The sequence below is a fragment of the Lemur catta genome, chromosome 4 (assembly GCF_020740605.2).
Source record: "Lemur catta isolate mLemCat1 chromosome 4, mLemCat1.pri, whole genome shotgun sequence".
Classification (NCBI taxonomy): domain Eukaryota; kingdom Metazoa; phylum Chordata; class Mammalia; order Primates; family Lemuridae; genus Lemur; species Lemur catta.
The window spans coordinates 106,260,728-106,400,823 of record NC_059131.1 but is presented as its reverse complement, the minus strand read 5'-3'; the positions used below and the strand labels follow the sequence as shown (position 1 = coordinate 106,400,823).

At 41.9% G+C, this 140,096-nt stretch overlaps 3 protein-coding genes across 5 annotated transcripts; 2 read left to right on the top strand and 1 right to left on the bottom strand.

Annotated features, from left to right (window-relative positions):
• Nucleotides 1-25,918: 25,918 nt before the first annotated feature.
• Nucleotides 25,919-96,210, bottom strand: FAM114A1 (family with sequence similarity 114 member A1). 3 transcript variants are annotated; one of them, XM_045550526.1, is made up of 14 exons: nt 96,118-96,210; nt 89,283-89,638; nt 69,638-69,725; nt 57,047-57,160; nt 56,819-56,925; nt 54,354-54,488; nt 49,750-49,902; nt 44,335-44,455; nt 39,103-39,194; nt 37,162-37,323; nt 36,182-36,321; nt 33,326-33,398; nt 29,506-29,559; nt 25,919-27,784 (listed from the first exon to the last, which is right to left on the bottom strand). In XM_045550526.1, the coding sequence occupies exons 2-14, from the start codon at nt 89,628-89,630 to the stop codon at nt 27,683-27,685; spliced, it is 1,689 nt and encodes a 562-aa protein (XP_045406482.1). In that variant the 5' UTR covers nt 89,631-89,638; nt 96,118-96,210; the 3' UTR covers nt 25,919-27,682. The 3 variants fall into 3 exon arrangements, with proteins under 3 accessions (XP_045406482.1, XP_045406483.1, XP_045406484.1); XM_045550527.1 differs by having other exon boundaries at nt 56,819-56,919; XM_045550528.1 differs by lacking the exon at nt 57,047-57,160.
• An 8,484-nt stretch (nt 96,211-104,694) lies between these two features.
• Nucleotides 104,695-121,774, top strand: LOC123637365 (toll-like receptor 6). The gene is made up of 2 exons (XM_045550525.1): nt 104,695-104,747; nt 118,837-121,774. The coding sequence occupies exon 2, from the start codon at nt 118,901-118,903 to the stop codon at nt 121,289-121,291; it is 2,391 nt and encodes a 796-aa protein (XP_045406481.1). The 5' UTR covers nt 104,695-104,747; nt 118,837-118,900; the 3' UTR covers nt 121,292-121,774.
• A 6,555-nt stretch (nt 121,775-128,329) lies between these two features.
• Nucleotides 128,330-135,091, top strand: LOC123637364 (toll-like receptor 6). Its single transcript, XM_045550524.1, has 3 exons — nt 128,330-128,412; nt 130,185-130,277; nt 133,531-135,091. The coding sequence occupies exons 1-3, from the start codon at nt 128,348-128,350 to the stop codon at nt 134,585-134,587; spliced, it is 1,215 nt and encodes a 404-aa protein (XP_045406480.1). The 5' UTR covers nt 128,330-128,347; the 3' UTR covers nt 134,588-135,091.
• The last annotated feature ends 5,005 nt before the right edge of the window (nt 135,092-140,096 follow it).

Sequence of the window (140,096 nt, the reverse complement as noted above, 5' to 3'; positions counted from 1 at the left end):
TAGAGTCTGATGGAGAACACTGGAATTCGGCAAGAAAATGATAAAGACCCTCCCAGGCATAGAGGGGGAAGTAAAGCAGCTGGCTAGGATTGGCTTGGAGCCAAAAGGAACTCCCCATTGTGGGGAAAAGCAGGTGGGAGATCTCCAGCCGTCCACATTCCCGCCACAGACACCTGCAATCCTAGCTGCAGGACAGCCCTTCAGCACTCACAGGTCCTGAGCCTAGTACAGGAAGCTGCCTGGAGTCCACGAAGCTGCACCATTCCAGAGAGAGAATTCATGCTGGATTCCCCCAAGCCCTGGAGCCCAAGCTGCTGCAGCACAGTGCCACAGTGCCATTTTGGGAGTAGAGCCACTGCCAAAGTACCTCCGGCCCTGGGGACCAAGGAACAGGTACCTGCCTGTGAGCACCACCCAGGGACCTGAGGAACAATCTTCCTGGGGACTGCTGCTGCCACTGCCAGCAAACACACCCCCTCTAGTGGTGAGGCAATGGCATGCCTGTGCCAGCCTCCCAGGGAGCCAAGATTGGCCTGCTTAGCCTCCTGTTCCCAGCAAAGCTATGCCACAGCCTCCACAAACAACCACAGCCTGGGCCACTGAGGAACCTGCAAGCACTGCTGACATTGATTACAGCCAAAGAAATGATACAGAGACCACATTACTGTGCCCATCCAGAACCAAAGCCAAAGCACTACTCAGCTGATGCTGTAGATAGATCTACAGGAAAAAGGCTTTCCCTATAAAAGCTGGTCCATAAAATTGGATGAAGTGACTATTACACCAGTTGCACAGATATCAACACAAGGACACAAGAAACATGAAAAAGCAAGAAAACATGACACCCCCAAAGGAACACAATAATTTTCCAGTAATATGTCCCAACAAAAAGGAAATCTGGCTGGGTGTGGTGGCTCATGCCTATAATTCTAGCACTTTGAGAGGCCAAGGCAGGAGGATTGCTTGAGGCCAGGAGTTCAAGACCAGCCTGGGCAACATAGCAAGACTTTGCAAAAAATAGAAAAATTAGCCAGGTGAGGTGGTGTGTGCCGGTAGTCTCAGCTGTTCAAGAGGCTGAGACAGGAGGATTGCTTGAACCCAGGAATTTGAGGTTGCAGTGAGGTATGATGATGCCACTGCACTCTAGCCTGGGCAACAGGGCAAGACTCTGTCTCAAAAACAAACAAATAAAAACAACAAAAAAAGAGGCTGGGCATGGTGGCTCATGCCTGTAATCCTAGCACTCTGGGAGGCCGAGGTGGGCAGATCTTTTGAGCTCAGGAGTTCGAGACCAGCCTGAGCAAGAGCGAGACCCCGTCTCTACTAAAAAATAGAAAGAAATTAGCTGGACAACTAAAAATATATAGAAAAAATTAGCCAGGCATGGTGGCACATGCCTGTAGTCCCAGCTACTTGGGAGGCTGAGGCAGAAGGATTGCTTGAGCCCAGGAGTTTGGGGTTGCTGTGAGCTAGGCTGATGCCATGGCACTCTAGCCAGGGTGACAGAGCGGGACTCTGCCTCAAAAAAAAAAAAAAAAAAACCACAAGAAAACCACCACCACCACCACCACCAACTACAACAAAAGGAAATCTATCAATTGTCTAGAAAGCAATTCAAAATATGATCTTAAGGAAATTCAGTGAGATACAAGACAGCAAGGTAGACAATTCAAAGAAATCAGGAAAACAATTCATGATCTGAATGAGAAATTCAACAAAGAAATAGATATCATAAAAAAGCTAAACAGAAATCTTGGAACTGAAGAATTCAATGAATGAAATAAAAAATATAATCAAGAGCTTCAACAATAGACTAGATCAAGTGGATGCAATTATTTTAAACTTGAAGGCAGATCTTCTGAAATAACCCTGTCAGACAAGAAACAAAATAAAATAAAAATGAATGAAGAAAGCCTATATGATGTATGGGACACCATTAAACAAACAAAAATTTGCATTTTGGGACTTCCAGGAGGAAAAATGAGAAAAAGTATAGAAAACTTATTTAATGAAATAATAGCTGAAAATTTCTCATGCCTTGGGAGAGACATATACATCAAGATACAGAAAGCTCAAAATCCCTGAATAGGTTTAACCCAAAATTGTCCACCTTGAGGCAAATTATAGTCAAATTGCCAAAAGTCAAAGACAGAGAGAATCCTAAAAGCAGCAAGAGAAAAGCATGAAGTCACATATAAGGTAATTCCCATCAGACCAACAGATTTATCATCGGAAACCTTACAGGCAAGGAGAGAATGGGATGATATAGTCAAAGTGCTAAAAGAAAAAAATGTGAGACAAGAATACTATATCCAGCAAAGCTATCCTTCAAAGACGAAGGAGAAATAAAGTCTTTCCCAGACTCACAAAAACTAAGGAAATCCATCACCACTAGACCAATCCTACAAGAAATGCTTAAGGGAATTCTATATGGAAGCAAAAGGACAGTATCTGCTATGATGAAAACACATGAAAGTATAAAACTCACTGGTGGAGCAGCTACCTAAATGAGAAAGAGAAAGGAATCAATGGTTGTCACACAGAAAACCACCAAATTGCAAGATAAATAATAAGAGAGAAAGAAAAGAATGATGGAAATACAAATCAATGAGAAAACAATTAACAAAATGACAGGAATAAGTCCTCACCCATCAATAACAAAGTTGAATATAAATAGTTTAAATTTCCCAACTAAAAAATATAGACTGGCTGAATGGTTAAAAAAACAAGACCCAAATATATGATGCCTCTAATAAACTCACTTCACTATATAAAAACACACATAGACTGAAAGTGAAAGGCTGGAGAAGATATTCCACACAAACAGAAACCAAAAGCATGTAGGAGTAAATAACTACACTTATATCAGACAAAGTAGACTTTGAGACAAAAAACATAAAGAGAAAAACTAGGTCACTATATAATCATAATGGGATCAATTCAGCAAAAGTATATAACAATTATAAATATATATACATACAACGCTGGGGCACCCAGACATATAAAACAAATATTATTAGAACTAAAGAGAGAGATAGACCCCAATACAATAACTGGGGACTTCAACTCCACACTTTCAGCATTGGACAGATCATCTAGACAGAAAATCAACAAAGAAACATCAGACTTAAACTGCAAGATAGACCAAATGGAACATTTCATCCAACAGCTACAGAATGCATATTCTTCTCATCAGTACATGGACTATTATTCATGATAGACCATATGTTAGGCTACAAAACAAATGTCAACAAATTTTAAAAACTTGAAGTCATATCAAGTATCCTTTCATACCACAATAGAATAAAAATCCACAATGGAGTAGAGGTTAATAACTTTGGAAACTGTATAATACATAGAAATAAGACAATATGCTCTCAAATGATCATGACGTCTATGAAGAAATTAAGAAGGACATAAATTCTTGAAACAAATGAAAATGGAAACAAAACATGCCAAAACCTATGGAATACAGCAAAAGCAGGGCTAAGAGGGAATTTTACAGCAATAAAGGCCTACATCAAAAAAGTAAAAAGATTTCAAATAAACAACCTAATGATGTACCCTTAAGGAACTAGCATAACAAGAACAAACAAAACCCAAAATTAGTAGAAGGAAAGAAATAATAAAGATCAGAGTAGAACTAAATGAAACAGAGACTGCAAAAATAAAAAAGATCAACACCAGCCTGAGCAAGAGCAAGACACCATCTCTACTAAAAATAGAAAGAAATTATATGGACAACTAAAAATATATATAGAAAAAATTAGCCAGGCATGGTGGTGCATGCCTGTAGTCCCAGCTACTCAGGAGGCTGAGGAAGGAGGATTGCTTGAGCCCAGGAGTTTGAGGTTGCTGTGAGCTAGGCTGATGCCACAGCACTCTAGCCTGGGCAACAGACTGAGACTCTGTTTCAAAAAAAAAAAAAAAAGATCAACAAAGGAAAAGTTGGTTTTGTGCAAAGATAAAATCAACAAACCATTAGTTAGATTAACTAAGAAGAAAAGAGAAAAGATACAAATAAGTAAAATTAGAAACAAAGAAGGAAATATTACATTTGAAATACACAGAAATACAAAGGTTCATTAGAGATGCTTACAGACAACAATAGGCCAACAAATTGGAAAAACTAGAGAAAATGGATAAATTTTTGGACACATACAACCTACCAAGATTGAACCAGGTAGAAATAGCCTGAACAGACCAATAATGAATAAGATTGGATCAGTAATAAAACTTCTCCCAAGAAAAGAAATGCCCAGGACCAACTTTTACTAAACTTTTTTTTTTTTTTTTTTTGAGACAGAGTCTCAGTCTGTTGCCTGGGCTAGAGTGAGTGCTGTGGCGTCAGCCTAGCTCACAGCAACCTCAAACTCCTGGACTCAAGCAATCCTCCTGCCTCAGCCTCCCAAGTAGCTGGGACTACAGGCATGCACCACCACGCCTGGCTAATTTTTTCTATATATATATTTTAGCTGTCCATATAAATTCTTTCTATTTTTAGTAGAGACAGGGTCTCGCTCTTGTTCAGGCTGGTCTCAAACTCCTGAGCTCAAACAATCCGCCCGCCTCGGCCTCCCAGAGTGCTAGGATTACAGGCGTGAGCCACCGCGCCCGGCCAACTTTTACTAAACTTTTAAAGAAGAACTGGACCAAACTTTTAAAGAGGAAATAACACCAATTCTTCTCAAACTATTCCAAAAAATTGAAGAGAAAGGAATTCATCCTAACTCATTCTATGAGGCCAGCATTACTCTGATACTAAAACCAGGTAAGGACACAACAAGAGAAGAAAACTACAGGCCAAAATACCTGATGAACATAGATGCAAAAATCTTCAACAAAATACTTGCAAACCCACTCCAACAGCACATCAAAAAGATAATACACCATGATCAAGTGGGAATTATTCCAGGGATGGAAGGATGGTTCGACATACACAAATCAACACATTTGATATGTCACCTCAACAGAATGAAGGATAAAAACCATATCATCATCTCAATACATGCAGAAAAAGCATTTGATAACATTCAACATCCCTTCATGATAAAAATTTTCAATGAATTAGGTATAGAAAAAAACATACCTTAACACAATAAAAATCATATATGACAAACCCACAGCCAACATTGTATAGAATCGGGAAAAGCTAAAAGTTTTCTTCTAAGAACTGGAACAAGACAAGGATGCCCACTTTCACTACTCTTACTCAACACAGTACTGGAAGTCCTAGCCAGAGCTATTAGGCAAGAGAAAGAAATAAAGTGTATCCACATTGGAAATGACAAAGTCAAATTGTCTCTGTTTGCAGACAACATGATCTTATATGTAGAAAAACCTAAAGACTCCACCAAAAAACCTGTTAGAACTGGTAAAAAAATTCAGTAAAGTTGCAGGGCACAAAACCAATGTAGAAAAATCAACAACATTTTTATGCACTAATAATAAACTAGCTAAAAAAGAAATTAAAAAAGTAATCCCATTTACAATAGCTACAAAAAAAAAATACCTAGGAATAAATTTAACCAAGGAGGTGAACAAAAACTACAAAACACTGATGAAAGAAATTGAAGAGGATACAAACAAATGGCAAGACACTTCATGCTTATGGATTGGGAGAATTAATATTGTTCAAAGGACTATACTACACAAAGCAATATACAGATTCAATACCATCCCTATCAAAATACCAATGATGTTCTTCACAGAAATAGAAAAAAATCCTAAAATTCATGTGGAACAGGAAAAGAGCCCAAATAGCAAAAGCAAGCCTAAGAAAACAAAACAAAACAAAGCTAGAGGCATCACACTACCTGATTTAATAGTAAGCAAATCAGCATGGTATTGGTATAAAACCAGACACATAGACCAATGGAACAGAATAGAGAACTCAGAAATAAATGCATATATTTACCACTATTGATTTTTGATAAAGGTGCCAAGAACATACATTGGAGAAAAGACACACTCCTCAATAAATGGTGCTCCTGGCACCATATGCATATTCATGTGCAGAAGAATGAAACTAGATCCCTATCTTTCATTATTTACAAAAATCAACTCAAAATGGATTACAGACTTAAATGTAAAACCCCAAACTATAAAACTACTAGAAGAAAACAGGGAAATGCTTTAGGACACTGGTCTAGGCAAAGATTTTATTGGTAAGACCTCAAAAGCACAGGCAACAGAAACAAAAATAGACAAATGGGACTATGTCAAAATAAAAAGCTTCTGTATAGCAAAAAAAAAAAAAAATCAACAACAAAAAAATCAACACAGTGAAAAGATAAACAAGGGACTAATATAATATCCAGAATATACAAGGAACTCAAGCAACTGAACAGCAAAAACCAAAACAAAACAAACCAACAACTCCCACAAACCAAACAATCCACTTAAAAAATGAGCAAAAAGTATCTGAATAGACATTATTCAAAAGAAGACATACTTATGGCCAACAAGTATATGAAAAAATCCTAAACATCACTAATTATCAGGGAAATATAAATCAAAACCACAGTGAGATATCATCTCATCTCAGAATGGCTACTATCAAAAAGACAAAAAATAAAAAATGCTGGCAAGGATGCTGAGAAAAGGGAACTCTTATATACTGTTGGTGAGAATGTAAGCTGGTACAGCAATGAAGGAAAATAGTATGGAGATTTCTTAAAAAACTAAAAATAGAATAACCATATTATCCAGTAATGCTACTACTGGGCATTCATCCAAAGGAAAGGAAGTCAGAATATTGAAGAAATATCTGTGCCCTCACGTTAATTGCAGCACTATTCACAGTAGTCAAGATCAACCTAAATGTCCATCAACACAGGATGGATAAAGAAAATGAGGTAGGTATACACAACGGAATATTACTCAGCCATAAAAAGAATGAAATCCTGTCATTCACAGCAACACTAATGAGCCTGGAGGACATCATGTTAAGTGGAATGTCAGGCACAGAAAGATAAATTCTGCATGTTCTCACTTATATGTGGGAGCTAAAAAAGTTGAGCTCAAAGAAGTAGAGAGTAGAATTGTGATTACTAGTGGCTGAGAGGGGTGGTGGGGGAAAGGATAGGGAGAGGTTGTTTCATGGATACAAAATTACAGCTAGATAGGAGGAATAAGTTCTAGTGCTCTATAGCACCACTGGGTGAATATAGTTCACAATAATTTATTATATAGTTTCAATGGGCTAAAAGAGAAGATTTTGAATGTTTCACAACACAAAGAAATGATAAACGTTTGAGGTGATGGATATGCTAATTACCCTGATTTGCTCATTACACATTGTATACATGTATTACAATATCACTATATAGCCCATAAATATGAACATTTGTTACATGTCAACGACAGATATTAGATAACAGGAAAAAAAGACTTTCATCTGCAAATAATAGAAGGCGTAAGTCAAAATGACTTAAATGATGAGATGATTTTTTTATTTAGCTAAGAGGACATTCTGAATTGGGTGCTTCCCAGATGGTTAATTCAAGACTCACATCACCAAGCACTCAAGTTCTTTCCTCGCTTCCCTCTCTGCTGTCTTCGGCCGGTTGGCTTTCGTCTTCAGGCTCTGCTTTCATGCCTTCCAGGAGATTGTGTTCAAGGTGGTGCCACAGCACTAAACAGCATCACATCTTATACACGATGTCCTTTTTAAGAGTAAAGAAACCTTTACACGAAGCCTCCTCTACCCCCAGAGATGTCGTCTCATGTCAGAGCCCCTAGAACTGGGTCCCAAGGCCACCCAGTGGCAGAGGCATGGGATCATCATGACCAGTTCAGACCAATCAGGATTGACCTAACTCTCAACTGGGGGAGGGGAATGGATCGTCAGAATAAAAACAGGGCTCTGTAAAGAAGGAAAAAGAAAAATGACTATTGGGCACCCCTGTAAATGTTACTGCTTGATGCGCAAAGAGAGAAACATTTAAAACAAAAAGCAGGTTTGTTTTTTTCCCCTACCACACTCTCTTGAGGCAAAATAGGCTGTTCTGCAACAGCCTCTATCTGAAGTTAGTTCTATTTTCAGATGGGCTGTGAAAATAGTCCATCTATTTTCGCTTAGGAAAGTTCTGTCCGTGTGTCACACAGACAGACTTGGCAATTCGTAGTGAGGAGCTGCACAGGTGGTCGTTAGCCTTCTCACAACCCTACCCCAGTGTCCTCTTAGAGAACTGAGTGATGTCGTGGTGGGATTGTAAATTGAGGTTTCTTGTGCACCAGCTGAAGGGTGGCATGTGACCTGAGCTAGACCAGTTTGACCCTCCATCCCAGGACTTGGAATTTTGGGTGCAGTGAGATGAGGGTGGAAAAAATGATTGGAATTTATTCATTCCAGTAGCAGATGTCAGTTGTTCCTAATTCTAAACACCCAATGCCTCGCCTGCCCCACCAGATTGCCTTGATTCTGAGCCGCGTTTTCCAAGCCTTGCCTTCCACTCTGCGAGCTCCCCGCTATAGCCATGCAGAATCCTGCTTCAGTTTCCAGTTAGTTTCTGTTGCCCGCTGGATACAACTTCTGACAACTGTTTTGTTTTACAGAGTCATAGGATGTCTGAGCTGTAAGAAATCTTACAGAGCATCTAGTTTAACTCCCTCATCCTACAGCTGAGGACACTGATGCCCCTAGAAGTTGAGGGTTTCACCCAAGGTCACATAACAGAGCTCATCAGTGACAGAACTGGGAACAAAGACAAGGTCTCTCCGTCCCCCAGGGTAGTGCTCTCTCTCTCTCTCTCCCTCTCTAACTGCAATATATAATAGAAGATGGTGATTTAAAAATCTTCATTTTTCTCCCCAAACTGACAATTTGCTTTGTGTAGTTTAAAGACTTGTTTTAAGAGATAGTTGTTTCAGGGATTTAGCATCTGGTAAAGACAGGCATCAGTTTATATCCTCCTATGGATCCTTGCTTTTTTCCAGTTCTCTATACATGTTTATTCTCTTCCATGAAATGCATGTTTGGAAAGGAAGTGATTTTCCCTAGGGAAACATATGGGCTAGAGTTCTGCAAGTGATCGTTTACCATTTCTAAGTCTGTCCCTTCTAGCTGTGCGTATTTGGGGCGGACCTTCCTCCACTCACACCAGAAGATATATATCTGCTCCAGTTTTTCAGTTGCCTAAGGGCAGTCATAGCCCATGTAACCACTGCCAGAATAGCCCAAGGCTGAGGCAGGAGTTGGGAAGGGAAGCAGTAACAGTCCGGGTATATGCCAGGCACTGTTGGAAGCACTTAGATACGTACTCGTTCATTTTCTCCTCACAAGGCTGGGAGGGAAGTACTATTATCATTATTTCCTTTTATAGCTGAAGAAATGAAGGCAAAGAGAGGCTAAGTAACTTGCTCAAGGTTACACAGCATTTAAGCTGCACAGTGGGAATTTGAACCCGGGCAGTCTGGTTTCAAAGTCCATGATCTTGGTCCTCTGCTCTGTTGCATCTTAATCGTTGAATCTTACCCTATTGAGGTACAAGTGGATCCTTTTTCTTAGGAAAAAAAAAAGATTGTCTGAGATAGACAAATGCCTTTCCATAAACACTTCTAGTAGGGAGTTCTGTATTTCAAATCTTTTTTGTCCCAACAGTGCTTGGAAGTTCTGCTTACAAACAATCTTCTTCCACAAGTACCCTACACAACAAATACCTTTGTTGTCTTGACCCATATAACAAAGTACCTCAAAAAACTCAATTATTTGGTAGTTGTGAGAAGAATTGCACATTCTGAAGCTTTTTGCTCTGGATGCTCATAAAATAGGATCAATAAGGAATGTGTTAATTGATTTTTTAAAAAGAAATTCTTTTAAACCACCTCAAAGGCCCCTGTGGTAAAAAATCTTTTGTTTCTCTCTTTTTTTATTTCAATAGATTTAGGGGGTACAAGTGTTTTTTATTACATGGATGAATTGTGAATGCTGAAGTCAGAGCTTTTAGTGTACTTGTCACCAGAATAGTGCACATTGTACCTGATAGGTAGATTTTTATACCTCATTCCCTAACTCCCTCCTGACTTCTTAGTTTTCAGTGCCCAATACATGGCTTTATGACCATATATACCCTTTGTTTAGCTCCCACTAATAAGTGAGAACATGTGATATTTGGTTTTTCATTCCTGAGATCCTTCACTTAGGATAATGGTCTCCAGTTCCATACAAGTTGCTGTAAAAGACATTATTTCATTCCTTTTTATGGCTGAGTGGTAGTCCATGGTATATACATACTACGTTTTCTTTATCTACTCATCAGTTGATGGGCACTTAGGTTGATTCCATATCTTTGCAATTGTGAGTTGTGCTATGATAAACATTCAGGTGCAGGGTTTTTTTTTTGTTTTGTTTTTTTATGAAATGACTTCTTTTCCTTTGGGTAGACATCCAGTAGCGGGATTGCTGGATTGAATGGTAGGTCTACTTTTTGTTCTTTAAGGCATCTCCATACTGCTTTACCTAGAGGTTGTACTAGTTTATATTCCCACCAGCAGTGTATAAGTGTTCCCTTTTCACTGCATTTGCATCAATATCTATTGTTTCTTGACTTTTTAATAACGGTCATTCTGACAGGGGTAAGGTGGTATCGCATTATGATTTTGATTTGCATTCCCTTGATGATTAGTGATGTTGAGCATTTTTGGTGTTTGTTGGTCATTTGTCTATCCTTTGAAAAAAATCTGTTCATGTCTTTCACCCACTTTTTGGTAGGGCTATTTGTTTTTTTCTTGCTGATTTATTTGAGTTTTTTTTTGAGACAGAGTCTCACTCTTTTGCCTGGGCTAGAGTGTTGTGGCATCAGCCTGGCTCACAGCAACCTCAAACTCCTGGGCTCAAGCGATCCTCCTGCCTCAGCCTCCCGGGTAGCTGGGACTACAGGCACATGCCACTGTGCCTGGCTAATTTTTTCTATTTTTAGTTGTTTGGCTAATTTATTTCTATTTTTATAGTAGAGACAGGGTCTCGCTCTTGCTCAGGTTAGTCTCAAACTCCTGACCTCAAGTGATCCTCCCACCTCGGCCTCCCAGAGTGCTAGGATTACAAGCGTGAGCCACTGTGCCTGGCCCCCACTTGTTTATTTTTGTTATTGCTGTATTTGCTTTTGGGATCTTAGTCATAAATTCTTTACTGAGGCCAATATCCAGAAGAGTTTTTCCTACATTTTATTCTATAATTTTTATGTTTTCAGGTCTTACATTTAAGTGTTTTATCCATCTTGAGTTAATTTTTTATATGGTGAGAGATAGGGATCCAGTTTCATTCTTCTGCACGTGGCTATTCAATTTTCCCACCACTGTTTATTGAACCAGGTGTCTTTTCCCCAGCAGTTTGTCTGCTCTGTTGAAAATCAGTTGATTGTAACTATATAGCTTTATTTCTGGGTCCCCTATTCTGTTCCATTGGTCTATGTGTCCACCTTTGTACCAATACCATACTGTTTTGGTTACTATAGCCTTGTAGTATAATTTGAATTCAGGTAATGTGATGCCTCCAAATTTGTTCTTTTTGTATACAATCACTTTGGCTAATTGGGCTATTTTGGGTTCCATATGAAATTTAGGATTGTTTTTTTCTAGATCTGTGAAAAGTGATGTTGGTATTTTGATGGGAGTTGTGTTGAATCTGTAAATCACTTTGGGCAGTATGGACATTTTAACAATGTTGATTCTTCCAATCCATGAGCATGGGATGTTTTTCCATTTGTTTGTGTCATCTATGATTTCTTTCATCAGTGTTTTGTAGTTCTCTTTGTAGAGATCTTTCACATCCTTGGTTAAGTATATTCCCAGGTATTTTATTTATTTTCTTTGCAGCTATTGTAAATAGTATTGAGTTCTCATTTATTTATTTTTGAGACAGAGTCTCACTCTGTTGCCTGGGCTAGAGTGCCGTGGCGTCAGCCTGGCTCACAGCAACCTCAAACTCCTGGGCTCAAGTGATCCTCCTGCCTCAGCCTCCTGAGTAGCTGGGACTACAGGTATGCACCACCATGCCTGGCTAATTTTTTCAATTTTTAGTAGAGATGGAGTCTTGCTATTGCTCAGTCTGGTCTCAAACTATCCTCCCACCTCTGCCTCCCAGAATGCTAGGATTGCAGGTGTGAGCTACCATGTCCAACCTGAATTCTTGACTTGACTCTCAGCTTGACTGTTATTAGTGTATAGAAATGCTACTGATTTGTGTATATTAATTTTGTAACCCGAGACTTTACTGAATTTATCAGTTCTAGGGGTCTTTTGGTGGAGTTTTAGGATTTTCTAGATGTGAGATAATATCATTGGCAAACAGATGGTTTGACCTCCTCTTTCCTGATTTGGATGCCCTTTATTTCCCTCTCTTGCCTGATTGCTCTGGCTAGGACTTCCAGTACTATGTTGAATAGAAGTGGTGACAGTGGGCATCCTTGTCTTGTTCCAGTTCTTAGGGGGAATGCTTTCAACTTTTCCCCATTCTGTAGGATGTTGACTGTGAATTTGTCATATATGGCTCTTATTATTTTGAGGTATGTTCCTTCTATGCCTAGTTTGTTGAGGGCTTTTTTCGTGAAGGGTGCTGGATTTTATCGAATGCTTTTTCTGCATCTATTGAGATGATCATATGGTTTTTGCTTTTAATTCTGTTTATGTGATAAATCACATTTATTGATTTGTGATTGTTGAACCATCCTTGCATCCCTGGGATGAAACCCACTTGATTATGGTGAATTATCTTTTTGATGTGAGATTTGATTCAGTTTGCTAGTGTTTAGCTGAAGATATTTGCATCTACATTAATGAAGGATATTGGTCTGTAGTTTTCTTTTTTTTGTTTTGTACTTTCTTGGCTTTGGTTTCAGGGTGACATTGGCTTTGTCAAATGAATAAGGGAGGATTTCCTCCTTCTCAATGATATGGAACAGTTTCAGTAGGATAGGTACCAGTTTTTCTTTGTAGGTCTGGTAGAATTTGGCTGTAAATCTGTGTGGTCGTGGTTTTTTTTTTTTGTTGTTGAAAGAATTTTTATTACTGTTTTAACCTCGCTACTTGTTATTGGTCTGTTCAGGATTTCTAGTTCTTCCTGATTCAAGCTTAGGAGGCTGCATGTTTCCAAAAATGTATCCATTTCCTCTAAATTTTGTAGTTTGTGTGCACAGAGGTTTTCATGGTAGTCACAGATATTTTGTATTTCTGTGCTATCAGTTGTAACGTCTCCTTTTTCATTTCTGATTAAGCTTATTTGAATCCTTTCTCTTCTATTTCTGGTTAATCTACCTAGTGATCTATTGATTTTGCCTATCTTTTAAAACAATCAACTTTTTATTTTGTTGAGCCTTTGTAGTTTTTTGTTTATTTGTTTGTTTCCATTTCATTTAGTTCTGCTTTGATCTTTGTTATTCCTTTTCTTCTGCTAGCTTTGGGTTTGGTTTGTTCTTTTTTTTTTCCAGTGCCTTGAGATGTGACATTAGGTTGTTAATTTGTGATCTTTCTGGCTTTTTGATGTAGGCATTTAATGCTAGTATCTTCCCTCCTAGCACTGCTTTTGCTGTGTCCCAGAGATTTTTGGAAGCTTGTGTTGCCTTTGTTCTTCAATACATGGTTATGATTTTGACTTTTCTAAATTTTCTGAGACTTGTTTTATGGCCTAACTTATGACCTATCTTGGAAAATGTCCCATGTGTGATGAGAAGAATGTATATTCTGCAGTTTTGGGACAGAATGTTCTGTAAATGTCTACTGGGTCCATTTGTTCTAGAGTCCCATTGGACTTACAGTGCTTCTTTGTTGATTTTCTGCCTTGATGATCTGTCCAGTTCTCTCAGTGGAGTGTTAAAGTCCTCAGCTATTATGATGTTGCTGTGTATTTCTTTCCTTATATCTAGTAGAATTTGTTTTATGAAAAAACATTAATTACAATGCAAAAATGCCCAAGGAATGATAAGAAAAGGCTGTGTACTGAGTACCTGAAAAGTCTCCTTTCCTCTTAGTGAGTTAAGAACATATTTTTCTACTTGAAATTTGCTCAGAGAGACAGGAAATCATCTCTATTGCATTCTTATTTTGTCAAACAGATAATGTAGGTTTTCTTATTCAACAATCTATCAATACAGAGTCCTACCATGCCAAAACAAAACAACAGTGCTTAATGATTACATCATAGTAATAAGAAGTTTTTTTTTGTTGTAATACTCTTTATTCAGAGTGAAAAATTCAGTAGGAAAAAAAGCATATTCAAAAATTGTTGACTTTATTTCAGCTATCTAAATAACGATTAGATTACTACTAGAAGAAAAGTTCTTCAGGATTCAGTAATTGTTGCTTTTTATAGAAGAATTAGTTCAATATGAGCAAAAGAATCTCTTTCAATGCCATGTTTTAGAGTCAGCAATTTCATTGGAGACAGAGCACACAGGCTGTTTTCTGGAGACTCTCAGCTGGTTGGGATGGAATGGATGGGAGTTGAGGAGCAGCAGGGAGGTGAGGGAAGAAGAGAGGAGGCTATTGCCTGTCTTGGGAACCAGCTGCATGAGCCCTGTATATGTAGGCTTCCCCTCCCTGGGGACCCAGGTTAGCCTACCTGTGCCCGGAACGAGCCAATGCTGGCACTCCATCCTCCCTGCCTGTTTAACACCGCCACAACGGTGGAGCAGTGTGGAACCTCCCCCATCATCTCAGCACACAGACCTAGCTTATTAGAAGTTTTTTCAGTGAAATTTAGTTGAAGTTTGTTATATATTAAAGCCCTGGATGAGCCCCCTTTTGATTATTAAAATATTGCTGAAGTGGAGGTCTTTTATTTATCCATTTATCTGTTAATATAACACCTACCATATGCCAGGCACAGTCTGATACTAGAGACAGGTTAACCCAAACAATTAGCAGTCTGGAAAGGGGATAGGCTGGGTTTTAACTCCTTGAGGGACTAGTTTTGTCTGTCTCTGAATTCCCAGTATCAGGTCAGGTACCTGACATCGGAATTACCCAGTAAGTGCTGATTAAATGAATGGAGTGCTGTGGGAGCCCAGACAAGGGTATCTAAATCCAAGTAGAAGAAAGAAGTGAAGGAAGACTTCCTGGAGGAGGAGACAGGTCTGATAAGGATAAGGTAAAGTATCCTTAAAGGATAAGTTTGCCAGGGTAGAAAGAACACATAATAAAGGCACTTGGGTGGTGGTGTATAGAAAATGAAGCCCTAATTCAAGGTCTACATGTCCTCCAACACACATACACACACACACACACACACACACGTCGTGTACATATGCATGGGCTCTTGACATTCAGGAGACAGAAGTATGCTCTCTTTGCAAATAATAATAACTATGCTGTTCTCTATTCCAAGGACATTGCAGTAATTAATGTGAGAAGAGAGAGAGTGAGAAGTGGGCTTTGTTAAGCTTGAAAATGTCAAAGTTCTGCAGGGGAAAATTGACAGTACTGTGATCTATTGCAGTATTTTTTTCACTATATAATTTGAGCTTGTAGCTGCTTAACCAATTAAAGATTAAGCAGGCAGGTCTTAAATGCTACTGCACAGCTGAAAGAATGATTTATTACACCAAAGGTTGTTGGAATACAGAGAAGCCAGAGTGTGTTCAGAGAAATACCACTATAGGTAGCGGTTAATTGGTGCTCCGGAGCCAGTTTCCTTGTTTAACCTGGAGAAAAGCTGCTCCCTAAATCTTCCTCTTGAGTAGAGGTGACACGGAGCACAGTGCAAGGGATAACCCACAAGGGTTTCTGTGGGGTTTATACTTGAGTTTTGTGGGAGGAATTGATGAAGGTGCCTGAAAAAATAGGCAGAGACCAGACTGTAAAAGGCCTTGTTTGGGCATTTTCCTAACTGCTGGGGTGAGCCAGTGAAGGTTTCAGAGGCATGAGACAATGCCAACACTACTGTCAGAGATGAATCAGAAGGGGACTGAGACCTGTGCTGAGACCAGGCTGGTATTGATCACACTAGTTTGCAGGAAGAACAAGAAGAAAATGAAGAAAAACCAAGGCAAGGAGATAAAGGAAGATGTACAAAGAAGGAGTAATTGACAGCGATTGGAAACTGATTGGGTGTTGAAGGTGAGAAAGAGCAACAATCTAGAGTGATGGCTGGACTTCTGGCAGAGGTCACACTACAGAACAAATTAAGACAGAATTTAGGCAGAGGGGGATAGATGATGAATTCAATTTGGGCATGTTTAGATTAGGTTCAGTGAGGTATCCAAATACTGATGTGCAGAGGTCTGGCGGGAACTCCACGACAAGGCTGGAATTCAGGAGTGATGTCCAGGCTCCACAGAGAAACTTGGTTGCCATCAGCACACAGGTGGGGGGTTGAAGAACCCATGGATCCGTCCAGTGGATTTCTTTGCTCAAGCTGAGATACAATTTTGGATGAAAGAAGTGCAAAGTGAATTTCGAACTGAACCTTATTTTACTTAGGAGAGTGTAAAAGTTGCTGTAAATGCTGTGGACTGACTGGATGGACGTATAGATGGATAGTTGACTAAGTGAGTGGACAGTGGAGGTTTATGAAAATCAATAGATGTTCTCTTTTACTTTACCTCGGGATTCATTTCAGTTTTGGCTCTGGCATGAAAAAAACATGACTAAAAGAAGCAAAAAAGCAACATTTGGATGTAATACATGGAGAACTTTAAAAATCAATGAGCCTTTAATTTTTTAAGCCTATAATTTCAGACCATTTGATGTACATTATTCCCACTTGGTATTGATGCCCTGGCAGTGACTGACCAACTGCTGCCTCTGCAGCAAACCCAGACGGAGATGACCAGCGGGTGACAGACGGGGTATGGTTCAGCAAGCAAACACATCAGTTTGTGTATGACTTCCCCTGAGTAAATGTGGGTCTTCACTCTGCATTCCCTGCCAGAGACCAGGTGGTTTTAAAATAAAGAGATGTGTGATACCAGGCATTGGCTTGTAACACCCATATCTTATAAAAAATGGCCACATTGTGGTCCCAGGGGCTGCAGAATAGACCAAGACTGCTTATGGGGCACTCAATCACGCCCCATCAAGGCAGCAGACAGGGCAGGCTGGAAGCGAGTCTTCCACTGTCATTGATGAAAAATTTTACCTGAGGTAAAAGGTAGTTATGACCCTTCATGAGTCATTTGAGGAAATGTTTAAAATGCACAGTTGTGGCCCCAAAATGGCCCAAATGCTTTAATACCCCCAAACAGGCACCAAATGGCTTGGGCAAAGCCAAGTAAATTACAAACTCACTTTGCAGTTCAGGAAAGTCATTAGGACTCAGATTCATTATGTGCTGAGACTTTCGCTTCCCATTTATTACTCTCCTTTGAGTGCAATGAAGCAGCGAGAGCAAGCAGAGACCTCAGTTCGTTCGACCCTGACACGTTACTGGTGTCTACAATTTCACCATGAATTTGGAGAGGGAGAGATAGAAATTGCAAATGCAGGGATTTAAATCCCCATGTGCTATATTTGTGAAGATGAGCAGATTGTAAACTGCCTCTTGCAAATATGATATGCATCTGGGCATCGAGCTAATCACTCTGAACCACAGAACCATTCATTTGTGTGGTGTTGCTCTCCAGAAGTTTCTGAAATTGCTTCTGTAGTCATTACATATCCCAGAGCTGTTCAGGTTTGGTAGCAAGATTAGAGAGACTGTCTGGCTAAGGAAGTTGGAGGTATTTTTCAATGAGATGGAAATGACAAATTTTTCTGTTTACGTCATCACAATCTTTATAAATTATATATTTAGAATACTTGGTTTTGGCTTTTCTGAGGATAGCAAGGAGAGATTTGTGTAATCAACTTTGTCTTAGAAACTTATAGGAACATTGATGGCAAAGAAATTCAAATCATTTAGACACTCTCACTGATACTTCTGGCTCTTCTATTGAAGAATAATCTGTGTATTTTATACTTTCCATCTCTGGCAGGGCCCCAGCCTCTTATCTCCCTGATGAGAAGCAATTTGTTTTGCTTCTTGTTTTGGTTTTTTACATAAGTCATCCATTAATACATTTTCATTGTAAAAAATTTAAATATTACAAATAACACTGAAGTCCCCTTTGATCACTGTGTCGAACTCTTACATTTTGCCCCACATATAACACCCCTTCCACCTCTGGTTACAAGCACTGTTAATAGCTTTGTGTGTATCCTTCCAGATCTTCCAGGTGTGTGTGTGTGTGTTTGTAGTATTTTTGTGTGTTTGTACCTGTGTTATTTTAGATAAAAATCATACTACAGATTCTTTTTGCATTCAGCAATACTTCGTGGAGCTGTTAGTATGGGGATCTATTCCATTCTTTTTATTCCTTTTTACTGTTGCATAATATTCTAGACTATTGGTGCACCAGAGTTAACTTACTGAGTTAACTATAGTCTCACTATAGTCTACCCTACCTTGAAGAGTGTTGAGTGAATTCTTCAAAGTAAAAATGTAAATTTTATTCATTTTATTCAAAAAATTTATGCATTTCTAAGCCTCCAAGTCATACCCATTTCTGCTACAATACCAAATACCATTAAAATGGACATAATTACTTCATAACATTTTGTAATTTAACTCAAACAGACATTTTCCCATCAATTACCCTGTAATGATAATGGCTGCTTCCATGATGTCAGTCAACATTTACAGATTGTACACTGAAGACTTTGACCTATTTATTCATGTGACAAATAATTATTGAGCATTTACTTACTATGTGCCAAGCACTGCTTTGGGTGTTGGGAATATGGTAACAAACGAAATAGAGAAAAATCTCTGCTCTCAGGGAACCTATGTGCTCGTGCAAGGCAGGTAACAGACAAACAGGTAAGATACAAAGGATGTTACTGATACCTCCTAAAAATACAAACAAATGAAGCAGGGAAAGGTGCTTTATTCAAAACGTAGCTTTTGAATAAAGCCCTGAAAGAAGTGAGGGAGGCAAAAAGAAAAGCCCTGGTCCAGATGGGTTCACACCCGAATTTTACCACACATACAAAGATGAACTGGTGCCCATCCTACATAAACTATTCTTCAATATCGAGAAGGACGGAATTCTCCCCAACACATTTTACCAAGCCAATATAACATTGATACCAAAACCAGGAAAGGACACAACAAAAAAAGAAAAGTACAGACCAATTTCTCTCATGAACATAGATGCAAAAATTCTCAATGAAATCCTAGCAAATCGTATCCAAGTGCTTATTAAAAAAATAATTCATCACGACCAAGTAGGCTTCATCCCAGAGATGCAGGGGTGGTTCAACATACGAAAATCTATAAATGTAATTCACCACATAAATAGAAGCAAAAATAAAGACCATATGATACTCTCAATAGATGCAGAAAAAGCATTTGACAAAATTCAACACCCTTTTATGATAAGAACACTTGACAAAATAGGCATAAACAGGACCTACCTAAAAATGATACAAGCCATATATGACAAACCCACAGCCAACATCATACTGAACGGGGAAAAATTGAAAGCATTCCCACTCAGAACTGGAACCAGACAAGGCTGCCCACTGTCCCCATTACTTTTCAACATAGTATTGGAAGTCCTTGCAAGAGCTATCAAGCAAGAGAGCAGAATCAAGGGTGTCCAAATAGGGACAGAAGAGATCAAACTCTCACTCTTTGCTGATGATATGATGTTATATCTGGAAAACCCCAAGGACTGAACCAAGAGACTCCTGGAATTAATTAACGAATTCAGTAAAGTCTCAGGTTACAAAATCAATACACACAAATCAGAGGCATTCATATATGTCAATAACATTCAATCGGAGAACCAAATTAAGGACTCAATACCCTTCAAAATAGCAACAAAGAAAATAAAATATCTAGGAATATATTTAACTAGAGAGGTAAAGGACCTCTATAGAGAGAACTATGAAACACTAAGGAAGGAAATCGCAGAACACGTAAATAGGTGGAAAACCATACCATGCTCGTGGACTGGAAGAATCAACATTGTTAAAATGTCTATACTACCCAAAGTGATCTATAGATTCAATGCAATTCCTATTAAATTACCAACATCATTTTTCACAGATTTAGAAAAAATAATTATATACTTTGTATGGAATCAGAGAAGACCCCGTATAGCAAAAGCAATTTTAAGCAATAAAAACAAAATGGGAGGTATTAATTTGCCAGACTTCAAACTATACTACAAGGCTGTGGTTCTTAAAACTGCCTGGTATTGGCACAAGTGCAGGGACACAGGCCAGTGGAACAGAATAGAAAATCCAAATATAAAACCATCCTCATATAGCCATCTAATCTTTGACAAAACAGACAAAAATATACTCTGGGGACAAGAATCCCTATTCAATAAATGGTGCTGGGAAAACTGGATAGCCACATGTAGAAGACTGAAACAGGACCCACAGATTTCACCTCTCACAAAAATCAAATCACGGTGGATAACAGATTTAAACCTTAAATGGGAAACGATTAGAATTCTAGAAGAAAATGTAGGAAAGACTCTTACAGACATTGGCCTAGGCAAAGAATTTATGAAGAAAACCCCAAAGCCAATAACAGCAACAACAAAAATAAATGAATGGGACCTGATTAAATTAAAAAGCTTCTGCACAGCCAAAGAAACAGTCACGAAAATAAACAGACAGCCTATAGAATGGGAAAAAATTTTTGCATACTACACATCAGATAAAAGACTGATAACAAGAATTTATTTAGAACTCAGGAAAATCAGCAAGAAAAAATCAAACAACCCTATCAAAAGGTGGGCAAATGACATGAATAGAAAGTTTGCAAAAGAAGATATAAGAATGGCTAAAAGACATATGAAAAAATGCTCAACATCCCTAATCATCAGGGAAATGCAAATCAAAACCACAATGAGATACCACTTAACTCCGGTGAGAATGGCGTTTATCAAAAAATCCCAAAACAACACATGTTGGCGTGGATGCAGAGAGACAAGAACACTCATACACTGCTGGTGGGACTGCAAACTAGTGCAACCCCTGCAGAAAGCATTATAGAGATACCTTAAACAGATTCAAGTAGACCTGCCATTTGATCCTGCAATCCCATTATTGGGCATATACCCAGAAGAACAAAAGTCATTCTATAACAAAGACACCTGCACCCGAATGTTTATAGCAGCACAATTCACAATCGCAAAGATGTGGAAACAACCCAAGTGCCCATCAATCCACGAATGGATTAGTAAACTGTGGTATATGTATACCATGGAGTACTACTAAGCTATGAGAAATAACGGTGATACAACATCTCTTTGGTTCTCCTGGAGAGAGTTGGAACCCATTATATTAAGTGAAGTATCCAAAGAATGGAAAAACAAGCATCACATGTACTCACCAGAAAATTGGTTTCCCTGATCATCACCTAAATGCACATTGGGGAAGGATACCAATTGGATATCAGACTGAGACAGGGGGTGGGGGTAGGGGATGGGTGTATGCCTACATGATGAGTGCGTTGCGCACCGTCTGGGGAATGGTCATGCTTGAAGGTGCTGACTCGGGGAGGTGGGGGGGGAGGGGATGGAGGTATGACTACATGGTGAGTGCCAGGTGCACTGTCTGGGGAATGGACACGCTTGAGGCTCTGACTCAGGGGATGGGCAGGACATGGACAATGTATATAACCTGAGCTTTTGTACCCCCATGAAGAGCTGAAATAAAAAAAAAAAAAAAAAAGAAATGAGGGAGGGAGCCGCAAGGAGTCTGGGAGAAAAGGATCCACAAGATGCTCTCTGGGACCAAATGATATTTTCCCATGGAGAAATGGCTGGAGTTTTCTGTCCTGCAGTTCATCATTTGGTTCTTGTCCTTTATCACTTCCTAGCAGTGAGATTTTTTTTCCCCAAAGATAGTAGACTAGAACTTTCCTGCAGAAGTGTCAAAAGGCAATCCTAGTTTTCAGTAAGAAATGAATGATTCTACATACAAGGTTTATAATGTGAGAGAGAATGGGGCATATAGGCTACTCACTCTCTCCTGGGATCAGAGGAACTTGAAGGAAAATGTGCTTAGCCTTCTGACTGGGAGATTTGTGAAGAAATTTGTCTCTGCTTGAGGCCACAGGATAGAGAGAAGGGAGCCCAGGTATCAGCTGAAAGAGGGGAACTCAGCCTAAGGAAAAATGAGCAACTTTTCTTTTTTATGACCAAACATCTGCTCTTCTGTGGGCTCTGTCTAGCATTTTATGTACTGCCTAGATGTAAATCCCAGCTCTTCTAGTTATTAATATTAGTTGGATAATCATAGGCAGGTTACTTAATTTCTCTGAGCTTCAGTTTCATTCATCTGTAAAATGGGTATGACAGTAGCTATCTCATAAGGTTGATACGGAGGATTACATGAGATCGTAGATGTAAAATGTGTGTACTATGTGTCTGAAGCATACACAGTACATACTCAATCGGTAACTATGCCATCATCCTCATCATCACTATCTCAACCACTATGGGATCATCATTTCCTGGGCTTACCAGGGAACAGCACCAAGTTCAGGGGCAAGAAGGCATTATTCAGTACTTCTTTAAAACACTGATCAGTATCTCACAGGACTTGGAACTGATGATTTAGCTTAAAGGCTGTCTAGACAAGTCTAATCTTCAAGGGAAAGCATTAAAAAAAAAAAAAAAAAAAACCCATGCTCCAGGAAGCAAGTAGAGGGTTAAGGATTTCCAGGAACGGTGGTGATTTAAAACGGGCTTCCCTGGCACCAGAGAAGGGAAAGGGAGGAGGAAATGGAGACATCGTAGTGATATCAAAGGTACCTGTGAGACAGGATGCTGTGTAGACGATGACCAGGAGGCTGCTTGATGTAAGCGTCTGTGAAATGATGAAGAGGCGTGTGGTGAGAACCACCAGGGGCCAAATGACCTCACGTGGCTTCATTCTGTGTCTCTTTAGTCTCAGTTTGTTCTCAGTTGCATGGAAACAACCAAAGCTGACAACCACATCTTTCAGCTACAGATCTACCTCGCAGCTCAAGGAGAGCTAAACATATAAATCTGAGCGTTCAGATGGCTCTAAAAATAACATGTTACATTTCTGTTCTGTTGGGAAGCCTGTCTTTAAAAGTCTTAAAAGTGAAAAATGCTAGCTAGTCAGGTTAAACTGACCCAGGTTTGAATCCTGGCTCTGTTTTACTGGTTGTGCAAATCTGGATGAGTTATGTAACATCCCTGGGTCCCAATGTTCTCATCTGTACATGGAAATTGTAATAATATCTACACAATAGGGTGATTATGGAGATTAAATGGGATAATGGAAATGAAATACTCAACACGATGCCTAGCATATAGTAAATGCATATTAATGATTATGATTGAAATCTTTTGTACAGATTGTTTTCTGGCAAATGGGGAAAGGAGAGTAAAAATGTAGAGAAAGAGAAGGGATACGTAAAGATATGGAAATGAGTGGCAGGATTTTAAAAGCTGATCCTGGAGGTCAGGTACTTGGTGACTGTCAAAAAAAAAAAAATTCGTGAGAGAGCAAAAGGATAAAGATGGCAGAGACTCAAAGGCAGAAGCTCAGCTTTGTTTTTTGCCAAGGTTTCATCCATCTGGCCTTGGCTTCTACGCTGGCTTTTTCCTCCAAACGGCAGCTTGCAAGCCTAGCGCGAAACCCAGGGCAGGGAGATAGAACAGCTCTGAGTTGCCCTAATCTTCTGCACTCAGTGAAGGCGTTTAAGAAATGTACATATTATTCTTCTGCAATACAGAATTCCTTTGAGGCTAGTAGGAGAGACAGGCCTGTCAAGAGAGTCAGCAGTGACCACAGGCTGACATAACCCTATTGCTTTGTGGCTGGCAGCTCACACAGAAAAATCCTCTCTGATCTAGACAAAGGTAAATGGGGTTTAAATCTCAACACAAAATTCTGACCCTCCATAATCAGCATCTATTCCCAGTCTATGATGACCCTGGACACCAGAAACAGCACCCATGCATTTCTTCCTGTCTGGGTGTACTAATTCAATCATTACTAAAGGTAAAATGTTCAAAGGGTAGAATAACTCAGATTATTTTTAGTGTCTAAGAAAAAAATGAGTAGAATGGTGTCTTTCCTTAAATCTGTTTAATAGCAGATGTTCTAGGGGAGCATCTCATATGGACGAATACATAGAAAATGAACATAAACCTGCCTAAGTGATACCTAGAAAAATAAAACACACGCTTAACCACATAGCTTTATCTTTCATGTGAGGAATGGCTGGTCTGAATCCACTCCTATGGTATTATGAATCCTAATCATCTACAAAACCAGAGCAGAATTGCAGTTCTGGGACAGGTTTTCAGTATGATCTCTTTGATGTACCTTTATAAACATGGTAATTTAAGAAACCAAACAGCAGCTTGGATCCGAATATCAGAATGTAGGGCATGCTCAAGAGGAAGATCAAACGGTAGTTTTTACATTATACAAAAAACTACCTTGACCCTGAAGGATAACTGCTTTTATAAAATTAAATACCATTTGAAGTTATATGTTGTGATCAACCCCATCTGTTCTGTTCAGCACACACACACACACACAAACACACGCACACACAAAACCCCCCACACACAGTGTTTAGGAAGAAAGAGAAATAAAATGTTTATTTCAAATTTTTGCTAAATTGCTTCCCTGAGATGTTATGTCCTGGACTTCTGGATGGCTATGATTGAAATCTGTCTGTCTTTGTAGCTGACGTAAGCACAGCACGGCCTGCCTGTGCGGAAGGTGACCTTCCGGATCTTTGAGCACTTTGGGGCAGCTGATGGCTACAAAGTACAAGGAAACGCTCTCACTTCCGTGCTCAGGCCTCTCTCCTGAACTTCCTTCATCCCTTTGAGCTCTGCAGCTGAGGTCCACAGCCCCTTAGCTGCGCTGCTGAGGGAGCTGTCTGTCCTCACAGGCTCCTGCCACAACCGCAGTTTGCCATGACACCTCTCCTGTAACTCCGAGCTCCACTGCAGCCCCGCGTGGGAGCCAGAGGAAACGGTCTTCTCAGTGGGACAGCGCATGTGAGCTACGCCAGTGCTTTACGATTTGGGACTCAGTTTTGCCCTTTAGATCTGTATATGTCAATACTTGACAGCAATTTTTCTTGAACGCATTTTACTTTGAATGTGAAATCTGCTTTTGATGCTTTTTATTTAATAAGGCACAGGCACAGGACATTCATTATTTAGACTAGAACTTACTTTGCACTTCATGTAAGAAAAAGACTGGCACGCTTGTTCAGGGTAATTGCATAGAGTGAAATGAATCCAATTTATGTAAAGGATTATTGAAGGAATACAACACTTCCAAGGGAAGCCTGTTAAATCATTCATTCAGTAACTGATTGACATTTGCCCAGATCTGGATCCTGTGTTTGCCAGGTTTTAAAGCAAAGCAAAGAAGCAATTACATTATTTAAAAGTGATGGTGAAAAACAGTATTGAAAGAAATTCTGGAGGGTGGATATATTCTAAGTGATTATTCTCTCTTATAGAATGTCATTCACAGACCATGGAACGAGGCCCAGGAGTCACCTCTCAGCCTGTGTCTCCACCTGGCAACCTTCCACATCCTGCCACGAAGAGAGAAATGCAACATCAGTAATGCCAACCACTTCTTTCTGAATAATTATCTTTCTTATTCTTTTAAAGATTTCCATTTTATTTTATGATTAAAATTTTTGCTATGTACTAAATGGGTGGAGTTAGGCAAAAAGTCTTTTTGGAAATTTAGCTCCTTGGAGAAAATATTTGTTTCTCTTTTACATTTCCAGTTAATGTCTAAACTAATCTGATGCTAAAAAGAAAACCTGATGTGAAGAAATTGTAAATCTAAATCATTTCCTCTGCTCTCTATATTAAAAAGTCTAAAATTTATGAAGAGGTAAATACAACATTTTCATCAGTTAATCATTCTCTGGGATTAATAAGAGAAACGTTTCAGGCAATCAAAAGGGCGGAAAAAATCTTTAATTGATTCCTCAGAGAATTATTTGCTAGATTGTAAATAAATTGTTCTTATGTTTCTATGGCTGTTTCAGGAGATACACAAATAAAATACAGGACTCAGACAAAGCCAGTAAATGTAGGGTGACATGAAAATGCCCCACATTGCCTGTAGGGAACAAAGGCAGTTTCTTCCATCAGGGAATAAAAGCAAATACGAACAGGAGATTTTCACTCTTGCAGAGGTACAAGCTGCACTGCCCTGTTGAGGGCTCAGGGGCGAGGCCGTGGTGTCGCCGGCCGCGCAGGGGTGGCCTGTCCGCCGCGCCAGGGACCGCCCTCCCGCCGCCGGCCCGGCGGACCAGCAGGCCTGTCGGCCGGAGCACACGTCGTAGTTTCTGTCTTTACCAGCAGTAACGGTATTTGCCACCAGCAAGTGTAGTGTAGCAGATTTTCAAACGCAGTCCCGGGATTCTACTGTGTTAAAACCCCTTTAATTTTCTATCTGACTACTGTGCGGACAGACTGACTTTATTTTTTTAAATGCTAATCCGCCTGGCTAACCTCGAATCTGGGAATGCCTCCAAAACGTCTAGCTGATGTGCCACTCGTTATACAGGGACACCTGTTCACCGCGCGTCTGGCCTGTCCCCCGGCACCCGCGCAGCGTCCTCTCAGCCACCCAACGCCCGTCCGGAGCCTGGATGCTCCTTCCCGGACAGTAGGCCCCGGGACTGGGGGTGGCGGTGCGGAGCTCCACCTGCCTTGTGGCCACTGAGACCATGCTTCCGTATGTAAGTCCCCCTAACAAATCATCCTATGGCAACAAACTGGATCTGTCTGCCTTATTCTTTGGTCTCTCAGCTCCTCCAGCGTTTGGGGGGTCACTTTGCATATACGACTCTTTCGCGGGACAAACACTTCCAAGCTTTGTGACTTCGAGTATGATCAGAAGAGGTCAACTGTAAACCAAATACTCTTCAATACCCCTTTTCATACATATTTTCACCCCAAATATGAAGTCTGGGATAAAATAGTTCAGGGAGTATGGGAAAATATAATCAAATGAAAGGTAAACCACCAATTTTTTTAAACAACCAATTTAACCTGTTGTTAAAATTTTTTAAGTTTTCAAAAATTTGCTAGGATTTTTAAGCATTTTAAGAATCATTGTAAACCCTGATATCTGTCTCTACTGGAGTGAGATCATGCTCCTTTATTGCAGGCTCACAGTAGGTACTCAATAAATGCTTTTGTAAGAATGAATGACTATAAAGAGATACTTACGTTCCTCTTTTACCATAATTGGTAAAATCTATAAGTAGTGCTATTTTTCCCATGACACTTATGTAACAAAAGTTCAATATAAAAATTGATTTAAAGTAATACTATAAGAATGGGACATTTAAAGGGAGAAATTTAATGGGTTAAAAAAACCTAGGGTCTGCCCATGAATTTTTAAATATAGCATGCTTGACCAGCAAAGTGGACATGAATATTTGTGAATGAATTTCAGACTAAAGGAAATTTTCAATATAAGCCATGTAAGTTTAAATTAATATAAAGAAAACATAATTATTTGTCAAAACAACCATATACATTAAGAGAAAAGACAACTCTCTTTAAACTTGCATTCTCAGTACTGTCTGTGCAAAATTGCTTGTAGTGTCCTCAAATGGGTGTCTGTGGCCAGCTGTATAGAAAACATCTGCTTAGATACGGGAGCAAGGTGGCCTGCCGTTTCCTTTGGCTCCGTGGAGTCTGGCGGGTCAGGGCTGCGCTTTCAAACAGCCGGTCTGGATGTGCGAAGCCTGCAGAACGGGTAGCAGCAGCCCGAGGGCGTCCAGTACGTACGTGGTGCTATTGCAGCCCTGTGACAGGACGAATGAGGTTGGAGGGTTTTTTTCAAAGTTTAATCTTGACAATTCTCCCAATTTGATAATGTTCCCTCTCCTCAACCCCCCCCAATATTGGATTATATTTTTCTTTTGATATTGGTGCTTAAAGCCAGTGTGAACACATTCTCTTGGATGGAGCGTGCCCAGTTCCTAATCAGCTACACTAGCAGAGAGAAGAATTCACGCGAGGTGAGGGACGGACATCAGTGTGTGTCTGTTCATGGCCCAGTGTGTTCAGTCTCATCTATCCTTCCCCCAGATCAACTCTGCTGCCCTGAAATAACACAGAAGCACAGTAGGAAGGAGGTCAGTTTGTCCTGCCCTACAGATAAACAAACAAGGGTGGTTTACGTAAAGCTACTTGGAGGTATGGTTGGGTAACTGTTCATGGCAAATCCTCAAATACTGTCATCCTCCTATGCATGGTCCTTTCTGCTGCATCTGAGCATCTGCTAGCACTATGCGCTGGTTTGTCAGCGTGGTGCTAACAAGCAGTAGGAGAGGCCAGTAAAGGGTAGGGTAAAGAAAACACGTGAAAACTTCCACTGGGAAAATGAAAAAACACTTGGCCTAATGTTCTCATAACTGACATGGTAAGTTAATCTGCTGATGACTTCTGGGTGGCCAGGGCGGAGATTTCCTTACGCCATATTCTGCCTTTGCCTTTCAGGGAAAGCTGTGTCTGTCCTTCCAGGACCCGCCCTGTAGCTCCTGTCCTTTCTGATCAACTCCGTCCCACTGCAGGGCTGCGTCCTAAACAGGAGCACTTGTGCCACCACTTCGCTAGTTTTGTACCTTGGTAGTTTCCTTAACAGTAAGGTGCAATTCCCCAAAACATTTCTATAAATATATAGGTAGCCCTCCTGAAGTTATGTAATTTTCAAATTTTGCAATCTACTACATAAAGCAAAAAAATTGCATATGCATTGCCCATGTTCAAACGTAGCTTGTTAACACCTGTGGCTATGTGGGTGTCCTGTGGCTACAGGCGTGCCAGTTTCTTAGTTTGGCCCTTCCTGGAAGACCTTGTTCCACCCACCGTCCACCCTTTCCCCACAGGCAGAACACAGTGCCGTGCTGCAGCACGAGGGCCTCCCGGCCTCTCCTCCTACACCGCCGCCTCTGGAAAACCTACAGCAGCGTTGGGGCAGCTTCATTTCTGTGCAACTGATGCCACAAAGTCCTGGCGGGTGTGCAGGCCACAGAGTAGACGGTCACAGAGGATGGTGCCCCTTGTCACTGAATGGGCAAAGGCTAAACACTCTACTTGTCATTTTTGCCAGCCTGGAGCTTGGGCCCAGCTAAACCAAAGGTTATTGTGAATGGGTGGGGGGGTACTCATTTTGATGAAAATCACCACTGAGCAATAATCCCTCATTGCAGCCAATGATCCCAGTGTTACATCTAGCGTCAAACTTGGCAGCAGAAATCTGCTTCTGCTGGAGGGAACAGTGACAGAAATAACATGCAAGCTTAGCGTTTCTTTTTATAATCAGGAATTCTTGAAAATTAGGTATTGTTGCTTCACCAGAGGGTTTACAGCTGGTTGAGCTACATAAATGTACTAAAAAAAAAAAAAACTGTTGATGATTAAGATTGCAAGAACACTTGCTACCTGGGAGAAGGACAAAAATAAAAAGTAGCTCTAACGTTTGCTTTGATTCAGAAGTACTTTCTCTCTGGGGGCCACTTACCTCTAACAATACACTATTGATCATGGGGTTGAGGACCTCGGCCTTCTTGTCACTCTGTGGAATCAAGAATATGAAATGGACAGATTAGGTGCTCATACTGCAAGGCTGGCCACACAGAATGGAACACACTGGCTGTGCTGAGGGATCTCTCAGAGAGGAAGAGGAGAAGTGGAATGCTTACTGCAGACCAGGCTTTGTATTTGGTGTTTCACCTATATGGTCTCATTTAATTTCTACAGACACCTTAGGAGGTCGTTAGATACCATCATAACTCCAAATTAAAGAGAAGAAAATAGGGTTCAGGAAGGTCAGGTAACTTGTTTGAGTTCACACAGCTAGAAATTTCAGACCTTTTAAACTATTTAAAGTTTGCAGCAAGTCTAAGATTAGGGTGAGGGGAATGAGGGTGAGTTGTACAAGTGTGGGGTTGGATCCTGCCTTTACTTAAAATCTTGATATTTTGTTGATCCTTTTTTTGCATTTTAATTTTTTTTAAATGTTGCCTTAAAATATCTATCTAGATTACTATTTTTCTTTTTCTTTTTTGTGTACCCTTCAATTTTGCAGGCAAGTTAAATCTCTCACTCATCTAACCTGGTCCAAGCCCTGGTTTAGTCTTTTTTCTTTCTTCTTTTAAATGTAAACAAGGATACTTGGTTATAGGGAATCTTCTAGAAGAGCAGCAAATTTAAAACATTCTTAAATATAACTTGCAAACAGGTCTGCAGATCCAAATTTGAAAAACACAAATATATGTAAGGCATGGAGCACAGAACCTGGTATAAAGTCGGTGCTCAAAAAGCAAAAGCTGGTGTTAGTATCAGCCAAGAGTCTTCTCTATCTGAAAATGTTTAGTCTACTCTTAGGCCATAAATGATTAAAGGGAGAGGGCAATCTTTTTAGGTTGGTTTCTCTTACTTTACCAGGAAGAGTTCACTGCAAGCAAAAATATGTAAATTAAAAATATCTGCCAGAGCAGCCTACTTTCACTGGCATCACTCTACTGAGGGCAAAGGAACATCTTACTGGGAAACCATAACGGAATCTTGGGAAAAAACTCTTTAAAATCCCAGTCATTTTAGTTAAGTGACCACAAAACCCATTACAGTATTTGCTTTCTTTCCTGTTTATTTGATTATCAATAAACCTCTAAAATATAATCAAAATGAGGGCAATAAAATGACATTGGTTTCCAGAATCAATGAGATGTGTGAGCAACGTAAGGGGGTCTGGAGAGCAGTGGACACTCACTAACTGCACACATGAGTCCCGGCTGCTGCAGGGAACAGAGGTGCGGCGAGGGAAGTGAGCCGCACAGCGCCACGTCCGGCGTTGTGTGGTAAGCTGGCATTTCAGCAAACTCTATTTTAAATTCAGCTTTTTCTTCTCCAAAATGATAACCATGTGTTCTTGATTTTGTGCATGCAAACATCTGTACATGTGTGTGTACGTACATGTACACAGATAAGTTCAAGTACACATCGTCTGCAGGAGCCTGGCTCCGTGAGTTGTGGACGGTGGATCTGGAACATTGTCATCACCTGAGAACCTGCTAGAAATGTCAAGTCTCAGTCCTCATCTCAGACCTACTGAATCAGAGCCTGCGTTTTACCGAGATTTCTAGGTGACTTGCCAGCGCTTTAAGGTGTGAGAAGCACTGTGCTGGAACACAGTACGTTAAAAGGAAAGGAAAGCAATACCATGAATATTACGCACTAATGTAGATAAACGTTTAACACGAATCAAACATAACACACACAAATACACACGCACAGACACACATGCAGACGCACACACCCTCAACCCCAGACAGCCACAGACCCAGGCAGTTGGCCATCTGTCTGATGTATCTGACAGGCAGCCAACTACTAGCTGGGAAATCAACTGAGAGGCCGGGATGGATCAATTCACCCCTCTGGGCCTCAGTTTCTTCACCTTGTAAACCGTGGCGAGAGTGACAAGAAGGTACAATAGAGCCTTGGGAACCCGGGTTGCCACGGCTATCATGACAAAGACCTCACAGCTCTCTGCAAATCTAGCATTTGCACCAAAGTCTGTGGGCATCAGGTAGCTTAGACCACACGGAACAACAAGCGCGTGTCATCCAGACTGCCGTGCCGGCGAGCACGCACCTCCCCGGCGCTCTCCTCCTATGCGGTGAAGCTCTGCTGCTGAGGGCCCGAATCTAGGCAATCACAGAAGCTGCTGTTTTACAAAATAGGAGACGCAAAACAGATCGCATGACGGCAGAATAGGTGGTATGTACCTTACCCCTTACTCACTGAGTCACTTACAGAAGTGTGGGGGACAGACATCTTTGGGGTGACAGCCGGGCCCACCATCATTTCTCACTTCTTCTGAGAACAGCTTTTGGCCGAGGGAGTGGAAGGGGTGCACCCCAGCAGCCAGGTAGCTCTGCAAGGTCCGACCCTGCCCCTAGCTGCTGCCGAGTGATACCGAGGTGGACATCTGGCCCATGCTGATGAGCTTTTCCGACCTTCGGATCCCGGAGCCAGGACCGTGAATGGAGAGACACGCCGGGGCTGGCACTGCCCCCGCCGAGTCACGCCAACGGCAACACTTCAGACAGAGGGAGCATGAGCTGTGCTGCTGGGTCCCCACAGCTGCTCACGTTCTGCCTCTGCCTTTCATAAAGCTCCTTTTCTCTTTAAATCATTTGGAACTTGTTTCTGTTGCTTCCTGTTAGGGGCTGAATTAGATACACTAAGGTCCTGACCTCCAGCGCCGCGGCCTGCGGCCTGGCCTGGAGCTGGGGCTGCCGCGGGGGCAGCACGTCAGGACGAGGTCCCGGCGGTCACGCCCCAACCCAGCAGGGCTGGTGTCTTGTGAGAAGAGGGAAATCGGGACACAGACACGCGGGAAGGAAGGAAGACGATGAAAAGACACAGACAGATCGGAGTTTTGCAGCCACAGCCACGGAACGCCTGGGGCTGCCGGAAGCAGGAAGAAGCAAGGAAGGAGGATCCACTCCCAGAGGCTTCGGAGGGAGCCCTGCCAACTCCTCAATTTCAGACATCGAGTTTCCAGAATGGTGAGAGAATAAGCATCCGCTGTTCAAGCCACGCAGTTAGTGGTGCTTTGTTACGACAGCCCTAGGAAACCAATACACTGGCAACCACGAAACACTCGAACTGAAATAGGAAGGAAACCTGCTGTTTCTCATGGAAAGAATCATCAGAACTTGCATCGAGGGCTTTAAAAGAAAAAGTAGGAAGGTTAAAAGGGAATATTTTCCACTTGTCTTCTCTGGCACCACTAAGCTGATTTCAAAAGAAAACAGCCAGAAGCTGCACCTTCAAATGAATGCTGAGCCCTGCGAAGTTGTTACCCTGAGAATAGAAACACTTAAGCCCATTGGTAACATTTTTCTTTCAATTAAAGTTGGAGTGTGACAATAAAACCAAGAAACTTCTTGTATGGCTTATGAGATAGGCTCTGAGGGCAACAGTGAATGAAAATATTCAAAATTCATTATTTTAATAAAGATTCCTGGATTATATATATGACAGATATAGCTATCTATCTGTAGTGGAAGGAACCTTCATCTGACACTTAAAAAAACATAAAGGAAATGAGGCCCGTGGCGGTTTGGAAGCCCCCCCACAGCGTGTCGGGGACGGCAGCTGCAGGCTGGACCCCATCAGAGGCCCCGCGCCGCCCTGAGGCCCCGACTGGGTTTGGTCACAGCCTGTGTCACGCGCCGTGAGAGACGGTGCTGCGTCTCCCGCGTTGCCTCCAAGCCCCTTGCAGATCTGCGGCCCTTAAAAAAGGTGAAAAAAAGTCAATATTGTAATCTTACCCCAACAGTGGTTAAAGAAGTCGTAAACTTCTTTGATAAGGAGGCCACTTCACTGCACATTGCAGTAGTTAATCTGAAACAAGAAAGGAGAGGTTTGGGGGTTGTCAATAAGGTAAAACAATTTCGCTGTCTGACAACTGCTGATACTAACACAGCATTACGTTTAAAAGGACAGCAGGCGCACCTGGAAATGCCACTACACAGAAATGGGCAATCAGACAGTTTCCCCCACTAATCTTCCATGGTTCACAATCATGGTTTAAGCTAATCCTGGTTTTCTCTCATGCTTAATGAAAGAATATTCATCTAACTCACTTGACCTCTTTTTAGAATCAAAATCAAGTGCAGGAAGATGCCAGGCTGGAGCTCCACACGTACAGAGGTACAAACTCCTGCCAGGTGGCTTCTCTCCAGCTTCGTGGTCATTTTAAAATAATAATGAACATTTATTGAGGCACTATGTTCAGTACTTTTGTATGCCTAATCATTTTTAATACTCATAGTGACCTTACGAGTTATATTAATGTTCCTATTATTAATACATACAGATGAAAAAACTGACATTCTAGGTTAAGTAGCCCACTCAGGACACAGTGGTGCACAGGAGAGTGGGATTCAGACTCGGGTCTCTTGATACTTTGATTATGTCTTTATTAGATGACTCAAAACAGAGATCTTGTAGAATATGTTTTTATGAATTATATCAAAATTCCAAGTTTATTCTAGCCATTGCATTTCTAGGACTTTATGGCAAGAAAATAATGCAAGATGGACACAAATATTTAACCAAAACAATATTTATCCTAATATTATGGATGACAAAAACTGAAAACAATCTAATAACCTAATAATGTGGCTATTGTCTGATATTTTTCTAACAATTATTATATATAACTTTTATAAAAAGTGATTAAAATGCTATTGGAAAAACAATAACCCCAAGTTAAGAATCTTAATTGTTAGAAGATAAAGTAAAGTTAGTAGAGGTAAGTTTTGTTTTGATAAGTAGGGGCCTATCTAACCTGCGTACTTAGGTTTGATGAGCTATATCCATCCACCCATCCATCCAAAGCTTATCTGCAGAAAGGGTTGAGAGCAAGGCCAGGGTAGCCCAGAGCCATTCTGTCTATGCTCTTAGGCAGGTGGGTGGGGCAGCACCTACTGCACAGACCAATCAAGGGCTTGGTGCAGGCTGTAAGGTTGGGACAGAAAGGAGCTAAGAGTAAGGTCCTCCTGTCCTACCCTACCCTTTCCTATCCTATCCTATCCTACCCCATCCTATCCTACCCCTTCCTATCCTATCCTATCCTATCCTACCCCATCCTATCCTACCCCTTCCTATCCTATCCTATCCTATCCTACCCCATCCTATCCTACCCCTTCCTATCCTATCCTATCCTATCCTACCCCATCCTATCCTACCCCTTCCTATCCTATCCTATCCTATCCTACCCTACCCTTTCCTATCCTATTCTATCCTACCCTACCCTTTCCTATCCTACCCCATCCTACCCTACCCTTTCCTATCCTATCCTATCCTATCCTACCCTTTCCTATCCTATTCTATCCTACCCTCTCCTATCCTATCCTACCCTACCCTACCTACTCTTTCCTACCCTACCCTTTCCTATCCTATCCTATCCTATCCACACTCAAGGACTTCTGAACTCCAGCCTCCCGCTTTCAAATCGGTACTGCCAAGATAAAATAGTGCCTAGATATTGTCCTCAATATTTTAAACTTTTCCTATTTTGCCCTTTCCTCTTCCTTCTATATGTTAGGGTGAGTACGTATTCTTCCTAGGAATATTAAGGGAGGTATTATGTGGTTCTTATATTTGATTTTTATATGCTTAGATATGAAAATCTGATGAAATTACCAATCTTTACAAGTGAGGAAAAATGCCAGCAGTACAAAGACACTAATACTGACCTTAAAGGTCCTTCCACTAAAAACTCTCCCCAACCTACAATGCCAAACGTGGTGATAAGCAAAGACCAGGTAGCTGGCAAAGTGAATGAGTGTGCTGAGACGTGTGTGTGCATGTGTGCGCGTGTGTGTGTGTGTGTACGTCCCCACATGTTTCCAGAGGGCTCTGATTTTGGCTCCTGTGTCTGTATAATAACAAGAGGGTACTTGGACCTGTGCTAATTTTCTATATTATAATATACAGTCACGTATATAAAAGTTAAGAGCTTACTCTTAGCGCCATACCGACTATTTTCATGTATAAATATTCCCTAGATCTCATATACATATATGTTACATATATACACATTTTTATTTCACTCATTACACTGGTAAATAGCTACTATTTATTGAAGAACACAGTACATGCCAGCACGTATGTGCACAGGTGCAGTCCTCAGGGAACTGGCTCACATGAGCCACCATCACTACAGGGCTCAGACGCAGAGCTGGCGTTGGTCCCCGGGAACGTGCAGTGTGTCTGTCTGCTTCTGGGGAGCCAGCTGAGACACTGTGTTAGTGTTTCCTTTCTACTCACATGGTATGTTGAAAATGGAGTTGTCCTCGAAAGTCTGCACTTCCACGACTTTGATCTATTAAAATAAGCACTATTGTGGCTCTGAATGATTTAGCGTATCTTCCCTTTAATCTCTTCATAAATAATTCCTAGTCAATTCTTCTTCTTCTTCTTGTTAACATAATGCATTTCTTAAAGGAGCCCTTATTTCTTAAGATGACCATGGAACAATGGAAGACTTGAAATCTGAATCTTTAGAGGCCTAGGATATTTGTGTGTGAGTGTGTATCTGAATGTCACATAAATATATAGAATTGGAAAGTTAAGAATTAGATGTAACATTTATCAGAAATAAAATAACGATTATTTACTTTATCAGAACTTTTGCTTGGTCCTGAGCTGGTTTTTGCTCTTCTTGCCCATGAAGAATCAATTCTGCCACTTTATGAAGCTGCTCAATACAGCGAGCCGTTACTTCTGCCAGACTCTCAATGGACAATATGTAGACTTCCTGAAATAAATAAATACAAGGAAGAAAATGAGTCACTGAGCAGGTGCTTTTTGTTTTAAACCCTGTGATATTAAAAATTATAGAATTCTTTTAAAAAACCCAAATACAACATGGAAAAGTTTACCCAAAGATTATGGGCATGGCTAGGACTTTGGTAAGTAGAATGGTGTTGTAAAATGGAAGTGCCACCAGGTCCCCAGGGATGTGGCAAACCTTTTCGCAGCTGTGTCCTCAATACTTAGAGCTACGCTGGGCACATGGCAGACAGGTGCCAAAGAAGGTGTATGGAAGGGAGGCTGAATGAATACACCTCAATGGATATTTTTCCTGAGAGTGATCTAATTTTAAAAAATTTCATTACAATTAAAATTCAATGTTAGATGAAGTTATTGCAAACTTCTTTTCTGAACACAGGCAGGGTATAAATTATGCACACATAAATTTATTAAACTACAGAATAAAATCTGCAGCAATGAAATTTTTTTTAAAAAGTTTCAATTACTTCATTAGTTATAAGGCATAAAGGCATTTTATAGTAACACATTTGCATATGAGATGGAAATCTACCCTAAAGATAAATCAACTATGTCCTTAAAGATCTCTTTCTCTTTAAATTATAATTGTAAAGCTATAAAGAAAAAGCTATAAAATCTGCACTAAGCCATGAATTGCCTTGGCATAGAGAAATTTTAGTGTTTATCACATTCCTATTCATATTTCTATATTACGGAACAGGGTACAAATGAAAGAGACATGGCCTCTCCTCACTTAAAATTGGAATGCCAATAAAATGAATATAATATTACTGTCCTGGAGATGGACAATCTAGAATAAATTTACCTCTACAGTCTTAGTTCTCTTTTCTTCCTTTTTGTCTTCTTGAGGGCCTTCAAGTTTCTCTTCTTTTTCTTCCTTCTTCGTTTCCTCCTCTGGGTCTTTCGCCACATCTACTGACACCGTGGTTTGAGCCTCATCCACCCAGGCGCGAGCTTTTCTCATGGCCTGCAAAGGCCCCAGCCAAGCAACACAGTCACGGTGCAATGTGGAAACTAAGCAACCCCTGCCCCAAGACTAGAGTCAGGTGTCTCTAAACCTTCAAGGAAGAATCACCGTATGCTGAGGGGGTGAAGTGGCAATGCCTCAGCCCTCTTAAAAGATAACCTTGATGTTGATTTCTGGTAGATATAAAGTAGGAAAAAGGAGACAGAATAGAAAGTATGGAGAGAACATGGCAGGACTTGAGGATTCTTTAAAAAGCATTTTAAAATGATGTTCGGATAAGAATAAAAATGACAGTCACATTGAAAAATCTATGGTATACTTTTCACTTTTCATGACTAACTATAAAAGAATAACAGTATTTTTTTAAAATACAGGTTAGAAATTGAGCCAGGGCCATGGCTAAAGCCAATTTCCTCATCTGACATATCTCGTGAAGCTCTTAATGTTTCATGAAGCTAACAGCGCGCCATGCGGGGCGGGCAAGGACGGCTCTGAGCCCTCGAGGGGAAGGAGGCCGGGGCTGCAGGGAGGACCCCGAGACGCTCTGTGTCGAGTTCAGTTTCACACAAGTGTAGTTTAAGCGACCTGTGGTCTTAAAAATCATGGCTGAATGAAACGAGCAGAAAACAACCTCCCCTGTTATTTCCTCAATTTAGAAAGGGCGGACTCATCTACCTTTTACCATTATAGTTTAAGCTGTTTACTTCAGTAAAAATTGTTTCTGAGCTTATGCTGAACCTACTTCTCACCTTAAAGCTTAACGGTCGAAGTTAGTATGTCAGCGTGCTGAATGGCAAGTTAACAGTAAGATGATCTGGGGAGAGAAAACCCAAAAGACCTGTCCTTGGTGTGTTCTGATTTAGGGCAAAGGTTGACCCTGACGGTGTGAATAAGCCGGTGGGATCTGGGAGCCGCCACAGGCCCCTCTGGGCCAGGGCAGGTGCTGCCGGAGATGCAGGCGGCAATTTTGCACGTGCTCAAGTCACCGACCTGCAGAGTCAGTGACCCTGTCGGGGACGGAGACATTACTCACACTGCCACCTCACCGCTGCATTCTGCCCCGTCCTCACTCACCTTGATGAGCAGATGCCTAGATGAACTGCGGCTCGCAGAAAAGAAGGAAGGGGAAAAAGGGAGCGAGCGGGAGAGTGAACGGAAACACATCACACAGTTTTAGGTAATTCATGAGCAGTGTCCTCTTAAGGAACTTCACAGCAAGACCTTGTACTATGCAGTGTGGTGTTATTAGAGGAACCCAGACTGCTACAGCTGGAAGGTGCTCAGACATGATGAAGCACCTGTATTCCAGGTGGGGGAAATTCATGGTTAACCTGGCCAATGTGCTTCTCTCTGCCTAATTCTGGCATTTCTGTTTACAAGGGAGACGGGGAGGTGGAATTTGGAAAAGCCCCTTGGTGATTCTGTCCCCCTCTTCCATCCCCTATCCTGATGATAACCACTGCTCTGATATAACATTCTATTTTGCCACAAAAAGGTGAATGACTTGTTCAAGGTCCCAGGTAATTATTAGTAAAATTACAACTAAAACACAGGTCTCATAACAGCATAACATGTTCTTTACTATCACTTTTTATTATGTTGCCTCTTCAAATCTTGACTACTGACCTCAAACTCCCCTCTCCCCACTGTGCCATATGAGATTTTTCCATTTCAGGTGGATCTCTGGAATTTTACAATTTTTTTTACAAAAAATTTTACAATTTTACAAAATTTGGGAATTTTTCGCAAATACTGTTTGTTTGGGAAAATGGTGCTGACCTTATTGAGTTTGTCAGGTGTGGCCGCGACATGTAATTCAAAGAGAAGCTCTGTAAGCACGCTGGCAAATTCTTCTCCCTTTTCTTCCAAGCCTAGAAACAGAAGATGACAGAAGTAAGAAGCCTGATTTATTTTTCATCCTTCAGAATGTGGCAGCTCCCCCAGCTTTCCCGCCCGCAGTCCGGGCAGACTGAGGGCAGGGCCGCGGCAGCCAGGGGAGCGCCCCCCGCGCGTGCGGGCAGCGAGGCCTTGGGGACGCCTCGCCCGGCCCCCGCGGCCCGACGGGGACACCGCAGCAAGAGGGCAGGCGGGCCTCGCCTGTCTCGTTCCCAGCCATAGGTGGCCAATAGCTACGTGCTGAAAGGATGACCGAGCGAATGAATGAATGTACGACCCTTCTGAGGCCTGAGGGACCTGGGCGACAGCGGGCTCTGACCCGCCCAGCACGGCAGCCCTTCCGCCGCAGGCGAGGCCGAGCGCGGAGTCAGCCTCAGCCGCCCAGGCCTCCCGGACCCGCCCGGCCGCTACTCCGCAATGATCTGTCTTCCCTGCGCACTGGCAGCTACCGAAGGACAGACAGTAGGTTTTGCTTGTTCCTGAATCCGGAGCATCTAACATAGTGCCTGGAACATAAAAGGTGCTAAAATGAATATTTAATGAATAAATAATTTATTAAATTACCTACCATACAATAATATATTAATTACATATACCAGATGTTATACATGGTACATTGATATATATCATAAAATGAAAATAAATTAGTATCATTGGTGGGCAATAAAGAGAGAATCTAATTTCTCTCATTTTCATCTATATGCAAGGCAATGCCATTTTTAAAAGAGTCTGACAGGTGCCACAGAAATGACTCCACAAGGGGTTTACCAGGAGTCTGGGGGACAGGAAGAGCATCGCTGACCTGGCCTGGTCACACGATCTCCAGCCCTCTGAGAAGAAACTGCTCCGCCGTACCCCAGCCGGGGAGGCAGTGCCCTCAGGGAGCACCAGCCGTGGAGAAAGACTATATCTAGCGCTTGTCTGGATAGGCCATTTTGTTTTATGGACAGAATGGTTAATCGGCAGCTCGCAAAGATAGCCAGGGTAGCTTGTAGGGCTTTGTTCAAAACATTTGGCTTAGGCCGGGCGCGGTGGCTCACGCCTGTAATCCTAGCCCTTTGGGAGGCCAAGGCAGGTGGATCGCTCGAGGTCAGGAGTTCGAGACCAGCCTGAGCAAGAGTGAGACCCGTCTCTACTAAAAATAGAAAGAAATTATCTGGCCAACTAAAAATATATATAGAAAAAATTAGCCGGGCATGGTGGCACATGCCTGTAGTCCCAGCTACTCGGGAGGCTGAGGCAGGAGGATTGCTTGAGCCCAGGAGTTTGAGGTTGCTATGAGCTAGGCTGATACCACGGCACTCACTCTAGCCCGGGCAACAGAGTGAGATTCTGTCTCAAAACAAACAAACAAACAAAAAAAACATTTGGCTTAGATGGGTTTATTATTACCTGTAATTCACATATTCTCAAGAGGGAGACACATCAATAATCAAAACAGATAAGTAAAACACATCTGTCAAATGGCAAGTTTGATGGAGAAGGATAAACCGAGGAAGAGGAAGAGAGGCAGCTGGGGTTTGGGCGGTGTGAATCGGAGGAGCTGTGGTCTGAATGTTTGCGCCTGCCCAGATGCACGTGTTGAAACCTAATCACTGGTGTGATGCTGTTAAGAGTGAGGCCTTGGGGAGGTGATAAGATCATGAGGGCGGAGCCCTTGTGAATGGGATTAGCGCCCCAGTACAAGCCCCATGGTGCTGGCTGGTCCCTAGGAGGCACGTCTGTGAATCAGAGGGCAGGGACCCTCCCTGGATACGGAATCTGCCGGCACTTTGATCTCGGACTTCCCAGTGCCATAACTGTGAGAAATAAATTTTGGTTGTTTATAAGCCATCTAGTCTGTGGTATTTTGATATAGTAGCCTGAATGGACTAAGACAGCAGAGAAGCTAAGCAGGTGACATTTGAGTAATGACTTGGAGGAGGAGAGTGGTGAGCCTGGAGGAGGCGATGCCTGAACAGAACCTTCAAGAATAAGAATGCATTAGCCATGCAAAGGGAGAGCTGCGGGGCTAGAGGGTGTCAGAGACAGAGAGAGAGAGAGAGAGGGAGAGAGAGATTCCACTGATGGTGGGCAGAGGTGCAGGTAGGCAAGTTAGATGGGCGGGGCCACACCTGGGCAGCATCGACAAGATCTCCTTCCTATACTTCCTGCTCCTTCTCATTCTGCACGAGGCACTGCTGCAGGGCACAAAGAGCCCTGGACTGAGACCTGGGAGGTGTGGGTTCTCCCCGCCTCTGGGACCAGTCACAGGGCTCCCTCAGCTTCCACAGCCTGCTCTGTAAATTGAGGATAATGACCCTGCCTCTCTCCTCGGTAGAGTTGTTATAAGGACCAGGTACTACAACAAATCTGAAAGTGTTTTGTAAACATGAAAGTTTTATGTAAATAAATGCTTATGTGCTACACAGATATAAGCATAGGGAGATTAACTTTTAGTGAATATTTTAGGGGAAAAAACCATAGAGAAAAATGGAAGTAAATAAAAACAGGTGATGATAAATGTTGCAATGAAGAATACCTATTACTATAATTCTTGATCTGTGCACAGAGCCAAGATCTTCACCAAGGCAATAAAAATAGAAAATGGCCTTTAAAAATCTCTTCTCAGCCGTGGTAAATCAAATTAGAGACCTACGGCAGTGTGATAAAATTACACTCTGCTGGAAAGACAAACATGCAAATCATTAGCTAACATTATTAACTGCAGAGGAGACTGATATTAAATTTATCTAAAAATGACAGTTTATTACATTTTCTGAGAGTATCAAATAAATTATTTAGTTGTTAGGAGGCTTTTAGGAATATAAGTGCTTACAAGGAAAAAATTTGATGAATATGCTGTTTTCTCCCAGAATTTTGCTCCTGGATTTTCTGTCCACCTCCAGTGATAAGATTTGCCTCTGTAGCTTTTGGGCAATCCTTAACCCTTTTTGGAGTTGTGACACTCCATCATAGCTGGATTAATGTAATGACAACACCTCTGTTCTGTTTTCCCAGTTCTTCATTAAGTGTTTGAATGACAATTTATTTATTAAATTAAGTTAATTAAAATTAATAGTGTTTTGATAATCTGGATATGACCTTTGGGACAATGGATATATTATGGGGGATAATAGGGTTTCGTCACTTAAGGAGAGACAAATCTATCATTTCTTAAAGCATGCTGTTGAGCACTTCAATTTTGTATGTGTTTGTGCATGTGTATGAATGAGATCTTCAAAAATCCTGATTTATTAAATGTCTACAGTCAGACTGGGACATATCACCTATAGCAACGTTTTCTATTTAACAGGGTTAAGCTTCCTCTCTCCCCTGCTGCGCCAAGTGGAGTGCTGTGCTGCTTTAACCCGCATCGCAACAACAGTGCCTTGATGTCAGGGCAGAATCTGGGATATCCTTTTTATCCTGTCTAGGAGACGTCCCTAACAGGACGAGGGTCTACGCCAGGCATCATGAGACTTGAAGAGGAATAGCCTGATTCTTTTTGGTGATTGTAAGTCTGGGGACAGGGGCATCTACTAGTTCATCTTGGGCCTACAATGAGAGCTTCAGGACCTTTAACATCTAGTATTTTAGTTTCTTCATCAGGAATAAAAAAAAGACATGGCTGTCACCCTTCGTGACTTTTGTAGAAACATACAAATGCTCGAAAACATTATTCCCCAACTGTATCTTTGATACTGACCTCTTTCTATGCTTCAGAATAATTGATTCTTTTATTTTGACGCAATGAGAATAAATCTCATTAAGTGAAGGCACCTAAGGTCAGCATGTGGGCTAAAGAGGGAAATGGTGTTTAAATGACAGTTTATGAATGCTTAGAATAACTTTGCCCTGAGCGCTGAGGTTCAAGCATTTGAACTCTTGTGTTTGAACTCTGAAAAAAAGATGCAACACACTTGGGCACAAAACACTGCCAGCAACTTATGAATGCACATTATCGTTAATAATTACCTACTTTGCATGCTAGGTAATAACAAGCAGAATAATAAATAAAAGCTGCAATTTATTGCACCTTTGCTATTTTCCTGACATTGTGTTAGCACTTTAAATAATAAGAACAGCTAACATTTTGAGCAGTTTTGTGTGCTAGGCACTGTAGTATATGTGTTTACAAATATTATCTAACATATGTAAATAGCCCTTGGGAATATATATCATTGTTTCCATTTTACAACTTTAGATACTGAGTTTCAGAAAGATTACATAACTTTTTTAAGGCCATACAGCAAAAGAGTGGTGAAACTGTTCCAGATGGGACCCTTCCTCTGGTTCTAGGAGAGGCCAGCCTCGTGTCTGTGGCTGCCGGACCCTTCAGCGTAGCCTACATGCAACAACTGTGGCGCAGTGCTTGGCTACGCTGTCAGCAAGACATCACTCTGCAGGTACATAACAAATGGTTTACTCTACTCTCAGATGGAAAGCCTAAAGTAATCATTAAGCAGGCTCAACTTTGAGAATAATTTTTCCCCTCTGAAGGAAGCCTTGCTTCTCATAAAATAGGTTCTAGTCTCCTTGGGGTCAAGTCACCGTCTGGCCAGGAGACTACTGGGAAGTGTGCACCTGGGTTGCTGCAGTGACTGCCAGCCAACACATCCCGTCCTGGTGCACTGTAGAAAAATGGCAAAGCCTTTGTCAGAACTGTGCTTTTTAGGTGGGGTGTAGGACACTTACTAATACACTCTGACTCCTAGACACAGAAATTAAAATAAGAAAAATATGCAAGGAAATCATTGAAAGGTTTTCCCACCATCAACATGAATCATATTAAACAAGCAGATAAAAATTAGAAGCGGGGCATAAACTCTAGTCATCAGGGCCCTGTTTAGCATGCTGCACTCTTTGCTCATTTCACCATAGACATTTATTATGTGCCTGAGATGTGCCAAGGATCGTGCAGAACATCAGAGAAATAACAGGCGTTCCCGCCCAGTGAAAAAGAGGATTTAAATCAATGTACCATGAGCAGATGCCAAGGATGTTTTAGAAGCACAGAGGGGGAACGCTTGAATGGGAGAATTCCACCCTGCCCAAAGGGCTGTGTTTGTTAACAGCAGTTTCATAAGGATTGTGCCAACAGATCCTCTTGCTATTTAACTTATTTTCCTTTACCTTCTTCTTGATTCTCTTCATTCTCTAATTCTTTGGCTGCGAAGATGTCTTTAATGGAAATTAGGTCATTTTTTATGAGTTCCAGCTTCTCTCCATCAAGTGATGCTAAAAATGACTGAACCTGAAAAAAGAAATAGGTCAGCGTAACTGTCATCTTTCTTCTCATTAGCAACGTTTCCATAGAGCTGTCCCCAGTCTGCCTTGGGACGGATTCATGTGTGGGAGGCAATGCTGTTGGCTTCACTGCGTATCAACTGCAACTCTGGACAAGTTCCATGAGCCCTCTGGGCCTCAGTTTTCTTATTTTTAAAGCAAGATCCTTTGTGGGGTAAATGAGAAAAAGAATATGAAATACACAGTAGATGCTAAATAAATGGTGGTGGTAGCTTCTCTATCACACTTTGGCGTCAACCCTGGGGTCAAATATCAGCTCCTCACTTACTATAACCTTGGGTAATTTATTAAGCCTTTCTTCCTTGTTTGTAAAATGGGGATTAACCACATTTACCTTATAAGCTGGTTTTGAGGGTTAAGTGAAATAATGTACTTAAAATACTTAGAGTGATGCTCAATATTTACATACATGTGTGTATGTGTGTATGCACACGGACACACATAAGTGTTATACATATCCACATATACTCTTGCTAGATGTCAGTTATTGTACCAGGGTCACAGAAATGCACAAGACACATTTTCCCTCTCTGAGATGTTGCAGGCTAGAGGAGGGAGGCCTGTGTCCACCAAGAACGGCCACAACAGATGTGAATGGAGGGCACATGGGGGCACTGGGGAGGCGAGAGGGTGTGCAGGGAGGACTTCACAGAGGAGGTGACACTTGGACTGATGCCGTCCCTGTTCACTGTCTTCAGAGCCCCTCTTTTGAAACTGTCCTCTGTACCCACTTAAAAAATTATTTGTACAAAGGGGCAGTCATCCTCTGAAGATTAATCTGAATTACTAAAATGGTCAAAGGGCATGGAGCACCAGATAAAACGTGAAGTAGGACTGCAAAATAGTAAGGTTTTACGTTTTCATTCTACAGGCTGAACACTTGCTCTGGAGGCAGAGCCAGCAGAGGAGCTGCCGTCCTCTCTGGAATACGTTTGAATACTCGTTATGGTAGCAGATGCGCATGCCACGCATCGGGATGAGTGAGAGAGTTGGAGAGGGCATCCCAGATGCCAGAATGCCACTTTCCTAAAATTTGCTAACGTGTATCTCCACAACGCAGTCAGTGCAGAGGCTGGAGGAGGCGCGGCAGGAAGTCATCAGCACAAAACCCGTCAGCACAGGGCTCAGCAGACGCCCCTGCACGGTGGCTCCAGGACACTCCTTGCTGCCCAGACCTCAGAGGCTTCATTTCAGCTCCCACACGCATGTGCTGCCGTCAGGGTCCCAGATACGTGCACATCACGTTCCTGCTTCACGTGTATTTTCTGAACACCAGTTTTCTACCAGTAATTATAGATGTGTTTGAATACAATGCTTAGTGAAAATGTATGTAAGGCGTGTGGGACATTTGGTTTCCTGTGTTCTTGTGGCGATGGCAATCTTCCTGGAGGGAACACACACTGGGGTTTTATGTTTGGGCACCTCCTGGGAAGGGTTCTTTATAGCCTAGGACTTTTTTGTTAGCATCTTTCTATTAATATCATAGCATCTCTTGCTTCCTCCTAGTTCATTCCATTATGCCAAGGCGAAATGCATGGAATCTTTAGTTCAATCCAATAACAAATAATAAATAATCACAGATTCCTCAATAAATATTTGTGGAATGCTGACTGTACGCTTGGCACTGTGCTAAGTGTCATCCAGACACAAGGGTAGGCAGTCTGCCTTATAAATCTTCTCCTTAAAAGGTGGTGTGTGCTGCCATTTTGCGGATTTCGTTTACTATTTAACTAGTAAGTAAAATGGCAATGAAAATGATTAGTGTTTCTATAACTTTTATTAAACACCACCTTGCCATGCCTGTTGCCATCCTAGAATCAATCTAATCAAATGGTAATAATAAGAGTTCCTTATATTTCCATTACACTGTCTGAGTTTTAGCCAATGGAATGTCAGCAGGGATGATGTGCATCATTTCTGGGCCAAGATTTTAAAAACTGGGAGTGTCCCCTCTACACTGTCTTTAGGATGCTGGTGCAATTCAGAAGATGATAATGCCCTGGAGGACGGTGAGGTCCAACACTGCCTTTAGACTCGGACGCAGGGGAGTCCACAAGGCCCGAGGGATGTGCCCACCAGAGCCTGTACTCTCCCTTCCAGAATACTCTCCCGGTTACTGCGGCTTCTCTCTCATGGCCTGCATGGGCCAGTTCCCTAGGCGGTGCTCCTCGCGGGGGCCATGCCACTGGCCTGTGTCCCACTGGGCCCAGGGGACAGCCAAGAGTGGCTGTCTGCAGGAGGCATGGGTGCAGCTTGAACTAGGGCATCCTCACACATGCACACCAGGATCCCTGAGGGGAGAGACAGAGCTGGGGACACGAGGAAGGGACAGGCTGAAGGGGGCTGTGGAAATTTGAGGAGTCTGAGAATGCTGAATGGGAAGGTGGCCTTCCAGGTCATTTGAAAGGATGTTTGTCAAGGCAGGAGAACAAAATATATTTTCTTTAACAGCTTGTTTTAAAAGTTCTTTAACTTTTAAATATTTGGTCTATGTAGAATTGCCAGATAAAATATAGGATGCCTAGCTAAACTTGAATTTCAGATAAACAATGAATACGTTCTCAGTATAAGTGTATGTCCCAAATACTGCATGGGACATATGTATACCAAAAAAAAATTCACTGTTTATCTAAAGTTAAAATTTAACTAGTTAGGCTGTATTTTTATTTTTTAAATCTGGCAAACCCAGTCTAGGTCTCCATTTGTATTCTTGCTGGAGGCCTGTGTACACTGGGAGGGGCCTGGTGAGCCACAGGAGGGAGAGAGCCTGGTGCCTCCACCCCTAAATGCAGGAAGCTGCCTGCTGACCAGGCACTCCTGTCTCGGACTGTTATAGGAGTGAAGAATAAATTCAACTGTTTTGGACCCATACATTTTTAGGACTGTTTATTATAGCACCCAGTAACCATCATTACTAAGTCAAGAAAAAAATTCTGCATGCCTTACTATGAATACCACAAAAACCTCCAGGCTAGAGAAAGCAAGCAGAGCTTACGGAAGCAGTGTGCAAACAGAAGGAAATATATCTCTCAAAGGACCAAATTTCCTTCCCAGCAACATAAGTCCTCTGGGGCTCCTTTCCAAAGGGCTGCTTCACAGCTGAAACCTGTGATAGAAACAGTCGGAACGGAATCTCTCTCCACCATGATAGCTGGTAATGTTTTTACAGGGGGGCCATGCTCCCTTGTAATACATATATTTTGAAAGTTTTGTAGAGACAGGGTCTTGCTATGCTGCTCAGGTTAGTCTTGAACTCCTGGCCTCAAGTGATCCTTCTGCCTTAGCCTCCCAAAGTGCTGGGATCACAGGTGTGAGCCACCATGCTTGGCCTCTGTAATATTTTTAATAACAATAACAAATACATATAACATAAGAATGCATATAAAAATCAAATGTCATCATTATATATACATTGGTGAGTGCTTATTATGTTTTAGGCATGCTGCTACTAGCTCCACACAGATTATCTCATTTGATTCTGTAAATAACCCCATGAGGTAGGTTTCATTATTATTCCCATTTTGTAGATAAGGATATTGAGGGAAGAGGAGTCCAAAACCATACGGCTACTGCATGGTGTTTAACATGTCTGACTGTAGACCCCACCTTTGCAGGGAAAACCTGTGCTTCAGCGGAGAACTGCACTAACTAGAGCATGGGCTACTGGACTAGCAGATTCTGAGTCCACGGGAGCAACTTCACAACTCTGAATTGTAGACAGCTGGTAACAGTGCACACTCACTCTTGTCTGTGGACATGTGGGTGAATTCTGGGGAGCAGGGGGACAGCCTCCCCTGCTGTGGAAAATCCAGGTTTGTGTCTAAACCAGGTTTGTCGCACATTCACTTCAACATTCCCTTACTCCATATAAATCGGTGCTTCTTTGGCTTTTCCTTTGAACTGGTTATAATATCTGCCTGGTTCCCTCATTTAATTAATGACCTAAATAAATTCTTTAAAACATGGTCATTTTGTATCTGTATGAGAATCACAATTTTTCCTTTTTTTTTTTTTTTAAATTATCTTTGAACAGTTTTAACCACAAGACTCTCCCTGAAGGCTCATGGCTCACAAAAAAGGAAATAAACACAGAGAGTGACATGTGACTCAATAGTGTGGGCTGGGGAAGGGCGTCTCCATCCTGTCTGGGGCCTGTGGGTGGCTCCCCGGCAGGGGTGGTCTTTCCCTGCTTAGGCTTCAGGAACCGCCTCCTCAGAGCCCACACGCAAAGCTTAGCGAGTCAGAAACGGCTCTGCATTGGAAGGCTCACTTCCAAATTCAGCTTCCTGTCTGAGGCCCTGCCCCTCTGCAGGGAATGTCACCAGAACGGCCCAAGGCCCGTCCCTCGAAGGAGGTCCAGAGGGTACTGTCCTGTGGCCTCCACTGGAAACCGACCCCAGAGGACAGTCAGCCCGACAGCCACAGGAAAGAGCCATATAAACAATTAAGTGAGTTTATAGTTTTATGGTGTTTAGAATAGTGACTAAGCGCCATGTAAGCGCTCGCTAAGTAATGACATACACACACACACACACACACTCTCTCTCTCTCTCTCTCTCTCTCTCTCTCTCTCTCTCTCTCTCTCTCTCTCACATCTCACTGCAGAACCTTTAAGGAAGGAACATCACCAAACCCTGCTGATGCCGCTGCTCATCTGTTGTTTTCTGGGGGTTGCAGCGGGGGAGTGTGAACGAGCAAGGCAGGCTGGGTCTCCCAGGTTTCTGCATGGGGGAATTCTCAAATAGAACTCTAACCCTCAGTAAGATAATTCTGCCCTTTGTGGCCCAGGCATTCTAACAGGGGGCCAAATAAATAACTATATAGACCATAAAACAAAATACATTAAAATCTTGCCGTCTAAAAGAAGTATCAGGTGCTTTGTTTTTACTGGGTAGGAGTGAAGACGGGGGCTCGCGGGGCGTCTCCCATCTGAGTGCTACCTTACCAAGTGGAGGCAAGGGCCGGAGCCTGGTGGCCGTGGTTCTGAGCAGCCCGGTGCAGGGCAGTGGCGACTCTCCTGTGCTGGCTCTCTTGGGGTTGGGGTGGGGTAACAGGTTGGCACACGACAGTGAGGAGATAATACGGAGCTTGAGGGGCACAGGCTGGGGTGTATCTGTGACCTCAGCACAATAATGAGGCTCTAAAAATGAGCTATTTTAATGGCAGACTTTTCTAGTTTCTTTCATGTTTAAGACAACACATCAAAGACCTTGCTATTTCAAATGAGCAGTGCAGACATACCTTGCTCTCGCTTTCACTGGACAGAATTTCCAGGGCTTCCAGGTGGGACAGACCTTGATACTCATCGAACAGCACCCCGTAGTGCGCAGCTCTCTGGGCCGGGAGCTGCTGCGCCCGCCTCTGCCTTTCCTTCTCCTTGGCTTCCCTCAGCATCTGCAGAAACACAGGCTGTCCGTACACTGGATGGGGGAGACCGGGAGGGAGGACTGACTTTGTATTGGAGAAGGGTGGATTTCGGTCACCTTGGAATTTCTAAAGAATGATTCTTTGATTGATGCTATTGATAATTTTTACATAATGCTCCACTTTGAATTTCACACGTTCATAATGTGCAAGGCAAAACAAAGCATATAAACTCATAATGTATTTGTTATCAGATGCTTAATACAATTAAGACTATTAGCTTATAGATTGTTAGGCTGGTTTCCAAAAGTATTGATGGAAATCCTATCCACATTAAAAATTTTTCTCTGGTTATTTTTTGGTGATTAAATAAAAAGACAACAAAATGAACCCAAGTCCATCAGTTACTCCTAATTTTCTGCATTTGCTTTCTTTGATTCTAAGCATCTTTTATTTGATGCCTCATTAAGTTTACTAGGGCATTAACTTTATAGGTTCTTTAATTTCTGTGGAGAGCCCCATAAATACACCAGCCACCACTACAAGGTCACACCGGGAAGAACACCGAAGAGCAGACTTTCATTTTTATTGTGTGCCAATAAAACAATCAGTCTCATTCTCCTTTTGGGTTCTTTAGGGTGCTGGCCAATAACCCACTGGGCTTCAGAGAGAATTCTCTCTCCTGTCTGTCCTGAAGACTAAATTAGTACAGGCTCTGAATTTTAGAGTTTTCCAAACAACCCAATAAAGTCATCACCGTGAATTTTTTAACACTTGCAATAAAACCCAAGACCCCCACTGATCTCAGGGCTTGGTGGTAACAAAATAAAATAACAAAGTGACAAGGGAATTGCTTCCTTTCTCCACACCAACTTCCATCTCTAAATCTGTCCTTTGGGGTAGAGGGAAGAAGGGGTAGAATTGAAGGGAAAAGGAAAACATCACTTTGGAATGGGCAGGATTCACTCAAAGACAGGGACTGAAATTAAAACTGTCTATGGGATAAACAGCTTGACAAGGGACAATGGTTCTGTTTCCCCTCTGGAAAGAAAAGGGGAGGGGTTTCAACAGCAGTGAGCGTGATTCTGGCCTGGAGGAATTCCTGGGAGGGAAGCCGTGGAGACTTACACTGGTGAGATTCCAGCACCACCTGTCCCGGTGTATTCAAAGAGTGTTCCCTGTACCACTGTGACAGCACACGGGAGCAACTGAGGTAGTGCATGTATGCAATTTAGGGTGTTTGTACAGTTATGTATTTCTTTAGTGTATAAAGGAAAATATAACAGACTGCCCTATCTCAGTGGATGAGAGCTTCATTCTTCCAGTTACTCAAAAGACCTTAGAGCCATCCTTGATGACTCCTTTTATCTCATAGCTCACTTTCACTCCATCGGAAACTCTGGATCTATCTTCAAATTACACCCGGCATCAGGCATTCATCACTACCTGCCAGCCCTCCATGCTGATCTGAGCCACCATTATGTCTTGTTTAGATACTGGCAATTGCAATTGCCCCTGGCGAGGGTGTAGGGGAGCGCCCTGCAGACCACCGTCCTATTCCCAGGAGCATAAGTGACCAAGGGCCCAGTGGCTGGGCTTGAAATCCATCCCTGAGCCTCCCAGGACTCCTCCCTACCAATCACTGGTGCAGTAGGGACACTAAGGCAGACAGTTCCTAGGAGATGGGAACTCCTTTGTCAGCAGACTTTACGGAATGACTCTCCCATGGCTTCGCCCAGCCTTCCTCAGGCTGCACAGCAGTCTAGGACACGTCACCCAATCCTCTCTCCCTCTCCCCTTCACTGGGGAGGGACCTGCATCTTGGTCTAATGGCTCTCCCAGCCTTCTTGGGCTCCCTCCCCATCTTCTCTCATGTAGGCAATTCCCCTAATGAAATTCTTGCACATTTAAGCCCATGTTGGTGTCTGCTTCTGGGAAGACCGAGACTGAGACAGGCCGTAGCTGGTTTCTTCACCAGTCTCACCCTGGCTCCCTCCCCCGCCTACCATGCAGCACGTTGCTGTTCCTTGTTCAGACCAGACACACAGACACTCCTGCCTCGGGCCCTCTGCCTGGAATGAGCGTCTCCCAGATTTCTGCATGGTCAACCGCCCTCTCCTTTGAGTATTTGCTCTAATGTCATCATCTGCATAAGGCCCCTCATCGTCCTCCTTAATATTTAACCTGCACCTCACCCCACCTCCTGACTGCCTCTTCCTGCTCTGCTTCATCTTGTTTTCTCCACAGCACCCTCATCTTCTAAAATACTAAATAGTGTTTGTTTGTCTCTCCTTGCTAGATCAAAAGCTCCTTAAAGGCAGGGATTTTCATCCATTTTGGCTACCAATGTATCTCAAGTGCTCGGAACAGTGCCTGGCACAGAGTGGACACGCAAGGTGCGTGTGTGGAATGGCTGGCTGGCTGGATGACGTATTACTGTTCGGAAGGAGGTTAGATCAGTAGTGTTGTGGTGATCCAGCTTAAGCAGGCCATGTGACTTGCAGGTGCAATGTTCAGGGGTGCCCCAGAATATTCCGTACCATACTTCCTGCCATAATGGTTCAGATGTGCGATTAGAACACACACTGCAGATGGCTTGTGTGGTTCCTGGGTGACATATTTCTATGAGCAGTGCTACCTTTTAACAGTAGATTACATGAAGATGTGATAAAAATTGTGATGGTAGCACAAAAGTTACAGTAATATGGGAAACTAACCTAGTCCAATTCTTCATGTTACAGCCAAACAGTCCATGGAGTGAGCTAGCTTCTGGGCTCAGTCTCATTTCTCTCACCTCATCACCATCTTACCTAGAATATTCCCACGTGCTCATCAAGTATTCTTTTGCTCCTAGACACACGGCTAACCAGTATTTCTCAGCCCCCTGAATTGAGTTGGGTGGACCATGTGACAAGTTTTGGCCAAGGGCACGAGGGTGAAAGCAACATGTGCATTTCCAGCGCTGGTCCTCAATTGTCCCATGTGGCCCTCCACATCTTGCCCTCCCCTCTGAGGCTGGAATTAAAGGATTTCAAGACAATGGAGCCAGAAGATGTGGGCTCCGAAGAGAGCTGCCCACGAGAGCTCCCTGGGACGGAGCCTCCCATGTGAGTAGGCATATTCCTGCTGCACACTGTGGCACGCAAGGTCCTAAGCCTCATGGATATGGGGGGGGCTGTTCTTTTACAACATGTAGTGTGAATTACCTCACTAATACTAATCTTTCTTCTTTTTTAAGGAAGAGGAGGGTGATCGCCTGGATGATCCTGCAAAGTCCCTACCCGGGCCATAACATCAGAGTGGTCATACTTGGGTTATTTTGGAAGAGCTGAGAATAAACAGCCCGAAGCCGAAGCTTTCGGGGAGCTGCCGTGCACATGCTCTCAGTGCCATGTGAAGGCAGCCTTCACGGGTTCCTAGTGCCCAGCCACGAGAAGATATTCTGGTCCTGACTGTGACGTCTACAAAATCTGCTGCTGCATCAGCTGCCCCTGATTTTAACAAGGCACGGAGAGACCTGGTGTCTCCGGCCCTCGCAGAGGAAGTGGGTGGGGCATGCCTGCACTGTGGGGATAGGCTGGCATGTGCCATCTGGAAGGGCAAGTTCAATGTTAGAGCTTGATATTTGGAAAATAAAATAAATATTATTTTTAATTTTCTTGACTACCATGAGTAAGCAAAGAGATTATTATGTTTCTTAAGGAGGGCTGGCAAACTTCAGTGCTGCGCTGGAAGTGTGAGAGGAGAAGCCCATCCTTGCACATATCGAGAGAAACAGAAATTAAAATTCCAATAAGATACCATTTCCACCTCATATATTGATACATAACAATGACCACAACAACAACTAACATTTCTAAGTGCTAAGTATGAGCTGGGTTCTATTCTAACTCATTTAATCCTCATAACGAAGTTATTAGTAAGTACTGTCATTATACCCAGTGTACAGATGAGTAAACCGAGGCACAGAGGAACTAAGTAACCTGTCCAAGGTCATGCAGCTAAGAAATGGTTGAGCTGGGATACATACAATGGCATACATGGAACAATCTTCAAGAAATTATTAAGTGAATAAAGTATAAAAGAGTATGATTAGTATGCCACCATTTGGTTGAAAAAGTATGTGTGTATATGTATGTGCATGCATGTAACATGCATAGATATGTATATATGTATGTATGTATAGTTACATGTGCATTCATATATCTATATGTATGAGAGTACCTGTATCTCTCTTCACATATTCATATCTAGGTGACAGCTCGGACAGACTCCATAAGAAAACTGTTAACAGTGGTTTCTCCTTTGAGGAATTGAGTGGCTGAGGAAAGAGGTGTATTAGAAATTCAATTTTCATTCTCTACTCTTTGGTGCCATTTGAATTTGGATTATGTGCTTTAAATCCCCTATTCAAAAAGACAGACAAAAATTTATTTACTTTACTGACTGGAAGAGAAGATTGCAACAGTATACACTCCAACCTGAGACAAGGAAACGGTTCTCTCCATGAGGATCTTGGTCCGCTTGAAGCCTGGGTCACTTTCCGCAAGGACATTCATGGTTTTCTTGCCGATGAACTCCAGAGCATCGAGACCTCCAGCCAGGACGCTCTTTCCCTGTGGAGGAGACGCCTGCATGAGCCTGGAGTTCCAGGTTTTGCTGCTTCACAGCAGTCAGCAACCCCTAGGTAAGTGGCACTATCTGCCTTCAGATATTAAAATCAATATAAAGTCACAATTTTTTCTCATCAGATTTATCACCCGTTTAATCCTCTTTTTTTCCTTTGGAAAAGCAAACGTTATATAATTTGTAGGACATACAATGTTATTAAAAATGATGCTTAGAAAAAAACTACAGCACATTAGGGATGAAGTTTACTGACGCTGTGTATGAACAGATATGTATTTCAGACATGAAATTAACAGGTGACCTAGTTGCTGTTTTCATTTGAAAAATTTTTAAATGAAGTAACAGAATTATTTGGAGCAGTCCATTAAAATGTCAAATACTCTTGCTAATTTAGGGAATTCTTTAATCTAAGGCCTTGGAGCGTAGGACCTTCAGGCTGTGTCAGACAGCTCTGGCATACTTTCAGAAACTAGCAATAACTGCCATTAATTAGTACATTCATGAACTAAGACAGGTTGATTTCCATGTACTTCTGGCTTTAGAAACTGTTCTGTTATATAGTTATCCCCCTATAAATACCTTTGTCAGCCACTATCTTCTTGAAAAAAAATTAAGATAACCAAGACCTACCCACATAAACTATTCAAGTGAACAGAACTGTGTATATTTCCTTGCGAACTCTTCTGTACACACATCTCAACTGTGTAACTGTAATTACAATATGCATACATCTGTGCTTTTCCCACCATATACAAAAAGGTAGAAATTATATTTTATTATATTATTAACTATATGCATTTTCCAATCTTCATAATTATCAATAGCAATATTCAATTTCATTGAATTAATATACTTTATTAGTCACGTCCATCTTGGGCATTTAGACTTTGTTTTCAGATTTCGGAGACGATCAATAATCATGCTGTGAAATGGATTTTCAAATGAATGTGCTTTGGGAGGACGATGGGATATCAGTCATTCACACTTCTGTGTAATCTGACTTATTGTCTACTACCATCCCATGAGGGGTTACTTTAGCACAAAGAAAAATGGGGACGTTTAGTAAGGCAGACCTGGGGGGTGGGTGTCTGGCACTTGGGAAAAGGGGGTCATGGAGGCTGCAGAGAGCACAGAAAGGAACATGAAGATACCAAAGCAAACACACAGTGCCCCGTGTCATACAGACAGGCTGTGAATTTGTGTCTTGTACCAGAGACCCTGAAGGAGCTTCCCCATCCCCAATTCTACAGACTCCTCCGTGGGGGTGCCTGACTTGAACTGCTACTTGGCTCCAAAAACATACTTGCTGCTGCTCCTTCACTCTACCCAGTCCAGAGTCCTCAAGCAGCAAGGAGGAGAGCGGGCGTTCTCTGTATTTCTGCAGTGCCCTGACCCCAAAGTCTGGGTAAGATATTCTTACATTTGTCCATAGCCCTCATTTCTTTCCATGCTACACTGCGTTTATCTGCCGAGCTGCCTCAGTCTTCCAGGATGTCGTGCCCTCTTGCTTGCCAGCCGATGTCCAGCATCTAGCATAGCTCCTGGCACACGGTGAGGGCTAATCACGTTTGTGTTTTTATAAATAAATGAAAAATGGGATGCAAACCATATTGTATAAAAACTAGTTAATTGGTTCTATGTATTAGAATATAAACCTTTTCCTCCTGACCCTGAGCACCAGCAAGCTGCCTCTTCTCAGTCGAGGTGCTTCTTCCTTTTTTCATTACTCATCAGTGTGCTGTTGTCAACATCGAGCTTCTTTTAAGAGGCAGGCAGGGATCTGGGGGGTAAACTTAGGGTGATGTGAGTTGGGGGAGAGTGGGAATTAGGAGGTAGGGATGGAGCAAGAACGTTGATCTGTGTCTGGAAACACTTCAGAGACATATCCAAGCTATTATTCCTGACTCATTACTCGTACTTTTTTATTTGAATGGTTTTATGATTTTTCAAATTTAGGGTTAAGAGAAACAGACCATTTAGGAAAAACAGTTGTCCCAGCTCTGACAAAGACTTCTCTCTCCCTGCAACCAGAGGCTGTCCTTGCTGCAGTTAGAAAGGACACTGTTAAATCAGACTGAAAAATGTTCCACTGAACAGCTCCTTTCTTTTAAACCTAAAACATATTTCATTTTGTCCTTATTATTCTGGATACAAGGTTATTCCTACTCTGTAGCAGAAAGCATCAAAAAGCCCATAATGCAAAGTTATGAGCAAGGCCATCTTTTCTCTGATGCATCTAGGTCATCAGTAAATAGAAATATCAAAAGAAGGCCCTGGGAAACACACGGGGACAGAGAGGAAGCAGCTAATGACTTACTGTGTTTTGAACCACATTGGTGATGGCTGACAGCATGCCCTGAGACCCTGACGAAGGAGAAGTGGGTGGGCTTTCTGCAGGGCCCTGATCTGCAGTCACATCTGTTACTAAAGAGAAAAAATCCTTTTAGAGTTCATTTTGCAGATCCTAACTTGGAGACCTTCCAGTCATGCACATGGTACAATAAAGCCCAAGTCCAAGAACACCCAAAGTAAACACACCACTCACTTTCAGGGACTCTGTTTTCAGTATCAGTTTGAGCCCCTTCAGAAGATCCAGAATTTACACTATGAATCCGTAGGGTGGCTCCTGCTTTTTCCTTGACTGCTGTCAATCCATGACCTGTTGGGAAATAAAAATATGGCTCATGGATACGTTGGAAATCCATGGTCTGCAGATCTTCTAATCTTATAAAAGTTGTAGATGTACATCTTGATTGAAAGAAAGTGGTCAAGAGCAGAGGAATGCCTGCTCCCTCAGACGTCGGTTCTGATCTGAGCACAGCTTCGCCACTGGCTGGGTGAGTGACCTTGGAGAAGTTACCTAGCCTCCCTGTGACTCAGTTTCCTCATGGGGTTACTGTGAGAAGCAAGTGAGATAAATGTACATGAAGTCCTCCCAGATGTTGTCTTGTTCTCTTTTTGCTGCTCAGCCACCCTGCTCTCCACCTGGGGTTCCAAACCGAAGACGCTGTCTTTGCATGGCGGACCTGTCTCACTCCCTCTGCTCCTCTGGGAGTTCCTCACGGCACACAGTCCTCATCCGCCTTCTCATTCCTTGCAGGCCTAGCACATCGCAGGTGCTTGATTAATACTGCTCGAACTGAAATCAGCGGAGCCTCAACATGCTCCTTCCAAGGCTCAGGCATTCCTTCAGGCTCAGAGAACAAGGGGTCTGGAGCCCACGTCCCCAGATCAAAAGGCAAGTCAGTGAGGAAACCAGGAAGGTCACTCCGTAACTCTGATAGCTGTCTTAAGCAGTAATGGTCCAAACAAGCTTTCGCAGCGTCAGCAGGCTGAAGGGCACTGGTCTTACGCCATCTGAGCAGGGGCAGGAGCAGCACAGTGAGTATTCAATAACTGCTGGGTGAATATACCGCTGACCTTACCGCCCACACAGGAAGACCCCAACCCTTAACCTGATACGGAAATGGCCTTCTCTACGTTTTATTCTGGAGAGATTCTTCCCCTTTTGAGACCCTTATGATGAGCTATAGCTTTTCTTAGTTGCCAAACGCAATGAAGGAATTAATAGCCTACTGACGGTCCCAAGTGGCTCTCTGAGTTCTTGGAGGAGAAGCAGCATGGGCTGCCATTGTCACACACTCACATCGCCCTTAGGAAGCCTTCTTTCTCTAGGGACCTGGGCAACCTCAGGCTGTTAAAACACAAGGCAGCAGCAGTATTAATAAGTCCCAAGTCACAGCAGGACTTGAGAGCTAAATAGAACCACGTAGTCTTAGAAGGCACTGTTAAAATGACGAGTTAGTTGTCCATCTCCTGAATATGAAAGAGGAAAACATAGATGAATCCCAAACCCAAAGAGCAGTATTTTATCAACTGTAACCTTATTTATCAGAGGGTCTTAACATAAATAAGACACTGATATTTACCAAATATAGGACTAATTATATCCAATGGAAACCACTTGTCATTATACATGACCCAGAAAACCCTGAAACTTAAGAAACATTATTTACCCTATCTACAACTTTAATTACATATAGAAATATCTCTCTTTTCATGTGCAGATCATTAGACACAATCAGAACTCATTAAGGAGTTACTTGAAAAACTGAAGATGTTCTATAATTGCTAAAATTAAGACTTGAATTCTCTCTAGCTTCTAGTGAATTCCAAGCATTTCAATGGAAACTTAACTGAAGTTTCAGTAACACATTTAAGTAATAGCATATAATCATCTAACTCTTTTACATACTGAGTCCATACTCCCTGCCATTAAAAAAAAAAAACATATGTCTTCCAAAAGGAAATGATGTACATCCAGATCTCACCCCATGATTCTCATCTGATTCTGAGAGCCGCATCAAGGAATAAATGAGCTGAGGAGGCCGGGAGGCACCGTCTGCTTCACTGTCTTGGCTTAAGTTATACGAGAAAGATGAGTACACAGCCTTCCCTCAGATCATTTCAGGGTTTAATGAACCTCATATTTATTATCTTCTCTTTCACTTTATCCGCCCCGTGCAGGTTAGGGCCATGTCTGGTTCTTTTTGAAGGGAAAAACAGCTTCTCACCGTCTCAGAACACAAATGATCATGAATATGTATGTATAAACTGCCTCTAGAAAAACCACTTTGTTTCTGGAAGGAAACACCATTTTTACGTGCATACAAATGGGATGTGTCTGTTTACCAGACATGAAAAGAGGCTGCTACTCCAACTATATTTTCTGATTAACAATTCTTTTTCTGATTTTTTTGTTAGTCAAAGTCTCTCTTTACTGCATTCTACTAGAAATATAAAGTTAGGCTTTATATTTATGTATAAGCTGTAATTTTTCATAGACAAGGTTTAGACACTATGCCACACCCTACTCTGAAGAGTAACTTCTAAAAACTTTACTTAGTCTGACATCTAGTGCCCAGAAGAAGAAAATAATAATATGGAGTCACTGTCACCTTTTGACTGGGAGTGATTCATTTCCAGAGGCATTGATTGGGTTCTACCAATAAGAGAAAAATAACAAATATGAGTAAAACTATATGTATAGTTCATGGATTAATTTCTTCATGTCATCATGAACCCTAAGTATCCTCAAAATATGAAACTCCTCTAAATTCCATGGTTCTAAGGATGGAATATCCTCCCTCCTTGACTTATTGCAGTAAAAGGTGATTACTGCAATGAAGATAATAAGAATGTTGTATAAATACTGTTGCACTGTATCATTTTAAAATACATGTTAAACAATTGCCTGGTGTTTAATTTATCAGCTATACTCTAGTGGAAAACACCTTAAACTTAGGAGCCAGGAGTCTTGTGGAGGAATTCTGGTTCCACCACTTCTTAGCTGTATGATGTTGGTGAGCTGTTTCACCTGAGTCTCTGCTGCTGCGTCTTCTCTGAAAGGAGAAATATAAACCTACCTCCTAGGGTTTTGTGAGACCAAGGAAAAACATGTGAACCCCTGCTGTAGCCAACACTTACTGAGCACTTACTGTGTTCCAGTCACTGTACCAAATACTTTTAGTACAGCAAATTATCTCATTCAATAATCTCACCAACCTTATGAGGTAAGGGACAGTATTATACCCATTTCACAACTCAGAAATCTGAGACCTGGTGAGATGAAATCACCTGCCCAAGTTCCTAAAGCCAATTAGTGATAGAGGCAGGATTCCAACCCAGTCATTCTGACTCTAAAACCCACATGTTATATAAAGTTTTACATGTCATTTATAGCTGATTAAATGTCATTTCAATCCCATGTCTATAACTCCTTGGTAGGAGCGTCCTCCTTTTTAAAACATTCTTTTTTTCTAAAATGAGCTTGACTTACTTTACCTTGACCAAAACGCAAGGTGAAGGTCACCTCCACTGTGAAACCTTGCCCTAACCCTCCCCCTCCCAGCTGTGTCTTGTGGTAGCACAGCTGGTGATTTTAGGATCATCTCTGTGCTGTGCAGGCTGAGTTCTCAAGACACTGGGTCATGCTACCTTATCACGTCTACTTCAATTTTTCTTCTCAAAATGCACTGTGGTTTTACCAAGCCCTCTTCTTGTTAGTTCCACTGAGATAAAAAAGCCATTGAAGGGACACCTCTCCTCTTTCTGGAAAGATGAAATAATTTGCTGCTGGTGGGAGGCTCTCTCTGATCAAATGCTAACTCAGGGAAGCGACAGTGGTTCTCCGTAGCACCCTAAGTGACTGGGTGCTCAGCAGGTACTTTCTGTGGGGCCCATATGCTGAAAGACACCAAAGAGGGCACCAGCTAATTCATCAGGAGAGCTTCTCTCTTTTAGATTACTTCATTTAAAAGTATATTTCCTTCTTTTCCTTTTTTTTTACTTTGTTTTTCTTCTTTTTAAAAAATGTATATACAAAAAAGAAATTAAAAAAAAAACCCATAATATCATTTCCCTGATATATCTGGATGAATTTGTTTCCTCATTTTTTGTGGTAAAATGCACATAAGATTTATCATCTTAACCATTCCTAAGTGTACCATTCAGTAAAATCAAATATGCTCACAATGTTGTACAACCATCACCACCATCCATCTACAGAACTCTTTTCCTCTTATAAAACCGAAACTCTATGCCCATCGAACAACAATTTCCCATTGCCCCTTCCCACCAGTTCCTGGCAACCATCATTCTTTCTGTCTCTACGATTTTGACTACTCTGAGCACCTCCTGTAATGGAACCACATAGTATTTGTCTGTTTGTGACTGACTTCTTTGACTTGGCATAATGTCCTTAAGGTTCATCCATGTTGGATCAGGTGTGAGAATTGCCTTTCTTTTCGAGGCTCAGTAATATTCCACTGCAGGTATATAGCACATTTTGCTTATCCTGTCATCTGTGGACAGTCACTAGGGCTGCTTCCATGTTTTAGCTCTTGTGAATAATGCTGCTGTGATCATGGGTCTCTTAGAGACCGTGTGTTCAACTCTTTTGGATATAGACCCAGAAGTGGAACTGCTGGATCATATGGTAATTCTCTTTTTACCTTTTTGAGGAACTGCCATACCATCTTCTACAGTGGCAGCACCATTTTTTATTCCACCAACAGCACGCAAAGGTTCCAATCATTTCCCATCAGCACCAACACTTGTTTTCTGCTTTTTTGATAGTGCTCATCCTAATGGGTGGGAGCCAGTGTCTCCCTGTAGTTTTGATTTGCATTTCCCTATTGCTGTTGAGCACCTTTCCATGTGCTAATTTTTAACATGAAAATATTTGTAATATTAGGAAATCCAAAGAGTACAGAAACACAGATAGCAGAAGGTGAACCAGCCTCTTTGTGCTTAGACAGCTTCCAGGGACATAAGAGGCAATAGGGTGTGTGTGTGAGCTTTTAAGGGCCTATGGAAATAATTAAGACCTGGAAAAATTGTTGGCTTTAAAGGACAAAAAAGAAAATTGCAAATTAGAAATTAATATTTACTTAAATGTATTCAAAACATAATATTGGACCAACTGGTCAAACTATCATTCAAATAAATTCAACTCTTATGCAGCTCTTTATATTTTTAAATTATATTTAATGAGGGATGTGGGTGCATTTTAATGCATTTGCTGTAATATAGGAGGGACTTCCAAAAGGGGGAGTGCTCAGAGCTTTTAAAAGACTTAAAGTGGCCCTGTCTCTCCCCTCCACCATTTCCTCCTGAAGATAACAACTCTAATTTACTTCTTGTGATTCCTTTCAGGAAAAAAAAAGCACATATACCTACATATAAGTATTGTGGACCTGGCTTTTTCCACTTGGCAATATGTAGTTAAAGTCTCAGCACACAGACAGCGGTAGATGCTGTGTGTTGTCTGGGACCACGGTGCTCATTCTCCCTGATGCTGGGAGTGTGGTCTACTGAGAGCTCTCAACTAAATGCCTCCTTCTGAATTGCCCTTGTTCAAGGCAGTTCCCAAGGGTCCCCCAAGACTGTACTACAACAACTGATGAACGGGGGGCTTGGTGATACAAAGGCCCTGCCCCATTAACGGGAGACATCTCTGAAGAGTCATTGAAACCCCAAGCTCCCTACAGGATAGGCTGAGACTGCTGCTGCAACTGCACTGCAGTCCAACTTCTCCCTTGGCCCAGCTCTGCTTCCCAATCCTTCCCTCCCTTGCAAAGCTTGTTCTTTGCAGGGCTGGTGTGTATGGAAGGTATTAACATCTGATGTGTTTATTTACTTTTCGAAATTACTATTGTTCCCCTTCAAAGCCATACACATTGTGTTTCTGACTCTTCTGTCAATGGATTCAAGATATTATAAAAAGTGGTGAAGTGCAGTTGTTTAGAAAAACATGTGGTTGCTACTGCCACGCTCAACTGAAAGCAAACTATAGTGTGGCAAAAACAGGAACTGATTAACCTTCCTTTTGGAAAAGTCTTCCTTCTCCATAATCACGGTTGATATCCACTCTGTAATCAAACGCTCACTTCCCTTTAGGTTCAAAATTGACAAGAAGTGTTACTGCACTGACAATGTCTGCCTGGCAGTCCAACAGAAATTCATTACCCCTGAGCCTTATTCACAGATTCTACAGGATTGTGGACAAACTCCAAGTATTAATCCTATTATCTTTGTATCAATGATCCTTGAGAATTTCCACATCGTCAGTAATGTCACCTTCAGAAATGAATCTATGTGCTATTGATAGTGATTTACACAGTGCGGAGTTCTCATTGTAGTACCAGTTTGACAAGTTTGCCATTCTCTGTAATAAACACTGTCATTATTTCTGACAGGACCAGTAGAAGAGTTTCATTAGAATGTGCAGAAGGAAAAACCTGTATAACCTGGGAGAGGATGGGGAAAGGGAACAGTGGAAATTTTGAGAAGCAAATAAACAGATCAGATACATTCCACATATGCCAACCCCCAACCCTAGGCACTCTTGCATAAGGTGTTTAGACTCATAAAACTGTCACAGCTAGAATTCCAAATAAACAGTCAGGCCTTTGGTAGTATCTAGAAATAAATTACTCTGTTCTACTATAGAGTTTTTTCTTTGGTATACTTGCGTATGTTATAGCATTATTGACTTTCATTTTCATTATTGGTCTATCACTCTCAGCTTAGCAATATATTTTAGGAATAAGTCGAGTCTATAAGATGCTCATGGGAAATCAGCTGGTTCTCACATCACTTAGAAATTACCATCGAAATTCCTTTTTTTATTACATTTTCCACATTGTTTTTTAATATTTCCCACTATGGTTTTTGCCTAGAAAAAGTAAGTATTTTTACTGTATTTTATGAACTTGTCTAAAGGGACGAGTGGCAGATGATCAAGTCTTAGAATGCGGTGATGGTGCGGCTATGGGTGAACCTAACGCAACAGTTAAGGCATCTCCGAAAACAACTGCTGACCGGAAAGTGTCTGACTTCATGCATGCATTGAGCAGGTCACTTTTTCTCACTTTCCCTTAACCTTAGGGTCAAAGCAGTGAGGCAAAAGATAAACTACAAAAGTAAAGAGCAGCTAAATGTCAATCAATTTTCTGTATTTTTCCACTCAGCACAGTGGTTACAAATGTCTTTCTCCTTCTAACATACCCACACTTTATGGAATCATCATATTCTGGAAGTTGGAAGGGACCTTAGAATATCTCAAGTAACCCTACCCACATTTTTCCATATAAAGAACCTGAGTCTCAGAGAGGTTAAGTGCACGGTGTAGCTAGTTGGTGCCAGTCTCTTGTGATCACAAGGTTAGTAGCATTCAGGACCTGGTCTTGGGTCTTATGACCCATAGTACTGTGCTCATTCCCCAAGAATACCACCTTCCCAATGTTTCTATCCTCCAATTATTCCCCTGCCAACTCTCAACAGTTCTAACTATTCTAACTGCAGTTTTTCAACAACTGTTGGAAGTATTGGTTTCTATTTCTAGTGCTCAATTGACAGTTTTGTGTTTTGTTAAGGACTATGTGTTTCGCACTCCTATCTGCAATTGGAATTACCCTGGGGGTAGTATGAGCTTTCTGAGTGGAAATCAATTGCAATTGAACATGTGGTTATTTTCTTTCTTTACTTTCCACAGGCAATTTGTAAACCTTCACGAGCTTGTCTACCGCTGTGAGTGATCTATTTTCCAATAAGTTTCTTTGCCCAATGATAATAAACTGTTCATGCTGCAAAGCCCTGGGGTTGATATTATGCCTGTACATAACGGCATCTGTGTCTAGCCTGCCTCTCTCAACCCCAAGACAGCAGCTCAGCACAGACCCCAGTCCAGGAAGGCACCCACAACTTCTTCAAGCCTGTGTGTACAGACGGTTGAGCTCCATTCCAACCTCTGCTTCAGGCAGTGGGACTGGCTATGGCATCTCCCCACATGTGGGATACCTGTGACCCCTGTTACCTTTCAGGAATCAAATTCCCAGCCACTCCTTCTTGTTTCCAGTCTTGGAACCCATGACTTCAGCCTCTTCTTATGCTACATGATTTAGTTCTGTATAAGGTCCACAATGATGCTTATCTAGTTGTGAAGTATACACTGCTATTGTTTTAGCTATTATTACTATGTAAAGTCACAGCATGTCCTGACCAGAAGTGTCTAAACTATGCTTTAGGAGCAACTTAGGGATGGTACTCCCATTTATATTTCTACTGCATTTATTGAGGTAATGATGACCAGTGGTGATGAACAATTTTGGTGCCTGCTTTTCTAAAGATAGCTCTAAAATTTGTCCAAAGGCATTTTTAGAAAGAGCATCAATATTTCAACAATTTTATGATCTTCCTCATGTACCCTTTGCTATTGTGGGTGCAAACAAGAGAAAATGCCAAGACTCACTTGGTTTTCAAAATTCTAGCATGTCGCCAGCACCATTAAAAAATACAGAGTTTCTGGGGTTGGTGGTGTAACTGATAAGGATTTCGAACAGAAAAGAGAAGTGTGGTAGGAAGTGTGGCCACGCAGCACACAGCAACGCCTCCGTCAGCGATGGGCCACAGGCACGACAGCGGTCTTGTGAGATTACAATGCCTATTTTTACTATACCTTTTCTGTTTAGATATGTTTAGATGCACAAATACTTACCATTGTGTTCCAACTGCAGTATTAGTCCAGTAACGTCCAGGTCTGTAGCCCAGCGGCAGCAGGCTGACCACACAGCCTGCGGATGCAGTGAGCCACCCCATACAGATGTGGGTGAGTGCACTCTGCGATGCTCGCGCAGTGATGAAATCACCTACCAGAGCATTCTCAGAGTGTACGGCCATACTGAGAGATGGCCTCCAAGACTCTTGTCCCGCCTACCCCCAGGTGTATACACCCTATGTAATCCTCTCCCTTTCGTGTGTGGGCAGGAGTGTGAATATGATGGAATTTCATTCCCGTGATTAGGCTACTCTACCTGGCAAAAGTGAAGGGACTTTTCAGATGTAATTAAGGGCCTTAATCATTTGAATTTGAGTGAATCCAAAGAGATCATCCTTGGTGGGCCTGAACCAATCAGGAGAGCCTTTACAAGGGACTGGGCCCTTCCTCAAGGTAGAGATTTGACACATAAGAGAGATTATCCTGCTGGCTTTGAAGAAGGACTTGAGGGCAGCCTCTTGGAGGTGGGAGTGGCCCCTGGCCAATAAGCAGGAGGAGAATGGGGACCTCAGCCTTACCACCACAAGGAACTGAATTCTGCCAACAACCTGCATGACCTTGAAGGATGACTCCTTCAACGCAGGGGTGCCAGCTGAGTAGGCAGAGCCACCGGCCCCTCCTCATCTCTGGGCCCCTCCTGGCTGCACCAGCCCACCTGCGCAGCTACAGCCGCCACGCTGCCCCAGGCAAAGGCGAGCCTCGGATGAGAATGCAGCTGGCCGGCACTGTGATTTCAGCCTGGTAAAATGCTGGGCAGATACCCCATACCTGGGCTCCCAACCCACGGAAACTGTACTATAATAAATGTATGTTGTTTTAAGCCTCTAAATTTCTGGTTATTTCTTACACAACAACAGAAACTAATATTAGACGATATACTGAACTTCACTCTGATATTGCATGGGCCAATGTGCAAATGTCACACGATCTCAGAGAAAGCACATCTTTACCAGCCATACGAGGGAAGGTGGCAAGTGAGTGGCACAACGATCATGTTGCTTCACAGGCAGTTACCTCTTTAGGCTCTTCTGGATCAATTACTACACAGAGCCAGGTGAGAACCACCAGAAAATTTTTCAGTTGTTGTGAAGGTAACAAGATGCAATTTATCATCTGCACAGTGCCTCAGACACAGGGAAATTTAAAGAGCAAGTCCAAACACAAGCACTGACTCCAGATCAAAGCCCGAAGGGACCGGCCACAGAAACAACAACCTACTTTTTAAGCAGGAAAGCCGGCACCATCTGCTGGCTGTGTTTGACCAGGGCATCGAAGCCCGAGGCCTTGAGCACAGCGCGCTGGTGCCACGGCAGCACCAGTGCAAGGTCAGATCACAACAGGACACCTGAGAAGACGCTGGAGAGTAAGCTCAACGGAAAGCTGTCCGTTGGTAACCTTGTGAGGATCTAGCAAAGCCCAAGTCAAATGACAAGCTGCAGCCACTGACTGATGAGAAACAACCACGAATGGCCTGACCGATCGGGGGGTGGAGCAGTTACAGGCAGGGGCACCGTTAAGTGTGAACAAAATGCACTTGCAAGTGCTGCCCACAGGACGGACGGTTTCTGTATCTGCTATGACAGAAACCTATAGTTAAAATTTTAATGCAAAAGTAAATATCTGTAATAGAACCTTCCTAAGCACCAAATTCATTATAAACCAGACTGGTTTTGGACACCATTGTAACTGGCAGCATCCAGGACACTTTATTGCTTTATGATATAAACCAGGAGAGCTGTATAATTTTGGTGACAACATTATTTACTTTTCCACGACTTGCTCCAATTTAAAAAATCTTTTCAAGCCCCCATTTTGAGTTTCTGGTTCAGAGGCATGCTACTCCTAAGTGCTGCCATGGCAAGACCCACTTCTGGCAAGAAATCAGTGGCAAGGCCCCTCCACTTTCAAGATGAGATGACTTTGCTAAATTACTTTAGACATGTTGATGTTATGCCTTCAGTTTTTATGAAGAGTAGACACAGGAAATGGTAACATGACTATCCTAACAAATTTACACTGATGAAGACACTGTCCATTATACTTTCTCTTTGTATAGGAACAAATACAGAAAATTTCTTTAAAAATTTAAAACCTGGAAAATATACTTATTTAGATCAGTTAAATTTTGTTTTATTATTCAATGAGAATAAATAATGTACTGGCAGCCAAGAAGCTCAGGGTTAAGGTCAATGCTCAAGTACAAGTAACTGTATTAGCCTTGGGAGATATATTAATATATATAGTACACATTTATGGTCACAAAATATAAAATGTCCGATTTGGAATCAAAAGTGTAGTTTCTTATATCTCAAAAAATCAGTACAATTAATCAAAGTATGCAGCTAAACTACTGACACAGTTTTGCCATCTTTACAGTAGCTTGTTTATGCCAACAGTGAAGAAGCCTGGAGAGCGAGTGGCAATGAAATCGTGAAAGGCGTTTTCCACAGCTTGTTGAGAATTGAATATTTTTCCTTGCAAGAGGTGGTCCAAAGCCTGGAAGAAGTGGTAGTCAGTTGGTGCAAGGTCTGGTGAATACAGTGGATGACAGAGAGTTTCCAAGTCCAGCTTCTGTAGTTTGACAGCGTTGTTTGTGCGACATGTGGCTGAGCCTTGTCTTGCAAGAGGATTGGCCTGTCTCTATTCACCAATCTTGACTGCTTAATCATAAGCATCCTCATCATTTCATCCAATTGGTCACATTAGACTTCCCCTATAATGGATTGCCTAGGTTTCATGAAGCTGTAGTGGATCATACCAGCAATGGACCAAACAGACACCATTAGCTTTTTTAGATGAATATTTGGTTTTGGACTGTGTCTTGGTATTTCATCTTTATCCGACCATTGTGCCAAATGCTTGTTATTGTCAATAACAATATTACATGTCAATAACACGTAATAATACAGTGTAGAAATGGTTTACCTTTATGTCATGACAGCAAAGAAAGGCAAGCTTTTAGATGATTTCTCTTCTGATGCTCGTTTTATTCATGGAATAGTAACATCAAACCTTGCTGCCAACTTACACGTAGGTTGGGATGGATTGGCTTCCACTACAGCTTTCAGCTCATTGTTATCCACTTTAGTTTCAGGCCACCCGTGTGGTTCATTTTCAAGATTAAAATCACCAGAACAGAACTTGTTAAATTATTGATGTACTGTGCGTTCACTAGCCACATCCTTCCAAATATGTCACTGATAATTGGGGCTATCTGCACAGCATTGGTTCCATAATGGAACTCATATTTGAAAATAACCTGATTTTTTGACTTATCCATGGTTTCACAAAAATGGCTCTTAAAAAATTTGAAAGATAATCATAAGCCAAAACATGCATTTGAAAGACTGAGGAGGTTGAGGATGTTCCTTCATAATAAAAATAAGAAGTGTCAAAGTGAAATGTCAGAGATATAAACTGTCACATTTAGTACTTAAGGAAATCAGACATTTCATATTTAATAACCATATATAATATATATTTTATATGTGTGTATATAAAATATAGCCCTCCTACCTGCATATTTTTTTCTATGTATATTTTAATGCCCTGCTGATGAAATGCTTTTTATCAAGCTACCTCAAATCCTTTCAGGGAATAGGTGAGTTGTACAAGAAAAAAAAAAATCAATTGGGATGATAAACACAAAGCTTTAAGAACATTTGGTTCTTAAAACCAACATTTGGGTTATAAAAGCCCAAATCTTATATGTTAAAAGACAATATAATACAGTGGTTAAAAGCCATGCTATTTGGTTTTCAAATCCCAACCCAGACGTTCCTGACTTTGGTCAACGTCTTAGTCTGTGATTCAGCTTCCCTATCTGTAAAATGGAGAAAATGTGTGTACCTCCTTACAGGGTTATTTTGAGGAATAATTAATGAAGCACTTAGAACAGTAAGTACTACACATGGTTTGCTTATGTGCCAATGTCAAACTCTATCGATACGTGGTATAATCAAAACATCCCCCCATCAGGCTCCTGGACTTTGTTCCAGCGCAACGTGTGACGCTTACCTACTGTGGCCGACGCCGAGGAGAGCAGAGACTTGCCCCAGGAGCCCCAGCCTGTCCATCCTGCTCCACCTGGGGGGGGGTCCACAGCCTGCAGAGAACACATCAGCCACAGGTCAGCAATTCCGTCCATCCCCAAATGGAAAAGCACCCACTGGTTTGAAACAAAGAGAAGGCCTAAAAAAAAATCACCCACAATCACATCTCACTGGCTTCTAGTTTATAAGGGTCATAAAGGAATATGCTGACCCACACTGCGATGTGTACTTTGGAAGCAAACTGCTCAGTAGTGGTGTTGGCTTCTGAGGGCTTGGTTTGAAGTGAGAAGGGAGTTTGATGTTAACTGAGCCTCAATTCTCTCTTTACCTGCAAGACAGGGACAAGGTGTGTGTGTGGGAAAAGATATAACACATTAGGGCACAAGAGTGATTTGAAAAAGTTCAAGACAGCCTGGACCCAGGCAATTCTTACAGAGCTAAACAAATGTGCTCTGCAAGGTGGAGTTAATGTTCAAACCTCCGGAACGGTGGGTGGAGCCTTGGTGTGGAGGGTGGGCAACGTGTCTAGAAAAGCCACCCCAAGCAGTGAAGCTTTTCTAGAGCAGGAAGCTCGGTGAGGTAGACACCTTTGACTCGAGGTGTCTGCTCCACTCTCAGTGACCCCTGTAACACATGGGGAAGACTGTCCCTGGCCTCAGTGGATGCAAATTCTTTTGCCTAGGCTTTTGGAATTGGGACTGAGAGATTGTGGTTAGTGCGAGCTGTCTGAATGGAAGATGAAAACTCAGGCTATGTGGGTGACTATATTTTACCCCCCATGCAGATGAAATAATAAGAGAAAGTGGAGTGTGCAGAATGAAGCAGATAGGTCAGAAGAGCTGGCTGGATTTCTGATGGCTTCTCAGCCCCTGGTTTCTGTCCCTTCCCAAGGCCCTGCTGCATTCCTGTCTTTGGAGTCTACGAGATTCCCTCATATTCTTGCTCACTCTTTTTTTTTCAATGTTTTGGTCACTGATATATCCCCAGAGCCTGTAAGAATGCCTGGAATATAACAAGTGCTTAATAAATGTCTGCTGAATAAATGACTGAAATGCATCCATTTTCTCATTTAAGTGTGCATTCATTTCTGTTACTTGCAACTGACCAGTTCTGACTCAATTAGTGAAACCACAGCTTTCCGTTTCTATCTGGGAATACATTCTAGAAAACAAGGTGAGTATAATACATTAGGAGTTAACTATATGAAGAATCATAGCTCTTTCACTCAAAACAGAAGGACAAAGAAAACGAAAGAAGTTAAGGAGGAAGTGGAAAATTCCTATAGAGCTTGTAGATTCTGTAACGTTCCACCCACAGCGGGCCCCTCCTTCTTTCTCCCTTGCAGTCTACCACCCTTGTAGATAGGGTGGTTGTGAGAAAGTTTTTGACCAATTCAGTGATCTCCAACCTTTTTGGCACCAGGGACCATTTTCATGGAAGGCAATTTTTCCACGGACAGCTGGTTTCGGGATGATTCAAGCACATTACATTTATTGTGTACTTTATTATTTCTATTATTATTACACTGTAATATATAATGAAATAATTATACCACTCACCATAGGTTGGGGACCCCTGAGATATACAAATGGGAAAGTTTTTGCTTTCCTGATAAGTTATATGGTTATGGATGAAGCAATCATTTTTCCTGCCAGGAGGGAAGGGCCAGGGAATCCCAGAGTCACTGGTCCGGCTCTGCGGAGCTACTAAACCAGCATGGCCAGCTGCCTCTCTCCACTCTTCTATTAAGTGAAGAAAAAAAGTAGTTTGTAAACTACTATATTTTAGATTTTAGTTATTTCCACCTAAATGCATTCCTAACAGATTCGCCTAGTAAATATCAAATACTATCCATCAGTGCAGAGTTCTACTCAAGAAAAGGTTATGGAATTAAATTGCTTGGATTTGACTCCAGGCTTTGCCATTTTGGACAAGTTCTTTTAAGTTCTTTTAAGCCTTCATTTCCTCCTTACAACAAGAACCATAAGTATAAGAACCAATAATCTCAGAGGGTTATTGTGAAGATTGAAAAAAAATTTATATAAAGTTGTAAACATAGTGTCTGGCATATAATAAATACTCCATAAATGTTAGCTAATAATAAGAAGAAACTATACTTTCAAGACTAAGAAGCAAAAAGCTTTGAAAGTTGGCTGTCATTATTTTGTTTCTGTCTGGAAACCATGAGACGCTTGTTAACATGAATGGAAATACTCATGACTCATGACTGTCTGCTTTCATTTTTGGTGTCTACACTGATTTACTTCACTTCAGCAATGGAACCCAGTGGCAATTTTTTATACCATCATGAAGACAGATGGAAGTTGGTGATTAATATCACTCTTTTAGAAGACAAATCACTACCTATGATTAGGAAGAGTTTAATACAGTTAGGGGTGACAGCTTCTGACTCAGATTTACAATATTTATTATGCTCTGACAGCCAGTAATTGACTAGCAAATGGAAATAAATGTTAAATGAATCTAGAACTTTTTGCTGCATAATAAGTGACTACTTCAATTGCTTTATTCATAAAGTCCTTTGACATTGAACTGTGACTTCTTGATTAACTACAAAGAGTATCTGTTATCAATGGCAAATACTCTAATGACTAAATACACACATGTAATATAAGAACATCAACTAAATGTTAAACATGAATCATAAATATACCTCATCATGTATAGTGGCTCCACTTTAAATGACCTTAATGTCACATACTTATGAGACTATAAAATAGGCAGCATGGATCTCAAATCTCCCATTACCAAATATAGCTATTTTAAAGCTTTTTTCTCACTCTCCCCCTTGTAACTCCCACCACCTTTAACAGACAACTTCACATCCTAATTCCTAGAGAAAACAGAAGCCATCAGATGAGAGCTCTCTCAACTTCCTGTCTACTCCCCATACACTCTCAGAACAATGACCTCATATGTTAACAGCTAATCAGACTTGGCTTGGTCAACAGGGATGTCCAAAACTCAACTGGGGATCATTTAAACACTGCGTGGTTCTAAGAATGTGAAAGAATGCAGGATTCTATCAAGTTCAAATTTCTTTAAATAGAAAAGATATTTACATATCTAGTATCCTATTTAAAGGTCTTTATCATTAAATACAAAATATATTCATTTATTTTATTTATGTATTTTGATTTATTTATTTATTTTGAAACAGAGTCTTGCTCTGTCACCTGGGCTAGAGTACAGAGGTGTCATTATAGCTTACTGAAACCTCAAACTTTCGAGCTCAAGCAATCCTTCTGTTTCAGCCTCTTAAGTAGCTCAGACTACAGGCACACACCATCACGCCCAGCTAATTTTTCTATTTTATTGTAGAGATGGGGTCTTGTTCTTGCTCAAGCTGGTCTCCAACTCCCGCCTCAGCCTTCCAAAGTGCTAGGATTATAGGTGTGGGCCACGGCATCCAACCCATTTATTTATTTTAGGCTAGCAAGTTTGAAGGTATCATTAGATAGAAAAAAAATTTACAAACCTTAGAATTCCATCAAATTCAAAGGCCTTTAACATTTAGATGGAAAATATATGTACCTATCTTAAAGATCAAAGATCAACCTGGTTGTCCAGATCCTAGCTGCTTGAGTAGATTGAGAATCAGGTACTGTGTATAACTTGCATCCAGGATGTGGGCAATGGGACCTATGAGACTAAACGCTTGCTGAGTTTTGTAACTTGTGACATAGCTACTCTAAAAGGGGGCTCAGTACGACAGTTGGGAGGATGCAAATTGCTCTGGAGCCTGCAACTCCATCAAAAGATCTGACAGAAAATGGCCTCAGTTATTTCCAAGTAATTTTCTTTCTTGGTGAGTATGCATCATTCAACTCTACAAAGATTTAAGAATTAAATGTAGAAAGGATATCCTATTAATATTTTTATGCATATTTGGTCTTTTCTGTGCTACTAGTATTTAATGAATCTGACCTATTAGGGTGACAATTTTTGAAAAGCAATTTAAACTGAATAATTGAATTATTAGACTTCTGATTTTAAGTTGAAATCTAAGTTTATGCATACTTTTACAACATCTAAGAGGTCTTTAAGTCCACTCTATAAATTTAATCCAATGGCTTTATAACCATTATTAAGTACTCAGCAAGGTTTTATGTAAGTAGATAAATGAGGTACTTAAAAAGGAAATAGAATGTATCACACTTATACATTTATACACTTACACACAAAGGTAGTTTAAAATATTTGAATGTGTTTAAGTTGGTAAAAAGGATCAAACCAAACATTAATCAAAAGTCCCTTGAAAGTGACTGTTCAATTTTGCTAGACGTCTAAAGAGTAAGATTTGTGAGACGAACGTAAAGCCTAAGGAAGAACTGAGTTTTTGAATTTGTAATCTTAATAAATTGAACACCAATTGTTTAAACTAAATTAAATGTCTGAGTAGTTCTTTTTATGCACAAAAGATACACTGGCTTGCACCAAAAACCCATCTAAACATAAATCTAACTATACTATGCCCTGACTCACAATGACTTCTGCCCTTTTATTATTATGGAAATGACGTCTTCCTCTGAGTTACCACCATCTTTTCCACTCTACGTCCTCCAGCCTAGGTAGGTTGGTTATCCTCTCTCCTGGTTTCTCAACCGTTCGCTATACAGGATACTTCCTGTAAGGCTGGTGGCAGGCACCCCTCCCTTCCCTAATGAAAAAAGAAGAAGCCCCTCCTATTCCTCAATGCCCTCCCTAAAGCTGAAACAAAGAAATTCCTCACTCTTCCCGCCGAAACCTTCCCTCCGGAAAAACTCCCATCCCTCAGCCCTGAAAAATGTATATAAGCCCACCCAGACTTCTGGGCAGGGCGACTTCTCTGGTCCACTAGTGGAACCGGGAAGCTCGCCTGCATCCCTCTCTTGGGACTCGTTACCCCCACCCGGGAGCACCCCAATAAAGCCTCTTTACTTATCCCTTTCAACTCTGCTTGTCTTTCTTTCTCTGGCGCTGGCCAGTCCAAAAAACCTTACACTTCCCACATTTAAGCATGCACACGATTCCTCCATCTTAAAACCAACAAATGCAAATCACAAGGACAAAACATTACTTTCAAATCTATCTGGTGTCTGCTCCAAATCTTTCTTCTTTACCTCTTGAAAAGGGTGCCTACCTTCTGTATCCACCCCCTCTTCGCTCCTCTACCACCACAGCAAGACTCCCTCAGGTTCTTATCAAGGTTACAGTGGCCTCCTGTTGTCAGAGCCCTGGTCCCATTTTAGCCTTTTTATCACTTGACCTCTCAGTAATTCTAAAGCTTACTCTTTTGCCATCCTTTAGCATTGTGGTTTCAGTTATTTACTTTAGAATGTTTCTTCATGCATATTGTGATATTATGGTGCTTCGTAGATTAAGTTACAATCCAAGCACTGGCATTCCAATAAATTATACACATGCTGTACAGTCCAGGGTGGTCAGCCAGCATTCTAATCAGGAAAGCCGTACTCCGGAGGCAGCTGTAACGAGCAATTCTATATCTCTAGGAACACCTGATGCTTTGCTATTTAGCATACTGAATTGCAAAAATGGGCTTTCACTGGTAAACATGGTGGACTATTTACTAGCATTCTCAAAATCTGAAAGGGTTCTAGATGGTGTAATTAAAGGTATTCAAGATTTATAGGTGGTTAAGTATATTTTAGAGACTCTTCCTACCTTTGCAGGAATGGGGTATAAGAAAGGATTTTGCCCTGTGTAAATGGTCTTCCACCCAGCTTTGAGCTCTGGGGAACTCTGGTTCCTTGATGCCAGTAATCAGGGAAGAAAGCCTACCTCTAAAATCCAGGCAGGTGCCTTGAGTGAGCCTTTCACTCAAGGTGGTGGCCAAAGCACCTAGAAGGATAAACAGAACGATGGAACGTTCTCAAGCCTACATGAGAAACTTCTCATGAACTGTTTTTAACTCTCTTGCTAATTAATATTTCATTTAAAAATGTCAGTGTGGTACAATGTAATCTGAGACTTGTTTTCATTTAGAGAACGTCATGGTAAGATTGTAGAGGGAAGAAGTACCTCTCATCACTTTAACTTCTTTGCTGGCTACCATCAGGAAAAATCTAAGAGCAGTGCATGAGCAAATTGGCATAGAGATAGGAGGCTTCCAGGGCTAAGTCCTTGGCCTCTGTTCTTCTTTATTTATATCTAACACCTGGGCAATCTCACCTACTTCCATTACTTAAATAACCATCCAAGCGCTGATAGCCTCTAAATCACCTCTCTGTCCAGACTGTCATAACCAACTGTCCACAAAATATCTTCACTTGGACGTCTGATGGCATGTTCAAAACTGAACTCACCATCTTCTCAATTCCTTCCTGTGTCCCAACTAGCTCTTTCTGTGTCCCAGTATTAGTGGTTCCTGAACACTGGTCCATAGACTGACTGCAAGAGTATCATCTCCAGGGGAACTCATTAAAAATACAGAATATCAGCTTCCACTACGATCTTTCGAATAAGACCCTCTAAGGGCACAGCCCAGGAATCTGAATTTTTTTTTTTTTTTTTGAGACAGAGTCTCACTCTGCTGCCCAGGCTAGAGTGCCGTGGCATCAGCCTAGCTCACAGCAACCTCAAACTCCCGGGCTCAAGCAATCCTTCTGCCTCAGCCTTCCAAGTAGCTGGGACTACAGGCATGCGCCACCATGCCTGGCTAATTTTTTCTATATATATTTTTGGTTGTCCAGATAATTTCTTCCTATTTTTAGTAGAGACAGGGTCTCGCTCTTGCTTCAGGCTGGTCTCAAACTCCTGACCTCAAGCAATCCTCCCGCCTCAGCCTCCCAGAGTGCTAGGATTACAGCCGTGAGCCACCACGCCCAGCCAGGAACCTGAATTTTTAACAAGCTCCCCAGGTGATTCCAATACACCACTAGATTTGGGGGGCACTGCCCTCTATGGCCAAACAGCACCACCATCCATCTGCCTGCCCAAGCCAAAAACTGGATGTCATCACGTAGAACAGGCTTAAAAGGGGAAAAATACTCAACAGAACTGGAACCAACTCACTCATCCAGCAATTAGGAGGCAGAAAGCTGCCATCAGCATGTCTTGCTTTGTGTTCCCTCCTCTTTGTCTCTTCTGACAGCAGTTTTATGGCACTTAAACATTCTGCTTTTTCTTTTCTAAGGAGAGGACTATTCCAGTGGTGGTCCACCATCTCATGTTTTCCTTTGAGACTTCTTTTAGTGATAACATTGGAATTCTTTACTTTCTCCATAATTGGCTTTATGTACTGGTGTTGGGCAGTAGGGATGACATTTTTAAATTCTGGGTAACATTTCTTAGTGTTAAGAACTTAGAGAAATTCGATCCAAATTGGGTCTTTTAAGAGTCAACAGGGTAGTATTTTATGAGGTCCCACAAAATCTTCAGGAACAAATGTCACTCCCAACCAGTACCCAAGACACACATATCTGAAGTGAGACTGAAGGCTTCCCTGACTCCTTCAGATTGATTTATGTGCTCCACCTGACGCCTCCCTCGACCCTGTCCTATCTAGTACAACAGGACATGCCGTAATTGCTTTGCTACAACACTGCCTTCCCCGACTAGTCTGTAGGCATCCTGAAGATAGTTACACTGCCCAGATTCTTGGGCATACCGCATGCTGTCATGGGGCTGGTAGAGGCCTTAGAGCACTGGATCCAACCCCCAATGTTTGAGCAAGGCTGGGGACGATTTCTCATGGATGTTGTACAGTGGATTCCTGGGGAAGGCTCAGCTCAATGGCTCTGAGTCTGTGCATCAGAATGGATGAGAAAGAGGAGACCCAAAGACAGAGATAGCTTCTCAGAGTGCATAAATGGTGTGAGCCTTCAAAGCAGAGGTGCCAGCTAAGCAGAAGGCAGAGCTACTGGCCTCATCCTCATTTCTAGGCCCTTCCCAGTTGCACCACCCTACCTGCCAGGTTATAGCTGCTATGCTGCGTCAGGCAAAGGCAAGCCTAATGGTATGGATATTAAGGGGACCCAGATCCAAAATAACTGTGCAGATACAAATCACTTATAAAAAAATATATATTTATGCACATTATCACAAAACCTAATGTGTCCTAGAAGATTCTGGTTTGTACTTCCTCAAAGGTTATTCTGCCAATTTCTTCTTTTTGAGTAAAGCAGGTATTTTCCCATAGAAACTTTTTTAAACAGGTGATGAGATTTTATCAGGCTCAGATACACCTGGGATCAAATAGGCTTTTTGCACTTGGCTGTTTTCCTACAGAAACTGCCATTCCTTGGGGAACATGTATACAAGACCTAAACACTCAACTTGTAAATGAACTTTTGATTCAAAAATTTGTTTTGTAGAATTCATTCTCTTCTGGATCAACAGATAAAGAGTTGTTTCATCACAACTTTAGTTGCTTTCATAAAGCAACTATATAAGCTCCACTAATTCAAAAATACTTAAAGGGAGAAGCACGCTTGTCCCGCTGAGTCACCCACGGGTGCAGATACAGAATATTTTATTTGCCCTTTGTTGGAGCCAACAAAACAGAATAGATGAACAATACTCGATATACTTGATGATGGGGCACAAAACTGACTTCTTTTTTTTTAATTTCAGCATATTATGGGGGTACAAAAGTTTGTTACGTATGTTGCCCTTGCCCCTAACCCCCGAGTCAGAGCTTCAAGTGTGTCCATCCCCCAGATGGTGCACATCGCATTCATTATGTATGTATACACCCATCCCCTCTCCCCCCACATCTGCCCAGCACCCGATTAATGTCATTCCTAAATGTGCTCTTAGGTGATGATCAGTGAAACCAATTTGATGGCAAGTACATGTGGTGCTTATTTTTCCATTGTTGGGATACTTCACTTAGTAGAATGGGTTCCAGCTCTATCCAGGAAAATACAAGAGGTGCTAGATCACCATTGTTTCTTATAGCTGAGTAGTACTCCATGGTATACACATACCACATTTTATTAATCCACTCATGTATTGATGGGCACTTGGGTTGTTTCCACATCTTTGCAATTGTGAATTGTGCTGCTATAGACATTCGAGTGCAGATGTCTTTTTTATAGAATGTCTTTTGTTCTTTTGGGTAGATGCCCAGTAATGGGATTGCTGGATCAAATGGTAGTTCTACTTGTATCTGTTTAAGGTATCTCCATGTTGCTTTCCACAGAGGTTGCACTAGTTTGCAGTCCCACCAGCAGTGTACGAGTGTTCCTATCTCTCTGCATCCACACCAACATTTATTGTTTTGGGACTTTTTGAAAAAGGCCATTCTCACTGGAGATAAGTGATATCTCATTGTGGTTTTGATTTGCATTTCCCTGATAATTAGAGACGTTGAGCATTTTTTCGTATGTTTGTTGGCCATACGTCTGTCTTCTTTTGAAAAATTTCTATTCATGTCCCTTGCCCACTTTTTGATAGGGTTGTTTGATATTTTCTTGCTGATTTTCCTGAGTTCTAAATAGATTCTAGTTATCAGCCCTTTACTGGATGTGTAGCATGCGACAATTTTTTCCCATTCTGTAGGTTGTCTGCTTGCTCTCGTGACAGTTTCTTTGGCTGTGCAGAAGCTTTTTAATTTAATCAGGTCCCATTTATTTATTTTTGTTGTTGCTGTTATTGGCTTTGGGGTTTTCTTCATAAATTCTTTGCCTAGGCCAATGTCTATAAGAGTCTTTCCCACATTTTCTTCTAGAATTCTAATAGTTTCACACCTTAGGTTTAAGTCTGTTATCCACTGTGATTTTATTTTTGTGAGAGGTGAAAGGTGTGGGTCCTGTTTCAGTCTTCTACATGTGGCTATCCAGTTTTCGCAGCACCATTTATTGAATAAGGATTCTTTTCCCCAGTGTATGTTTTTGTCTGCTTTGTCAAAGATTAGATGGCTATATGAGGATGGTTTTATATCTGGATTCTCAGTTCTGTTCCACTGGTCTGTTTGACTTCTAATATTAACTTAAGGTAAAAGGATTTGTCACTAAGAGAAAGAGCAAAATCCCCTTTTTTCTGGTAATTCCTAAAAAGAGACTACACAGAAGGGTTTAAATATGACCTGGGGGAAAGAGATACCCTCTCCCCTCAAGGCCTTTCAGCCAGTGGTATCAGCTTTCTGCCTTTCTTAGAACAAACACACTCACAGGTATCAGCCGGTGCCTTGGTTCTACCCGAGCTCCTGGTGCAATGCCACACACATACATTCAGACCCACAGACCCAACTCTGTGGCCAATGTTTGCACTTCCATCCAGATCCTTTTGTGATGCTTCATCATAAGGAAATGCTCACCTTTGCAAAGTCTTTGAAATGCTATCAGTGTCATGTGGGGAGGCGGGGAGTATCTGATGCCAATTGGCTTTATTCCTGTAGCATTAAGGAGGTTTGGAAGGTGTTTTCAAAATAGGATTCATTCAGTTTGATCAAAAAATTTAAGAAGGCAGATATGGTAGAAAGATGTTGATTTTTTACTGTGCTATTTTCATTAACAATCCTGTTATAATTATCAGAAGTCTGAAATTGTAATGTTTATCTCTCAGCAACACATGGATTTTGAATTAGTGGAGCTTGAATTGTTTCTTTAAAGTCATTTCAGGTCAGAATGGTGTGGCTAAGTTATATCTTTCTTACTATACGGAGATATTTACTAACAGTAGCATTTATAAGAAAAATTGGGAACCATAATTCCCCACAAGAGAAAGAGTGTGGAGGCAAAACAGGTTCTCGAGTCAGGGACTTGGCTCGAATTCTCGCTCTGCCATTTCCCTATTTTGGGTGGACTGTTTGACACATCTCTTTACCAATAGCATGCAAATTGCCAAGCTTTAAGTTTATAATGTTGGACCTCTATTTTCTGCGTGGCTGCTGTCGTTGCTGTTGTTTCTTTTTTTAAAGATTAATGTATGAAAAAGTATCCCAGTGTCCAGAAGAACAGACTTGTTCTCCAAATGCTTTTGAAACATTATTTAAGCACCATAAAATTTTAGAGCTGGAATGGTACTGAAGATCACCGAGTCAAAGAATCATAAAAAGGACCTTGAACGTTCTTTCGCCTGGAGCGATTGCTCTCAATTCTAGCTCAACATTAGAACCACTTGGAATACTTTCAGAAAATACTGATGGGACACCAGCTGCCAGAGTGTCTCAGTAAGAAGTTGTTTTAGATGAAGGAGAAAAAATGGACAGACAGACATAGATCGGAAGTAGCCCTGAAGGAAGGCTGCCAGGGCCTTCGGGAGACTCCACGGGAAGAAGGTGCAGCAAAGAACCAGAAGGAGCAGGGTATGCCTGAAGATCAACTCCAGAGAGGCTTGCAGTCCAGCCAGAAGGGCAGGTGGAGCGGTTTCCTCCTCCCTCCCTTGCATCTCCCACAGGTGGTGGGATCCTCAGCTGCTGGAGAGACTTTCTGCCCACACGAGCCCAGAGGCTGCTGCCACCAGCGAGCTGGGAACTTCTTGGGGACAGGGCACCAGGCTCCCGGCCCCCCGGGGCACTTCCCGCCCCGACAGACCGGAGCTGGGACAGGAGCACCAAGTTGCTTCCCCACCCACCCTGCGCCTGTGTCCTCCCCAGGAGCTTCAAGTCCTCAGGTTCCGTCCTGCTCGTTCCCACACGGACGTTTCCCAGCTCCAGCCCAGACTGCGGGAGCCACACGGGCCCAGCGGGGCCGGGTGATCTTGTCACTCCCAAGCCTGGGCGTCCTGGGCGGACCGCCTCCCGGACAGAGGGCGGGGGGTGACCGGGGTGCCGGCCCTGCCCCTGCAGGCGCTCTCCTCCCGCCCCACCCGCGGCTGCCGGGAGGCCACTGAGCCACCGCCCTGAGGCTTCCACGGAGGGGGGCCCAGGCCCTTCCTCCCGGGGTCCTGCAGGGGCCGAGGGGCGCTCAGACCCGGAGCTCCCTGCCGGCCGCCCCCGCGCGCTCCTCGCCCGGCGGCTCCCTCGGAGCAGGGCGCGCGTGAGGCGGGGACATCGATGCTGCTTGGGCACCACGCGGGCGACCGGGGACCAGTGTGCTCGTCCCTGGCACGGTCAGGGCTTGACCCTGGTCTGGGGAGGCGCGGGAGCCCGCGTGGGCAGAGGCGGGGACAGAGCAGTGTGGTCCCGGCTGTGACAGGGCCGCTCACTGGGCTCAGGCCGGGATCGGGGACCTCCCGGCCACAGCGCAGCCGTGGGGAGCTCGGCGGCCTGGGCCCCGGCCCGCCCGGACGCCGAGGGGGACCGGCGCAGAGGGGACAGGGCGAGGCCCACTGCAGATGGCCAGCCGGCGACGCTCGGGGGGACCTGCCTCCCCGCAGGCTCTCTGGCTGGGTGGCGCCGCCTGAAGCCCAGAGCCGACCTCGGGCCCCGCCAGAGCGGCTGCCCCGCGGCCCGGCCCGCACTCGCCTCTGCGGTCGCCGAGATCGGGACTCACCGGGACGTCCCCGGGCCCCGCCCGCCGCCGGGCATTGGGCGGCTTCTCCCGCGGGGCCAGGGCTGCTCCCGAGACCCCAAGGACGCTGCAGCTCGCGCCTTCTGGCAAGCGCCCCCCACTGACAGGGAGGTCCATCTGCACGCCCTTCACAGCGTTCGCTGACTCAGTTTTCCGGGTGTTTGGGGGTCCGAGGAGTGGCCGTGCGGGGGACGGTCTACCCCTCCGCACAGAAAACTCTGCTACCGGGTCAGGATGGAAAGACCCGGCCCGGGGCCTGGGCAGACCAGCCTTTGGCGCCTTCCGCCGCGAGCAGCCGCCTGCTTTGCGGAGCTTCTCCTGACCCTCCCGCCAGGGCTCCCCCTAGTGGCCGCAAAGGCGACGTCCGCGCCCCGCCAGGCTTCGCACAGCGCTTCAGGCTCCCACGGCCCCGCCGGGACCGCCCTGCCGCTGCCCGCGCCTCGGTGGGGGGGAGACCGAGAAAGCCCTGGGAGCTCCAGGGTCTCCCCTAAGGCTCGGGGCACTCACGTCCTCCTCCCAGGGGACCAGAGTCTACCACAGACACAAAAGAACGTCTCGGCAGCTGGCTCTGTCACACAAACATCCACCGGTGACTGGGAGAACAACAACATAGCCCCTCATAGCATCTTCCAGCTCAAGCAAACAGGGTGTGGCTGATTCACACTCACAAGGACCACCCACCATCACCGAGAGGAAGCTGGGGGACCTGACTCACTACACACTGTTGGGAAGAGATGAAAACAGCATGTCAGAGGTTACCCAAGAGGTACACCACACCTGCTAGAACACCCCTTAGGTAATTCAGAATCAGCACTCCTCTCCCTGGCATGCTCAGGGATTGACCCTTGGGGACTTGGAGACAGGCCCACAAACCAGGCCTAGCACCCCCACTTCTCAACTGAGAGGCCAGATGAGAAGGAATCAGCGAAAGAACTCTGGAAACATGAAAAATCAGAGTGAAAGAACACCCCCAAAAGGAAACAATAACTCCCTATCAATGGATACCAAACAAAACAAAAAGACTGAAATGACAGATGAAGACTTTCAAATATGGATTGTAAGGAAGCTCAATGAAATACAACAGGAAATAGAAACCTGACACAAAGAAACCACAAAAACAATGCAGGAAATGAATCAAAAATTTACTAAGGACATTGAATTATTAAAAAAACAAACAAACAGAACTTCTAGAAATGAAAAATTCATTCAAGGAAATACAAAACACAGTGGAAAGCCTTAAGAATAGGCTAGATCAGGCATAAAAAAGAATCTCAGAGCTTGAAGACAACACCTTCATATTAAACAAGTCAGTCAAAAAGAACTGAGAAACAAGAGGAACAAACAAAACTTACAAGAAATTTTGGACTATGTAAAGAAGCCCAGCATAAGAATCATAGGCATCCCTGAGGACCAAGAAGAAAATATACAAGGGTTGGAAAACCTATTGAGGGAATAATCTAAGAAAATCTCCCTGGCCTTGCTAGAAACCCAGACATCCAGGCTCAAGAAGCTCAAAGGACCCCTGGGAGATTCATCACAAAGAGGCAAGAGGCAATCACACCATGACAGATAGTCATTAGATTGGCCAAAGTAAACATGAAAGAGGCACTCCTCCAAGCCATAAGTTGAAAGCAGAAGGTAACTTACAAAGGAAAACCCATTAGACTAACTGTAGACTTCTCAACTGAGACATTATAAACCAGAAGGGATTGAGGGATTCATCTCAATTAATCCCATTCTCAGTCTTCTCAAACAGAATAATGGCCAATCTAGAATTTTGTATCCTGTAAAACTAAGTTTTTTACGTCAGGGAGAAATAAAGTCTTTCTCAGACAAGCAAACACTGAAGGAATTTGTCAAGACAAGACCTGCCCTGCAAGGCATACTCAGAACTACATTATATACAGATCAGTATAATAGACACCCACCAGTGTAAAACTACCCAAAAGCTAACGGTCAGAACCCAGATATCACAATGGCTCAAGAGGTAAAACAAAGCAATAAAGTTCTACTCAACAGGATGAACAGAAATCCACACTACTTATCAATTCTTTCAATAAATGTGAATGGCTTGAACTCCCCACTCAAGAGACATAGGCTGGATGAGTGGATTAAAAAAATACAAGTCAAGTATCTTCTGTCTCCAGAAAACACATCTAACTCACAAGGACTCATTCAGACTCAGGTAAAGAGATGGAAAACAATATTCTTTGCAAATAGAAACCAAAAGAAAGCTGGTATAGCCATTCTCATATCAGATAACATAGACTTCAAATCAGCAAAAGTAAAGAAAGACAAAGATGGTCATTATATAATGGTGAAGGGAACAATTCAACAATTTGACATTACAATGCTAAATATTTATGTACCTAATACAGGTACACCTAGAATCATAAAGCAAACCCTACTTGATCTAAACAAAATGATAAACAGGAGAACCATAATAGCTAGAGACTTCAACACTCCACTAACAAAACGGGACAGATCCTCCAAGCAGAAAAAAAGCAAAGAAGTGATAGACTTAAATGGAACCCTAGAACAAATGGGCCTAACAGACATTTACAGAACATTCTATGCCAAACCCACGTTCTTCTCATCAGCTCATGGAATATTCTCTAAGACTGATCACATTTTAGGCCACAAAACATGCTTCAACAAATTTTAAAAAATAGAATCTACATCATGTATCTCCTCAGACCACAGTAGAATAAAATTAGAAATCAATTCCAACAGAAACACTCACCTCTACACAAAGTCATAGAAATTAAACAACCTACTGCTGAATAGGTATTGGGTCAAGGAGGAAATTAAGATGGAAATCAAAAGATTCTTTGAACTAAATGACAAAGAGGATACAAATTATCAAAATCTGTAAGACTTAGCAAAAGCAGTCATAAGAGGAAAATTCATAGCCATAAATGCCTATACACAAAAGACAGATCACAAATCAATAAGCTAATGAATCATCTCAAGGAATTGGAAAAGGAAGAGCAAACCAATCCCAAACCCAGCAGAAGAAAAGAAATATCTAAGGTCAGAGCAGAACGAAATAAAATTGAAGATGAAAGAATTATATAGAAGATAAAGCTGGTTCTTTGAAAAGATGAACAAAATTGACAGACCTCTCACTAGATTAACCAGAAACAGAAAAGAAAGGACCCTAATAAGCTCAATCAGAAGTGAAAGAGGAGATATTACAACTGATACCATGGAAATATGAAATATCATCTATGAATACTATAAAAATCTCTATGCACATAAACTTGAAAACATTCAGGAAATGGACAAATTCTTGGAAACACACAACCTCCCTAGGCTCAATCAGGAAGAAACAGAACTCCTGAACAGACCAATATCAAGTAACGAAATTGAAGCAGCAATAAAAAATCTCCCAACCAAAAAAAGTCCCAGACCAGATGGTTTCCCAGCCAAATTTTACCAGATCTACAAAGAAGAACTGGTACCTATACTGCAGAAATTATTTCGTAACACAGAGAAGGAAGGAATCTTCCTCAACTCATTCTACAAAGCCAATATCACCCTGATGCCAAAGCCAGGAAAGGACACAACAAAACAAACAAACGAAAAACTACAGACCAATATCCTTTATGAATATAGATGCAAAAATTCTCAGTAAAATCCACCAACCAAAGTCAGCTGCACATCAAAAAAATAATCCAACACAATCAAGTGGGCTTCATCCCAGAGATGCAAGGATGGTTCAACATACGCAAATCTGTAAATGTGATTCACCACATAAATACAAGCAAAACCAAGACCATATGATCCTCTCAATAGACTCAGAAAAAGCATTTGACAAAATGTAGCACCCTTTAATGATAAGAACTCTTAACAAAATAGGCATAGATGGAACATATCTCAATATTAAAAAAGCATATGTGACAAACCCATAGCCAACATCATACTGAATGAGGGAAAAACTGAAAGCATTCCCACTTAAAACTGGAACCAGACAAGGTTGCCCACTGTTACAACTTTTATTCAACACAGTGCTGGAAGTCCTAGCCAGAGCAATCAGGCAAGAGAAGGAAATCAAGGGTACCTCCAAACAGGGAAAGAAGAGGTCAAACTATTGCTCTTTGCTGATGATATGATCTCATATCTAGAAAACCCCAAAGATTCTGCCAAGAGACTCCTGGAATTAATAGATTCAGCAAAGTCTCAGGCTACAAAACCACTGTATACAAATCACTAGCATTCCTGTACACCAGCAACAGTCAAGCTGAGAATCAAATCAAAGACTCAATACTTTTCACAATAGCAACAAAGAAAATAAAATACCTAGGAATATATTTAACCAAGGAGGTGAAAGACCTCTACAGGGAGATCTATGAAACACTGAGGAAGGAAATCACAGAGGATGTAAACAAATGGAAAAACATATCATGCTCATAGATTGGCAGAACCAACACTGTTAAAATGTCTATACTACCCAAAGTGATTTATAGATTCAATGTAATCCCCATTAACATATAAATGTCATTTTTGGAAGATCTAGAAAAATAATTCTATGCTTTGTATGGAACCAGAAAAGACCCCAAATAGCCAAAGCAACCTTAAGCAAAAGGAACAAATAGCGAGGCATCGCTTTACCAGACTTCAAGCTATACTACGAGGCTACAGTAACCAAAACAGCATGGTATTAGCACAAGAACAGAGACCTAGACCAATGGATCAGAACAGAGAAACCAGACATAAAACCATCATCATAATGCCATCTGATCTTTGACAAAGCAGACAAAAACATACACTGGGGAAAAGAAACCCTATTCAATAAATGGTGCTGGGAAAATTGGATAGCCACATGTAGAAGACTGAAACAGGATCCACACCTCTCTCCACCCACAAAACAATTAATTCATGATGGATAACAGACTTAAACTGAAGGCATGAAACTATAAAAATTCTAGAAGAAGAGGTTGGAAAAACTCTTATAGATATCGGCCTAGGTGAAGAATTTATGAAGGAGACTGCAGAGGCAATCACAGCAACAACAAAAATAAATAATTGGGACCTGATTAAATCAAAAAGATTCTGTGCAGCCAAGGAGACAATCAACAGAGCAAACAGACAATCTACAGAATGAGAGAAAATATTTGCATGCTATATATCCAACGAAAGGCTAATAACCAGAATCTACAAATAACTCAAGTGAACTAGCAAGAAAACATCAAACAATCCCATTAAAAAGTGGGCAAAAGACATGAAAAAAAGCTCTGCAAAAAGAGATAGATTAATGGCTAATAAGCATATGAAAAAATGCTCAACCTCTCTAATCATCAGGGAAATGCAAATGAAAACCACAATGAGACATCACTTATCTCCAGTGAGAATGGCTTTTATCAAAAAGTCCCAAAACAATAAATGTTGGTGTGGATGCAGAGAGATAGGAACACTCAGACACTGCTGGTAGGACTGTAAACTAGTGCAACCCCTGTGGAAAGCAATATGGAGATACCTTAAAGAGATACAAGCAGACCTACCATTTGATCCAGCAATCCCATTATTGGGCATCTACCCCAAAGAACAAAAGTTATTCTATAAAAAAGACATCTGCACTCGAATGTTTATAGCAGCACAATTTACAATTGCAAAGATGTGGGAACATCCCAAGTGCCCATCAATACATAAGTGGATCAATAAAATGTGGTATACGTATACCATGGAGTATTAGCCATAAAAAAAATGGTGAACTAAGACCTTTTATAACAACTTGGATGGAACTGGACACCATCCTTTTAAGTGATCACAAGAATCACAAGAATGGAAGAACAAAAACCATAAGTACTCACTATTAAATTGAAACTTACAGATCAACACTCATGTGCACATATGGTACTAAAATCCAATGGGAATCAAGCAGGTGGGAGGGGGCAGGAGGGAATGGGTAAATTTACACCTAATGGGTACAGTGTACACCATATGGGTGATGGACACACTTATAACTTTGACTCAAACTGTACAAAAGCAATTCATGTAACTAAAATGTTTGTACCTTCATAATATTCTGAAAAATATAAATAAATAAATAAATAAATAAAATCTAAAGTTCTATTTTGCTCCTGGAGATTTTAGACAAGAAAATTATATGTTTTTAGAACCAGGAATGTTGGCAGATTTCTAAGAAAAAAATACTGATGTCCAAATGCCATTGCTGAATCAGAATCCTTGGGATGGGTATCCTGGCATCAGTATGTTTCAATCTCCCCCAGTGTTTATTGTGTTCAGCAAGAGTTGAGAACCTCTGGTCTAGGGGCTCTTAATCTTTTAGGGGGTCATGGATGGCTTCAAAGGGTCTGTGAACTCTCAGAACTCATAAACAAAATCTTGTGGATGTTTAGCATATCTGGTCCAAACTCCCAGCTGAGGGCAGACTCCAAATCTCCTTTCTTGTACCATCACTCAAGAAGGCAGTCCAGTCCAGTCCAGACAGGATGAGGAGGGCAGCCCATCTCCTCCTTTCATGCTGACTGCGTCCTGCCCCTGCTCATAACCACAGGGCTGGAGGCAAAGGCACCAGGCACACCCAGCTGGGGCAGTTGTACTGGTACAGTATAAGGTGCCAATGGAGAGATGCTGGCCTAGTTTATGCCCCAGAGAGACAGGTGCAGGCACTGAGGGGAAGGAGCAATGAGTGTGCTTTGCCTCTGGTCCCTGGAAGGTGGTATGTGATGATAAAATAGGGACCTAAATGGTGAAGATCTCCAAAGTGGATTTGTAAATATGCATTAGAATTTAAGTGGTCTTACAGAAACATTGACTTGTTTAGGATTGAATCAGGCTTGTTAATCATCCAGTCATCAGTCTGATATTACAGTATCTTCTGTTTACTACCAAGTAGGCCAGGACAGGCTAACGTCTGTGAGCCCGGTTGTGTCATCTATAAATCGGGGTTAATAATACCAGCTTTGATGGCTAGCAGAGGGCCTGGCACACAGGTTGTGTCCAATAATTGGTGGCTGTTATTATTGTTAATAACACAATTACCAAAATGCAAATATTACGACAAATTATTCTCATATATATCTTACCACGCAACATTTTTTGATGACAGAGGTTGTCATAATACATTTTGAACTTCCAATTCCCACCCCCAGAGCTTGCTGCTAAGCTCTGCACGTGGTATCAGTAAGAACTCAGGTTGAAATGAATTGAATGCGTTACTCTTACCGGATCATTCTGTTCTTTCAGGGGTATTTCGGATCTGGGTTCTGCCTCAAGGCTCACGGAGTCAATGCACTCAGCAAGTGTATCCTCAGTCACTTCTCCATTGGGAGGGGGCTCCGTGGCACTGGTGTCTCTGGGCTGCTCAGGGTGCCCAGTGGCAGCAGTCTCTGCACACTGAACAGCTGTGTTTTCATGCACTTCTTCTCTGGGGTCAGCTGGCATTGGCTCATTTGAAATTGTGGCTGAATCACGGGGCATGTCTGCATCTTCAGGTAAAGAATCACTATTGGGCATCTCAGTAATTTCTGCTTTGTCTCCAGTGGCTAAGGTGTCACCAGCATCATCAGACATTTTGTTATCTGTCAACACAATCATAAACACTTTATGATTTAATCTGAATTCTGAAGCTTTAATTTAAAGTCCTGCATAACTAAATTAAATCCAGTAGGGCTAAACTTTCTTCTACTAATAAGAAACTTTATGTAACCTTGTGGGAGGTTGAATAATGGCCCCCAAGGGTATCCATGTCCTAATCCCCAGAACCTGTGAGTGTTACCTTACATGGCAAAAGGGACTTTTCAGATGTGACTAAGTTAAGGATCTGGAGATAGGGGGGTTATTTGGATTATCTGGGTTGGCCCTAAATGTAATCACAAGAGTCATTATCAGAGGGAGGCAGTGGGAGATTTGACTACAAAGAAGAAAAGGTTATTTGATGACAGAAGCAGAGGCTAGAGTGATGCATTTTGGAGATGAAGGAGGCGGCCCCAAGCCAAGGAACAAGGGCAGTCGCCGCAACATGGAGAGTGGCACAGAAACCACTCTCCCCTCGGACTCCAGAAGGACCTGGCCTGCCGACACCTTGACTTTAGCACAAGACACTGATTTCAGACTTCTGACCTCCAGAACCACAAGAGAATAAATCTGTGTTGAAATATGTTACCGGCCGGGTGAGATGGCTCACGCCTGTAATCCTAGCACTCTGGGAGGCCGAGGCGGGCGGATCATTGAGCTCAGGAGTTCGAGACCAGCCTGAGCAAGAGCGAGACCCTGTCTCTACTAAAAATAGAAAGAAATTATATGGACAGCTAAAAATATATATAGAAAAATTAGCCGGGCATGGTGGCGCATGTCTGTAGTCCCAGCTACTCGGGAGGCTGAAGCAGGAGGATCACTTGAGCCCAGGAGTTTGAGGTTGCTGTGAGCTAGGCTGACGCCACGGCACTCCAGCCCGGGCAAAAGAGTGAGACTCTGTCTCAAAAAAAAAAAAAAAAAAAAAAAAAAAATTAAAAAAAAAAAAGAAATGTGTTACAGCCACAATAGGAAACTAATGCAAACCTACAGTGCTATCTTTAAACTTTCCTGGATCTCTTACTTGGCATGAATGCATATGCATATGGGAACTGAGAGTATTATCTGTAAGAATATTTATTTAATCTGACTTTATTAATTATATTTATAGCAATAATGAGAATAAGCATAGGAAATACCCAAGTGCTTACCAAAAACATACTTGCTATTTAGCTTTGCAATGTCATCAGAGATTCAAAGGGAGAAAGAAACATACATACACAATGTGTGCTTTGTCGGACCAGCTGGTGAAGGCCTGGGACAATAGTTTAGTCAGAGTTATATTAATGTTTGTATAGAGATACTCAGGAGCTCTCGTATAGCCCGTGGTTCCAAATAACCCGTATTTCCCTATTGTCTTTCTTTTGTTCCCTCACCTCCCAGTTAAACGAGTTAGAATACATTTTTATAAACAAAAATACCTGCCAGACCTTGAATTCACTGATAACACTCTTATAAGCAAGTCTGTAGCTAAGAAAGACAACAAATGCACATTTCCCTCTAGTTGGTATATTACGTTTAGGATATTTGAGGTTGGCCATGGGCTGTCAGGGAGTCTGGTCAAAGCCTAGTTGACACAGTAAAGAATGATACAGGCTACTGGACAGGAAAGGGGTAGATATTGTGGTTTATGGGAGGGGAGTAGAATTGACTGGGGGGGGTACTAGAACATCATTGGGAAGTTTATAAAATCTTTGTGACAACCTCTGAGTGAGGACTGGCCTAGGACATGGGATTGGCAAACTACAACCTGCTGGCCCAAACTTGCTGTCTGCTTGTTTTGATAAATAACATTTTATTGGCCCTTTTGTTTCCATACATACTGTCATGGCTTCTCTAGCACTACAACAGCAAAGCTGAGTAGTTGTAACACAGATCATATGACAGGAAAAGTCGCAAAGCCTAAAATATTTACCACCTGGCCTGTTAACGTGTGCTGACCTGTGGCCTAGGACAGCAGTCCCCAACCTTTTTGGCACCTGGGACTGTTTTCATGGAAGACAATTTTTCCATGGACTGGGGATAGGGGAGATGGTTTCAGGATGATTCAAGTGCATTACATATATTGCCCCCTTTGTTTTGATTATTATTACATTGTAATATATAATGAAATAATTATTTAATTCACCATACGTTGCAGACTCCTGGCCCAGGACATTGCTTGATTGCCACAGCCTAGGTATCTCTGTCATAACTTATCCCATCCTTGCCTAAGGGCACAACCAATAAGGAAAATGGACCCACGAATAAATGATACTTTGACATCACTTTTATTCCATTTTTTTCGTCAGTAGCTGGTCATAGGCATTGGCTGGTATTTTTATTTCTTTGTAAGATAACTTGAAAACCCTTACTATTAATCTGGAGTATTAAGAAGCTCCAAATTATTTTAGTTTTGTATAAGCAGCAACATGAGAATAAATCTGGTTACAATAAACATTCATGGCCAAATAAAAACCACTGTGGACACTTTGATGTACATGCTTTGTCCTAAACGTGTTGTTATACTGTTTGTAATGTATTCTAAAATACTTCATGTGACAAATGTGCCTGTTAATTACTTTTAACTTATGCCCTAGGGGTAGTTAACATCAGAAGTGCTCTATTCAGGAATATACTATCCATGTCTTTAGTAAGCACTTCAAAATCTATAATTGGGTGTCCACCTCTTGAAAGGGTTCAACTACTGTCCTCTCTGATTGGCACTCCAGGGTATGCTAATTAGCATAAGGGATATTAGAATCATTTTCCACTGGTGAAATGGAAGATGTTTAAGATACATGGAACAGTGAGAAATAATGAACAGGTGCCTTCTGTCCTTCTATGACCAGAGCATAAGATTGTATGAGTCTAGCAGCCGACTGCCCTTTGGAGTAGGGGTTTTCTAGTGCTTCTGGCTGACTGCAGAATGCCAAAGCCTGAAGGTGACCTAGAGTCCTGCCCCTAGAACACAGGCCTAAAAGGACAGCAAGTTAGGACTTCAAGCTTACAAGAAGAGGCTGCATAACTAAGCCTGGTTGCTAATATTTGTGTACATGGCAGAATTGCATCGGAGAACTTGGATTCGTGGTAACATAGCTCTTGGTAGTGAGGTCACAGGGAAGGAAACCTATAGCCCTCACCTACCTCTGATGGCCAAATTGCCTTAGATCAGTTTATATCAAGTGTAGAAAAATCACTGCAATAAAACTTGTCTTCTCTGTAGTTGCTCTGCATTCAACCAGCAACATGAACCATCCCTTCAGAAATACCCAAAAAAAGCAGCTGTAAGGTGTTGAACTGATATTGCTAAAAAATATTTATGGATAACTCATAAATTTCAGAAAGACTAGATTTTTATATTTATTTAAATATGAAAAATGGTCACCATAAGATGAGCCCTATTTCAACTTCTAATTGCGTATATCTCTAATCTGTATTTAAACCTGTTACAGGTTTAATTTTCCCTAAAGAAAAACAAAAAAAAAATCTCTTTGTTCTGGTATACCTTTATCGACTGTGGATGCTACTATGATGGGGGAAAGGTAATCATTTTTAAGACTGTTTCATTTTGTCTGAAACCATTAAACTGTGTTCTAAATACACAGCTGTTTCGGAGCAGGGACTGTAGGAGCCCACCAGGACCACAGCTGCGATTTGCACTGTGTTTCCCGGGATAGTCCCCATCTCAGTCTGGGGGCCCCCTAAGCACAGTCATACTTAGAGGCCTTTCCTGATTTATGGTTTGGAATGTCATCACTGCTACCATGTCCCGTGGCTCTGAGGCTACCAAGACTCAACTCACAGAAATAAGGAGGCTGCTTCCAAGGAGAGGAAGGGTGGCATATAAAGAAGTCTCTGTAGGCTGGGAATAAGTTAGCTTCTCATGAGTAAATTCATTCATCACCTAAAATGCTCCTAGAACTATGCAAGGTATTGGAACAGCAACATCAGAGCTCCCAAAATAAGTGTAAAACAGAAGATGTGGTCACTATCCTTCAGAAACGAATAACCTCAGGTGCTAACACAAACAGTTAAAAAGCCATGCAAAAGCAGAAAATGGAAAGATGTGCCTGAACTAGACTGACCCTGTGCAAGGGAGAATCTTGAAAGTGCCTTTGATGTGGTTACTCAGGGATCACGGGATAAGAACATGTGCAAATGGCCAGCATCAGGAATGAATTCCAGATACTCAGGACAGACATTTATCTGCGTGACCAGGAAAAGAGGCTGCAAGGAGGAATAGCAGGGACAGTATTCTGAGGTGGAAGAGCCATGGCCTGCAGGGGTCAAGACCTGTGGCCTCTAGTCCCACTGTCCCTTTGTAGGGAACAACTTACTCATTCTCACTGGGCTTCCTCACTCCTCCTCTGCACAGTGAGGTTGGACAAAATGATCTCTGCACTTTGTTCCCAAACCCCAACTGCAGGACTGGGGCCAGTCCATGATGATAGAAAAAAATAAGGACAAGAGTGCAAGTTTTTCATAAGTCTAAATTTATTAAATGTAAAGGACTGCCTTCGTCTCACAAGTTTAGCCTTCGTGCTTTTCTTGGTATTAAAACAGCTTTCATTGTACGTAGTAGTGACAGTGGATGGATGTTTTTAAAATGGCCTCAGTTGGCAAAATAGAAATTTGGTTAGCCCGAGACCCTGTGTGAGATCATCTCCCCCCATTAAAAAAAAGTGCTAGTCAGTGAAGGAGTAGGAATAAAAACCGTGGATGAAAGGCTCTGAATCAGGCTGTGACAGCTCCTATGAAGCTTGTCAAACACATGCGCCTAGCCCACTGCCTTAAACAGAAATGGGACCTATTTGCGTCCTTGTTTAAATACCATTAGGTGTAAACACCTTCACACGCACCTGTGGCCCCTCATGATCCAGCTGCAATCTCTCTGTCCCTCCCCTGCAACTCTCACCACCCCTCCACTCCTGCCTCACCAGACTTTGCATCACTTCCCACACCTCCCTGCCCGGCTGCCCTGCCTCCAACTGCCTGGCAAACTCCTATTCCTCTAGAGACTCATCTAATGTCACCTCTGACTCTGAATTTTTCCTTCATTTGCCCCACTCCTTCCATTAACCGCTCCCTTTTCTGTGTGTCTGGGACTCTGCACAGATTTCTACTACATTTACAGGGAGTATTTGCTTCTATGTCTTTCCTCCAGGACTGTGACCAACAGCACCTAGCTTGGTTTCTGACCCTCATATATTTACTGAACTGAAATATATCGTGTTTGATATTAATTAAAGAAACGACATTTGATATAATCCTGGTCTTATAAATAAATGGAGATTTACATGGTCTGAATCTCTGAGATTCAGGAAGGCCCCTGCCACCCTCAAATTCCTTCTGCACGGGCTCACTTGTACCTCAAAGTTCAACCCTGAAGTTTCATTCCTTCGCTTAAAGCTTACAATGGAAGAAGTTTATCAGATTCTTTCCTGAGTTCAGGTTTGATGTTAGAAAGGAGGGAGAGGACATAGGAATACGGGTGGGGTAGGAAAGAGGCCACCAGTCGGAACAGAGGACTAAAAGAGGCCTCTGAGGGCAGGGCGTGTCTCCTCAGGCACCTCACTCAGGTTGGCCGAGGTCTTACAGAGCTCAAGAGACTTTGATTTAAAAAGCTGTCTGCTTGCATCCTTCAAGACGTTTAGGATAGGCGCTGACGGGTCAGCAAAGCAGGGTCCCCACGGCCCGCAGAGCGGTCTTCCTACTCTAAGCAGGGCAGTGACGTTCAGGGGCCTGATCCGAGCGGCTGGAGACACCGGACTCCAGGGGCGAAGACGAGCCCACTGGCTGGAGGGGCCAGGGCGCTGGGGGAGGGCGTGGGACCCAACCCGGGGGGCTTCGAATCGAGGTGGCGCCAGCTCCGTGTTTGCTGGGGTGGAAGGGCGGGCGGGCGGCCAGGGCGCGGGTCGGCGGGGCAGGCGTGGTGCGCTTGGGTGGGAGGTCAAGGCCCGAGCTCGGCTTCCCAAGGCCAAGCGCAGGACCAGCCCCCGGGGAGGCCTTCGCCTCACGCGGACCTGCTCCCTCCGAGCGCCGCCCCGGGCTGCGGGACCCTGCGGCCTGCCTCGGACTCGGACGCGGTCACTGGGGGACTTTTTCAGACTTGCTTGGTGCCCCGACGGGATACTTGGAGTTCGGGGCAGGCTCCGCGGAGGTCCACGCCGGCCGAGGGGGCAGACCCGGCGTGCGGGCGTGTGGGTGTGTGCATGAGCGTGGACCGGAGCGACACACACTCACACACACACACTCACACGCCCGCACCCACGCAGGGCCCTCGGCCGCGCCGCCCGCGCCTCCGCGGACCTTCGCCCCCGCGCCGCTTTCACCCGGGGCGCGCCCGGCGCCCAGTCCCTGCCGATGGCTTCGCACTAACGCAGAGGGCAGGGCCGGGGCTCCCGGACCCGGCGCGCGGTAAGGTCTCCCACCCCGCCGCGCCGCGCTTCTCCGCCCGCCCGCCCGCCGCGGGTAGGGGACGGGAGAGGGTGCCCGGGGCTCTTACCGCTCCGGCGGCCGAGTGCGCGCGGCAGCGCCCGCGGGTCCCGCCCCGCCACGTCTGCAGGGCCGGCGGGGACGCGGCCGGAGGGCGGGAGGGGAGGGGCCCGGGGGGCGGTGGAGCCCCGCCCCGGAGAGGGGCCCCGCCCGCGCCTGGCCCCGCCCCCGCCGGCCGGAGAGGGTCCCCGCCCGCGCCTGGTCCCGCCCCCGGGGCGCGGCGGGGCGCTCGGACTGCCCCGCGGGGGCGCTGGGTGCGCTCCGACTGCCCCGAACCTGCGCGGCCCAGCGCTTCGCCCGCGGAGAGCAGGGGCCCCCCTCACCCGGGGCGGGGCTCGGGTTCGCCGGATGCCTTTCCTTCCTTTGAAAGCGCCTGGGAACCCCACAGTTTTCCCGGGATGGGGCTGCTCAAGTTCAGCGGGAGAGTTTGTGATCTTTTAATTCTGCGTTAAACTGCATTCCCGTCCGCGGCCGGTGGGAGTGCAGTGTGATTTTAAAAAACAAACCGACAAGCAAAACCCAAACAACAAAAGAAACACTTTCTAGAAGGCCAGTTTGGAAAGGTGGATCAAAACTCAACTGCATTAGGTTTGGCCCAGGAATTCCTCATCTGCGAGTTTGAACTAAGTAAACAGTCAAATGTACAAATATGTATGTAAAAGGATGTTTATTGGAGTTGTTTGTCCCAGGGAAAATCGGAAACTAAATGTCACACAATAAGCGATTGGTGAGGGAAGCTGTAGTAACTTCAGACTAGGATGTGTTGTAGCCATTCAAATTAGAGTTTGTTGACATGGAAGGAAGGCCATATAGTAAGGCCTTCCTCAAATAAGGCTAAATACTAACTCTGGGGCGGGGGCAGCTTAGTATGTATTGTATGAACTAGTTTCGTAAATATATATGTGTACATACATTTTATATAAAAGTCAGGGAAAATATAATTTAAAGCCAGTGATTCTTTCTGAGTGATGTGTTTAAGGCAAATTATCTCCTCTTTCTCCCACTCCACATCCTCTTCTTTAGAAAAAATTATAAATTCAAAATTAAAGAAAAAACAGTTACAGCCTCACTCTCTCACCATCAATTATCATTACCATTTTTAATAGTGTGTGGATCCCACTGTAGTTTTTCTAAACATATAAACATATGCACATAGTTTTTTGTTTGCTTTTTATAAAAATGACAAGATATTGACATACTTTATAATTTTTTTCCTACTTATTATATATTATAATCATGTTGGTCAATATATATCAACCTATCATTCTTCTAAGACTGGCATTATATTTTGTAATATGTTTGTATTATAATTTTTTCAATTCTTCCCCTATCGATGGACTATCAGGTTATTCCTTATATTCCAGTTTCTTCCTTAAATTTTCCATATTAAATAAAAAAATTATATTTGTTATTTTTATACTCATAGAAAAACTGGAAAGTTATCTTAATGTGTGTGTTTGGGGGGGGAGTGGAAATTGCTTTAAACTGAAATCAACCTTTTTGAATTGAGCCAGAACTTTGAATCGTAACTAACACTTGGCTTCTGTACCTCAGGTTTTTTGCCTCTAAAATAGGCAGCATTGGTCTGCACCATCCTTGCAGTTCTGACATTGTGAGTCTTATCAAATTGGGTTCCAGTATAACAGGTGTGTTTGGGTGTGGCACAGACACAAACATGCATGCCTGTGACTTCTGTGCCTGCCTGGAGACCTTTGTGAGCACCTTTGCTGCACCTGCCTTCCCTGCCCTGCTGAGTGACAGCAGTCCAACCAGACAGTGCCTTTTTAGAGGGCTGCTTACTTTTCTCCTTTGACCCAAATCATACCTATCTACTAAAGGACATCAACCAAACAATCCTAGCAGCAAGGTTTTTTCCTTTTTGCTGACTGCGCATTATGCCCTTTTACTGAAATGTAGCTGCTTCCAAGCCTACCAAGTTTTATTTATTTCAGATGTTTTGTTTTTCTGCAACTAAAATTTTAACAATTCATTAAAAAATTCTGGAATACTTAGAACATATTTAAAAAGTAGAGAATAATGTGACATAGTTATCCATATAAAAAATGTAGAGAATAGTATGACGATACCCAGATTTAACAAATTTTTTGCCGTATTTCTTTTAGAACCTTTTTTTTTGTTTTGTTTATTCATTTTTTATTTAATCTTGTGACAGGTTCTAACCTTCTTTTGAAAGAAAAAAGCTGTTACAGCTATGTCTGAAACCCTGTTCCTTCCATTTTCCCCCTTCCCCGCAGGTAACCATTGTCCTGAGGTGGTTGTATATGCCTCCCACCTATATTTCTATATGCTTACTGCATATATCCTCATCACCCATAAATGTATAGAGAATTGTTCTTCAGTGTTTTAAACTTTTATAAATAATATCCTGTATGCTTGTTTACTCAACATTATATTTCTGAGAATCATTCAGACATGTAGCTCTAGCATTATTATGTTCATTTCAAAGTCTTCATAGTATTACAGTGTATGAACATGCCACAATTTATCCATTTCCCAACTGAAGGACGTTTTCTGGTTTCATATTTCACTCAGTGCTGCAATGGTCACCTTTGTATATATTTTCTTGAATCCCAGGCTAGAAATTGAATATCTGGGTCACTTTTACTAGACATTGCCACATTGCCTTTCAGTATGTTCAACCAGTTATTGAACACAACTTTTCAAAAAGTATGTACTATGTACCAAGTACTGTTTTAGGTGCCAGGAACACAATAGGGAGCAACACAAAATCCTGCCTTCAAGAACTTACATTCTACAGAAAGGGAGATAGACCCTAACTAGGTCATACATCAGGTGGCGGAATAAAGCAGGCTGGGGTATCTATAGGGTCCAGGGAATGATCATTGTGAGCAACTACGGGCAGGGAGCGCCTTGCTGATAAAGGGGCATTGCAGTGTAGAGTTTAAGGAAGTAAAGGAGTGAACCACGGTGATATCTGAGAACAATCTCAGGCAGAGGAAACTACAAGAGCAGTTGTGGATTCAAAGGGAGGGAATCCCTTTGTAAAGACGGGGGAAATTGCAGCACTGTATGCTGGGTGAACTCACCAAAAGGTAAAGTCAGTGTGGCTGGAGCAGCCAGTGGAAGGAGGTGAGGCCAGAGAGGTAGTGGAGTCTGGAGGGGGTGGGGACAGACCAGGCAGTGCCTTGCAATCCACATAGGGATTTGGGTTTATGCTTTGAGTGAGAAGGGAATCCTTACAGCTTTCCAGTAGGAGTGTGTGTGCATGATTCTAGCAGCTGATTCTAGTCAGATTGGGATGGGGTGGGGGAGGGTGGGGGAGAGAAGAGTGGAGGAGGGGATACCAATTATTCATGTGAAAGACGATGATACCTTTGACTGGTGTGGGAGTGGCAGAGGGCACGAGAGGTGCTTTGCTTATGGACGTATTTCAAAGAAAAACCCAACAAAATTTGCTCATGGATTGATTGTAGAGTTTGAACAAAAAAGAAAGGAGTTACCAATTATTCTGGGGATTTTAGCCTGAGCTATTGGAAGAGTAGAAATATCATTTACTGTAATGTGAAAGGATGCAAAATGAGCAGGTTTGGAATTTGAAGTAGTGAGGATTCAAGTGTTTGGTTTTCAGCAAGACTGATTTAGCAAGTGTTTAGTAGGCAGTTGAATGTGATAGTTCAGGGAAGTCTAGGCTGGAGAAAGTAATTGGGGAGCCACTGGCAGACAGATGGTTCTGAAGCCATGGACCAGGATGAGAGTGCATGGAGTTAAAGAAGAGAAGGAATCTAAGACTGAGTCTTGGGAAAGATAAAGAGGACCCAGAAGGAGACTGGGAAGGAATGCCAGTGAGTTAGCAGGAAATTTGGGGCAGGCGGAGTGGGGAGGGGTAATATGGGGGCCAAGAAGCCAAGTAGGAAAACTTTTCAAGATCTTTCAACTCTGTTCAATGCTGCTTATAGTTTACACAAGATGAAAATTGAGAATTGACCATTGGATTTGGCAATGTGGTGATCATTGGTGACCTTGAAAAGAGCTATTTCTCTTGAGTGGTGGGGAAGGAATCCTGACTAGAGTAGATTTGAGAGAATGAGAGGAGGATAATTAGAGACAGCGAATGAAACAACTTTTTCAAGGAGTTCTGGTATATAGAGGAACAAGGAAGAGGAGGTTGTGGGTCAGAAGAGAGGGATTTCTGTAAAGATGGAAGATATTGTAGCATTATATGATTATTGTAATAATACATGAGAGCAGAAAAATGTTGATGCAGTAGAGAGAGGATGATTGCAAGAGTGATTTCCTTGAGTAGATGAGCAGGACAGGGATCCAGTGCTTAATGGGGAGGGACTGGCTCTGACACAGAGAGTTTATTCAGAAGGGCAGGGAAAGTGCAGGCAGACTGGTAGTTTTGGAGAAGGTTGTGGAAATGCTCTCTGGTAGCATTTTTTTCCTCGTGAAAATGAAGCATCATCAGTCAAGAATGAAAAAGGGAAGGAGATTTGGGGAGTGTAAGAGAAAGGAGAAGGTGGGAGATAGAAGAGTAGGAGAGTGAAGGGGCTGGGGAGGGGTGGTAGGGAGGGCAGTAGGATTGCTGCTCCCTCTTCTCCCTCTTGAGTTTGGGCCCCAGGCATAAACTTCAAGTGAGACAATCAGCCTGGATGTGTATTTCTCCAGGTCTGTTCAGCCACCTGAGTTCAGCGTAGTCCAGTGGAGACTTGGATTCAACCTGGGTTAAGTAGGGAGGAGTAAGATAGCTGAGAGTGAATGCAGAAGAATGATTAAAAAGAAGGATCATGATCTTGCAGTCTGGTGCAGTAGGGTTGGGGAATTGTTGACATCAGAGGGAAAGAGTTGGAGGTGGGAGCTGGAAAGTGGAATGCTGGCAATAGACGTTACGGAAGGGGTGCAGGCAATGATGATAACAACATCTAGGATATAATAAGGGAATGTGCGACTGAGGTAGGATGCAGGACAAGATCGTTAGATGAGAGAATATCAAAGAATCGAGAGGCAAGAGGAATAGAAAAATCTCTAGATAGCTATTGAAATCACTAGAATTATGAAAGGGATGGTATTGGACTTAATGAGTGGTGCTAGAATACTTGATGAAACGATGGAGCTCAATAGATGATTGCAATCAAAAGGCGTAGGTTTCCAGGGGTGGAGGGAGGAACAGTGATCTGGAAGTGGCAGTGAGAATCAATCAAGAGCACCTGCACCCCTGCAGGCCCTGAGGTGTGAGGGGTGTGGGGGGAAAATAGTGACCACCAGGGGGCGCTGTACTTAGGCTAACGGGTCGGTCTCAGTGCCCTGATCCTCGCGGGGTGGGAATGCAGTCACCTCACGGGCTTTCAAAACGATGCTTATGCCTGGCCCCTCAGGGGTGTACAGTGGTGTCTCCTGGTTATCTGAATTGTCTTTTATGCGTGCCTTTTCATATGTTTGAGCTATTTCTATATCCTTTTCTGTTATCCAGCTGTTTTATATCCTTTGCTCATCTTCCCACATTGGATTTTGTAGTCATTTTTGTATTGATTTGTAAGGAATCTTTATGTATTTTGGATATGAACCCTTTTGTGATTATGTGTTATTTTTTTTTTTTTTTTGAGACAGAGTCTCGCTGTGTTGCCTGGGCTAGAGTGAGTGCCGTGGCGTCAGCCTAGCTCACAGCAACCTCAAACTCCTGGGCTTAAGCAATCCTCCTGCCTCAGCCTCCCGAGTAGCTGGGACTACAGGCATGTGCCACCATGCCCGGCTAATTTTTTTCTATACATATTTTAGTTGGCCAGATAATTTCTTTCTATTTTTAGTAGAGACGGGGTCTCGCTCTTGCTGAGGCTGGTCTCGAACTCCTGACCTCAAGTGATCCACCCGCCTCGGCCTCCCAGAGTGCTAGGATTACAGGCGTGAGCCACCGTGCCGGGCCCTATATGTGTTATTAATATTTTCCTCCAGCCTGTAGCTTGTCTTTTTTTTAATTTAGCAGAAAATTTTAGTTTTAATGTCAACATTCAATATATACATTATCAATCTTTTTCCTATGGTTTGTGTATTTTATGATAGTGATATTATAATTGTCATGTAACTTGTTTCAAAGCTGTTGGTAGACACTAGTATTTATTTATTCATCTGGAGAAAGGTAAAGGGTAGTTTTTTAAAAAGTAAAAATCATCAAAATAATGTTTTGCTTCTGCATAGGGACACTATATTTGCTGGCTTAGACTATGTTATTGTACTTATCCCACTGCAACACTATTTTTAAAAAATTAAAGTAAAAATGTATAGAGTAAAAAATTCAAACAGGACAAAAAGGCATAATATGGAGAATAAAAATCTTTCTCTCTCCTTTTCTCTCTCATTTTTCCTGCTCAAAGGTAACAGTTTCCTACATATCCTTTGAGAAAAAAATATTTTTATTCCTATATCAACACACAAAGGTATGCCCCCACATCGGTTTCCTGTGGCTGCCATCACTAATGACCACAGATCGTGTGGCTCAAAACAGCAGAAATTTATTCCCTCACGGTTCTGGAGGCCGGAAGTCCAGCATCGAGGTGTTGGCAGGGTGATGCCCTCTCCAGCCTCTGGTGGCTCCAGGCATGCCTCGGCCTGTGGCTGCAGCGCCCCGATCTCTGCCCGTTTGCAAAGGCTCTGCTTCTCTGGGTGTCTCTCTTACGGGAACACAGGGTGTCTTCTAAGGCAGTGCGGGGTAATGCTGACTCACATAGACACGGGGCCCCACCGCTGACTAGCAGTGCACCATTACCTAACTGCTCCTGTCTGATAGGTGACAATACTTATCTCATAGCACCTTTATGAGGGTTAAGTGGACTAATGCTTGTAAAGTACTGGTAATAGTGCCTGGCAAGAAGATGACCTACAGGAACGTGTGACAGCCAGATTCCGTACAAATGATGTCACACCCTCCACACTGCGCTGCACCTTGCCTTTCTTCACGGCACATCCTGACAGCTTCCCACTGCAGCATATGAAACACATGACTTGCATGGAATCCTAAACTCCTTACTGTTGCGACTGCGCTACTGTGTCAATCACTGTTCGAGCTACTTTAAATTCATTATCTTCCCTATAAAACCGTAAGGACTTCCATTTTGTGGATGAATAAGTGGAGTCTCAATGACTGTAAGGAACGTGCCCCAAGCTGCAGTTTGTCAGTGGCTGAGTGGGGAGCTGAACCCGGTACTGTCTGTTTCTTCTTTGCTCCATGACGGTGCTGTCTTCCCTATTACTTGATTTTTATGGTTTTCGTCATCCCCTTGAAAACACTTCTCAGAGTTATGACAGCCTTCACCAGAATAGTCTCCTTGTTCCCAAAGACCAGTGTATTAAGCAATACCCCAGTGAGACGTGTGCAGTGTGACCGTATCTGCAGTGATGTGTGTGTGTTTTCTTAAGACTTTAGTCCAATGTTGCTTAAAATTCCATCAAAGCCGCAGCTGGTCCCTGGTGTCCCAGTGCCACAGATACCTGCTGCGTGCCAGCTGTCTGTCTCCTTTTGCTGGTGTAGCAGAGATCCGCCCGCTCGCCACGGAGCCAGCCCAGACCTGAGAAGACTTCCTGTTATGTTTGATGAGTAAGGATGAATCTTACGAAGCTGGCCTTTCTCTTCCTCCTAAAAGCAGAAGTGATTCTTACCCAGATGTCCAACTTTGTCATTGGCCAAATTGTAAGGTCTTAACTTGTTTTCTGTAAAGATAAGATAATTCCAGGCAGTGGGATTAATTACTGAATGATTATTTAACTCATGTGTTCAGTTCTTCACAGAACCTCAATTAAGAGAGAAGTCTGGGGAATAGAATATTCTCACTACCTGAAGTCTTTGGTTCACCAGACACCTTTTTGTATCAACCCTTGTTGATATTATTCTAAAATTATTCTATTCAGGGCAGCAGAGTGAGATTCTGTCTCAAAAAATAATAAAATAAAATAAAATAAAAAAATTCTAAATGGTCTTTAGAAGATTGATTTTTAAATTAGTCCTGCAGGATCTCAATGTTATTTATTAATCCAGAATTAAAAATGAAAACAGCTAATAAAACCAAATATTGATCAGAATGTAAGGAAACAAGATGCACTTCCTCTTAGGTATGGCTAAATATATATCAACCTCTAAACTTTCCTTGAAAGTTGATTTAAAAAAAAATTGTGGACCTAAGCTTATTTTATTTTAAAGTATCTCATCTAGCTAAAATAATGCTGAAAAATTGCTTGATAATGGTAATAGCAATTATTTTGGAAATGTTAAATATGGTGATGATAGAAAACAGGCTAAGTTTAGTAACTTTCCACTCTGTGACAATTTAACATTCAGGTTGCAAACAACTCCTGTGGAGAAATATTACTTTAGAAAAATGTTTTTTTACACTGAAATTTTCATAAGCTGCTTGCTCATATGAATTTAAAAATTTGATTACTGGTTTAGTCTGTAGCCCAGAAAAAGCTGCCAACTCACATCACATGCTTTGCTCCTGACCTTTGAAAGTGAAATTTATTGGGAGGAGTAATTCCCGTGGGGGCCGACAGATGGCACCACACTGTTCCCAAGTTACCTCTTTACTTAAGGACTTGTATTTGTCAAGCCTTTTCAAACGTATTTCCGTGCATTTACAGGTTATTTTCTCTTCTTCTGAAAATGAAATCTTGGTAAGTAAAAATGCTGTTGTAGCTTTTCAAATCATGACGCGAGTGTTTCAAATAAGCAAGAAAATGCTAATTATTATAAGAAATAGGTAACATTTCCTTGAAGTTTTTGTAGAATGATTTGAAGTGTTTTTTCAAATGCTGTGGATGTCCTTTGACTTGCACAAGAAAGGTAAAAAGTAGCGTATCTTTATGGCTATCTGGAAAAGGTAGAAAACAACTAGCACTTGCAGTGAAAGTTGAGGAAAAAACTCATTTATTTCTTTTGCTTTGATCTACTACAGTTTTTCTTTTCACCTTTTCCTAGTTTCTTGTTTTTAATAACATTTAACAGTAATTTATGCCACTGATCAGCACCTTTATGTTATACATTTTTATAGTAGCCGTGTGTGTTTCATCTCCCCTGTCACTTGGTACTGTAATAGTTTATTGGTCTGTATCTGTCACTAATGCATAAGCTTTCTGAAAGCAGGAATTATGTCAGTTCTATTCGTATTTATATCCGCAGCGCGTAGTGCTGAGCCTGGACGCTGGCACAAAGCAGACTCTGAATAAACATTTATTAAATGAAGGAAGTGGCAGGGACCAAGCTTTTTGTAATGTTGAATGCTGCACGGGTGCCTGGCACTTGCCTTCCTCCAGGTCTCTCACCTTAAGTTTGACAAATGAACTATGTTTCTCTTGCAAATTTGTTGACTTGATTATGGAATCTCCTTCACTTACCTCACCTAATGTTTTTTCTGATCTCTCCCTTCTTGTAGTTATAATTTGCATAGATCTCATCCCTCGTTTTTTTTTTTTCTGAAATAGAGCTTATTTCATCTTTTATTCTTGCCCTTCTCATTTGATGCATAAAAAACCAACAGCTTTTTCCTGTTATCTTTTTACTTCCTTTAAAAAACTGTGAACTCTCTAATCTTTCACTCTTATCTTCCCCCTTTCCCCCTTCTTTGTTTCCCTCTTAAATATAAAATTACTGGCTTGCTCATTAACATTTCTATTTTGTGGGAGGGTGTTAGAAGGAAGCTGATCAACTTTTCACATAGTGGCTGAATTTCAGTCCCCTGAACATAGACATAATGTGGCGCCAGGGGGTGGTGGGCGCTGTAAGGTGGGTCCCCATCTGTGAAAGCCAGTTACCTACCATCATGTAGAAGTTCTCCGTCTTTATATTTTAATATTCCAAATAATACAAGCATATTTCTTTAAATATGAAATATTTTTACATTTGCTATATTTAAAAACAACTCTTGAATTGTCTTAAGATAACTTTTTTCAGATCATAAAAGATGTTGAATATTAGAAATTTTAGAAATATTTAAAAGTATAAGAAAGAAAATTAAATTCATCTATAATTCAGAGATTCAGAGATAATCACTATCAGCATTTGGTATATATTTTCACATTCTTTTGTCCTCTAGGCTTTGTGTATATGTCAGTTTTTAACCATATTTTATGAAATTAGAGTCCTACTACATGTGCAATTTTGTATTCTTCTATTCACTTAACATTATATTGTAGTTGTTTTTTTCCAACATGCAATATTTGAGGCTGCATGCTATTCCATGTTATGGGTGTACCATAACTGATTTAACAATTTTCTACATAAGAAATTCTGATTTTTTCAATTTTTCATGTCATCAGTATCCTCATAGTCATATTATATTCTTGGGTATATCTCTGATTATTTCTCTAGAAAATTCCTAGAAGTGAAATTGCTAAAATAAGAGGAGGCATATTTTTAAGAAATTTATATAAACTACCAAATTGTCCCTTAGAAAGGTTGTACTAATTTTTCATTCTTGCCTAAGTAGTAAATGAGAGTTCTTGTTTCATTTCTCACCTACCAACACTGGGTATTATATTTTTGAATTTTCCAAATTTGGTATGTGAAAAAAATCATACCTTTTAAAAAATATTTTAAGGAACAAAACTTCTCATTTGATTCATTTTATCTTTTTATATTTAAATATCTTAAAGTAAAAATTATAAATATTCTGAAAACATATTCCTAAATGCTTTATTTTGTATCTCTAAAAAAATATATTTTCCTAAGTATTAACATTACCAAAAATTAAAATTTATTCTTTTTTTTTTTTTTTTTTGAGACATAGTCTCACTCTGTTGCCCAGGCTAGAGTGCCGTGGCGTCAGCCTAGCTCACAGCAACCTCAGACTCCTGGGCTCAAGCGATCCTACTGCCTCAGCCTCCTGAGTAGCTGGGACTATAGGCATGCACCACCACGCCTGGCTAATTTTTTTAATATATATATATTTTTAGTTGTCCAGCTAATTTCTTTCTTTTTTTTTTTTTTAGTGGAGACGGGGTCTTGCTCTTGCTCAGGCTGGTCTCGAATTCCTGAGCTCAAATGATCCGCCCGCCTCGGCCTTCCAGGGAGCTAGGATTACAGGCATCAGCCACCATGCCGGCCAAAATTTATCCTTAATAATATCTAATAACTGGTCTGTCTTAGAAATCCCCCCTTTATTACTAAATATCATCTAGATGTTATGTGCTATTTAGTTTTAACATGTATTTTTACTTTTTGTGAGATTGAACATAATACATATTATTGGCTATTGTGTTCTAGCAAATAATATGCTGTACTTAATTTTTAATGTTGAAAATTTGAGAAATACAGGTAAAAACTAAGAGGAAAACGAAACTATCCTATAATCTTATCATGCACAGATAATCACTGTTAATATCTTGGTATGTATCTTACTAATTTTTCCACATGTGTGTACATATTTACTTAGATCTTTTCTTATAAACTGTTTTTTGTCACCTACATAGAGATAGAAGATTTTTCTCATGGAATTAGATTTTTATTTTATTATTTTTATTAGTAATACTTCTTTATATGGAGATTTTATAATTTATTTGACAGCCTGCTATTTTAGGCCAATTAGCTTTCTTTTTCAAAAATAATTTATCTTGTACTCTTCTACTGGTGCTAACAGTGTTTCCATTGCTTCTCATGGGTTTTCCTCATTGACAATCTTATGATCTAAAAATAATGATAATTTTATTTCTCCCTCCCAGTATTTCTTCCTGTCATTTTTTCTCCCTTATTATAGTGGCCAGAACTTCTAGTAAGAACAGTGTTAATAGTGTGCCCTCTCGACACGGACTTTAACAGGAAGCGTTGTGTTGGGATACTGGCTGAAGTTAAATATTTGAGATATTCTTTATCAAATATCTTTTAAATATCTAGTTTAAAGTTGTATTTTTAATCAAAGATGAGTGTTGAATTTTGTCAAGTAGATTTTTGACATTTATGGAGATGGTCATCTGTCTTTCTCCTTTGACCTATTCCTATGAATTGTAGTCATAGATTTGCTAATAATAGACCATTTTTACAATCCCAGAAACACCCTAATTACTCAATGGGTTATTCCTTCAGGACACATCTAGATTAATTGGGGTTTCTTCATTCTGAGCTTCTACCCCTTCCTAAAAAATGACTGAAATTTATCCCTTTTATTGTATTTTCTAATAGTTACTTTTAATTTTATAACATGCATACTCAAACTTATGTTTTCTAACATCTTGAGTTAATTGGTATCTACAGCTTCCTCTCAATCAAACAAGGATCTTAACATGCTTTTAGAGCATTCTCTCCTTATCCTCCCACCATCTGCCAATTCCCTAGTTATCATTGGCAGTTGTAGCTCCAGATTTTTATTAAAATTGTTGTCATCAATACTTAACAGTAAATTTTACTACTTTGCTAAGTATTCCTTCTTGCATCCCATTTTTTTTTCCCCTGGAGTCAATTTCTTTTCAGAGGAGAGACTATCCTCAGGGAATTCAGATATGGATCTGTCTTCCATGTCTCTTAGCATTTCTTTTGTATATTCCATCTCTTTGGCCACCTGTGCTGAGTTTTGGGAAAATTCCTCTTTCTGATCTTCACTAGTTTTCTAATCAGTGGTGTCATTTTGCTCATCCAACGAGCTTTCCATTTCAATTATTAAGTTTTTAATTTTTATGATTCCTACTCCATTCCTTTTTTAGAATCTTGCCTCTTTTTGCAGATATCTATTTGTTAGAAATGCCTGTTCTGCTCTTTTATTTCTGTTTTCTTGGGTGTTAACTTCTGTCACATTGTGAGTTTGGTGCCTTTCTATCACAGTGTTTGCTTTCTGCAGTGTCATGCTTCTAGGTTGTGCAATCCAAATTGTGTTTAGGGCTCCTTGTGAAAGTGTTTGTTGATCTGTTTTTACAGCCTGTTTGTTAGGATGGTGGATCAAACTAGTATGTACTAATTTTCTACTACTGCTTATAACAAATCATCACAAACTTTGTGGCTTAAAATAATATACATTCATTACCTTACAGTTCCATAAGGTAGAAGACTGACAGCTCTTGTTAGGCAAGGCAGGGGTTGTCAATGCTGCATTCTTTCTGGAGCCTCTAGGGGAAAAATCCCTTTACTTACCTTTTTGAGCTTCTAGAAGCTGCCCACATTTCTTGGCTCATGGCCCCTTCCTTGATCTTCAAAGCCAGCAATTGTGGGTCAAGTCCTTCTCATATCATATTACTCTGACCTCCTCTTCTGTCTTTCTCTTCCCCTTGTAAGGATGCTTATGATTATATTGGGCCCACCCAAATAATCCAGAATAATCTTCCCATTTTAAGATCACCTGATTAGCAACCTCAGTTTCATCTGCAACATGAGTTCCCCTTTTCCATGCAACACAGCGTATTCATAAGGTTTAGGGATTAGAAAGTGGACATCTTTGGAAGGCTAGTATTCTGTCTATCGTAGTCCAATCTCTTTATGAATTTCAGAGACTTTTCCTGGTTTCAGTTCCCTAAGGTCCTCTTGCTTTTTAGTGCATGATGGAGATTTTATTTATATATATAATTTAAATATATATATTTAAATTAATTAATTTTAAAAATGTTTTAAAAAATTTTTGGTCATTTTAGGGATTTAGGGCAAGAAGAGGAGGCTGGAGCATGTGCAAACCACCCTCCTGACTTTCATAATTTTTAATGTTTGTATTTGAAAATGTGATTTTCTTGACCCAGAATTTATTTAGAACATTTAAAAAAGTGGTTTAAAAAGTTTCTCTTGTGGTCAGAAATATGCCTTTTATAATTTCTGTTTGGAGATATTTATTTAAAAATATTTTGACCTAATAAACAATCAATTTTAGTAAATGCCTCTATGAACTCTCAGAAGTTACATATACAGTATTTTCTTTTGACAGAGTACAAAGTTTACAAGTTTCTGTTAAATCTTTTATTAATTATTTTATTTGACCAATAGAAATATACTACTTTCACAATCAATGTCGCCTTATGTTTTTAACATGTTTTACTTCATAAATTTTGATGCAGTGTTATTTGCTGCAGAGGTGTTCTTATATATTATGGCTTCATTTTGAGCTATTTGTTTTGATTGTATAACCAGTATGAAGTAGTAGCTTCTCCTTTCCCCACTGTCCCATTATCTGGTACTTCAACCTAATGGAGTACTATATACACAGCTGCAGTTCCTGGTGAATACAGCTACCAGTGTTCCTGTCACCACCCCTAGGTACAAGTATTATTGTATGGGCTACACCTCTCAGAATGCAGTGTGCCCCCTCCTTCCCTGCCTCTCATTCAGTTCTTACCTGGTAGAGTCCAGCACTGACTAGGCGTAGACCCTGAGGGGCCTTGGGGTGTGGTAGTCTGTGGAAGGAAAACGCAGCATGCTGATCCACTCATATCAGTACCACTGGGGTCAAAGGAATGCTGCCTAATTACTGATCAAGTACTGGCTGGTACACATCCTTGGTGTGGGACTCAGAGACAGACAGAGAGAGGGACAAAGTTTCTTCCTGCCTGTCGTCAGGGAGGCTGTCTTCCTGAGACAAAGCTTGAGTGTCCCAGGCTTTCCTTAATACAGCTCCAGTTACTTCTTCATGCGTGAAGAGGCCCCTGGATCCTGCCCTAGGGTTTCCATCCTTCTTTGCTTTCGGTGGCAAGGTGCATTTTCAAATGTTTGTGTGTCTTCATGGGTGTTCTGATGGGCAATGGGAGAGGTTATATAGGGGAAGCTTTTAGCCATATTCCATTTTGTAATAAAAGTTCCCCAACTAAAGTTTTCACTCTTCCAAAAAATGTTTGGTTGAAACCCTCCTCATCTCTTGACTGTTTTACTATTTCCAGTATATCCTCTGGTGATGAAAAGTGGGTCCTTTTGTAAATAAAACTGAGTAACAGTGAGCAGTGAGAATCTGCCGTCCATTATTCCTGCAGCACAAGGCCCTACTTAAGAAATGTGGTTGCCTGTTTTTGTCCCCCAAGAGCACATAGATGCTTTTCTCTGCAGAACAGAGCCTGGAAGGGGTCTGAGCCAGCCTGGAAGCTCCCACCCTTTGTCCAGTCACAAACCTTGGCTTATACACCTGTCTCCATGCCTCAGCCAGGTAATCTTTTCTTGTTCACTGAACACTGTCATGAACATCAATGTCTATAATCTATTGTAATGCAGTGAGGCCTTCTGTGCCCTGAGAAAGTAGTTCTCTCTTACATAAAGCAACTTTAGCCTGACATACCTTCGGAGTTTGTCAGTGTACCTTTTTTCTGAGACAGAGTCTTGCTCTGTTGCCCAGGTTGGAGTGCAGTGGCATCATCATAGCTCACTGCAACCTCAAACTCCTGGGCTCAAGCAATCCTTGTGCCTCAGCCTCCCGAGTAGCTACAGGCACATGCCACCACACCTGGCTAATTTTTTTTTTCTAATTTTTTGTAGAGATCGGGGTCTTGCTCTTGCTTAGACTGGTCTCAAACTCCCAGCCTCAAGTGATCCTCCCACCTCGGCTTCCCAAAGTACTAAGATTACAGGCGTGAGGCACTGTGCCCGGCCTCAACGTACTTTTTAACATCTCTCTAATCTTCTCCCATTTTTTCACTATGTCAACTGTTGGAACTTGAGGTTATCAGATTATCAAGTGCTGAATCATGTCTCCCTGAATTTGTTGCTTCTGGTCCAATGTAGGTTGGAAAAATGCTTATCCATTTTCATGAAAATTGTGTCAAAAAATGACATTCCATGACTAAAGAAATTTTCTAAGATGAAATACAGTGGAATATATATATCTTTGCTATGGTCTGAATATTTGTGTCCCCCCCCCCAAAATTCATATGCTGAAACCTGATCCCCAGTGTGATGATACAGAAGATGGGGCCTTTGGAAGGTGATTCGGTCATGAGGGTGAACAGTCCGAATGCCACTGTGGGATTTAGACAGCCATGGAGCCTGTCTGGCCGTGCGGGCTGGTACACAGAGGTGTGCTGGCTTCTGTCCCCTGTGACGGCTCACAGATGCTTTTCTGTGCAGATCAGAGCCTGACTAAAGTAGCCCCTGAGTGTATGTCTGAGTTCCTGGGACTAGCTCCTTGTTTCCCTTTTGTACAATTGTAGTCCCACCCCCTTTTCCCAGTCACGAACATGGAGTCTGGGTTCATGTGCCTGCTACCACCCCTCAGCCAGTTATAAGCACCAGGTTTGATCTGCATTAATTGGACCTCTTCCAGTGGCTCCTTGAACAGGGTTATCATTTCTGCCTGGCCACCTGTAGCTAGTTTTGGTCAGGCCGAATTCATGGAGGAGAAGACGGTCAGTAGTTCTTCCTTGTGACGTGGACTCGGACTCATTCCAGGCCTCATGTGCCCTCATGAAAGGATTTATGCATGTCATCTTCCGCCTGGCTTTAGCCAGCAAGCTGCAGCTGCATCTGCCTCTTGGCTGGGCCTCAGTGTCATGTCAACCAGCTTCCTCCCTGTACTTTTCTTCTCATGCTGCCTTGGACAAAATGAGCTGAGTGTCTGAAAGTAGGACTTGGGCCATAATCCCAAAAGACATAATCCCAAATGCCATAATTCTGCATGTGGAAATCCTGGAAGATCAAAGTCCCAAAAATATTATTCTGAAAACAAATTTTAAAGATTCTTTAAAAGACATTTATTTAGATTTTGAGAAACATAAAAATACAACATAACACTTCATAGACCACATCACACAATGAAATAGACAATAATAACATACATATTTTTGCAAACATAAACATTTAGGTGTACTAATGACAGTCACATGAGTATAGCAGTGATGAGTAGCTTTTCCCAGTTCAGTATGATGTGAGCTGTGAGTTTGTCATATATGGCCTTTATTGTGTTGAGGTATGGTACTTCTATACCTAATTTGTTGTGAGTTTTTATCATGAAGAGATGTTGAATTTTATCAAATGCTTTTTCCATGTGTATTGAGATGACCATGTGGTTTTTGTCCTTCATTCTGTTGATGTGATGGATCACATTTATTGATTTGTGTATGTTGAACCATCCTTGCATCCCTGTAATAAATCCCACTTGATCATGGTGTATTACCTCTTTGGTATCCTATGGGATTCAGTTTGCTAGTATTTTGAGTATTTTTGCATCTATGTTTAAAAGGGATATTGGCCCATGGTTTTCTTCTGAGGATGTGTTTTTGTGTGGTAATGCTGGCTTTGTAGAGTGAATTAGGAAGCATTCCTTTGTCTTCAATTTTTTGGAATAGTTTTAGAAAAATTGGTATTAGTTCCTTTTTAAAAGTTTAATAGAAAGCAGTCATCCAGTCCTTAGCTTTTGTTGGCAGACTTTTTGTTACTGATTCAATCTCATTACTTGTTATTGGTTTATTAAGGGTTTCTACTTCTTCCTGGTTCAATCTTGGTAGGTTGTGTGTGTCAAGGAATTATCTATTACCTGTAGGTTTTCCTATTTATTAGCACACAGTGGTTCTTAATTGTGTCTAATTATCCTTTGTATTTCTGTGGTATCAGTTGTAATTTCTTTTTCATTTATGGTTTTATTTATTGGGTAGTTTCTCTTTTTTTTCTTGGTTATTCTAGCTAAAGGTTTATCAATTTTAACTTTTCGAAAAACCAATTTTTGTTTCATTAATTCTTTGTATTTTTTTAGTCTCTATTTTATTTAGTTCTGCTCTGATCTTTATTATTTCTTCTACTAATTTTGGATTTGGTTCGTTCTTGCTTTTCTAGTTTCTTGAAGTGTATTCTTAGGTTGTTTATTTGAAATCTTTCAACTTTTTTGATGAAGGTGTTTATTGCCATAAACTTCCCTCTTACCTCTCCTTTGCTGTATCACATAGGTTTTGGTATGTTGTGTTTCCATTTTCATTTGTTTCAAGGAGTTTTTTTTATTTCTTTTAAAATTTTTTCATTGACTTATGGTCATTCAGGAGCATGATGTTTAATTTCCATGTATTTGTATAGTTTCCAATGTTCCTCTTGCTATTGATTTCTATTTTTATTTCATTATGGAATCTGTTTACATTCAAGGTTATTATTGATAGGTGAACATTTATTTCTGTCACTTGATTGTTTTCTGGTCATTTTGTGTATCCTTTGTTCCTTTTTTCCTCTTATTGCTTATCATTGCGGTTTGATGGTTTTCTATAGTGGTAACATTTGATTTCTTTCTCTTTCTCATTTATGTATATGCTCTACCAGTAAATTTTATACTTTGTGTGTTTTCCTGATGGTAGATATCATCCTTTTGCTTCCAGATGTAGGACTCCCTTAAGCACTTCTTATAGGGCTGGTCTGGTGGTGATGAATACCCTCAGTTTTTGCTTATCTGGGAAAGACTTTATTTCTCCTTAATTTTTTAAAATATTTTTTTTTCTTTTAGCTTCTGACCATATACTGTGTGATCTCCTTTGTTTTTTAAGGATACCTTTGCTGTATATAGTATTCTTACTTAGCAGTTTTTTTGCTTTCAGCACTTTGAATATGTCATCCCATTCTCTCATGGCCTGTCAGGTTTCTGCTGGAGAAATATGTTGGTCTAAAGAGGATTCCCTTACATTTGACTTGAAGCTTTTCTCTTGCTGTTTTTAGGGTTCTGTCTTTGTCTTTGACTTTTGACAATTTGACTGTGATGTGCTTTAGAGAGGATATTTTAGGGATAAATCTATTTGGGAATTTTTTCACATTCCTATATCAAAACATTGGAAGATATAGACATCCTACATATTTCATTAAATAAATTTTCTGTGCCTTTTCCAGTCTCTTCTCCTGTAACTCCCCAAATGCGAATTTTGTTTGCTTAATGGTATGTCATATGTCACATAGGCTTTTTAAAATTCTTTTTAATTCTTTATTCTTTTTGTTTTTTCTTTTTGTTTGTCTGACTGTGTTATTTCAAAAGACCTGTCTTCAAGTTCAGAAATTCTTTCTCCTGCTCAATCTAGTCTCTTATTGGAGTTCAAGATTGTATTTTTTATTTCATTCATTGAATTCTTCTATTCCAATTTCTGGTTGGCTTTTTTTTTATGACATCTATCTCTTTGTTGAATTTCTCATTCAGATCATGAATTGTTTTCTTGATTTCTTTGTTACTGTTCATCTGTGTTCTCTTGTTTCTCACTGAGTTTCTTTAACATCATTATTTCAAATTCTTTTCCAGGTATTTTATAGATTTCCTTTTCTTTGGGATATACTACTGGAGAATTATTGTGTTCCTTTGGAAGTGTCATGTTTCCTTGCTTTTTCATGTTTCTTGTGTCCTTATATTGATATCTGTGCATCTGATGCAATAGTTCCTTTTTCCAATTTTATGGTTTGGCTTTTATATGGAAAGATATTTTGCTATAGATGTATTTATAGTGTTAGTTGGGTAGGGTACTATGGCTTCCATTCTGGGTGGGCACAGGGGTGTTGTATTTGTATGATTACTTTGGCTGTAATCAGTATCATTGATGTTTGTGAACTCCTTGGTGGCTTAGGTGATTGTTAGCAGAGGCTGTGGCAAGGCTTTGCTGGGGACAAGGATGACAAGGGTGCCTGTCCTCAGGCACAGTATTGGTGGCATTGGACTGGGCATGCCAGTCCTCAGGCCCCTGGGCAGGAGGTCTTTGGGCCTCCAAGAGGCTTACTTAGGTGCCTTCAGTGGCAGTGATGTGCCAGGTGTTTGAGCAGGTCCTTGGGCCCTGGGTGATGTGCATAGCATTGGAAGTAGCAGCAGTGGTGGTGGGCCAACCTTTGGGCCTCAAAGTGCAGGCACAGGTACCAACAGTGGTGGTTTCAGGCTGGGTGGGCCAATACCTGGAGCCCCAGGTGGCATGCATGGGTGGGTATCAGTAGCAGTAGTGGTGTGTAGGTGCTGGCAGTAGAGGGTGGGGAAGACTTGTCCTCAGGCCTCCTGAAGGTGCATGCAGGTTTGCAGTGGCCTCACCACATGGAGGGGATAGGGTTGTTGTCACTGATAGCATCCCTGAGCATGTGCCTCTTAGGCTTTGGGGAGTGCATGCTTCAGCTCCCTTTGTCCTAGGGGCAGCCTCCCTAGTGCACTACACTGCCTATTCCCAGGGGTGTAGGACATCACATGGGCTAGAGTGCTGGGGACTTGGTTGTACTGCTGGGTTTAGCTGGCATCATGATGCTTCAGCCCTCTGAGTGGTTATAGGGGGATGTCAGCGAGGCTTCTGGGATGTGGAGATTTAGGAGCTGCAGGGCTTCAGAGGAGGATATAGTCTGATGGAGTCTGGGCTCTCAAAATGGCATTGTGCTGCAGCTGCTTGGGTCTCCAGCGGTGTGTGTGGAACCCAGAGTGAATTCCCTCTGAGGAACAGTGCTGTTGCATGGACTACAGGCAGCTTCCTATATTATTCTCAGGGCCCATAAGGGCTGAGGGGCTCTCCCGTGGCTTGGATTGCAGTAGTCCATGGTGGGAATGTGGACTGCTGGGGATCTCTCTGGAATGGGGAGTTCCTCCTGGCTTCAAGCTGATCCTGGCTGGGCTGGCTACTTTGCTCCCCTCTTCTTCCATGCCCCAGAGGTTCTCTGTCACTTCCCTGCTGAATTCCAGTGTTCTCTCTTAGAATCTCTATTTGACATGTGGTTATCTAATTACTGTTTTGGTCCTTCTTTGTGGAGAAAGGAAGTGCTGGGTGCCTCTATGCAGTTATCTTGAAGCCCCTCCAGTTCATTTGCCTTTATTGTTGAATAATATTTTATTGTATGAATGTACCAGTTTATCTTTTTATGTGTTGAAAGATATCTGTTGCTTCTAATAAGCTTCTATAAACATCCATATGTAGGTTTTTGTGTAGACAGAAGTTTTCAATTGAGTAAATACCTAGGAGTGTGATTGCTAGATCATATGGTAAGACCATGTTTAGCTTTGTAAGAAACCGTCAGATTGTTTTCCAAAGTGGTTATGCCATTTTTCTTTCCAACCAACAATGAAAGAGAGTTCCTGTTGCTCCACATCCTCACCAACATTTGATGATGTTTTGGGATTTTAGCCATTTTCATAGGTGCGTAGTGGTATCTCATTGTTATTTTAATTTTCAATTCCCTGATATATGATGTTGAGTGTCCTTTCATATGTGTATTGCTATTTGTATATCTTCTTCAGTGTAGTGTCTGTTCAGAGGTATTGCCCATTTTAAAATTAGGTTGTTTGTTTTCTTATTGTAGAGTTAAGAGTTCTTGATTTCAGAATCAAATCCTTATCAAATATGTGTTTTGCAAATATTTTCTCCCAGTCTGTGGTTTGTCTTTTCACTCTCTTAGCAGTATCTTTTGCAAAGAAGAACATTCTAATTTTAATGGAGTACAACTTAACAGGGTTTTCTTTCTTGGATTGTGTTTTTAATATGGTATCTAAAACATCATCACCAAATCCAAAATCACTTAGATTTTCTCCTATTACCTCTTCTAGAAGTTTTATAGTTTTACATTTTACATTTAGGTCTGTGGTTCATTTTGAGCTAATTTTTGTGAAAACTGTAAGGTCTGTGTTTAGATTTTTTTTTTTTTGGCATGTGGATGTCTAGTTTTTCCAGCACTGTTTACTGAAAAGACTATCCTTTCTCCATTGAATTGTCTTTACTCCTTTGTCAAAGATCAGTTGACTATATTTGTGTGGATCTATTTTTGAGCTCTCTATTCTTGTCCATTGATTTGTTTGTTTATTCTTTTGCCAAAACCACATTGCCTTGATTACTGTAGCTTTAGAGTAAGTCTTGATGTTAGGTAGTGTCAGTTCTCTGACTTTGTTCTTTTAATTTCTTTTTTCCCATATGAATGGGCAACACTTTCTTACTTATTTGCATAACTAATAGTTAATAGGGTTTTTTTTAAAGCCAGACATTTTGAACACTATCATGAGATAACTCTAGAAACCAATTTCCCTTCCTTTTCTCAGGGTTTATTGTTGTTGCTTGTTGTGGCTTGTAGTTGTTTGTTTGTTTAGTGACTTTTCTAAACTATTTTTGTAAAGACTATATTTTTTGTCATATGTGGTCATTGAATCCTCTGTTCTGTTAGCTTAGTGGTTGGCTAGTGATTTGAGGTTTCCTTAAACACCTGGAGCAAAACCAAGAAACAAAACAAAACACCAAAAACAAAAACAAAAGCTCTCCTGATCTTTGCAGATTGGCTCTGTGTTGGAGCCTCACTGCTTATCCAGGCTATTCACAACTCTGCCTTGGCCTTCACTTTATACTTGCATGGAACCTAAAGGCCAGCCAGAAGTGAAAGTTTGGGATTTTCTCAGGTCTTCTCTGAGCGTGTGTCCAGCCCTGGCCATGTGTGTGGCCTTCTGGATTCCTTGGTAAACACCAAGCTTTCTAAAGCCTTTTTTCTCCCATGGATCTCCTGTCCCAGCCCCTTCCTTCCCTGGCTTTCTGGTGTGTCTGCTGTTTGCCCCATCTCTTGTCTCTTGCTTCAGAGGCTGCAGCTAGTATATTTGCCCTTAAATGTTTTTAACAAACTCTTCCCAGGAGGCTGCTTCAGCCCTGAGAAAGTTCTGAGGTATATAAAACAAAAGCAAAGCCCTGAATGAAGCCCTCAGGCAGCCACCAGATGCATCAAAACACACAACCACGATTCTTTGATAATAAGGTCTATATTGTCCTTCTGGTATGAGCAAACTGCATGAATGAGAGAAAAATCACATTAAATTATAGAGACAGAAATGACTTTATATTAAATGAAGAAATCATTTAGATTTTATGTTTAGTAAGTGGAGGTTTGAAAGAAATAAATCTTTACTTATCTTAATGTGTATTATATTTCTAGAATTTGAACTTATATCAAGATTCTCTGAAGAACAACAACTATTTGGGATAGCCACTGCAACATCATGGCCAAAAACAAACAACCTACTGTCAGAAGCTTCCATTTTGTTTGTGTTATGACCGTAATAGTTGGAACCATAATACAATTGTCTGATGAAGATGAATTTGCAATAAATAGGTCAAAAATAGGCCTTACTCATGTTCCAAAAGACCTGCCACCAAAAACCAAAGTCTTAGATATGTCTCAAAACAACATATCTGAGCTTCAGATCTCTGACATCAGCTTTCTGTCAGGGTTGAAAGTTTTGAGACTTTCCCATAATAGAATCCAGCGACTTGATTTTAGTATTTTCAAGTTCAACCAGGATTTGGAATATTTGGATTTATCTCATAATCAGTTGCGAAAGATATCCTGCTATCCTATTGTGAGTTTCAAGCATTTAGACCTCTCATTCAATGACTTTGATGCCCTGCCCATCTGTAAGGAGTTTGGCAACTTGACACAACTGAATTTCTTGGGATTAAGTGCTACGAAGTTACAACAATTAGATCTGCTGCCAATAGCTCACCTGCACATAAGTTATATCCTTCTGGATTTAGGGAATTATTATGTAAAAGAAAATGAGGCAGAAAGTCTTCAAATTCTAAATACAAAAATACTTCATCTTGTTTTTCACCCAAATAATTTTTTCTCTGTCCAGGTGAACATATCAGTTAATACTTTACGGTGCTTGCAACTGACTAATATTAAATTGAATGATGAGAACTGTGGAGTTTTAATTAAATTTTTATCAGAACTCACTAGAGGTTCAACCTTATTGAATTTTACCCTCGACCACATGGAAACAACTTGGAAATGCTTAGTTAGAGTTTTTCAATTCCTTTGGCCCAAACCTGTGGAATATCTCAATATTTACAATTTAATAATAGTTCAAAGCATTAACAAAGAAGACTTTATGTATTCTAAAACAGCATTGAAAGCATTGAAAATAGAACACGTGACCAACCGAGTTCCTCTTTTTTCACAGACGGTGTTATACAGAGTGTTTTCTGAGATGAACATTATGATGTTAACCATATCAGATTCACCTCTTATACACATGCTTTGTCCTAAGGCACCAAGCACATTTAAGTTTTTGAACTTTACCCAGAATGTTTTCACAGATAGTATTTTTCAAAATTGTTCCACGTTAGTTAGATTGGAGACACTTATCTTACAAAAGAATGGATTAAAAGACCTTTTCAGTGTAGGTCTCATGACTAAGGATATGCCATCTTTGGAAATGCTGGATGTGAGCTTCAATTCTTTGGGATTCGATAGATATAAGGAAAATTGCACTTGGGTTGAGAGTATAATTATCTTAAATTTGTCTTCAAATGTACTTACTGACTCCGTTTTCAGATGTTTACCTCTCAGGATCAAGGTACTTGATCTTCACAGTAACAGAATAGAGAGCATCCCTAAAGATGTCACCTGTCTGGAAGCTTTGCAAGAACTCAATGTTGCTTTCAATTCTATAATCGACCTGCCCGGGTGTGGCACCTTTAGCAGCCTTTCTGTACTGATCATTGACCATAATTCGGTTTCCCAGCCATCAGCTGATTTCTTCCAGAGCTGCCAGAAGATCACGTCAATAAAAGCAGGGAACAATCCATTCCAATGTACCTGTGAGCTACGAGAATTTGTCAAAAATATAGGCCAAGTATCAAGTGAAGTGGTAGAGGGCTGGCCTGATTCTTATAAGTGTGACTACCCAGAAAGCTATAAAGGGACCCCCCTAAAAGACTTTCACATGTCTCCATTATCCTGCAACACGGCTCTGCTGATGGTCACCATTGGGGCCATCACGCTGGTGTTGGCTGTCACCGTGACCTTCCTCTGCATCTACCTGGATCTGCCCTGGTATCTCAGGATGGCGTGCCAGTGGACCCAGACCCGGCACAGGGCTCAGAACATGCCCTTAGAGGAACTCCAAAGAACTCTCCAGTTCCATGCTTTTATTTCTTATAGTGAACATGATTCTGCTTGGGTGAAGAATGAATTGGTACCTTGCCTAGAAAAAGAAGATATACGGATTTGCCTCCATGAGAGAAACTTTGTTCCTGGCAAGAGCATTGTGGAAAACATCATAAACTGCATTGAGAAGAGTTACAAGTCCATCTTTGTTTTGTCTCCCCACTTTGTCCAGAGTGAGTGGTGCCATTATGAACTCTACTTTGCCCACCACAATCTCTTCCACGAAGGATCTGATAACTTAATCCTGATCCTGCTGGAGCCCATTCCACAGAACATCATCCCCAGCAAGTATCACAAGCTGAAGGCTCTCATGATGCAACGGACTTATTTGGAATGGCCCAAAGAGAAAAGCAAACATGGACTTTTTTGGGCTAATATTAGAGCTGCTTTTAATATGAAATTAACACTAGTGACTGAAAATGATGATGTGAAAACTTAAAAAAATCAGAACATCTGACTGAAGCAACCATCATTAACTTGGATTCTGATGAAGACTACGGTTCTAAGTTACTGTTTGGGGGTACCTATATTATCCCCGTGCTTTCAGGAAAGACTTAATGAAAACTGTATTTCAACTGGGGAATTAGCTGGGGCAGGAGGTGGTGCTCAACTTGCCAATTAGAGACAGCTCAATGTTTTCTGGCTTAATCATTCTTTTTCAAATTGAAACAGTCTCTTTTGAGCAAATGCTCACTCTTTCAAGGGTTCCTCCCCGCTCTCCTTTCCCGAGTGGATTTTGTGTGAGCAGGAGTTTATGTGGCTTCATGGCAGCAAGAAAACCGTCAACCTTGGGATTGTATGCATGGGTCATTGGAGTGTCCTGTGGCTCCCCACTGGGCTCTGGATGAAACTTATTATTGTGTTCAACTTTGGGGCTTGGGAAAAAAATTAGCTATGGAATATAGAAAAGTATTTTGTTTTATATCTGTGTAAAAGTGTATTTAATTGTTTGCCCTGCTACACAAATACATAATTAACCAGTGGGACTCATGGCATAATAATGTACATGTTAAAGGGAAATATGGACTTCATCATAGGCTGTTGAGGTGAAAGACATAGATTTACCCACTTGGCAAGGAAATTCAGAACCAAATTTATTTATAACTGGGTAATGATTGGGACTTTCCTGATTGTGTTAGAATTTTGGCTAAAACCCGAAAGTTGACAAAAGACAGTAAATGCTCCCACATTTTAAACAGAGATACTAGACACAGCCCACTGAACTTACCAAGGAAAAGACCAGTAACCATCAATCCATATTACCCATCTCCAGAAGACGAGATTCAAAATGGTGATTAAAGAGTCATTAAGTGGAGGTTCTAGACCTGCGGTTCCCCAACCTCCAGGCCATGGCCCAGTACCAGTCTGTGGCCTGTTGGAAAACAGATGCTGGGCATCACCACCTGAGCTCCGCTCCCACCCCCTCCCCAGTCCCCCCACCATCCATGGAAAAAGTGTCTTCCATGACACTGGTCCCTGGTGCCAAAAAGGTTGGGGACTGCTGCTCCAGACCATGGGGAGATTGCTTTGCATTTCTTCCAAAGAGGGCTCCAAGCATAGTAGGAAAGTAGTCTGGCATCCCACTCTGAGACTGGAAGCTTGCAAAGCAACAGAAGTGCACAGCTTCAGTGTAGCAGAATGGGTGTGGGGTGAGAACTCTTGGAAGAGCTTGATGAGTGTTCACTGAAGTTTTGGGTGGGGAAGGGCACTGTGACATAGAGACTGGTAATAGTGCTTGGCAAATATAGGTGTTTGATAAATATTTGTTGCATGCTTCCCAGCTGGAGAATTCAGAGGTGAGAGATTGGCTTGGGCAGCCCAAAATGGCGGAATGAGAGAAGGGAAGCAGTAACTGCAACCTGCTCTTCCATTGTTGGCATGGCAAAAGTACATGAATTTTTTTCACAAGGCCTTGACCATGGAAAGGGTAGCTGGGGTTGAGTTGTCATGATGGGACCTCAGCAAACCAGGCAGCCTGTTGTACAAAGGGACTACAGCAGTGAGAGGCCACGGGGTTGGGCAGAAGAGGGTTATTGCAGGTGGTGGGGAGGCAGATTGCTTCAAGAGGTCAGCCAGATAATGTGCCACTTGCACCAAGGAGCTGTGCAATGTGGGGTCCACTCAAGTCCTTCCAATAACCCACAGACGCACCCCATGAATGAGCCAACATATGGACTCTGCTACAATAGGAGGCAGGGGCATGATGGCCTGCCTGCCTCATCCAAAGTTAACTGCAAGGAGATTTGCTCTTCTTTGTGTAACCCCCTCTTCCCTTGCAGGGGCCTGGGGACATCCAGGATATAGAGAAGACAGAGAAGGTGGAGGAAGAGTAAAGAAACTGACCACATTCCTTCCTCACTTGACTGCAAGAAAGGCCTGAGCTAGGGCCAAGCAGAATTTTGAATGGGATGTGAGATTGCTGTTAGATTGGATTGGGCTGCATATTTTAATACCTGAAATAGAGGTGCAATTACTAAAATGAGACATGGCACTAAACTTTATGGTATCTGCCCAAGATTCAGGAGTGACGGAGGGATATCCAACAGAACCTGGTTATCAGGCAGTGGTTAGAGAAAAATAAAGCCCTTTCTTTCTGGATTTAGCTCATTTAATAAATCAGTTTCATAATGAATAATTGTAAAGAAATAAGCCTCAATGATATTTTATTAGCGTCATCTGTCTGTGTTAGCCCTTCCTTGCCCTTCAGGAGAACACCTATTTTCCTTCCTAGGCCCTATCCTAGGTGGTAAATTCTGCCACAATCTCTGTTGAACAGATCTGTCGAACCGTTTCCTAAACTAAAAACAACAGCCACAACAAAAAACTATGTCCCAGATTCTAAATGACCAAAAATTTTAAATGGTATCAATATATTTCTCACAGAATATTGTGGACATTGAAAATACAGAATTTTAACATTTAAAAGGAGAATGGAACAAAACCTACATTTTTGTCACATAGGAACATACATGTATCTCGGACAGACAAAAGTTCTATCATAAGAAATCCATCTCTTCTTTAGGGGAAAGGCTTCTATCTCCAGGAAACTCTGTTTCCTCTGTTGAATTCTTCTGATTGCACGTAACAGATATCAGCTTGAGAAAAGGGGTGTTTATTTCAAGGATATAGAGGTGTCTCACAGAACCCAAAGGCAGGGACATAGCTGAGCTCCACGAAAGTTTGAAAGCAGGAAAGATAACTGCCCGGCCCAGACCCATTGGCTGTGATGGGGGGAGGCTGCAGGGAGAGGAGGGGGAAATGGGATTGCCTGCCCCGTGATCATTATTGAGAAGGAAGATGTATCGATCTGCTCGGGCTGCCATAACAGAATATCATAGACTGAGTGGCTTAAACAGCAGAAATGTATTTTCTCACAGTTCTGGAGGCTGGATGTCCAAGACCAACAGGCGTGGCCTCGCTTACGTCTGCCCCCTCGGTTTGCATAAGGCACCTTCTCACTGTGTCCTCACACCGCCCTTCCTCTGCGGAGGCGCTTCTTTGGTGTCTCCGCCTCCTCTTGTGAGAACACCAGTCACGTGGGAGTAGGGCCCACCCTTGTAACTGAATTTAGCCTTCATCACCTGTGTAAAGGCCCTGTCTCCAAATACACTCACCTTTTGAGGTACTGGGGGTTAGGGCTTCAGCAGATGAATTTTGGGTGTGACAGAGACACAGTTCAGTCCAAAACAGGTGGCTATGCAGAATAAATTGAAAAATATTGTGACAGAGATGGTTAGTTGTCATCAATCTCCATTCTCCCCTTATGGAATCCCAGAATGCTCGAGTTTTATCAGGCACCTGACAACTCATCTGGAGATTACATGTCCCACCCTGCAGCTTGATGTGGACATGTGACAAAATTCTTGGCAACGGGATGGAACTGGAACCCATATGCCTCTCTGGACCATGTATCTAAGAAAGATGAGTGTGAATTCCTTTGCCCCTTGCACTTCTCCATTGGATGAGAGATAAGAATTGGAAGAACCATCTAGAACCTGGAGATGAAAGCCACACATTGAGGACATGCTCCTCCTTCTACCATTTCATGCTGCCCACGCCAGTCTCTCAACGTGTCCTGGGCTGCTCACCTCTGTTGTGCGAGGGCATAGACTTCTGCCTCGTGTAAGCCCCTGTGCTTTTAGATCCCTTTGCTGCAGCATGTTAGTCTGTACCCTCAAGACATCTACAACACCCAGTAGAGGTACAGACCTCTCATATTTCCTGCCTATGTGCATCTGTGATGAGAGGACAGTGTGCGTGTTCCACTCTGTGACCTGGAGCAGCACACCCGCCATCCTGACTGAACCGCCAGCACTTCTCCTGGTCTGTTACAGCTGCCTCCAGACCGGCCTCCTTGCTTTTACTCATGCCTCACACGTTCTCCAAACAGCAATTGGAGTGATGGTTTTTAAAGTATAAATTGGCCAGTCGGGTCGTGTGTACCTGTATGCACACCTGTAATCCCAGCTACTTGAGGCCAAGGGAGGGAGGATCACTTGAGGCTAGGACTTTGAGTATAGCCTGGGCAACAAAGTGAGACACTGTTTCTGGGGGTAAAAAAGAAAGTGAAATTCGGGTGTGGTGGCTCATGCCTGTAATCTCCTAGCACTTTGAGAGGCCAAGGCCAGGAGTTTGAGATCAGCTTGTCTCAAACTCCCAGCTACTAGGGAGGCAAGCCCAGGAATTTGAGGTTACAGTGAGTTACGATCGCACCACTGCACTCTAGACTGGGTGACAGAGCGAGACCCTGTCTCAAAAAAAAAAAAAAAAAAAAAAAAAAAGAAAAGAAAAGAAAAGAAAGTGAAAAAGACTACCCCCCAATCTTTTGCAAATCATATATGCGATAAGGAATTCTTATCTAGAATATATATAGAACTCTTACAATCATTTTAATCAATCATTAAAAAGGCAAATTATCTACTTAAAGAATGGGCAAAAGCTTTGAATAGACATTTCTCCAAAAAGATATACAAATGGCCAATACACACATGAAAAGATCCTCAACATCATTAATCATCAGGGAAATGCAAATCACAACCACAATGAGATACCACTTTATATCCAGTAGGATGGCTGTAATAAAAGTCAGATGATAACAAATGTCAGCGAGGATGTGGAGAAATTAGAACCCTTGTATACTGCTGGTGGGAATGTAAAGTGCTGTAGCTGCTTTCAAACAGTCTGGCAGTTCCTTCAAAAGCTAAACATAGAGTTACCATATTATGCAGCAATTCCAGTCCTAGGTATATCCCCAAGAGAAAATATGTCTACACAAAAACTTGTACATGAATGTTCATGGTAGCATTATTCATAAGAGCCATAAAGTCCACCAACTGGTGAATGGATAAATAAAATGTGGTATCTACATGCAACTGAGTATGATTTGGCAATAAAACTGAAATTCCGATTCTGGCTACAGCTGCATGAGCCCCGGAAACATCGTGCTAAGTGAAAGAAGCCAGTCACAAAGGGCCACTTGCTGTATGATTCCATTTATGTAAACTATCCAGAATCAACAACTCTGCAGAGACTAATATGATCTATAGAGAAGATTAGTGATTGCCTAAAACTGGGACACATGGGGGAGTGGAGGCTGATGGCAAAGAGGTGTAATGTTTCTTTGTAGGGTAATGAAAATATTCTAAATTGATTTGGTGAAGGTTGCACAACTCTGTGAATATGCCTAAAGTCAATGAATTGTATGCTTTAAATGGGTGAAACTTTTTTATGCTATGTGAATTATGCCTCAATAAGGCTTTGTTAAAAAACAACCCCAACTAACAACAGATCACATCTAATTGATAGCATATTTATACTGCCCTGGATCCAAAAAGAAATGCGTGGTTATGAGATAGGTGTGGGCAGAGAAACTGCTATGGAGAGAACTACAGGGTTGTCTAGAGTATAAGATATTGGAACCTTTGTTTTGAATTAGCTCTGTGGAATGCTGTTAACTGGACTCGGGCTTCTACTTCTTTGCGTGGTTGCAATAATTCCATCTAGACCTGTGTTGTCCAATATGGTAGCCATGTGTGACCACTGAGCACCTGAAATACGTGTAGGCCAACTGAGATGTTCTGTTAAGTGTAGAACACACGCTGAATTTTGGAGACTTAGAATAAAAGACATAAAACATCTCATTAATAATGTTTTATATTGATTATGTCAAATAGTATTCGGGATATATTAGGTTAAATAAAATGTTAAATATTTTTAAAAAGAAGCCATGCTTTCTGAGAATTAAGGTTTTCTTTGGGAGGTGTGGCTGCATCGATGCATCGTGCACGTGGTCCCCAGTGTGTGTGTGCAGTGGTGACCCGCGGGACAACACGGGGAGAAGCGGCGGGCGAGCGGCTCGGAGGGCGGCGGGTCTGCAGGGAAGCGGGCGTTTCAGAGCGCTCCGGGGCTTCGCCACCGCCCCGCGGCCTTCCGTCCCCGGGCGTGACTCTGCGCCGAGACTCACGACGTGCCTCTGCGAGCCGGGGACTCCTTTCCCGGCCAAAGGCCGCCCCCCAGTCCCGCCGCGCGTCGCAGGCGGGTGCGCGGGGTGCGCCATCCCTTCGCTTTCAGAAATGCATTCATAGACAAACCTCAGAACTTCAGGGGACACGGAGAGAGGCAGCCGTACCACTACGCGCCAGGAAGAATCCGGGGCTTTCGTCTGGGGACGTGGCTGCCCGAGGGCGCGCGTCCTGCCGCCGAGCACGGGCTCAGGGACCCCGCCGGCGGCGCCAGCTCCGTGTGCCCTCGTGTCCTGTCGCTGTTCTTGTCGTTGTCGTTGTCTCCAAAGACAAGGGCGCGGCCACCAGAATGGCGTCCTCGAACACGCTGACAACTGACCCGAAGCAAGCGTCTCGGACCTTATCTGACGAAAGAGATTCTCAGCAGTTTTTCACGCAGAGCTTTTAAAAAGCACGTTTTGAAGAAAGTGTGAAAATATCAGTGGGAAAACATTTCAGCGTCAAATTTTCTCTGCAAACCAATCTGTAATAAAAATCAAAAATCCGCCCCCCCCCCGTGATTAGCATCCCTTCCGTAACCGGCGCCTGGATTATCTTCCCTCCCTGTGAATGAATGTGTTCAGCAAAACTTTAACTTTAGCCTCTCCCTCCTTCCACCCTCAGGCGCTTCTCATGGTGGCGAGACCCGACGACGAGAGGAAAGCGAAGCGCCGCGGCGCACCGGCCCGGCCCGCCCTGCGCGCCCAGCGGCCCTCGCCGCCCCCGGCCGGTCGGGGTCCGCGGCCTTGGCTCCCGCCCTCGCTGCGTCTGCGTCTGCGCAGACAAAGCCGACCTGACTGCGGGGAAATGCAGAACCGCAGGCACGATTCCGTCCTACGCGGGTCTGTCACCTGACCCGCAGACCCTCTGCTCTGTACGAATGGAGACGACAAGTTAATACTACGTAATGTAATGCCGGTGGACTTCAGCAGATGGCAGAAAAGAGCTGTTTTGCTTTGTTTTCAACACTAAATGTGGTTACAGCAATGACATAAATGTTCAAGAAAGTGCTTGAATTCCCCACAGACTGCCAAACGGAACAGGGGAGCAGGTGGTCTTGGTAAGTAACATTTTATTTTGTAAGAGAAAATTAATTGTATAGCTAGTTATTGGGTACAGAAATCTCAAAAGTCTCCATGACTAAGTCCTGGGTGCTTTTCTATGTGGATTATATTTCTGATAGATGCATAGCTACTGTGTGGTTTGAGCTGGCATTTGTTTATCAGCTCCTAGTCCTAAATCAGAGAAAGTTTTTTTTTTTTTTTCTGGAATAACACCTCATGAATGATTTGCTTTCAAGAGATTTTTTGAGTTTGGAGATGAATGCCTGGGTCACAAACATCTTCTGGTTTTCTTCCGGAGTAGCTGTTAGTTGTTGCTTTCAGAGGGCATTTCTCTTCGCCCTGCACCTGCCATCCGCGCTCTCTTCGCAATGATAATGTTAAGGAAAATGAGATACAAGTCCGTGACTCCCAGAGGCAATGTACAACTCCTGTGTTTTTGTGGGCAGGTTTATTTTAGTTTTTTTCTCTGGGCCATTCCCATTGTTCTTTTCTGTTTTCTCAGCCCACTGAAAATGTTCTGGGAGCTAGAAGTCAGGTGGCATGGAAATGTTTCCCAGGCTACACCCAATTTGGTCAAAAGACTTGAAAGTGAATGCATCTCTATAACACACAAAAAGCAAAAGTTCAGAAAACCACATAGGAAACAAAGCAGAAAAGCTCTTGAACTATTTCCAATCCTTTCAACTTGTGGTTAATAGCTAGTTGGTCTGGTGCAGAGAAGACTCTTGATAAGTATTTGCAGGACTGAACTTAAATGGGCCAGATTGATTGTATGGGCATTATCCATTAAGACCAGTCAAAGCCCTGATTTGATGCTCCCAAACAAAGGCAATTCACATGCTTTCAATCAGTGCTGCGGGACAGGCAGTTTTATAAGTTTAAATCCTTTGTGGTGGTTGTGGTTGTTAAGGGAACAAGGACAACTTTCATCTTGCTCGTGGTGGGCTCTCTGTGAGCCAAGCACTCATGTCCATGCACGAGGTCCTGTCTGCCCCTTGTCTCTCTGGTCACTCGCTGCATGCCACACCTGGCAATGCTGATCACTGCTTCCTTGAGCGCGAGCTGGCCAGCAGGTGGAAGAGGGCCTTTAATTTGAATCCAGGCATAGGAATAAGTAGGGAACCCCATTTGGGCCTTAAGCCCTAAACCATTTTCCTTTGACCCAGCTTATAACAGATAGTCCTGTTCTGAGATATTAGGCACTGGCCCAGGGAGTATTGGGTATTATTTTTATTCCCATTGTCTTTGTCAGTTTGGGTTGCTGTAATGAAGTACTATAGACTGGCTGGTTTATAAACAACAGACATTTATTTCTCACAGTTCTGGAGGCTAAAGTCCAAGTTCAGATGCCAGTCTGGTTGGGTTCTGGTGAGGGCCCTCTTCCAGACTGCAGATTACTGCCTTCTTCTTGTATTTTCACATGGTGGGAAGAGAGCCAGAGAGTTCTCTGGGGTCCCTTTTTTAAGGGCATGAACTCCACTCATGAGGGCTCCACCTTCCTGTTCTAATCACCTCCCAAAGACCACGTCTCCTAATACCATCACACTGGGGGTTAGGATTTTAACATATGAATTTGGTGGGGTGCACAAGCATTCAAGTTATAACATCCATTTAAGTATTGGTCCTTGTGTGAATAGCTCTTTTAGGAAGCTGGGGAGGAAGAATTGGGAAATTTCTGGGTCTTTCAGCCAAATACAATCAATGCCATAAAAAGACCGCCTTGACTTTTAACATGAACTTTAACTTCAGTGTCATCTTCCTTGCTTAGGGTCTTCATGAATGCTGTTGGGGCTCCCTGGCCCTCTTCCATATCAGAAGAAATCAGGATGACCAAGGCATCATTGGGCACCTCTACAAAAGGGTAAGTCCAAGAAAACCTCTGAAAACCAAATAAGTTTGCATGTTTAATTTGGGGAACTTTTGCAACCCAGGGTTGTTTCTGGGAGATGAATTATTTATGCCCTTCTGTGCCTGTTGAGATACGGGAGGGGACATGTGAAGAGGAATTCAGTGCTTTGCTGATTCTGACGGCGTGCTTGCGTGACAGTTCTAGGGAATAAGTTCCTTGAGAGAGCTGTGCAGTCCCAGATGAAGGGTCTCTGGGGCATGGGGTGTACACTCTCTAGGGTTCATCCCAACACAACTCCCTCTGGTCTCATGTGCCACTGGAATGCTGACCACAGAATGGTGTCTGAGCTAGAGTGGTTTGACCACTGGTGCAGTAGGCTTCACCTAGAGCAATGCCTAGCACTGCATAGGGAATAAATACATATTGGATGAATGAATGACAAAAAGTTTTCCAAATAACAGAGAGGAGGAAACAACTCCCATCCTCAAAACCTTCCAGTCTCCTCATCCGCTCAGCACTCTTGGAATAGAATCTCAACTCCTCGCAAGGCCCTGTATGATCTTGGTCCTAACCGCTCACCCTCGCTCACTCCATGCTAACGCTGACTGACCTCTTCTTTCCTCCTCAGACAAGCCAACCTCAAGTCCATCTCAGGACCTTTGTACTCGCCTTTTCCTTTTCTGGAAATTCTCTCCCTCCAGATCTTCCCACAGGTTACTTATCCACTTCATCGTGATTTCCACCCCAGTATCATCTTCTCAAAAAGGCCTTCTCTAACTAATCACTTGAAAATAGCTGCCACCAAGCACCATCCCATGCCCATGATTTACGCTGTTTTATTTTTCTACATAGTATTTATCACTCCATCAAATTAAGTTTGGTCATTTATGTTTTTTCTATCTCCCCACTAGATAATAAGCTCCTTGACAATTAGGACTTTATCTTTTCGTTGCTCTATGTCCAGTTCCTAAAACATGGCCAGTAGGTGATCAATAAATATTAGTTGAATAAATAAATGAATGAGAGAATGGATCTTCTGAGAGACATTTTATTACGATCCAATTACCTCTTACCAAGTCAGGTGCACACCACACGCAGGTAATAAAAGGCAATGCAAGGACAGTCCCAATTCCACCGCCTGGGGGAACTTGGAAGAAATGTCACGGGGAGACACAGTCAAAGCGTGCAAGCACACCTAACCAGAGCTCTAAATGGTCTTGGGAGGGGTGGGGCCAGAGGATTCTCCATGAACCATCTATATTGTTCTCTTATGGCTGCTGTAACGAATTGGTGGCTTAAAACAACAGAAATTTATTCTCTCGTAGTTCGAGACCAGAAGTACAAACTCAAGGTGTCGGCAGGGCTGCAGTCTCTCCAGAGCCTCCTCTCGCCTCTGGTGGCTGCCAGCATGCCTTGCCTGGTGGCTGTGTCACTCCAGTCTCTGCCTCCGTCTCCACATGGTCTTCTGTTGTGTCTCTGTTGTCTCTTCTTTTGTCTCTGTCAAATATCCCTCTGCCTTTCTCTTATAAGGAAACTTGCCACTGGATTTAGGGACCACCTGGATAATTCAGGATGATCTCCAGACCCTTAACTTTATTATCTCTGTAAAGACCCCTTTTACAAATAAGGTCATATTCATTTTCTGGGATTTAGGACGTGGTGAAGATGTAGACGTCTTTTGGGGAGTCACCCTTCAACCTACTGCACCAGCCACATTAAAACTCAATTGATTAGAGCTAGCATAATCATTTGTCTATATGTACATTCCCCTGGCTTCAGGCTGTGTAACCTAAAAGAATGTAGCCTTCATTTCATGTGTCTCTAATAAAAAATGTTTAATATCAGCCATGCCTAATTTAACATAATCATTTAATTTTTTTTTTTTAGAATCTGAATCCGTATCAAGATGCTCTGAAGAATAGCTTTTACTTTTATAGTGTTACAATATGACAAATATCTTCCATTTTGTCATTATCTTCATGTTAATACTTGAGATTAGAATCCAATTATCTGATGAAAGTGAATTTTTAGTTGACAGGTCAAAAAAAGGTCTCATCCATGTTCCCAGAGATCTATCCCTGAAAACAACAATCTTAAATATATCGTACAATTACATATCTGAGATTCAGACTTCTGACATCTTATCACTGTCAAAGCTGAGGATTTTGATAATTTCTAATAATAGAATCCAGCATCTTGATATCAGTGTTTTCAAATTCAACCAGGAATTAGAGTACTTGGATTTGTCCCACAACAAGTTGGGGAAGATTTCTTGTCATCCTGTCAACCTCAAGCACTTAGACTTGTCATTTAATGCATTTGATGCCCTGCCCATATGCAAAGAGTTTGGCAACATGTCTCAACTAAAATTTCTGGGGTTGAGTGCTACACAGTTAGAAAAATCTAGAGTGCTGCCAATTGCTCACTTGAATATCAGTAAGATTTTGCTGGTGTTAGGAGAGACTTTTGGGGAAAAAGAAGACCCTGAGAGCCTTCAAGACTTCAACACAGAAAGTCTTCACATTGTTTTCCCCATGAAAAAGGAATTCCATTTTATTTTGAATGGGTCATTCAGTACTGTAGTAAATCTGGAACTATCTAATATCAAATGTGTGCTAGATGATAATGCATGTTCTTATTTCCTAAATATTCTGGCAAAACTTAAAACAAATCCAAGATTATCAAATCTTATTTTAAACAACGTCGAAACAACTTGGAATTCTTTCATGATTATCCTCCAGTTCGTTTGGCATACAACCATAGAGTATTTCTTAATTTCAAATGTGAAACTAGAAGGTCAATTAGACTTCAGAGATTTTAATTATTCTGGCACTTCCCTGAAGGTCTTATCTGTACACCAAGTTGTCACTCAGGTGGTCAATTTTCCACAAAGTGCTATCTACAAAATCTTTTCAAATATGAATATCCAAAATTTCACAGTGTCTGGTACACCCATGATGCATATGCTTTGCCCATCCCAAATTAGCCCATTCCTATATTTGGATTTTTCCAATAATCTCTTAACAGACACAGTTTTTGAAAATTGTAGAAGCTTGACTGAGCTGGAGACACTTATCTTACAAAAGAATCAATTAAAAGAACTTGCAAAAATAGTTCATATGACCAAAGAGATGAAGTCTCTACAACAATTGGATATTAGCCAGAATTCTCTAAGGTATGATGAAAATGAAGGAAATTGCTCTTGGACTAAAAGTTTGTTAAGTTTAAATATGTCTTCAAATATACTTACTGACTCCATTTTCAGATGTTTACCTCTCAGGATCAAGGTACTTGATCTTCACAGTAACAGAATAGAGAGCATCCCTAAAGATGTCACCTGTCTGGAAGCTTTGCAAGAACTCAATGTTGCTTTCAATTCTATAATCGACCTGCCCGGGTGTGGCACCTTTAGCAGCCTTTCTGTACTGATCGTTGACCATAATTCGGTTTCCCAGCCATCAGCTGATTTCTTCCAGAGCTGCCAGAAGATCACGTCAATAAAAGCAGGGAACAATCCATTCCAATGTACCTGTGAGCTACGAGAATTTGTCAAAAATATAGGCCAAGTATCAAGTGAAGTGGTAGAGGGCTGGCCTGATTCTTATAAGTGTGACTACCCAGAAAGCTATAAAGGGACCCCCCTAAAAGACTTTCACATGTCTCCATTATCCTGCAACACGGCTCTGCTGATGGTCACCATTGGGGCCATCACGCTGGTGTTGGCTGTTACTGTGACCTTCCTCTGCATCTACCTGGATCTGCCCTGGTATCTCAGGATGGCGTGCCAGTGGACCCAGACCCGGCACAGGGCTCAGAACATGCCCTTAGAGGAACTCCAAAGAACTCTCCAGTTCCATGCTTTTATTTCTTATAGTGAACATGATTCTGCTTGGGTGAAGAATGAATTGGTACCTTGCCTAGAAAAAGAAGATATACGGATTTGCCTCCATGAGAGAAACTTTGTTCCTGGCAAGAGCATTGTGGAAAACATCATAAACTGCATTGAGAAGAGTTACAAGTCCATCTTTGTTTTGTCTCCCCACTTTGTCCAGAGTGAGTGGTGCCATTATGAACTCTACTTTGCCCACCACAATCTCTTCCACAAAGGATCTGATAACTTAATTCTGATCCTGCTGGAGCCCATTCCACAATACTCCATTCCTAGCAGCTATCACAAGCTCAAAGCTCTCATGGCACGGAGGACTTATTTGGAATGGCCCAAGGAGAAGAGCAAACATGGACTTTTCTGGGCTAACCTAAGAGCAGCCATTAATATTAAGTTGATGGAGCAACCAAAAGAAATAAGTCACATGCAGAGCTAAAAATATTTCTCCTTCCCACTCCAAAATATGCCAAAATAAAACAAAATTTCTTGTTGTCAATGTTGCTGCTTTTGGAAGTTCCAACAATGACTTTATTTTTCATCAACACAAATATAAACACAATTTTGAGTTTATGATGTAGATGAAAATATGTGCCTTCTTTCAGGTCCCAGTTCACCATTTATACATGGTGATAAAACTTAATGAAATGATGTAATTTTGATTTAAACAGTTAATTTCTGACACATGAAGGATTCACCTGTTTCTTTGCTGTGACTGAATTCACTGAATTTGTCATGAAGTCAAGAGAAGCACTTGTTTCTCTTCAGTGATGTATGTTCGTGGGTTCCAGGGTCAATATTAGAAAACTTCATGACTTTCACTCCTATAGCTGGGCTTCTACGGGAGATTTATGTAGCTCTTGGTGTGTTGAGCCTAAGAATACTGATTTATAGAAATGCCCCCTGTATTTTTAGAGACAGAGATGATTTCAGAAGTCAAATAAGGCTTTGCCTTAAAGGAAAATATAGACATGTTAGTTCGCATATCAAAAGCTGCCTCGCCTGAGGAGGGCATCTCATTGGTCAGTAACAGCTGGATTTCAAAGCAACAGTTGTAAGCTGGGCCTTACGGTTCTCACCTGTTTTGAAAGACAAAGCAGGTCTTGCCTAGAGCCATAGGTTGCCGGAGCTGATCAACAAAGACAGGCCGGAGCTGATCAACAAAGACAGGCCGCCTGAGATGAGAGCTGATCAAATAGATATGCTAAGAGCTGATCAAACAGATATGTTAATACCCAAGCCGGGCCCAGAGGGAACCATGTGGTTAAAGTAATTAGAACAAGGCACAGCTCATGTTGACTTCTGAAATCTCTGTTCTAAAACACAATGACCAGAGCCAAGATGTCTCTGTTTTTGCTAAAGTAATAGCCTTATCATAAAACTTAGAAGTTTGCCCTAAGAAGATTTTGTAACTCATTGTTCACCTAGATAGAGTTAAAGGATCTGTAGTAGCCTTTTAGAAGACTTTGACCAAACTACCTATTATTATGTAAACCAAAATACCTATTATTATTGGCAATGGGAGCCTGTATCTGCCCTATAAGTACCCATGTAAAAGTTCAGTCTTTGTTGCATCTCCGCGGGAAGGGATGTAAACCTTCTGGATACCCTCCCTTTGTCTATCTTCATAAATCCTTACTTTATAAACTATATCTTTGGCTCTGTGTATTATTTTTTATTTCTGTTTCCTGCTATTTTTTCATATTTTGCAACGACCCCTGCCTGAGAGACCCGAAGCAAACCCCTTTGCAGGGAGTGTAGCTAACTCCCCGCATTGGTGCCATCCCCATTTCCACTCAGCATTCACCTCCACATGCTGAAGGTTGCTCATTGCTAGTGCTGGAGACTATGTCTGAAGGGGCTTTTTCCTGGCTATGAGGCTCATACAAAGGGCAATTCAGGAGTGATGGGAGAGCTATGCTTGGAAGCAGCCCTCAACCAATGTCAGAAAGGCAACTGGTGGAAAAACAGGTCAACTTTCTCACCCAGTTTTTGAGATAAACCTGGGGTGTACTTTACACTTTCCTTGACTTTCTCTGTAGGATAAGATTCTGCTTGTCCACCATAGAAATGGTTTCATAAATACAGTATTCTCTATTGGGTTCCTTCCTGTTTTTTTCTCATTTATTTATTCCTCTATGAGTGTTTTCTGGGATCACTTCTGAAATAAACTACTTGCAGTTGAATACTTGTCTCAGAGTCTGCTTCCAGGGAACCCAAACCAAGAGTGTTTTCTACCTCAATCGAAATGTAAATTTGGAGTCTAGTTTTCTGTGGCTGGAGATCTCGCTGAGATTCTAGTTGTCTGAACTAACACACACAGGAACCTTTGCTCTTTTGATCAGAAGAAAGAATATAGTTGATATGTAGTACTTCTACATGTAGCATCCCTCTCTTTGGGGAACTATTAAAATAGAGGATGAGTGGATTGGGGCAGTGCAAGGAGTGGACTATATCAGGTGTTTTTTACACCCATCAAATACCTTCTCAGTCTACCTTTCTACTCTGGTAGCCACTCTGGACAGGTGTAGCCTGACAAACCCTTGTCATAATTGCACCATTTAACTTTCACTTTATGCCCCATGACTTCATGAATAGCACTGTATGGGATGCTTACGGAAGCCTGTCCAACCATTGTGATACATGCAGAAACCTGGAAGTGCCAAGGATATCCTGTGAGGTGATCCTTGACAGATTTGTGATGGGAGCCATTAGATGCATATTCTTCTCTTCTCTTCTTGGGTAAAAGCAACAACAGCAACAAAATGAGGCATAGTCTACACCATTTCTCAAGCAGTACCCAGTGGCACTGAGCTTTACTTACTCACAGAGTAACCAGCTTAATAACTCACTCTTGGATTGGCTTTCCATTCTTCTTTCTTTTACTCTTCTTGTTCTCCTCACTCTTGAGCCCTGAGATTACTTCTCTAAACAAATGACCTGCACACACCTGTCTCATTCTCCACATTTTTGGGGAGAGGGGACCCAAATAACACATATGTATACTATTAGTTTCTTGCCCTAAGGAACTTACAATCAGAAGATGTTACATGTATCCAAATAACTAAAATAAAAATCAGTGAAACAAAAATATACAATGGAAGTTCAAAGTGGGAAAAAAAGTATTCTTACACTAATGATGGTTTTTCCACTAGTTTCTGAAGGAAGATTTTTTTTTTTTTTTTTTTTTTGAGACAGAGTCTCACTCTGTTGCCCGGGCTAGAGTGAGTGCCATGGCATCAGCCTAGCTCACAGTGATCTCAAACTCCTGGGCTCAAGCAATCCTCCTGCCTCAGCCTCCCGAGTAGCTGGGACTACAGGCATGCACCACCATGCCCGGCTAATTTTTTCTATATATATTTTTAGCTGTCCATATAATTTCTTTCTATTTTTAGTAGAGACGGGGTCTCGTTCTTGCTCAGGCTGGTCTCGAACTCCTGAGCTCAAACAATCTGCCCGCCTCAGCCTCCCAGAGTGCTAGGATTACAGGCGTGAGCCACGGCGCCTGGCCTGAAGGAAGATTTTAACATTGGATTTTTCAACATGTAATGATGAAGAATGGGAAGGCCATTCTAAACAGAGAAAAGACAAGAGCAGAGGCAGGAATGCCCAGGCCTATTCTGAGACTGGTGTCCCACTTTGTACCATGAGGTTTATGAAAAATGACAGTAGGATATGAATATGGAAAGTGATATTAAGAACATATTGTTAAGGATCTTGAAAGTCAAACTATGGAGTTAGAGCTTGGGGATATAGGAAAGTCATTAAAACTTCTATGAAGCATAATAGTGGAAAGTAAATTCAAACCATGAAATATATGCTTTTTTAAAAAAATATGAAAAATCTTGTTCTATAATGGAGTTACAGCAGCTGTTAGAACTGGATTTTCCCATTTTTTCCTAGGGTGATTGCACTTTCTATATTGAACTTCATGATTTCACAACCAAGTTTCAACTGCTCATGAAGCAGTTGTATATTAGTTTTCAAGGACAACTGTAACAAAGTACCACAAACTGGGTGATCCGAACAATTGAAATTTATTTTCTCATAGTTCTGGAGCTAGAAGTCCAAAATCCAGGTGTTGGCAGGGTTGGCTTCTGTTGAGAAGAGAGAGGGAAGGATCTGTTCCCTCTTGACTTGCAGATGCTGTCTTTGCTCCGTGTCTTCCCTCTGTGCCTGTCTGTCTCCGTGTCCAAATTCCCCTTTTATATAATGACCCTGATCATATTGGATTAGGGCCCACTCTAATGACCTCATCTTAACTAATTACACCTACAGCAACCTTATTTCCAAAGAAGGTCACATTCTGAAATACTGGGGTTCTGTATTTCAACATATGAACTTTGGGGGACACAATTTAACTCACCAAACCTTATAAGTCTTAAAAAAAAATCCCTGAAAGGAGGCATAATGTCACTTAGAGTTATCTAACAAACTCAAGATTTTGAGTAGGGAAGTTAGATCAATCTTACATACAAATAGCTGATCTCACAAGTGGTTTTAAGGAAGCTGGTAGGAGGATGACATTGTGTTGGTGGAATCTCCTGCCAAACAATTCCAAGTTGGGAGATGAAAAGTTCAGGCAAAAGTATGGCTAAATATATAGTAATGAAAATAAAACCGATTTACTTCACGGATAAATGGGAGGAAGTATTACAGAATGGGGGACCAATGCGACCTTTGAATCAGAAGATCTGGGTTTCAATTCTAGTTCTTACACTTATTTGTGGATGACCTTGGACAAGTCACTTAAACTCCCTAAACCTAGATTCCATTATTTGTAAAATGTGCCCTAGAGTAGCTAGCTAAGACCTTTAGATTTCCAGGTGTGAATTAAAGATTGGACCAACATGTGGTCCAAACTACAGAGTTCACATGGCAACTTTCCAAGCGGTTCTCGTGAAGCCCTTTTGCCTATAACTGAAGTCAGAGGGAGCACACCTTCCCCACCCTGCTCCCGTCCTTCTTGAGAGGAGATGGAATTCATAATACACAGAAACTTCTCTCTGAAATCCTCTTCTCATTTTTAACTCCTCTCAGCCTCTTAGCGCCTCTTATTGGCTAGAGGTAGGTGGTCAGCAGAGGTCGCAAAACCAGTTATTTAGTCTCACACCTCACTCAGGCACCTCCACCAAAATTTGGACTAACATAATTCCATTTTATCAGCTTGCTATGCCTGTGAGACTGCAATGGAATGAGCATTTTATATGGTGATAACAAGGGCAAAGTAATATGGCAGTATATGTTGGGAGTTTCAAAGTATTCATGCTCTTTCACCTGGTAATTCCACTTTTAGAAACCTATCCCAAGGAAATAAGTTGAAATGTGGACAAATATTTATTTACAAGTATGTTAATTGCAGGGTCATTTGTAATAGTGAAAAATTGGAAACACTCCAAATTTGCAACAATGGAGAAATGTGTTGTGTTCGTTTAATGACACATTTTACAACCTAAAATAATGTATAGGGTTAAAATGGTAAGTTTCATGTTATGCATCTTTTTGTTGTTGTTTTTGGAGACAGAGTCTTGCTCTGTTGCCTGGGCTGGAGTACAGTGATGTCATCATAGTTCACTGCAACCTCACACTCCAGGGCTCAAGCGATTCTCCTGCCTCAGCCTCCCTAGTGGCTGGGACTACAGGCTTGTGCCACTGCTCCCAGCTAATTTTTTCTATTTTTTGTAGAGATGGGGGTCTCGCTCTTGCTCAGGCTGGTCTCAAACTCATGACCTCAAGCATTCTGTTATGTGTTTTTTACTACAATTAAAAAATGTAGAGGAAATCTTTTATTAACATAGAAGAATGCTTATATTGTTCTATATGAAATAAAAAGCATAGGATACAAAATTATATGTACAATATGATTTCATAAAGATATGTGTAGGAAAAAATCTAGATAAAATATATAAAAACATTATCATTGTTTGCCTGTAGTTGGTGTTGGTTTT

Excerpts from the sequence above, each read along its gene's own strand:
- FAM114A1 (XM_045550526.1), bottom strand. The coding sequence starts at position 89,630 with ATGTCTGATGATGCTGGTGACACCTTAGCCACTGGAGACAAAGCAGAA. Across the intron at positions 56,926-57,046 it reads TGAAAACAGAGTCCCTGAAA|TAACAGATGTGACTGCAGAT; the intron begins GTGAGTGGTGTG and ends TTTTCTCTTTAG. Across the intron at positions 37,324-39,102 it reads CACCTGACAAACTCAATAAG|GCCATGAGAAAAGCTCGCGC; the intron begins GTCAGCACCATT and ends GGGCCTTTGCAG.
- LOC123637365 (XM_045550525.1), top strand. The coding sequence starts at position 118,901 with ATGGCCAAAAACAAACAACCTACTGTCAGAAGCTTCCATTTTGTTTGT.
- LOC123637364 (XM_045550524.1), top strand. The coding sequence starts at position 128,348 with ATGTTCAAGAAAGTGCTTGAATTCCCCACAGACTGCCAAACGGAACAG. Across the intron at positions 128,413-130,184 it reads CAGGGGAGCAGGTGGTCTTG|GGTCTTCATGAATGCTGTTG; the intron begins GTAAGTAACATT and ends TTCCTTGCTTAG. Across the intron at positions 130,278-133,530 it reads TTGGGCACCTCTACAAAAGG|ATGTTTACCTCTCAGGATCA; the intron begins GTAAGTCCAAGA and ends CTCCATTTTCAG.